General features: G+C 34.9%; 6 protein-coding genes and 2 pseudogenes across 7 annotated transcripts in view; 3 read left to right on the forward strand and 5 right to left on the reverse strand.

The window, feature by feature from the left end:
• The window catches only part of LOC141508623 (pyrin domain-containing protein 1-like), a 7310-nt gene extending 5375 nt beyond the window's left edge, over positions 1–1935 (reverse strand). The window contains exon 1 of the mRNA XM_074217401.1: positions 1445–1935. Within this exon, the coding sequence (XP_074073502.1) occupies positions 1445–1688 (244 nt within the window). The 5' untranslated portion in view covers positions 1689–1935. The remainder of the gene's footprint in view (positions 1–1444) is intronic.
• A 27945-nt stretch (positions 1936–29880) lies between these two features.
• Positions 29881–73941, forward strand: LOC141508624 (NACHT, LRR and PYD domains-containing protein 14-like). Its single transcript, XM_074217402.1, has 12 exons — positions 29881–29937; positions 35434–35727; positions 39757–39825; positions 43709–45344; positions 48303–48473; positions 55324–55494; positions 58429–58599; positions 61036–61206; positions 63707–63877; positions 65861–66031; positions 66556–66726; positions 73443–73941. The coding sequence occupies exons 2-12, from the start codon at positions 35472–35474 to the stop codon at positions 73534–73536; spliced, it is 3252 nt and encodes a 1083-aa protein (XP_074073503.1). The 5' UTR covers positions 29881–29937; positions 35434–35471; the 3' UTR covers positions 73537–73941.
• A 7179-nt stretch (positions 73942–81120) lies between these two features.
• On the reverse strand, positions 81121–81957 carry LOC141489038 (complement component 1 Q subcomponent-binding protein, mitochondrial pseudogene; annotated as a pseudogene).
• Positions 81958–87708: 5751 nt separating this feature from the next.
• LOC141507557 (secreted frizzled-related protein 5 pseudogene) lies at positions 87709–88647 on the reverse strand (annotated as a pseudogene).
• Positions 88648–91809: 3162 nt separating this feature from the next.
• Positions 91810–93679, forward strand: LOC141489043 (olfactory receptor 51D1-like). The gene has a single exon (XM_074189655.1). The coding sequence runs from the start codon at positions 92569–92571 to the stop codon at positions 93511–93513; it is 945 nt and encodes a 314-aa protein (XP_074045756.1). The 5' UTR covers positions 91810–92568; the 3' UTR covers positions 93514–93679.
• A 12789-nt stretch (positions 93680–106468) lies between these two features.
• LOC141489050 (olfactory receptor 51E1-like) lies at positions 106469–107459 on the forward strand. Its single transcript, XM_074189667.1, has one exon. The coding sequence runs from the start codon at positions 106506–106508 to the stop codon at positions 107457–107459; it is 954 nt and encodes a 317-aa protein (XP_074045768.1). The 5' UTR covers positions 106469–106505.
• Positions 107460–117273: 9814 nt separating this feature from the next.
• LOC141489060 (olfactory receptor 51I2-like) lies at positions 117274–122241 on the reverse strand. Of its 2 annotated transcripts, XM_074189687.1 has the most exons (2): positions 122215–122241; positions 117274–118195 (listed from the first exon to the last, which is right to left on the reverse strand). In XM_074189687.1, exons 1-2 carry the CDS (start codon positions 122239–122241, stop codon positions 117275–117277), a joined length of 948 nt encoding a protein of 315 aa, XP_074045788.1. In that variant the 3' UTR covers position 117274. The 2 variants fall into 2 exon arrangements, with proteins under 2 accessions (XP_074045788.1, XP_074045780.1); XM_074189679.1 differs by lacking the exon at positions 122215–122241 and having other exon boundaries at positions 117274–118237.
• Positions 122242–139813: 17572 nt separating this feature from the next.
• LOC141507563 (olfactory receptor 51M1-like) lies at positions 139814–140752 on the reverse strand. Its single transcript, XM_074215341.1, has one exon. The coding sequence runs from the start codon at positions 140750–140752 to the stop codon at positions 139814–139816; it is 939 nt and encodes a 312-aa protein (XP_074071442.1).
• Positions 140753–144179: the final 3427 nt, after the last annotated feature.

Genomic DNA, 144179 nt, shown 5'->3' on the forward strand with positions numbered 1-144179 from the left:
TTAGTCTCCTAATTAGTTAGAATTTCACCTCAAATCTCTCCCACTTTCCATCTATCAGATGGTGGACAGTACTAAAGTGACAAAAGTAAAGAGGTCTGATCATATCATTTTTCTCATCAATAAAATCCAGCACTCTTCTTTTACCTTTAGGCCTGACTATTTCTCCATATTACTAAACAAGGGCACTGCCAGTTTTGGTCCATCTTTCCATCCAGGAGATATACAATCTGCCATTATCCACAAGTCTTTAATTTACTCAATGGTTGGGGAAGTAGTCTGGTTCCTGTAGTACATCTCTTTAAATTTTGCTGATGAAACATCATTAGTAGATCATCTGAAGTCCAGGAAGGCAGATGGAGCAAAGTAACAGTTTAGACTTCTCACTGACAGTTATTGCTGACCTGAGGAGGCTGGAAGAAGTGGATCAGGAATTGATCCAAGATTCTCTGTAGGAAAGAAAAGATAATGCGAGTCCTATGTGCTGCATAAATAGACAACAGGAAGCTGAAAGCAGAAATGGATTTGGTGAAAAGGGTTAAGGAGAAGATTTCAGTTGGGGCTCTGAGAAGTTGGTATGAAATGGGTGGTATCAGCACCACAAAACTCCACAAATAAAGACTCGTAGACTGACACAAAACACAATAATATAATTTGTAAGCTTGGAAAGATGACCATGAGATAGCGAATATCAACAAGCATTGATGAAGTCCTGAGCATATACCATGCACCCCTTCTAACCAAGGCAGGCAGATAATCTGGATTCAAGAGGAGAGAGATCTCTGCAGGTTGATGAGCTACAGAAAACTTCCTGAAGGAGGTAGAGCTTGATCTGGGTCTCAAGGGAGTGAAAGAATCTCTGCATTCATTATTCCAGATGGAGGAAATGAAAGAATTTAGGACCTTATGTCTCCAGCTGAATAGAACCCCGACTTATTGTTATGATCATGTTGGTTCTTGTCCAAGTAAATAAATGAGAAGTGATCACTTTTTTAATGGTTGACTTCAGATATTCAAACTGGAGACTGATAATAAGGAAACAAAACCATTCAACACACACCCAGGGCTTTTATGGAAGTTTAAAGTGCATTGAGAGCTTGGGGTTTAGAACTCAGTATTTCCTGGTAAGGCTAAACCAGTCTGCAAAATCCAGTGAGAGAGGAGGTCACAAGTATCACACCACTGTTTCAAAGGTCGATTGCCTTCAGACACATTGGGTTAGGAGTTACAGATACAGACTTAAAAATGAAAAGATCCCTGCTCTGAAGAACCATACATTCTTTAGAGCAAAATACTTAAACACAATCTAATATAGATTGAATAAAAAATAATTTTGGTCTGGGAGATGACTTAGAAGAGGATTTCAAGGAATAAAAGAAAGAAAGAAACCTCCTCCTGGAGCCTCTCATGTGGGAAGGGGAAATCCAGCCCTCAGGCGCCCCCTTACCTTTCCGGGCTCGCTCGCACAGCTCTTTCAGTCCCATCTTCTCCCAGATGCTCAGAGCCAGCTCCCAGGCCTCTTGCTCCCCCAGAGAACTGACCAGGACATCGGCCACTTGTAGGTGACCGGCCCCCTCCAGGCGGCCCCGGGGGATGTGGTCCACCAGGTAGACCAGCTTGAATTTTTCGAGCTCTTCTTTCGTCAAGTACTCCAGGTGCCGAAGCAGCAGGTTACGTGCAGTCCCGGACATCGCAGCCCCCTCAGCCTCCCCGCCTCAGACAAAAAGGGTCTGGGGGCAAGACAAGGTCCAGGTGAAGTGGTCCCCGACAGGCATCATCAGTAGGTCTAGGGCACACCTTGGAACACCGATCCGAAGAGCAAGAACCGGGGGGGACCTTTGGTTTTCCTTTTGAGATCACTGACCAAACAGGAGGAAGGAGGAGCCTGACTGGGCTCAGGAGCGAGACGTCTTCCTTTACACTTATTGCCTAGACTTCTCTCAGCACCAGGTAAGATCAGCGAGAGCCCCTGAGGATGAGAGAGGGAGTGGGGCCTGCAGATCTCCGCACAGACCCCCGCCTCCAGCTTCAGCGACCCTGAGACTTGGAATCAGAAGTTCAGAATCCAAATCCCACCTGAGACAGTGACTGCAAGTCATTCAACCTTCATAGGTTTCAGTTTCTTCACCCGTAAAACACCACAGAGAAATTAGACCAAATGAACTCTCATATGCTTTTCTTATCTTTAGATATTTGTAAAGCATTATTGTAATGCTTTCCGTATCACAGGGGCTTAATAAAAGGTTAATTGAATTGAATTTCAAGGTATTAAATAGATGACTGGTTCCCCCACCCCCACCCCCAACCTGAATTTCTTATTCAATGATCAGTTAATTCTTTCCTGGAATCTAAATCACCCAGTTTCTCTCTGATAAAAGGGTATTTTTCTGATTGTCTTCTCTTTTTTTCCCCCCACTAACATTTCTAGAACTATGTAAGTAACCTTGGAGCCCAGCTCTGAAGGAATCTTTACAGCCCTCCTATTTAGCAGAACAGGGGTTGCTTATGGACCAACACCTCTAGGTAAAGCAGTTGTTCAGTCATTTCTAATTCTTTATGACCTCCAATTGGAATTTTCTTGGCAAAGATACTATACAGTTTGTCACTTTGTTCTCCAGTTCTTTTTATAGATGAAAACTGAAATAAATAGGATCGAGAGACTTGTCCAAGATCACACAGCAAGTGTGTGTGTGTGAGGTCAGAGCTAACTCAGGAAGATAATTCATCCTGACTCCAGATTTGTTACCCTATCCACTGAACTACCTAACTGCCCCAAATAAACAATACTTGACCTCTTTAGAGTGGACCCAGAAAATTAGAAAGGCAGAAACACACTTTTGTTACACCTAAGAACAGCAAAGTTGTGGGGTTTTTTGGTTGTTGTGTTTTTATTTCTTTTTGTTTAGGTAATATTGGAAGAACACAAGTTCAAGGAAGTGTTAGGGACTTTCCTTGAGGGGAATGGGAGATTATAATTGGGAACAGAGAAAAGGCAGAGTTAGTAAATACTTATATTTTCCCCTCAGTTCACACATGCAATCAATTGCCAAACCTTAATGTTTCTGTCTCCCCAGCCTTCCTCACATTTATCTCCTGCTCTGTATTGCTATACCTATCATCCTAATTCAGTTTGTCATACTCTCTTAGTCACCTGGAGAGCAATGACTTGCTAATTCATTTCTACCCTTCAAAACTTTCACTTCTCCAAAGCGTCCTTCCCATTACTGTTGTCAGTGATATTCCTAAAACAATTCTGTCTGTGTCACTATTCAGAAACTCCAGTTGCTCCCTATTGCCTCTAGAATGAAATAAAAGTACCTGTGTTTGGCACTTAAAGTCTCTTACAGCCTGGTCCTACTGAAGAACAATGACCAAAAAAAGTAATATTGTATGTTTTAGCTGTAAATCTGCCAGAAACAATCTTATTTAAATTATCATTATTCAATATCAAAACCCTTTCTACATTGTAGAGAGAAGTATTGAAACTGGAATGATTCCCTACATATCTTTTAACATAAATTCTGTACCACAAAGTGAATTAAAATAATATTTATAGGAATCTTCAACAAAGAATGAATCATATGTTACTGATGAAATTACATTAGTCCAGTTGAATACATCTCCTAAGGAGAAAAACCAATATAAACAATAATTCTAAACCAATTTTGGCATTCTGTGCTAGCCAAATCCAGAACCTCAATTCTTAATCTTTTCTGATTCTAAATTATGTTTCAAATTGTTTTCAAGTAGAGTTTGCTTTTCATTTTTCCCTTCCCCAAGTTCTGCCCCAGCGAATGTCTTTAATGATTTAGTACATCTTTTAAATTTATTGTTTCATTTTTATGCATCACACACTTGCTGTAAACCTTTGCTTTTAGATGGTCAGATCTGATACTTTCAGGTTCAGAGTTTCTCATTTTGCCAAGACAATATTTTCAGTTTTCTTTTTGACAACTTGTAGATGCAGCATCTAGTCCAATTCTTTTCAAATGATTTTGCTTCTAATTTGTATTTTTCCACAAATGATTCGAAAATTTCATACCAGTATTCATGTGAACGAAACCCTTAAAATGAAATTTTACCTTTTTTTCTTCAAAAGTATTTTGCTTACTTGTTTCTTAGGCAAACCCATTGCCAAAGTCATTTAAACAAGCCTTCAAGTAGTTCTTCAGCATTAGGTTTGTCTTAATTTCAAAGCACAGACAACACAAATATTTCCATTACTCACAATATATATTCATATTAACCAAAAATATCATCCCAGTCAAGGAAGAAAAAGTAGTTTGGCTTGGCTAAAATTGTTTTCAGAACTTATAATTAAGGAAGGACTTCTACCTGCAGGGTCTAAGACTCACTGTAAATATCAAAAATGAACAAATAGGATCAGTAATACACCAAAACCTCTGACAATCTTGGTCTTCAACATTTAGTTGGCTAAGGTCAAGCCATCAAGCATAAGTCAATTTTGTTCCCAAAGCAGAAGAATTAGTCCCTGAGCTTCCTTTAGGTGATTCCTGGAAATCTTTTGAAGAGAAGTCCTCCTGGCGAATTCAAATATAAATTAACATCTATGAATGTTCGGGCAAAACATGTTTGGGCATGATTCTGTTGACACCATTTTGCTTATTTTATCATTTTCATCATTTAAGTCATTTCAATCTTGAAGAATTGGATTAATCATCTTGTTCCTCCCTGCCCCCCTGACCTCAGAAATGCCATCATCTACCATAAGATGACTTGAAATAACATTTGTATAAATGTTGATAAAAGAACTGATCATAATATATGAAAAATAGTGTTTGGGGCTAATATTATTGAAAAGTCACCACTCCTTTCTTCCCTTGGTTCAAAAATATTGACATGGTTCCCTTCCTGTGATAAATATCTTAAACTTGAATTGTGTTGTTGATGTTTGTCCTTCAGTCTTGAATGAAAACCATGACATTGGGGAAAGTGAAGCCATGACAAGCATATGAATTGGATTTGAGTGAGGAAGTGCTGTGCTTAGTCACCAGCCTCACTTTCTCCTCCAGAGCCATCCCTGGTCCAGAACCGGATATGAATCAAGACAACTGGAGATGACCCTAGATGTGAGGCAATCATAGTTAAGTAACTTGTCAAAAGTCATATAATTTTAAGTGACTAGGGTCTCAGGATAGAGTCATGGGAGCTTTAAGAGTGAAAATTAGTCCCACAGAAATAGAAAAGATTTTGGTATATTTTTGTCTTTTTTTTCCCCAATTACATGTAAAGGTAGTTTTCAATATTCTTGCATTTTCAAGTTCCATAAAATTTTACCACCCTTCATTCCCTCCCCTCTTGTCATAGTAGGGAGCAATCTGGTATAAATTGTACTTGTAAAATCATATTTAACATTTTCCGCATTATTCATGATATGAAAGAAGAATTAGAACTTAGGGGGAGGGGGAATGAAAAAGAAAGAAAAGCCATTAAAGCAATTTAAAAAAGTGAACAAAGTATGCTTTGCTCTGCATTCAAACTCCATGGTAGGATTTTTTGTTTCTTTTGTTTTTTAATATTTCTGGTTGTGGATGTCATTTTCCATAACTGATCTCTCAGGATTGTCCTTAATCACTGAACTTCTGAGAGGAACTAAGTCATTATAACTGATCTATCTCCCATTGTTACCAATAATACGCATAATGTTCTTCTGATTCTGCACACTTCACTCAGCATCAGTCCATGCAAGTCTTTCCAGATCTTTCTAAAATCTAGCTGCTCAAGATTTCTGACAGAATACTAGCACTTCCTAATTTTCATATATTATGGTTTGTTGAACCATTCCCCAGTTGATGGGTATTCACTCAATTTCCAATTTTTTGCCTCCACAAAAAGTACTGATGTAAATATTTTTGTACATGTGGGTCTTTTCCCTTTTTTATGATCTCTTTGGGATATAGCCCAGTAGAAATACTACTGGTATGCACAAAGTATGCATAGTTGAATAGCCCTTTGGACATAGTTCAAATTGCTTTTCAGAATGGTTGTATCAGTTTGAGTACACTAAGAGTGTATTACTGTATTAATTTTCCCACATCCTTTCCAACATTGATGCTTTTCCTTTTTTTTTTGTCATTTTAATCAATCTGATAGGTCTGAGGTGATATCACAGTTGTTTTAATGTACATTTCTGTAATCAATATTGATTTGGAGAATTTTTTCATATGACTGGAGATAACTTTGATTTATTTTTCTGAAAACTGCCTGTTTGTATCCTTTGATCATTTATCAATTGTAGAATGACTTAAGCTGTTATAAATTTGACTTAGTTTTCTCTATATTTTAGAAATGAGTCCTTTATCAGAAACACTACTTGTTCCCCAACTTACTGCATTCCCTTTAAACTTCACTGCATTAATTTTATTTGGGCAAAAGTTTTTTTTTAATTTAATGTGGTCAAAATAAGTCATTTTGCAAATTATATTGTTTTCTGTTTCATGTTTGATCATAAACTTCTCTGCTCTTTAAAGATCTGACAGGCTAGTCCTCATTCTTCTACCTGACTTATGGTATCATATTTTATGTCTAAATTCTGGATTCATTGTGACCTTATCTAGATATAGTTTGTGAGATGTTAATCTATGTCTAATCTTTGCCATACATTTTTTCTGTTTTCCCAGCAATTTTTGTACAATAGGCATTTTTTTTATCTCAGAAGCTAGAATCTTCGAGTTAATCAGATAGTAGATTCCTATAATCATTTGCTACTATTTCTTTTCTGTCTAATCTAGTCCACCAATCCACTTCTCTATTTCTTATCCTGTATAAGACAGTTTTAATGATTACTTCTTTATAATGTAGTTTTTAGATCTGGTATGTGTCTACCTTCTTTAGAATCTTTTTATTGATTTCCTTGATATTTTTTACCTTTTTTTCCTCTAGATGAATTTTATTATGATTTTTTTCTAACTGTAAAATAATGTTTTGGTAGTTTGGTAATGACACTGAATAAGTAATTCAATAGGTAGAACTATCATTTTTATTATATGAGCTTGGCCTATGACTGAGCAATTGACATTTTTCAAATTGTTTAAGTTTGATACTATTTGTATGAAAAGTTTTATAATAGTGTTTATTATATAGTTTCAAGGTTTCTCTTGGTTAGTAGATTCTTAAGTATTTTGTGTAGTCTACAATTACTTTAAATGGAATTTCTCTTTCTATCTCTTACTGTTGGACTTTGTTTGCCATAATTAGAAATATTGATGATTTATGTGAGTTTATGTCCTACAGTTTTGCTAAAGTTGTGAATTGTTTCAAGTAGTTAATTAGTTGATTTTCTAGGGTTTTCTAAGTAAATCATAGTATCATCTGCTAAGACTGAGTTTTTTCCCTCCTTGCCTATTTTAATTCCTTTAATTTCTTTTTCTATTTTTTGCTAAAGTTAACATTTCTAATACAATATTGAATAGTGGTGATAATAGGCATTCTTGTTTCATCCCAATCTTATTGGGAATGCTTCTAGTCTATCTCCATTATATATATAATATCTGCTGATGTTTTAAATAAATACTACTTATCATTTTAAGGAAAACTCCATCTATTCATATGCTCATTATTGTTTTTAATAGAAAAGGGTGCTGTATTTTCAAAGATTTTCTGCATCTAATGAAAAAATCATTATTTGTTAATTTTGTTATTGCTATAGTAAATTATTGCATTCCTGGTATAAATATTACTTGATCATAATTTATTATCCTAGCAATCACTTGCTTTAATCTCTATGCTAACATTTTATTTAAAACTTTTGCATCAAGATTCATTAAGGAGATTATTCAATAATTTTCTTTGTCTTGACTCTTCCTGGTTTAGGTTTCAGCAATATGTTGGTGCTTAAAAAAATTGGCATAACTCCTCCCTCATAGTTTTTTTCAATTAGTTAATATAGAATTGCAATTAATTGTTCTTTAAATATTTGATAAAATTCTCTTGTGAATCCAAATGACCTGGAAAGTTTTCCCTTAGGGATTTTATAGATGACTTTTTCAATTTCATTTTTCTGAAATGGGGTTATTTAAGTATTTAATTTCTTCTTCTGTTAATCTTGGCAGTATATATTTTTATAAATATTCATTTCATTTATATTATCAAATTTTTGGTATATTCAATTGTCAAATTTTTGGTAACTCAATTGCTATTTTTATTTCCTCCTTATTTGTGATGGGTTAATCCTATTCATTTTTAAAGCAGGTAATTTGGTTGATTTTGTTCATTGTTTTAGTGAGATTAACCAAAAGTTTATATATTTTATTGATTTTTTTATAAAATAACTTAATTTTACTTATTAGTTCAGTAGTTTCCTTACTTCTTTTCTTTTCAGAATTTTTTTATTTTGCATGTAACTTGGTCTTTTTAATTTGTTTTTATAGTCTTTTTAACATGGCCTATTCCTTGATTTCCTCATTTTCTATTTTATGCATAAGAGCATTTAGAGATATATAATTTCCCTAATAACTACTTTTGCTTATCCAAGAAATTTCAGTATGGTGTCATTGCCTGGGATAAAATTGTTGATTATTTTCTAAAATTTGTTGTTTGATCCATTCATTTGTTAATCTTAGTTTATTTAGTTACCAATTAATATTTAGTTAATCTTTCCAACACCCTTTATTAGATATAATTTTTATTGCATCACAATCTGAAAAAGATGTATTTAAAATTTCTGCTTCTCTGTATTTGATTGAGGGTTTTTTATGCCCTAATATATGATCAGTTTTTATGTAGGTGCCATATACTACAGGAAAAGAGGTATATTGGTTACTTTCCCCATTCAATTTTCTTATCTCTCATGTCTTACTTTTTAAATATTATATTTACATCCTTAACTTCCTTCTTGCTCATTTTGTTGACTTTATCTAATTCTGAGATTACAATCCCCACAATAATATAGCTTCTCCTCTAAGAATTTGGATGTTATGTCCCTTGGTGCAGACATGTTTAATATCGATATTGCTTCATTGCCTATTTTACCTTTTTAAAAAAGTTATAGTTTCTCTCCTTTTTCCTTTTAATTAGAACTTGCTTTTGCTTTGCCTGAGATTATGATTTCTACCTATGATTGTTTTTTACTTCAACTGGAGCATAACATATTCTGCTCCAGCCTTTTACCTTTATCCTATGTGCATTTCTCTGCTTCAGATATATTTCTTATAAACAACATATTGTAGGATTCTGAATTTTATCCAATCCATTTTTGTTTTATGAGAGAGTTAATTTCAATCACATTCACAGTTATTATTACTATTTACCTCTATCTGATCTTCTCCCCTTTGTGCTTTTCTCTCTTCTTTACTCTTATTCTTCTCCAATATTTCCCTCTGACTGCTGTCTCTCTCTCAATTTGGCCTCCCGTCTATCAATTCTCTTCCCATTTCTCCTTTTTTTTGCTTTTACTTTAACTTTTATTTTACCTTTACTTTTACTTTCCACACTGTTCTTCAGAATGACTGGATCGATACAAAAACTAAAATAGTGTATTATTTTGTCCCAGTGTTCCCACATCCTCTCCAACATCTATCATTTTCTTTTTCTGTCCTATTAGTCAATCTTTTAAGCATGAGGTGGTATCTCAGAGCTGTTTTAATTTGCATTTTTCAAATCATTAGCAATTTTGAGCATTTTCATTGACCATAGCTAGCTTTATTTTCAATCTGAAGCTACCTATTCATATCCTTTGATCTTTTATCACTGAAGTCTTTTTAGAGAAGTTGTTTCCTACCTTGAGAACAGAGGAGAGAATATGACAACAGGCAGAAGAGAGTTGACAGTTTCTCAAGCTCTAAGGAGCATGCATGAATAATAAGGACATCAAGGGTTGGGGAATGAAATGGTTCCTTCATTAGTTATGGATTATTATTTTCCTATTTGTCCTTAAGAACTGAGATATATTGATGGCCCTTTTGCTCCATGTACAACCATTCTTTTATATTATCCATGCCCACTCCTGGTCCAATGGTCCCTTCTCTCATGTCACCTAGTCTAGCCTCTCTAGGACAGATTCCTTTGTCAGGCTAGTGAAATCTCAAACTAATGGCACTTAGATATGGCAGGGAAGACAGCATTGGGCCTGGATTCCTCAACAGTTGAATTTAAATCCAGCCTCAGATATTTACTAGCTGTGTCATCCTAGGAACTTAACTTCTATTTGCCTCAGTTTCCTCAATTATAAAATAGAGATAATAAAAAGCAATTACATCATAAGATGCTGTAAAGATCAAATGAGATATTTGTAAAAAAAGCTTAACACAATACCTGTCAAATAAGAAGAGCTTGATGCATATTTATTTCCTTCACAAAATGTTTATTCCTACATTCCTAATTGTGGGAGCTGCTAAAATTTGTGAAAATAAAGGGGATTTTCTCTTTTTTTCCCCCTAAGTTCACAAACATCCTGAAGTCTATCCACAGACCAAAGGCTAAAAGAGTCATGGAAGGGTTGAAAACCTCTAAAATCAGGTCCAAAGTCTTTTACTGATTTTCATGAACCCTTTTGACAATCTCATGAAGCTTACATATTCCTTTGCAGGATAATGTTTTCAATGCATAAAATACATATTTTTTTACAAAATCAATAAAATTATATTGGAATTATAGTGAAATAAATATATTGAAATCCAAGATCATTGAAGCATTGAAATCTATAATTTGGCAAAGAGAGGGTAAAACTTTTTTTTTCTCTTTGTTTTGTGCAAGGCTATGGAGTTAAGTGACCTGCCCAAGGTCATACAGCTAAGTGAGTATTATGTAACTGAGGTCATATTTGAATTCAGTTCTTCCTCCCTCTAGGGTTGGTGATCTATCTACTACACTACTAGTTGCCCCAAGGGTAAAACTTTCAATATATCAGTTTTCATCAATCATCCATCAATCATTCATTCAACAATGCTTTTTCCCTTTCTTGCTAGGATATTTAATTACAAAGGATCAAAGAAATCTCATTGGTTTGTCATATGTTATAGATTCTCCTGCATTACTCACTATTCTTAGATAGTGATACTAAGAGAAAGAAGAAAATGCAAGAACTTGCTTCATAGTTGTTTGAGACTGACCTTTGCTTCCTCAGAGATTCAGTTCCCAGCCCCATTACAATTCATGGTGTTATTTCATCTCCCAATCTTTAACTTTTATTTTACCTTTGTTTTTACTTTCTACACTGTTCTCCAGAATTGCCGGATCAATAGAAAACTACAATAGTGCATTATTTTGTCCCCGTTTTCCCAACTCCTCTCCAACATCCATCATTCTCCTTTTCTGTCCTATTAGTCAATCTTTTAAGTGTGAGGTGGTATCTCAGAGTTGCTTTAATTTGCATTTCTCTAATCAATAGTAATTTTCAGCATTTTCATTGACCATAGCTAGCTTTAATTTCAATCTGAAACTACACTGTAAGTTATAGTCTTGATTTTCTAAGGCCTCACACAACTTCACTCCATGATTGTTTAAATTGTTACATCCTGGGTCCAAATGAATAAGCCTTCAGTAGTTATTGAAAGCAGAGGAAACATCCTGACATCAGGAATCTGTGAGATGGTACAGGGACAACCTACAAGAGAATTGATCATTTCTCTATCTTCATCTTGGAAAAACTTGGTATCCCTCATATCTTTAGCCTCAAAGTGATATGCCCTGGTCCTATCTTTCCATCCTCCTAAGATGTAATGATGTGAGTTTGTGGACAGAAAAGAGTGATTCCACCTATCCCATAGGAAGAGAAGTAAGTTTCTTTCATATCTGTCACTACCTCTGAGTGTTATGGAGACTGAGCATTGGAGAGAAGTCTCCTTCTTCCACCCCCCCCATCTAAAGCAGGACTGCCAGAGTCTGTGCTGTGCTCAGGTTCAGCATTTCAGAGAAGCCTGAACAACTCCTCCTCCTCCCTATTCTTGCATGTAGGAATCTGTCAATGACATCCACATAGACTAGGATTTTTGAATAGTTATTTTTCAACATTAAAAGCAATGAGTAGAGGCAGCTAGAAAAAATCACCAACACTGGAGACAGGAGGACCTGAATTCAAATCCAGCCTCAAACACTTACCTAGCTGTGTGACCTTAGGCAAGCCACTGAACCCCATTTCCTTGCAAAAATAAAACAAAAAAAAGCAGTTGATGTTAAATATTAAGATCTTTGAATGGTAAGGTGGACTGTGAAGTGGAATTCTTGCTATAAATTAATGCCTGCTCCTTTCCATAGTATTGATAAAGGGATTTGAAAATGTTTTATTACAGGGATTGTGAAGTTTTAAAAGATTAAAAGACATATTTTTGGTTGATGTTTCATCTTTTAAGGGGAATACTTTAATTGTGACAAATTAAGAGAAAGAATTGTGCTGTGATAAGTAACCCATGTTTTGACAATATGGCTTATTTAGTAAGATTTTAAATAAGTATTGGATCTGGTCAAGAATAATCTGTACTAAAATCAGAAAAGGGAAATATTGAATGCAGTGAATATAGTTTGGAATATACTACATTAGTGGTATAAATTATATATTGAAAATAATAGAAAGAGGAGATTGAGGAATGGATTTATGGACTAGGAATAGTGTAGAAAGGGTTAGAAGAAGGAATGGAAAGTGAAAATTTTGAACCCTAAGAGATGCATATTTAACATAAAAAGTCTTAAGCATGTGAAGAATTTATGAATAAGTTTGAAAAATTATATAACAACTCTAAATCAAAAGTTAAATTCCTGGGATTATGGAATCCAGATTTCAACTGAATGGAGTTGTGCTCAGATGTGAAAATTGTGGTAAAATTAAAATTCTAACAGTATACTTCTACTTATTGAAAATCACTAGCAGTGAATTATCTGGGAAATAATGAACCCCAGCAATATTGAAAGCTTGGAAAAAGCATAACTCAGAATGCTGAAATTATGGCTCTATATATAAATCCAGGTACAATTTTAGTTTATCTTGGTCTTAGTCTAAATAACCCAAGTGGCTTAAAATGTGAATACCCCTTTTATTCTTTTGGGATTTTAAAAGAATAATGTGAAATTGATAATTAGTTGCAGATTATCATCTGATTTTAGGATTTCAAGGTCTATTCCATATCAGAGTATTAAAAGAATGCAATAACTTCAGTAGAAAAAAAAAGTTGTGTTTTTTTTGTTGTTTTGTTTTGGGGTTTTTGGTTTGTTTGGTTTTTTGGTCACTCTGATCAATTAATAAGAATAATACTAATGAAAGTTTGCAAATAGTTTGGTAATTAGTAGTGATTTTTCAAATCTTTCTTGTAAAAAAAGAGAGGAATGTATGTATCAGGAGTCAAATATTCATAAATTCACATTTTGTTTGATTTAATTTGTAATTTAGTCCTAAAGGGAACAAAAATCAGATTGTTGGGATCAACCCTGGAAAAGTGAGGCTGGAATCCTGGTTTTGTGTCCAGTTGTAAGAGAAAACAAGCAAAGGTTCCTATGAAGGAGTTTTAAGTAATTATATTTAGATCAGGAGTGAGAGTGATGTGAGAGAGTTAGCACAGGTTCAGTTTAAAGTCTGAGGGAGAACAGGAAGAGTTTAAGTAGATGAATCTGGTCCTCCTTAATTAACAGATGACTAGATGTTAGGATCTTTAATCTGCTGCTTTCCCAGGGGAAAGATTTGGGAAGTGAGCTAAGAGGCTAAGAGTTGCAAGTGAGACCAAAGGGAAGAAGGCAATTCTCATTTAGGGATTAGTCTGGAAATGAGGCAGGAACTTACATAATGAAGCTCTTGCTATGGTGAGACAAATGGGAAGGAAGGAATTTTTCAAGTTTTTGTTTTAGGAATTTTTCCCTCCAGTTTTATATGTCTTTATCTCACGGTCTCTCTCAGGAATAAACTCCAGTACCAAATAATAGTTTGCCCCATCAGAGTGACCTAATATTTGGTATTTGGCATTAAGAAATTTATATATTACACAAAGAAAGGTGGTTTATATTATTGTTTTGTAAGGAGAAAATAAAGACCTATGGCTTTTTTTGGTCAGATGGCTATAAGGTGTTTGATATGAAAGCAATTGAATGTTAACTGTTTAATATCTCTTCAATTAGATAACTACCAAAAAAAAGTGAAACAACTTTTTTTGCAAGATATCTTGGAGGCACTACAGGAAAAAGACTGTCTTCTGAGAAAAGGGGAAAGTACTTCAGTGTAAGCCAGAAAACTTGAAAACCAATAAGAGACTTTTAGCCTTGGCACATTTCAGGTGCCAGTGCAGTTCAGGTTCCAACTCAGCAGGCCAGGGAGAGGTTTGCTTGGAGAGCAAAATTTCAAGCCCTGAAACACTGATGTGGTGTTGAGCTAATCTAGGGCAGGGACCAAACCTCAAACATGGCAAACACCAGTGGAAAGCCAGGGACCAGAATTTTTACTGAATGTGTATTTTTATAACTCAAGGTCTCTCTCAGGCAAAAGCTTCACTACCAAATTGTAGTTTATCCAGCAAAAACAGAAACAAAAACAAAAGCACCCTATACCAAAGGATCAGAACTCAAATATTAAAGTGAGAAAAAAAAACACAAAATAAGCCCTAAGCAATCACATCTACTATTCTCATAGGGATGATAAAATGCCATTTCAGAAGAGGAAAGCAGTGACAACATGCCTTCATGTAAATCCTCAAAGGGGTTGATGAATTAGTCTCAAATTCAAAAGGACCTCTTGGAAGATATCAAAAACAATTTTAAAAGCCAAAGTTGAGAAGGAGAAAAAATGGAAAAAAGAAATTCTCCATTCAGGAGATTTTGAAAAATTAACTGAAGAAAACAATAATTTTAAAAGTAAAATTGGCCAATTGGGAAATGAAACTAAAAAAGCTAACTGAAGAAATAAAACTCTAAAAATTAAAGTTGGACAAGTGAAAACAAATGACACCATAAGAAACCAAGACTCCATCAAACAAAACCAAAAGACTGAAAAATAGAAGAAAATGTAAAGTATATCTCTCAGAAAAAATTAACTGACATGGAAAATAGATCCAAGACAGATAATTTACAAATTATTGGTCAGTATGAAAGCCACCATCAGAAGAAGAGCTTAGACAATATCATTTGGGGAATTATCATGGAAAACTGCCCTAATGTTCTAGAACAAGAAGACATAATAGTCCTTGAAAGAATCCATCAATCACCTGCAGAAAGAGATTCCAAAAATAAAAACTCCAGAGAATATTGTTGTCATATTTCAGAATTCTCAGCTAACAGAAAATACAGTAAGTAGCAAAAAAGAAGCAATTTAAATACCAGGGAATCTGAGTCAGAATTATGTAGGACTTATCAGCATCAATATTAAAGTATCAGAGGATCTAGACTATGATATTTCAGAAGGCAAAGGAGCTTGGATTCCAATCATAATCAAAGAACTGCAAAATTCAGCATATTATTTCAGGGAAAAAATGTATTTACATTAAAAGAGAGGACTTTCAAGCTAAACTGATAAAAAGACCAGAACTTAATAGAAAATTTGTTCTTCAAAAACAAGATACAAGTTACAAAGATAGCAGAATGAAGCCAGGCACTGTCTTAAGCTCTCCTGGCTTTCCTTTAGAAGTAAAATGGACTGGTTATCTTAACAGAATTTGGATCCACAGGACCCAGAGAAGGACCTAGAAGAAGAACATCTACCAACAAGGTCTGTCCCAGAGAAATGTGGGCAAGGTGGGGGTTGAGAGCAGAGAGCCACCACAGGGGAGGTGGAGGTGAGGCCCAGGGACTAACCTGAGAACAACAACAGAAGAGTTTGCAGTGTGCAAAGCAGCAGGGAGAGCTGCAGCATGGAAGACTTTATTGTATAGGGCAGGAGAGCTCCAGCCCAGTAGCTAGACATTGATCTGGTCAGTTTGGCTGATCTGGAAGACCAGGGCTTCAAGTCCCTATGTTTTCAAGTTGGGTCCTCTCCTCTCCCATTCCTGTGGGAGAAAGTCACTCTTTCCAGAATAAATACAACATCAGGTCCCTGAGGATTAAGTAGATTAACTATATAGCCCAAGGATCCAGATCACATTACTTGTAGATAATTCAAATCCTGCTACCCCCTACCATGGCACCCTCCCCACCTCCACCCCCCAAGGTCTAGAGAGTGGGCCACGTATCAAGGTCACAGACAATCCCAAGAAAGCTTCTAACTTTCCCTACTGTTCAGCCCACTTGGAGTTACTAAGCCCAGTGAGCAAAGCCTCTAGGGATCTCAACACCAAAGTCTGTGAATCAGCCCTTTCCCCAATATTAGATCCTAGGAAAATGAAGAAAGGCCAAGGAAAGTGGGGTCCTTTAATTGTTACCTTGAAGCCAAGGATCCTAACTCAGAGAGAACTAGAGTTTCAGAGGAGAATTTGAATTGATATACAAGCCAGAAAGACTTCTTAGAAGAGATCAGGAAGGAGTTTAAAAATCAAATGGAAAAATTGGGAAAAGAAACATAGGAAAAAATTAACACTTTGCAGGAGAAAATTATCATCTTGCAACAAGAAAATGAAAATACAGTTGGACAAGCACAAAAAGAAAATAATTCTCCCAAAATCACAATTGCGCAAATGGAAAACTTCAAAAATATAATTGACCAATTGGAAAAGGAGATGCAAAAGATAAATGAAGAAAATTCATTTAAAAATGATTGGAATCTGTGAACAATGAATCAAAGAGACAACAAGAATCTGTTAAATAAACCCCCCAAAAAATGAAAAATTAGCAAAACAACTGACCTGGAGAATAAATACAGGAGAGATGATTTAAGAATCATTGGGCTTCCTGAAAACATAAAGGAGAAAAAAAGCCTGGACTCCATACTTCAGGATATATAGTAAAGGAGAATTGCCCTGATATCATGTAACCAGAGGGAAAAATAGTTATTGAAAGTATACAACGATCCCCTCCTGAAAGGGATTCCAAAATAAAAACACCAAGGAATATTGTAGCCAAACTCCAGAACTGTCAGATAAAAGAGCAAATCCTGCAAGCAGCCAAAAAGAAACAATACCAAGGAGTGACAGCAAAGATTACACAGGACTTGGCTGTATCAACAGTAAGAGATTGAAGGGCCTGAAATATGATATTCCAAAGATCAAGGGAGCTTGAAATTCAGCCAAGAATTCACTATCTGAAAAATTTGGGCCTTCTTTTTCAGGGGAAAAGATGAACATTTAATGAAATTTCCAACTTTTCCTGATGAAAAGACCAGAACTAAATAGAAGATCTGAATTTTAAGCAGGAGACTCAAGAAATGCATGAAAAAGGAAAAGAAGGGAAAAGAAAAAAAAATTCTTATCCAATAAGATGAAACTGGTTAAATCTCTACCTGAGAGTAAAATTGTCATAACTCTTGAAAATTGTAGCTCTATTAGAGAGAAATTAGTCTATTAGTCAGAAATAATGGACACTCATGACTTATCCATGACTCTAATAGAATGATTTAAAAATAATATCTCCTTATAAAGGGAGGAACAGTAAAGAGACAGGAGGTTGGAGGAGATTGAATGGGATAAACTATATCACATGAAGAAGTATAAAGGACCTATCAGATTTGGGTCAAAGAAAGATTAACACACACACTCAGTTGACTTTAGAAACTTATCTGACCTTTCAAGTACTAAGAAGGGAAAGGGGGAGGGGAGGAGGAAAAAAGGAACTGACAGAAGGAAGGGAAGGAAGAAGGGACAAAGGGAAAGGGCAGAGAAAGGGTATGGGTTGGATATAATGGGACAAACACACTGAAGGAATTGGGATTCAGAAAAAGAATACTGGGAAATAAGGATAAGGGGGAACAGGTGAAAAATAAAAATAGAGGAAAGATAGCATGGAGGGCAATAGAGAGTTATTAATTATAACTTTGAATGTAAATGAAATAAACTCTCCCATAAAATTTAAGTGAATAGCAGAGTGGATAAAAACCATAATCCACAATATGCTGCTTACAAGAGATACATACAGAGTAAAGTTAAAAGGTTGGAGCAGAATATACTAGGCTTCAGCTGATGAGGAAAAAGGCAGGGGTAGCAATCCTTATCTCAGACAAAGCAGCTTCAAAATCAGATCTCATTGAAAGAGATAAGGAAGGAAACTTTACCTTCCTAAAAGGCACCATAGACAATGAAGCAATTGACAAACTAAATATGTATGCACTAAGTGGTATAGCATCTAAATTCTTAGAGGAGAAGCTGAATGGGTTACAGGAAGACTTAGATAGCAAAACTCTACTGGTAGGAGGCCTTAACCCCCCTCAGAATTAACCATAAAATAAACAAGAAGGAAGTTAGGGAGGTTAATAGAATGTTAGAAAACCTAGACATGATAGATCTTTGGAGAAAACTGAAGGGGATAGAAAGGAATATACTTTTTTTTATTGTAGTACATGGCACCTACACAAAAATTGATCATATAGTACAGCATAAAAACCTCATAATCAAATGCAGAAAGACAAAAATAATGAATACATCCTTTTCAGACCATAATGCAATAATGGGCCATGGAGTGATAGACCTAAAACTAATTGGAAACTAAATAACCTCATTTTAAAGAATTAGTTGATCAACCAACAAATTATAGATAGAACTGATGATTTCATCTAAATAATGACAATAATGAGACAATATACCAAAACTTATGAGATACAGCCAAAGGAGTTATTAGAGGATATAATATATCTCTAAAGGCTTACATGGCTAAAATAGAGAAAGAGGGGATCAATGAACTAAGCATTCAACTAAAAATAGAGAAAGTACAAATTAAATACCAAATTAGAAATTCTAAAAGTTAAAGAGGAAATTAAAATCAAAAGCAAGAAAACTATTGAATTATTAAATAAAACTAAAAGTTGGTTTTATGAAAAAAACAAGAACAGATAAATATTTGGTTAATTTATTTAAAAAAGAAAGAAGAAAACCAAATTTCTAGTATCAAAAATAAAAAGTTGAATTCACCACCAATGAGGAGAAAATTAAAGTAATAATTTGGAACTATTTGGCCCAACTGTATGCCAATAAATTTGATAATCTAAGTGGAATGGATGAATGTTTACAAAATATAAGTTGTCCAGGTTAAATGAAGAGGAAATTAAATACCTAAATCACCCCATCTCAGAAAAAGAAATTGAACAAGTCATCAATGTACTTACTAAGAAAAAAATCTTCAAGGCCAGATGAATTCACAAGTGAATTCTATCAAACATTTAAGGAATAATTGGTTCCAATTCTACATAAACTCTTTGGAAAAATAGGTGAAAATGAACTCTGCTTAATTCCTTCTCTGACACCTATATATGCTGATTCCTAAACTAGGAAGAGTCAAAAACAGAGAAAGAAAATTGTAGAGCAATTTTTCTCTGTATGGATGCAAAAATTTTACATAAAATCTTAGCAAAGCAATTACAGCAAGTGATCATTAGGATAATACACTAGGACCAAGCAAAATTTATTCCAGGAAAGCAGGGTTTGTTCAATATTAGGAAAACAGCAATATAATTGACTATATCAATAACAAACCTAACAGAAATCATGTGACTATCTCAATAGAGGCTGAAAAAGTCTGACAAAATACAGCACTCATTCCTACTAAAAACATTAGAGAGCATAGGAATAAATGGATTGCTCCTTAAAATGATAAGTAATCTCTATCTAAAACCATCAACAAGCATTATATGCAATGGGGATGAATTAGAGGCATTCCCAATAAGACCAAGGGAGAAACAAGCATGCCTATTATCACCACTATTATTCAATATTGTGTTAAAAATGTTAGCTTCAGCAATAAGAGAAGAAAAAGAAATAGAAGGAATTAGAATTGGGAAGGAAGAGACAAAAATCTCATTTTTCACAGATGATATGATAGTATACCTATAGAACCCTAAAAAAAATCCTCTAAAAACTACTAGAAAGAATTAGTAACTTTAGAAAAGTTGCAGGATATGAAATAAACCCTACATAAATCCTCAACATTTCTATATATTACTAGATCCAACAGCAAGAACTTGAAAGAGAAATATCATTTAAAATAACTTCAGGCAACATAAAATACTTGGGATTCTACCTGCCAAGGCAGACTCAGAAACTCTATGAAAACAACCATAAAACACTGTTCACATAAATAAAATAAGATTTAAATAACTGAGCAAATATCAAATACTCATGGATAGGCTGAGCTAATATAATAAAAATGACAATTCTATCTAAATTAAACTAATGCCAAATCAATCAAACTTTCAACAAATTACTTAAATGAACTAGAAAAAAATTGTAACTAAATTCATATGGAGAAACAAAACATCAAGAATATCAAGGTATTTAATGGGGAAAAAAGTCAAAAGAAAGAAACTTAGCCTTACTAGATCTAAAATTGTATTATAAAACATCAGTCATCAAAATTGTCTGGTACTGGCTAAGAGACAGGGTGGTGAATCAATGTAATTGACTGGGTAAAAAAGAGATAGCAGGAGATTATTATAGTAATCTGCTGCTTGATAAACCCAGAGTTAAGTTTCTGGGATAAGAACCCATTCTTCAATAAAAACTGTTGGGAAAATCGGAAGTTAGTATGGCAGAAACTCAGATTAGACCAACATCACACCATATAACAAGATAAGAACAAAATGGATGCAGGATTTAGACATAAAAGACAATATTATAAACAAACAAGGAATAGTTTACCTGTCAGACCTATGGAAAGCACAGCAGATTATGACCAAGGATGAGATAGAGAACATTATTAAAACATCATTAAAAAAGAACATTAAACATCATTAAAGAACATAAAAAAACAAACTGGCTACTTTTGATTACATTAAATTAAAAGGCTTTCACACAAACAAAACCACTGTAACCAAGATAAAAAGAAATATACTAAATTGGGAAGCAAATTTTACAACTAGTGTTTCTGACAGAGTACTCATTTCCAAAATATATAGATAACTGAGTCAAATTTATATAAAAACAAGCCATTTTCCCAATTGACAATTCAAAGGCAATTTGCAGATGTGGAAATTAAAACTCTCTATAGTTATATGAAAAAGTGCTCTAAATCATTACTAATTAGAGAAATGTAAACTAAGGCACCTCACACCTCTCAGAATGGCCTGTATGACCAGAAAGGACAATGATCAATGTTGGAAGAAATGTGGGAAATCTGGGTCAGTAATGCATCGTTGTTGGAGCTGTGAACTGAACCAGCAATTTGGAATTATGGCCAAAGGGCAATAACAATACGCATACCCTTTGATCCATCAATACCACTGGTCATGAAAAAGGGTAATAACATCACTTCTACAAAACTATTCATAGCAGCTGTTTGTGGTGGCAAAGAATTAGAAATCGAGGGAATGTCCATCAGTTGGGAATGGTTAAACAAATTGTGGTATATGTATTCTATTATAAATCAGGAGGGTTAGGATTTCAGAGAAGCTTGGAAATAGTTGCATCAAGTGATGCTGAGAGAGATGAGCAGAACCAGAAGAGCATTTTACATTCTAATAGCAACATGGGAATGACGATCAACCTTAATGGACTTGTTCATTCCATTAGTGCAATAATCAGGGACAATTTTAGGGGATCTGTGATGGGAAATATCATCTGCATCCAGAGAAAGAACTGTGGAGTTTAAACAAAGACCTAAGATTATTATCTTTAACTTCTAAAGAAAGTTGTCTTTTCTTCTCTGAGGTACCACCTCACACCTCTCAGACTGGCCAATATGACCAGAAAGGACAATGATCATTGTTGGAAGGGTTGTGGGAAATCTGGGACACTATTACATTGTTGGTGGAGCTGTGAACTCATCCAATCTGGAGAGAAATTTGAAACTACACCCAAAGGGCAACAAAAATGTGCATACCCTTTGATCCAGCAATACCATTCCTCGATCTATACCCTGAAGAGATGATGAAAAAGGGTAAAAACATCACTTGTACAAAAATATTCATAGCAGCCCTGTTTGTGGTGGCAAAGAATTGGAAATTAAGTAAATGTCCTTCAATTGGGGAATGGCTTAGCAAACTGTGGTATATGTATGTCATGGAACACTATTGTTCTATTAGAAACCAGGAGGGATGGGAATTCAGGGAAGCCTGGAGGGATTTGCATGAACTGATGCTGAGTGAGATGAGCAGAGCCAGAAAAACACTGTACTAACAGTGTACCATCTGTATCCAGAGAAAGAACCATGGAGTTTGAATAAAAAACCAAAAAACCCTGATATCTTATTGTCTGATTTTTCTATCTCTTATACTTTATGTTTCTTCCCTTAATAATATGATTTCTTTCTTTTCACACTCAATTTGGATCAATGTGTTACATGGAAACAATGTAAAAACTGACAAATTGCCTTCTGGTGGGGGGTGGGGTGGGAGGAGGGAAGTAAGATTAAAGGAAAAATTATAAAACTCAAAACAAATAAAATCTTTAATAAAAATAAAAAAAGAAAGTTGTATTTTGTATTTCATAATTTTGCTATCTCTAATATTTTATTTCTTCCTCAAGGATACATTTTTTTCTCTCAACACATTCAATTTTGATCAATGTAGAGCACAAAACAATATAAAGATTATCATATTGCTTTCTGTAGGAAAGGAATGAGGAGGGAAGGGAAGATGGGGGAAAAATTGAAATTTCAAAACCTTGCCAAAAATGATAAGTAGAAACTACTATTACATATAATTGAAAAACAAGTAAAATATATAATAAAAAACAAGACTCAAGAGATGCATAAAAAGGTAAAAGGAAGTGGGGAAATGTTAATCAATGAGACTAATACTGAATATATAAACTGAATACATCTTTACTTGATAATACTTGTAAATCTTAAGAATTCTATTTCTCTTAGGAGTGTTGAAAGAAGCATACTTTTATAGAAAATGTGGGCATAAATTGACTGTGATGAGATCAAATGTATTGGTCTTGAGGGTTATGTTTCTACTGGGGACAGAGGGAGGGAAGGTACTTAGGTACTGTGGGTATAAATCAATTAAGATGTAAAGATACTTATTTGGCTCTTGAGGATTGTATCTCTTTCAGGACAATGGAAAGGAACATCCTTTGATTGAAGGAGTGGGTACAAGAAAGATTGGTTGATTCTTGCACTTTATTATTGAAGAAGACCAAAATGACATCACTATGTTTGAATCAAATTAAAGTGTGTCTGACTGTGACTGATCTGACCAATATGAGCTCAGAATGCTCTACCATAAGTTGGGCACAAATAGTCCATGTGAACACCTGGGGTGGATACTTTAAACTTGTCTTATGTCATGTTTCCTTTGAGCTGTTACAATTCTGCCTTCCTCATAGAGTGCAGCACCCTCACTGATGAGGGCATGCCATGCTGGGAGGTCTTGTGCCAGTGTCTTCCAAACTGTACAGTCAATTTTAAAGTTCTTCAATGAGACCTTCAGGGTGTCTCTTTATTGCTTCTTTTGACCCCCTTGTGAGTGCTTGTCTTTTGTGAGTTCTCCTAAAATAATTTTTTTGGTAAGTGTAAGTCTGGCATTCTAACAATGTGTCCAGTCCATCATAATGGTAGTAATGTTGGAATGCTAGGCAGTTTAGCTCAAAAGGGAACCTCAGTGTCTTGTATCTTCTCCTGCCAGGTGTTCTACAGAATATTCCTAAGATAATTTAAATGGAAAAGATTCAGTTTCCTGACATGGTGCTGGTAGACTGTCCAGGTTTCACAGACATAAAGCAATGAGGTCAACACAACAGCTTTATAGGCCTTCAGTTTGGTGATCAGTCTAATATCTCTTATCTACCACACTTTCTTTCGGAGCCTCCCAAATACTGAGCTAGCTCTGGCAATGTGTGTGTCAACCTCATTGTCAATATGTTATGTCCTTGGAAAGGACACTGCCAAGGTAAGTGAACTTGTTCATAGTACTCAAAACTTCTCCATTGCTGTAATCAATGTTTCCACATATAGTTGATGTGGTGCTGGTTGGTAGAGCACCTGGGTTTTCTAGATGTTAATTGTTAGACCAAAATTAGCATAAGCAGCAAAGAATCCATTCACACTTTGTTGTATCTCAACTTCCAAGGTTGCCCTGAGTGCAAAATCATCAGCAAACAGAAGATCATGCACCAACACTCCCTCCACTTTGGTCTTGACTTGTAGCCTTTTCAAGTTAAAGAATTTGTCATCAGTGTAGTAGCTGACCTTGGGGCTATGTTCATCCTTGTTGAAGGCATTTGATAACATGGCTGAAAACATCATGCTAAAAAGTATAGGAACAAAGGCATCCTCTGAACCATAGGGAAGTTATATTTAACATAAAAAGATCATCTTAAGCATGTGAAGAAGGTATGAGTAAGTTTGAAAAAATGAGAATTGTAAATTAAAAGTTATATGTTATTTTGGGGATTATGGAATCCAGATTTGAGTTGAATTAATTTGTGTTCTGTTGTGATAATTGAGGAAAGATTAAAATCCTAACAGGAAATTTAGAGTTATACAAAATCTCTAACAGTGAATAATGAACTCCAGAAATACTGAATGTTTGGAAAAAGTGTAACTCAGAATGTTAAAACTGAGGTTGTGTATATAAATACAGGTACAATTCTAGTTTATCCTGGTCTCAGTTTAATTAAAATAAATGATATAAAATATGAATCCTTTTATTCTTCTGGGCACTTAAAAACTAATGTGAAATTGACAATTAGTTGCAAATTATCATCTGATTTTAAGATTTCAGGGTTTAGTCCATGCTAGACTATTTAAAAAATATTTAGATCAGTAGTGATGTGAGACAGTCAGCACAGGTCCAGCCGAAAATCTGTCTTAGGGATAACAGGATGAGTTTAAGTAAAAGAATCTGACCCCCCCCCCCTTAATTAACATATGACTAGATGTTAGGATCTTTGATCTGCTTCTTTCCCAGAGGAAAGGGTTGGGGGTGGGGGGGGGGGTGAGCTAAGAGTCTAGGAGTTAGATGACTCCTGAGGTCGGTAGACAAATCTCATTTAGGGGCTAGTCTAGAAATGAGACATCAACTTAGATAAAGAAGGGAATCTTCAACTATTCAGACAGATGGGTAAGGAGGAATTTTGTCAGTCTTGTGCTTAAAATTTTTTCCCAGGTTTGTATTTCTATATCTCAACATCTCTCTTAGGAATAAACTTTAATACTAAATTATAATTTATCCTATCAAGGCTACCTCATCTCTGATGTTTTTGGCATTGAGAAACTTATATGCTATGCAAAGAAAGGTGACTGAAATTATGTAAGAAGAAATCAGATCATATGACTTTAAAATCTTTGGCTGTTGCTATGTAAATGTTAATTTTTTATTATCTCTTCAATTAGATAACTCTATATGAGCTGATCCTCTATATAATCTGAAAATATTAACTTGAAGAGGTTTCAAATTTATAAAATTCATAATTTTATTATGATATAGTAATAAGAAATATTAGCTAGAATTATTAATAAAGAACAATTCTCAAATAAACTAAACCTTAGAGAATTTAAAAAGTGTAGTGTTGACCACAAATGTTGTATCTGATCCTAAAGTTATGACCTTTATTGGGTTTTCTCTGACCAGTCTTAATTGGCTTGATCTCAAGGAAATTTAAAACAGTCCAGTTTCCTCAGGGAGCTAATAATAGCATAGACCCCTGCATGCCTCTTAAAGGATTTTGCAGTTATTGAAAATAGGGCAGTAAGAGATTTGAAACTCTATGAAATGAAAAATCACCCTAGGTTTAAATAATGATAATATTGTTGAAATTCAGAATCATTTATACTATCTTTTTATTATCTTTTAAATTATATATAACTACAACACAATTCTTCAATATTTTAAGACAATTTCTGTAATAGTGTGGATGAACATTTAACAAAATTTAAGCCACATTATATTGGTTATTTTAATTAACTTAATTACTAATGAATGGATCAGTTATATGATATCACTGTTTAGAGAAAATATTTGAAAGGAATGTGATTTAAGGTTATTTGTCTATATGAAAAATTATGAATTTGTTCATTTGAGTTATTGGGGAATCTAGTGGAGGAAATTTTAGGCAAGGATCTATGTTTAAATTGTTTCCTCTGCACTGCTCAAAGCAATATATACTTCTATCTTCAACTTATTTTTCAGGTTCATGAGATAAGGTCAGTTCCTTAGTTATCTCATCTCTGAACTGAGTTCTTGCGGGTCCCTTTGAGGGTTTTACAGGTGGAATAGAATAGAATGTCAAACCCTATTGCAAGAGTATCAGTGTTCTACAATTCTGTCGAAATTCTTGCACAGAATGGAAAGCAATTGTGTAATTTAAACTGTCAAACTTGTTTCATCCAAGAATGTACTTATATAATTATGGAGGAAGATAGCAGCAAATTGTCAGTGCTATTCAAATAAACCATCTATGTAGAGGAAGAAAAGTTGTATTTGAATAAATCTTAAGGCCTTAGTAAACTTTGTCATTTGTGAAGAGTAATTTAGTTAGATATGTTCTCCCTGACTTAAAGCAACAGACCCTTTCTTTGGTAAACACCCTTAGGTTTGAGGAATGTGGCATGTAGAAACTTGGTGTTGGGGTTTATTGCATTTGAAGAACTTTGGGGAATTTATCCATAACTTACAATAATTTTATATTAATGAGTTTGATAAATTCCAGTTTTAAAATTTATTTGTGCTTTAAGGTTGAATAACTAAGCAATCTATTACTTTCCAAGTTCCAGTGAATGTATTATTTAAGGTTTTGTGTGATTGTCCTTTTAACATCAGGAATATTTGTTGCTTTTGAGAAAGAAATATTCTCAGGAGAAAAATACTTTGTAAAAATATTTATGTAATAGGGCCTGTAAATTTTTTAATTTATTACAGTAATATGATGGTATTGCTTATAGCAATACTGGGCCAATTGGACATTGGAAGAATATTAAAAGTTTAAATTACTGTAATAATTTCAAATAGAGAGGATCTTCCTGTTTTGATCTAAATTTTTTCCATTCCATGTCATAAGTAATATTTACATTAGTGTTTGAAATTATCATATGTAAAATATTAAAATTCCTGAAGAATTTCATTTTCTTTTTGAGATTGATAGGGGTACATTTAGATAGAGGTAAATAAAGTTATTAAAAATATAAAAGGCTTATTAAGTTACAAGGTCAAACCTAACCTTAGTCAAGAAAACCTTTTTGTTGCTTTTTTTTTAAAAAAGTTTTCAGTATGGAAACATGTTAGTGAAGGGAATAATTCATTTGTCTTCTCATATGAAATCTAATGTATTTTATGCTTGTTTCACCTGAGTTCTGAACATTTGTTGAAATAAATGCAAATTATTTAAAGATATTTTAATTGTTTTAAAGAATTCTAGAAGCAATGGTTTGTTGTTTGTGTGTTTGAATGTGGATAATAACTGAGCATATTAATAAAGAATATTCTTTCTAGAACATCTGTTTCTATATGCAATTTGGGCTTATTGTACTTTTCCAAATCTTTTCATGTTTGCTTTGAAGTAAAAATACTTGTGCAACATGGTTAAAATAATTTGAAATTTTTCTTTCACTAAATCCAATGTGAGATTATAATTGATATGTAATCCATATGAGCTGAATTTATTTGAAGTTCTGAGTATCTGGAGTTTTTTATTTAAAATCTTATGGAAAAGTTTAATTGATATTATTGTTTGTCTGACTCCAGGTATGATCAGATAAGGAAATGCTGTTGAGCAGTGATAGACCATTGATGCCAGAAACCCAGTGAGGGATTGAACACTACACAAGTGACAGACTCTTTGGGAGAAGAAAAAAAAGAGGAACTGTTCAGTACAATCTGGGCTCTTTTGATTCAGTTTCCCAAATGTTACATTTAGAAAATGTCTCACCTGGAAGATTTAAAGCCTGGATCAAGTCATTTGGCTATCTAGATGACCTTTGACTGGAAACTCACATTTAAAAAAAAAGAATTTTTCTTTTCTTAATGTCCCTGATCTTTATGCTAAATTGCTATAATCATGTCAGGTGATCAATATTAAAATCAAGTATAGAAATTTTAAACCACTTGGCCTATGGTTATCTAAATTCTAACATCCAGGTAGGTTAGTATATAATCTTGGTATTAGTTGTCAGCTATATATTCCTTTTTTTCAGGTTTTTGCAAGGCAATGGGGTTAAGTGGCTTGCCCAAGATCACACAGCTAGGTAATTATTAAGTGTCTGAGGTCAGATTTGAACTCAGGTACTCCCGACTCCAGGGCCAGTGCTCTATCTACTGTGCCACCTAGCTGCCCCTATATATTCTTTTTTTTTAAGAAAGATTTTATTTATTTTTGAGTTTTATAATTCCCCCCCCCCCATTCTTGCTTCCCTTTCCCCACAGAAGGCATTCTGTTAGTCTTTACATTGTTTCCATGTTATACATTGATCTCAGTAGAATGTGATGACAGAGAAATCATATCCTTAAGGAAAAAAAATAAAGTATGAGATAGTAAAATTACATAATAATATAATGGGGTTTTTTCTAATTTGACAGCAATAGTCTTTGGTCTTTGTTCAAAGTCCATAATTCTTTCTCTGTATACAGATGGTATTCTCCATTGCAGATCAGCTATATATTCTAATAAGAATTAAGATTTTTTCATCTTATTATGCTGAGACATTTAAATGAAACATTAAGATTTTGTGACATCAAGATATGATTCTTTATTATAATAGTATCATCATTCTGTTTTAAGGAAGGGAATGTTAATCAACAAAATATAACAGAAGAAGGATGACCTGTGATCTGTTTTAAAATTAATTTCAGAGAAATTCATTTCCAGTTAAATATTTTTGAGTCATTATTTTAACATTGGCAAAAGGTTAAAACTGTTGTATTGTAAATCACTTACCAGATACTCTCTGTTCTAAAGGAATTATCAAATGCAAATTTCACATATTATATAAATTATGTAGTATATAAAATTAATTGGCAATCTTTAATGAACTCACTTTTGCAGTGGAATCCTTATGGAAGTTTATTTTGTTAAATAGAATAGCATCCTCCAAATGGATGATTAAAAGGAATAAGATGACAAAAACAAAACTAGGTTAATTTCTATTTGTATCTAAATTTTCTGTGTATACCAACATGACACTGGGCAATATGAATTGAAAGAGTGAGGTAAGAAAGGGTTATTGCAGATATTAGTACATGTATGAGAAAAGAAGAAAGTCAGTTCTAAAACTAGAAATCTAGATAAAATGTAGGCAGAAAATCAGGGAGATTTAAGTTTTCAGTGTGACAGAACTCAGAATTTTAAGAGCCAAGTTAGGACCCAGGAATGTCCAAGCAACTTGGAGCATTAAGTTGCTTTGGGGTTTGGTGATATGAGAAGGTTTAGAAAACAGAAAAAGTCGAAAAGAACTGGTATGCTGGGAAACTGGCTAGCTTCCCTGGTACTTCTTGTTGATCCTTCATTCTCAAATATCTCATTGCGGGAAGGGGTGTGTGATGTCATGACATGCAAGTGAATTGGATTTAAATGAGGAGGTACTGGACAAAGTCACCAGCCTCATTTTCTCCTCCAGAGTCTCAGTTTGACTGAGGTCATGCCCATTCAATTATAAAGACTAGGTAACAAAGAATAAAATGACCACTTTTACCCAGCCCCCCAAAACAAAACAAAACAAAATAAAGCTCACACAAACAAAAAACCCTCAAAACTCACACTGGGAGGACAAGACTCAGGAATTCTCAGTGATTAAAGAAGGTAAGAAAAAAATGAAGCAAAGAATAACACCTTTTGCCTAGACAAAAAGATATCAGTCATTGATCATCAGGGCCCCAAACAGTAACTAAGTGGGTTTGGTCTAGGACCTATTATTAGCCTAACTAGGAGAGCCAGAGCCACTAAGATATTTTTCACTTCATCCCAAGCATTTTTTCACTTCCTTTTTATTCTGATCTCTGTTGCTGGGAGGGATGATCTTTCCTGTCATCCACTGGACTATTAGGAGGAAGCTGAGTGTCCGGTGAGTGCCCTTCTACCATTTCTAATTCCTCAGCTATAGAACCAGTCAGAGCATGGGCTCATAAAACTCATCTTCTTACATTAGGAGAGGGAATCTTGATAGGTTCAACAGAAACTACCCTATTTTAAACTCTTTTAAACTCAAATTATCATTAAACCCTGACCTCTTCCTTTCTCCCTCTCCCCTTGTTTTATTTCTTGAGTTTCTGGATTTCTTTAGAGGGCTTCCAATAGTTCAGATCTGTTAAATATCTTCAGGAATCCTTATGCATTGAGGACAGATGAGGCTGTTTAATGTATGGTGAGTAGCCCAAAAGGAAATGGGGCGGGGGTTAAAATCTGTTTTCATTCTCTTAAGAGTGATCTCAAATCAATTGTATATTTAATTAGAGTGTGCATTCAATGAAATTTTATTACATTATTTAAAAATAATGTGAAATCACAAAGGAAATTATTTTATTCATGAGATGAATAAAAATAAAACACTTTTTAAAATTAACATCTGTTTAAAAAAATTCAAACTTTGTAAATTGTTGAGTTCTTCCAAGCTCATGTTTTTCTAGGACCAGAGAAGGAATTTAAGGATTGGTGCCCAGTAGCTTATCCTTTTTATATTTTAAATTGTACTCTTCCTACTTCCCCCCATCTCTCCCTACCCCCTGCCATCTTTGCTTGTATTAATCATAGCCCTGGAACTGAACCATGGAAAACAAAGACAGAGCAAATCTTGTCTAACTGATTTTTCTCTAATTCAGTTACAGTCAGCTGCAGCTTCCTTGTTAGGGATAGGTATTTCAAGGAGGCAGGAAGGAAGAAATATGACTTGAACAGACTCTGGGTCCTGGAAAGCAGAAATCTCAGCAGAGTGAGTGTAGGAGGTTCCCTGTACTATTATGACTGTGTATGGGGGCACAAGATGAGGTGCCTTCTTCCTGCATCAGAACCTTGTGAAATGATAAAAGGGAAGTGAGTAGAGAATAAAGACTTCTTCTTACTTTCTCCATATAAATTATGAACCAGTGACACTGAACTTTTTGATATTCTTCCCACCCTATATTTTATCTCCTGATTCTATTCTTTTAAACTCACTGTCCCTCAGGTCAAAAATGCTTTCTCTCTTCCATTATACCTCTTAGTGTCCTAGGATTCTTCCAATATTCAACTCAAATCTACCTTTTGTAAGAGATCACCCAAGTTAACTTCCATTTTCACTATATATAAATATATATATGCATATATATCATATAAAAACATAATTGTTTACATTTTATATCCTCCATTGATTAGAATGTAAGTCTTCAAAGATATGGATGGGGACCATATTTTTGCTTTGCTTGAGGTTCTCAGCACTTAGCATACTACCTGGCACATAGTAAGTGTTCAATAAATGCTTTTTAAATGATAAAGATGATGATGTTTAGCAACAGTAGCATTTCTTGCAGAAACCAGACTTTCTCAGTGTCTGGGGTTGCCATCAGGTAGGCTTCAGATTCAGGGTAGTCACTCCACAGTAAGAAGGCTATTGCATATATTGGGTGACTGGGCACATTAAGCTAATCTTTGGATCTAATCTAGTGGTATAAAGTCATATGGTCTTTCTAACTTTAGCCTTCACTAACCATTCTTTTGGGACCAGACTGATGATTTCTTTGGTATAGAGAACTCTTGGAGAGGAAATCTTATTACCTCAGCAGATCAATGCAACTTCTAGTCTTAGAGAGTTGCCTGGAAGCAACAAAAAGTTAAATGACATGCTCAGAATCACACAGGCAATGTGTATCAGAAATTGAACTCAAAACCACATCTTCCTGCTCTAAGGTTGACTTTTCATACACTACATGAAACAATCTGCCCACCATTAATGATTGCTAGTCCTAAACAACTCAGATCCTATTACTTTTGATCCAGCAACCATTAGAGAGAGGTTCCCACAACTGAATAAAATTCAATCACTTGAGTTAGTTTGTTACTCAAGGTCATTCACAGAAAAGCATAAATTCTATTGAACTCTCTTGTATACTTGTCATAGATTAATATTTCTCCAGCTGTACTGCTTGGTTTATAACACTACCATTGCCATCCTTCCCCCCCCAAGGATAACTTCAGGTTCACCTTATCAGTACCCTTATTTGCCTCTCCCCTTCTGATAAGAGGTCTGAAGGATGAAACAAGTCTCCCTTTAAGGAGGACTCAGAAACCCAGACAAGTTTATGTTTTTTATTGGTTGTATTGTTTAGTTTTGACTCCACCATCATTGTACTCCTCCCCTCCCATCTTCTCCTCTTTGTGTGTGTGTTTAATGTTTGTGTACGTATGTGTATGTGTGCATGTTGTCTTCTTCCATTAGAGTATAACCTCAGTGAAGTCAGGGAGTGTCTTCATTTTTCTTATTTGTATCTCCAAATATTATTTGATAGGGGTCCTGAGATAGCAGGCTATAAAAATTTTAATCAATCAAAAAAATCTATTAAGGGCATATTATGTGTCCAGCACTATTTTAGGTACATAGAATGAAAAGATAAGAATGTAACTCTCCTCTCATACAAAGAGTTTACATTGTATGTGAAAAGGAAATGTATACAAATTAACTATGTATAAAATTAATCCAAAAGCAATTAAAGGAAATATAGGATGAGTAGGGATCAGGTTCCACAGATCAGGGAAGGTTTCAAGGTAGGAGGTCATGTTTAAGATAAACTTTGAATGAAACTAGGGATTCTCTTGGATAGATGAGGAGGGAGTGTATAGTTACTTGGTATATAGCCTACATAAAAAAATAAAGACTATGGTTTTTTTGTTTTGTTTTTTTTAGGTTTTTGCAAGGCAAATGGGGTTAAGTGACTTTCCCAAGGCCACACAGTTAGGTAATTATTAAGTTTCTGAGACTGGATTTGAACCCAGGTACTCCTGACTCCGGGCTGGTGCTTTACCCACTGTGCCACCTAGCCGCCCCAAGACTACGTTTTGAGAAAAAACCCACAAAACCAATTTGGGTAGAGAGGAGTGGATAAAGAGAGGGAATATATTAAAAAATGTCAAGTTAATTGGGAATCAATTTTGAAGGAATTTAAATGCCAAAAAGAGGAGTTTGTATTTTATTTTAGAGGTAATAAGAAAGAATGAGAGTTTTAAAGTAAGTTGTATGTTTAGAGAATATCTCTTTGACATCCAATTAGGAAATGATTGCAACAGTCATCTATATAGAGAGGAAAAGGATAGGAGGAGGGAGGAAGAGGAGGAATAAGCATTTATATAATGCCTACAATGTGCCAAACATTGTTCTAAGTACTTTTTTGAAAATAACTCATTTGATCTACATGATAACTCAGAAAAGTAAGTGCTATTATTATTCTTATTTTACAGTTGAGGAAACTGAGACAAACAGATTGAATGACTTCTCAGGGTTACATGACTAGTAGGTATTTGAGATCAGTTTTGAACTCAGATTTTCCTGAGAGATAAATTTGATGGAAATTTGAATATATATATATATATATATATTATTTATATATGGGAAATTGAGGTTGTAATTTTGCATGACTGGTATCCTTGATATCAATAGGAGAGTTTAAAATCAGGAGTCCTTTAGGGAACAGATAATCATTTCTTCAATATGTTGACTTTGAGATGATAGGATATGCAATGTAACATGCAATAAACAGTGGTTGATGGGGTGCTAGATCTCAGGAAAGAGATTAAGGCTAAAGAGATTGATTTAGAAGTTAACTCTAGAAATGGTAATTGAATCCATGATTGTGATTTTTGGAAAAATTATCTTAACTTCTTTGAACCTCAGTTTTCCCTTCTGTAAAATGAACCTGGATTCAGAAAAAAATCCGAAATTTCATCAGCTAAGGGGAAATCCCTACCCCTACCCCTCCATCAATGTGTGTGTGTGTGTGTGTGTGTGTGTGTGTGTGTGATCACTTTTGTTGCCTAGCAATTAAATCCTAGGGAATTTCTTGAGGTATGTGCAATATATAATATTTGCCCAAGATTATTCAGCTACTGTGAGAAGCAGGATTTGAATCTAGTTATCAAATGAGAAAAAATCATAGATACTACTGTGGTATAAAAGATGATCTTAGTTCATATTCCAAAGAAGACAGAGAGATTAAAAAAAGAAAACCAATTCTACCCAAAGGAGCAACATCAAATGGTTGCAAGAGTTCTTCAAAGAATTTTTAAAAGGACTTTAAAAATCAAATGAGTGGATTCTTGAAAGAGTTTTAAAAATTATTTAAAAAATCAAATAAGAGGTCAAGGAAAAATTAGGAAAAAAATAATCCAAGAAATTATGGAAAAAAGTCAACAAATTGGAAAAAATTACAAATTTTAAGAAAACTCTTTAAAAACTAAAATTAGGCAAGATGGCAATTAATCTTTCTCCAGTTGAGATTAGGTCATTCAAATTTTGTGAAGTTATGGAGATTTTCTCCTGCTATGTTCAGGAACTTGCAAGCAGGAGCAGAGAAAATCGATGATGGGAATGATTTGGCATTCAGGGTTGCCAATAGAAGACCAGTAATAAAACAAAAAGACAATGGATTATGGACATCCTTTTAGTTAAGGAGCTACTGTCTGGATAATAATAATAAAATTAGGCCAGTTTAGAACTTTTAAAAGCATTATATACAAAAGCAATACATCAGTAAAAACCTAGAAGGTGATATTCTAAATGTCGTTTTTACTTTTTTTTGACATTGAAATTACATTTTTTTTTGCCTGACCTTAATTTCCAAATCCATCCTTCTATGTTTTACCCCAAATCATTGCATCATTCTTGTAATGAATATGATAAAAATGAGTGATTTAGAACAGGAGTTCTTAATCTGAGGTTCCTGTACTTTTTTTGAAAACTGTGTTTCAGTAGAGTTCTTTTTCTTTGTTAAACTTTTAAAATTTTATTTTATTTTTTAGGTTTTTGATAGGCAATGGGGTTAAGTGGCTTGCCCAAGGCCACACAGCTAGGTAATTATTAAATGTCTGAGGCTGGATTTGAACTCAGGTACTCCTGACTCCAGGACCAGTGCTCTATCCACTGCACCACCTAGCTGCCCCTGTATTTTATTTTATGTATTCAAAAACATCATTGTGAGAAAGAATGCACAGGTTTATCCAAATACCAAAGAGAGCCATTGCTAAAAATATAAAAAAATATTTTTTTAAAGGTTGAAGTATTGACTGGAGCCTAGAGTAGAATTATTTTTTTTTGAAGTGAGGGTGGAAATCCAGAACAACTGTGAAAGGGACAATTCTAAGGTATTATGTTGAGAAAGATGTTTGGGGGAATGATGGGAGTGGGGATGGATTTGTTGGGAAAAATAATTATAGAAAGTATTAGAAGAGAAGGGTCAACTACAGAAGTTTGAAGTAGATGTATTGGGATGTCAGAATTTGGGGAACCCTTCCATGCAAAGAAAATTCAACACTCATGGCAAGCAAGAAGCCTTACCCTGAGCAGGTCCAAGGAATGACCCTAGAACTTCTCTTTTAGGAATATCCTAACTGGGCCAATCTGGATTGTTGACAGAAATGTCTTGGAGTGGCAATTGCAGACTGGTCCAATATTTTGAGTACTTGACAGATGAAGAGATGAAAAAATTCAAGCTCTTCCTTTCAGACTCTCTTCCTCGAGGGCGCATGGAAAAGGCTGGTCGAATTGACATGGCCATGTTAATGGTTGATCACCATGGTGAGCAGGAAGCATGGAATGTGGCTGTCAATATCTGGGAGAAGATGGGTCTAATAGAGCTATGGAAGCGAGCTATGGCAGAAGATCCACTGATTTGTAAGTATAGCCTGAAGCTTAAGGACAAATAAAACTGACTTGGTTCTCTTATCTTATCATAATGTATTTTATCTAATCATTGTTTTTTCTAATACTTAACCCTTTCCTCTTTCTCCTCTCAAGTCCCTTTTCTGTCACATATCCTCTTTTTTATTTCTTTCATTCTCCTCTTTCCACTTTTCTTTTCAATTTAATCTTCATTTTCCACTTGCCTTCTTTATCTTCTCAAAATTGTCTTTGTCTCTCTCTTTCTCTTATTGCTAGTATCCCTAACCACTATCTTGTTCTTTTCCCTCTGATCTCTAACAACTCTCTCCTTTCCTTCTTTATTCACTTATTCTCAAAATCAGAGAATCTCAGGGTTGGAAAGCAGCTCAGAGACCATTTTTTCAGAGACCATACTTAAATGCGAATTATCACTACCTGAGAAGAGTTGATCCAACTCTATTTTTCTTCAAAAGAAAAAAAAAACTCACCTAGCAATCTCCTTATGTTGCTAATTCTATGTCTTCCTTTTGGGGATCTCTAAATGGTAAAAGAACTGACTGGCTATGTTAAACTTAGCAATATAACATACTGCCTTATTCCAGATTGGTATGTGGAAAGGGTAGAGGAAATATATAAAGTTGAAAAACAAATGGTATCTCTTTAATCCATTCTACATTAAACTTTGCTGTCTGCTTCCTAGGCTTCTGAATAACTTTGGTTTAATGTATTTATTTTTATTCCTCCCTCAACTTCAAATTCTTGCCAAATTCTTTACTTTATGATGTCAGTGGTCATCCCAGAAAGATGAAAGATCTCTAATGCATGTGTCTGATACCAAATTTATAGCAATGAAATTTTGCAATAAAATTTTGGTATCACAGAAATACCCAGGGTTACTCTTACAAATTGGGCCTGTATTCACTTATTGATAGCTAAGGCACAAGGCAAGTTTATCACATTATAAAGTTCTTAGAGGCAAAAAATCAACATACAGGAAAAAGACAGGCTTCTACATCACTAGCTGTCTTTCACACAGCCTCAGGATGGATGGAACCAGGCATGTTTGTGGGAGGTTTAGATAAGACAACTCATAAATACATAAAGTACTATAAATGCCTTTATGATGGTGATGTTGATGCCAAAATTCACCAGGTCTCCAGGATTGTGAAGATTTCATTTCCCAAGCTTTCTCCTGAATTACTGCTGAATAATAGAGCAATACTATGGTCTTCTGGTAAATATTGATAACCAACTGTGAGATGGTGGTGGATCCATAGGCACATGTTTTTAAGTGTTATCTGCAGTATTAACATTTTTCTTAACTCTGGACTATCAACAAAGAAATGTCATGCTCCGGTGCATAGCCTTTGCTGCTTCCCTTAGGTTGCTTATATGGAGAGTTAGACTGAACTACCTCCAGAATTCCCCTGGCATTAGGGAATGAAAGGAAGAAGGTAAAACCATGACTTTGTTTGGACCTACCTGGAGAGAAAAAGAAAGGAAAAAGAAGAGAATGACTGTCACTTTCTCTTTTTCAGCTCACATTTAATCAATAGGGCCTACTCCAAAGAGTCCACTAATAATATGTATTTAGAACAAATCAATAAAGAAGAATAACCTTTGGATATATTGGATATTTCAGGCAGCTAGGTACACAATGAATAGAATTCGGAACCTGGAATCAGGAAAGTCAAAGTTCAAATCTAACCTCAGATAGTTCCTAACTGTAAAATCTTGGACAAGACACTTAACCTTTATTTACTTCAGTTTCCTAAACTGTAAAATGGCATTAAAATGGCATCTATTTCCTAGTAGTTGTTGTGAGGATAAAATGAGATATTTAAAAAGTTCTTAGTAAATCTTAAGGAGCTATACAAATACTAATTATTTCTGTCATTCATTCTCTACCCATGAAGTAGAAATGAAGTTTAACTGAAGTGCAAAATTCCAAGCACACAAAAAAATTATTATTTAGGAGTTTTGTTGAGTCCTTGCAGTTGTGTCCAACTCTTTGTGACCCCATCTTGATAAAGATACTGATGTGGTTTGCCATTGTCTTCTCCAGCTCATTTTATAGACAAGGAAACTAAGTCAAACAGGGTTAAATGACTTGCCTAAGTTACACAGCTAGTAAGAATCAGAGATTGGATTTGAACTCAAGACTTCCTGACTCTTGATCCAGTATTCTATCCCTGTACCACCTAGCTCTTCTTTTGGTTAGATTAGCTGTAGCCTGCAAATTAATTCAGTGGTACCTCAACTTACCTGAGTAATGTGTCTGAGGTCAAATTTGAATTCAGGAAGACTTATCTTCTTGACTCCAGCCTTATCACTCTATCCACTGTACCACCTGGCTTCTAGGTAACACAGTGGATAGTGGTCTGTCCTTGGAGTCAGGAGGATGGAAGTTCCAATTTGTCCTCAAACAACTGACACTGTGTGACCTTGGGCAAGTCACTTAAACCTGTTTGCCTCATATCCAGGGTCATCTTCAGAGTTGATCTGATCCATATCTGGCTACTGGACCCAGATGACTCAGGACAAGAAAGTGAGATTAGTGACTTAGCACATCCCTCCCCACCTCACTCAAATCCAATTCATGTCTTTTCATGGCATCATCTCCCTGATGTCATGTAATCTTGAGAATGAAGGACAAACATTACCTTGAATGAAGAATCACAAGGTCTTTTTAACAATTAGCAAGATAAAAGAGCAAGATCCTTAGCAACATAGGTGTGTTTTCTTCTGGCTATCAATAACATAGTCAGAATTGAAGTTGCAACACTTGGAACTTCCCTTCTGATGCCACCTTAAGCACAGCAAGATATATGATTCAAGTCATAGGACAAAGGTTTTCAGGTATTGGAAGTTGCTAACAATATTTTAAAATGATGAGACTTGACCTTTGAAGCATAATCAAATTTCTCTGGAAAGTGGGTGTTAGGTGGCTTTAAAATGGTAGAGGTAATTACCAGAAAAAACTTGACAGTTAATCAAGTTTGGTGGTGGATGAAGTTTACAAGAGGATTAGAGGAGAGAAAACGAGACAAGAACTTAAAAATAAATAAATATTAACTATATTTCAATATAATTTAGGAAGCTCTTATTTTGTAATCCTATGTGTTTTTTGCGTTTCAGAACATTATTCTGTGAAGAAGTTCATAGGTTTTATTAGTTTGTAAGAAGATCTATGAAACAAAAACAAACAAAACATAAAGAATCTCTGTTCCAGAATAGTATTCAATTTACTTGTTTTGACATTTAAAGGCTTTTGAATCCTGGCTCCAACCTACTTTTCAGATTAATTTCATGTTATTCCCTCTTGCATAGCCTACATTCCAGTCAAATTGGTTTATTTACTGTTCCTCAAACTCAATATTCTATCTACCTTTCTTGTGCTTTTTCACAGTCACATAATTACAACATTCATTTTTTTAAAGTTTTTGCAAGGCAATGGAGTTAAGTGATTTGACCAAATCACACAACTAGGCAATTATTCAGTATCTGAGATCAGATTTGTACTCAGGTCCTCCTGACTCCAGGACCGGTGCTCTATACACTGTGCCACCTAGCTGCCCCAACATTCATTTTTTAACACCAACTTTTAACATTCCTAGTTTCCTTCAAAACAGTTCTAGGAGGTTGGTACAGATTAACCTTTTTTTGAGACTTAGCCGACTTTGACAGTCTGGTGAAACTGATGAATACTTTCTTAGAACCTGTTTTTAAATGCTACACAGAACTATAAAGGAAAGGAACTATATTGAAATATATATATGTATAATACATTAATATATGTATATGTGTGTGTGTGTGGATATGTATAAATGTGTGTGTGTGTGTGTGTATTCACAGACCCCAGGTTAAGAACCTATGAGTTACAATAAAGGTCACCTTAGAGATTGAAAAATGCCTTATTCTTCTTGAGGATCACAACCTATGCCCATATTTCTTCTCTGTTACCCCCAGGGAGATGTATTTAGAAAATGAATGGTTTATTAAAAGAATATCTAATCTCAACATGTTTTATATGTATTATAGATGCTGCAGAAAATCTCAAAGAAGGTAAACAGGAACTGATGAAGTGTAATGATGCTATGCCAGAATCAGGTTTGTTGTGGAAGGAGTCCTTTGGTGGAGGTGGGGGGTTAGAAATGAAGTGATTGGGAAATTCCTTGGAGCTCTCATCTCCCTAGGCAATTCTCTTCTACTTCCTACTTATCTCACCTGCTAAACTTAAGATAAAACTCAATAATTTAGCAATTCTAAAATTCTTAATAGGGTTAAAGGCACAGTAATATTAATGTGAACAGAGTTATTAGAAATGTTTTCACTAGTGTGTGGGAAAAAATTGGAGAGGTGTGAGCAATCAATAGTCAGTGGCAGCACAGAGAGTATTCTGACTCTTATTGGGATTATCAAAGGAGAGGGGATATTCTGACTCTTAGCCCCATAGAAGTTGGAAAGAGTAATAGGTCCCCTGGAGGTGATAACCCAGGGATAATTATGCTGAAAAATACCAGTGGGAAAGAACTAAAGTACACCATGTGGATGGTAGCATTTCTGGAGAAAGTGTACAGATTCTCAGAAATGAGGATACTTATCCAAAAGTGGTACTCATGAACTAGATCCCATGTACCCCATGCTAGTTATGCTTTTGAATATGACTTAATCCTAGATAGTCAATGGAATAACAAAAAGATTCTTGGGAAATAAGCAGTGCTGACCTTCTAGAAATATATCATTATCCTTCATTTTTATCTTCATATTTTTGTCAGTGTGGATGGGGAAGTGTAGTCTCTACCTGGAAAATATTTTTTAAACTCTGAGAATCACATTGTTAGGGAAAGAGAGGAAATGCCAAAGACAAAGAATATATTATATATGGAAATAAATACTTGAATTAAAAAGGTTAGATAACTAATGTTCCACTATTTTAAAAATTATATGTGTGGGTATAAATTTTATACCACCTATTGAGATCATACAGTTTGATTTATAGCAAAAAGAAAGCCAAGATTGTTTTAGAAGACAGCAAGGAAGGTCCTCTAGTTGCATAGGAGAGTACATTTAGGATATTAGAGGCATCTTCCCATTTCCCACTTCTATTTAATTGCCTCTTTTTTATGTAATTGCTGGGCTTCATATTTCAAAGATATTTGATTTCTCATGGATCTAAGAGGCCCCTAAAGCAAGCATAGATTAAGGATCTTCGATGTGCTAGGCATTATACTAATGTTGGGAACACAAGAACAAAAATCATGCAATTTCTATCCAAAAGAAACTTATGCTTCTTTGAGGGAGGCAATGTGTACATATGTAAATGTAAATATATATATATATATATATATGAATATTCATCCATTACATAAATGCATACACACAAAAAGTACAATACAGTTTGACAGGTTAAGACACAAAATCAATAAGAATTCACAGACCTCTTAGAAACCCTGGTTTTCTTCAAAATTGCAGAGATGAGGAAGGAGTACATTCTACCAGTGTGGCTTAAGCAGCTCTCGCAGATTGGAGATAGTATCATGTGGAAAAAGCAAGATAAATCTGACACAGAAAAAGAATAATGTATAATAAGCCTAGAAAGATTGTAAAAGATTTTAGGAAAAAAACAAAATGGGAATTTATATTTTATCCTAGAGTCAATAGGAAATCACCGTATTTTATTGAGTTTGACAATGACAATTTCAGGTCTTTACTTTAGGGTAGAAAATGCTTTAGGAACTTTGTGGATGATGAATTGGAGTGAGGGGAGATTTAAGACAAGGAGATCTGTTAAGAAACTGTTTTAATAATATATGTAAAAGGTTGTAAAAACCTAAACTGGGATGGTAGCTTTGTGAGTAGAGAGGAGATAGATGTGAGTGATGATATAGAGGCAGAACTTAAAGAAAACTAAACAAAACATGTTTGTTAATGACTGGATGAATGAGGTGAGAAAGAGTGAGAGGTTGGGGGTAATTCTGATGGTACAAATATGAGTGACTGGAAACAAAAATTTAGGAAACAATAATGGTTTTTTGAATTTGTCAGTCCTCTCCCCCCCCCACACACATGATGCAGAAGCTCCTTAAAAGAAAAAAAGGGCAAAGCTTATTTAACTTTCAGTTTAGACAGGAGGTAAATTGGATATGGGGTGGATTGGCTAGAGACTGTTGCAGAAAGTTTGCAGGCTATGAATACGGGGATGCAGTAGCAAGTGGTTTTGATGCGAGAGCTAGAAATAAGAAAATCTCTTCTTCAGGTTAGTTATCTTATAATCCTACCCTCATAGATAAGACTATTTCAGCTACTTGCTGTTTCAATAGAAAAGTAAGTTGAAGACAGGAGTGGGACTGTAATACAAACATACAACTAGAAAAAATGGATTACTTTGGTTTTCTCAACTGCCCACATAGTTAATAGAAATAAGATTTGGATGACAAGCAAATTTTTAGGAAAAGATGAGTCTTGTTTTAGGTATGTTGAATTCAAGTTGTTTATAGAATATTCTATGATAAATATTTAATAGCTTGAGATACAGGAGAAAACCGATACTGAATATATATATATATATATATATATACAAATACATATATACAAATGCATACATGGTGTATGATCGTATCAGTATGGACATAGACAGACCAGGACGTCATCAACAGAACTGATAAAACCATAAAAATTAATTTTGTAATTTAAGTGAGAGAATGGAGAAAGAAAAGAGGACAGAGACAAAGCTATGGAGATCCATTCCTTGTTGGAGGATTGAAATTCAATAAAGAATGAGAACCAAGAGAGAGAACAGTGTCATGAAAATCTGGAGAGGAGACAAAGTGGCATCCAAAGAAAGTGGCAAACAGTGAGGCTTCAGTGAGGCTAAAAAGGTTGAGGATTTAAACTAAAATTCTCAAATTTAATAATAAGATTATGGATAACTTTAGAAAAGATGATTTCACTTAAGTGATGAACTCAGAAGCTAGATTGTAAAGGATTGAGAAATGAATGAGAGGAAAAGGAGACAAATGTTGAAATCTTTTTCTATCAGTTTTCTGAAAAAGGAAGAGACTTATTAATAGCTTGGGGAAATTACATGATTCTCTGAGGTTGTTTTGTTTTTAGAATGGGGAAACTTGGGTATGTAACATCCAGAAAGAATTCATTAGATGTATGATAATTATGGATGTAAACTTCACTCATTTAACATATAACTCTGGGAATCAATGACAACACCATACCATATTCTTCATAACCATGAATTTGTTCAGGTGCACCTGGTGCATTCCATTCCCAAATTGTAACTTGAGGTCTGCCTCAGTTACTTTTGCAAAACTTTCAAGAGTCCATTTAAAGAAACAAACAAACAAAAAAGAATATGTGATAGAAAATGGCCATTTGTAAAATTCAAATAAGTCACTGGAACAGTATAAACAAAAAGGGAAAATTTGATTTAAAATAAGAAATGAAGCAAAGGTTATTGATATGGAAGTCAGAGTTTTTTTTTAATTTAAGTAGACTTTATTGATATTAGATCAGTCATTTCCGGAAACACCATCCCCATCCTCCTTCTGCAGATAGAGTTTTCCCTTGTAACAGATAAAAAAAAATTAAGAAAAAACACCAGATAATCTTTGTATAGCAATATCCCAAATATTCTGATGTGGTAGTTTCCCACTTCTCATAAGAAGGTAGGTAGTCTTCTTTATGTGTTCTCTGGATTTGCAATTAGTTTTTCAAACACTCAGACATCCTTTTAGTAAACCTTTCTTTTTTTGTTATTGCAGTCATTGTGTATATTGGAAAATTAGGAAATTTCAAAATAATTCAATGCAAGTCACAGAATTTTCAAAATGCAATGCAAAATTTTGTTTTATTCTTAAAAATCCATTACTATGATGCCTGTTAACTTTAGCAGCACTCTTTCAAATTTTTAATCACCTCATTTTACCATCTGAATATCACAGTTCTTGATTAATTTTGATTCCCATAATTGATTTAGGCAATAGAAGAAAGTACAGAAAGAGAATGAAAGAGAAGTTTCAGTTGTTAAGGGATAGAAACTCTCGTCCTGGAGAACATGCAAACTTCCACCACCGATTCACTCAGCTGCTTCTTCTCCAGGAGTTTCGTCACAGGGAACAGAAAGAACATGAGCTCCTAGCCAGCGGATGGCAACATGCTGAGATAATGAAGCAGAGAGGGAAGTTTTTACTGTTGACTGCTTTATTTGATCCTGATGACAAGACAGGAATTAACCCAAAGACAGTTGTACTTCAGGGGGCTGCTGGGATTGGAAAAACAACATTAGCCAGGAAGGTGATGCTGGACTGGGCAGAGGGAAACCTCTTCCAGGATAGGTTCCGCTATGTTTTCTATATCAGTTGCAGAGAAATGAATCAGTTGGTGAAAAGAGAAATAAGATTAGCAGATTTGATTACTAACGATTGGCCTGACTCACAGGTTCCAATGACTGAAATCATGTCTCATCCAGAGCAATTGCTATTCATCATTGATGGTTTGGATGAGCTGAATTTCCCCTGTGATGAGCACAGATATGATCTCTGTAAAGACTGGAAGTGTCGGTTGCCCGTACATATCCTTCTGAGCAGTTTACTAAGAAAAGTCATGCTTTCTGAAGCCTCATTATTAATCACTATAAGACTCACTGCTCTGGGCATATTTAGTTCCCTATTTGAGACTCCACGCCATGTAGAGATTCTAGGATTTTCTGAGGAGGAGAGAAAAGAATATTTCTATAGATTTTTCGGTGATAAGGATTTAGCCAAGAAGGCTTCTAATTTGATTGAAGATAATGAAATTCTATTCACCATGTGCTTTGTCCCCCTGGTGAGCTGGATTGTCTGTACTTGTCTGAAACAACAGATGGAGAGAGGACAAGATCTATCACATGTTTCCCAAACTGCCACTGCCCTGTACATTTGCTATCTTTCCAGTTTATTTAGCCCTGATGAAAGGATATGCTCAATGCAGACCTTGAAAGGTCTGTGCCAATTGGCAGCTGAGGGAATCTGGGGAAGGAAAATCCTATTTGATGAAGAAGATCTCAGAAGGCACGGGCTAGAGATAAAGAGTGTCTCTGCCTTCCTGGACATGTATATTTTCCAGAAAGGCAATGACTGTGAAAACTGCTACAGTTTCATTCACTTGAGTTTCCAAGAGTTTTTTGCTGCTGTGTTTTATGCACTGTGGGGAGAGGTGAGAAATGAGAGTCCTATTCTTCCCCATGCAAGGATAAAAGAGATTTTAGAAAAATACCAAGAGACCAGCTCCAACTCTGTGACTCTCACTGTGCATTTCTTGTTTGGCTTCCTAAAAGCAGAGACAGCAGGAAAGCTCAAGGAAATATTCGGTTGTCAAATGTCAGAGGACATAAAATTGGAGTTACTGAAATGGGTATGTTCAGAAATTGAGCAATGCAAAAAGTCTTCCCTTCCTGGGCAACTGTTAGAATTAATGTCTTTTTTGTATGAGACTCAAGATGAAGGATTTTTGACAAAGACTATGCATCACTTCCAGGAAATTGCTTTAAATATCCGTACCAAAATGCAATTATTAATTTCAGCTTTTTGCCTTAAGCATGGCCTCAAGGTGAGCAGACTTCGCCTGGCTATAAAGTAAGTAGCCCAATTTGTTTTTCCTCTAAGGATCTTTCTTTCTCTTTCCCATCTTTTTTCTCTCCTCTCTTCCTTCTCCCCTCTCCCTCTCATCTCTTTTCTTCTCCTCTCTTTCATCTCTTTATTTGTAACTGTTTCTTAAATGATTCAATGATTTGAATGATTTGAATGATTCCTCCAGTGATGCAAATCACACCCTGCATATGTCCTTTTTCCTCTATGACATGTCCTCCTTTACATAAGGCACAGGGTGTCCACCCACCACTCTCCATGTCTTTCTCCATTTGTCATAACTTTGAAGAATGCCAGAGGAATACTCAGCCTGTCATCTCTTATCTCTTGCCCTTCCTATGGGATCAACCCATCTTTTGAAATCATACATTTCCTTAATTATGCATTTTACTCATTTCCTTGAAGTTCCTCATTGCTTATATGTTTCAATCTATTTGTATTCATCATGATCTTTGGTGTGATACTAGTTTTCAGTTTTCTTCAGAAACTGTTGTTTCTTATAGTATATAACAATCCTGATATAATATTAACATTAAAAATATGAGTGTTTATGAATGAAGATTGAGATCATTAAAGAGCTTTAAAGTTCTCTGAAGACAATTCAGCTCATTTTCTTCTCCCAGTTTGATTTTAGGTCCAATAGCTCAAATTGCATCATTTTTTTCATATATATATATATATATATATATATATATATATATATATATATATGTAGAAATAATCTCATGTATGTAGAGACATACATACACACACGCACACATATAAATTCCCTTGCCAACTTTCCCCACCAACAAAGGAAAACACCTATAATAAATTTGCATGGTCAAGAGAAAATAAACATAAGCATTCATTAAAAAATTACAGTATGTCTTGCCCTGTGCTAAGAACTTAGAGTACAAATAGAAGTAAGAAGAAGCCTCTCTCCTCAAGGCACTTACTGAAAAGATAAGTGAGGTAATAGGGGAGGTCATTTTGCTGAAATTTGGTGAAATCCAGAATCAATACCTAAACTGAGAGGAATGAAGAGAGAAATGCAGATGAACACTCCCTATGTAAGAATGTATGTTTCACTCAGCTCTTTGAGTTCATCACTCATCTATCAGGACGTCATTTATCAGCTTCACATCCATTTACCTGTCATTTCTCTTTTTTCCTAAAAGCAGCATATTATTTCAATAGATTTTTGCAAATTAATAAGCTATTTAATTAGATTAATTAAAATATTATAAAATTGAGAAATCATTAGCCACTTGTATCATACTATGAGGAATTCAAAACATGTCCAAATTTATCCTTTAGCTGAATCATTTTTATAGTCTCTAGTCACTCAAGATGAAAGAGAGGTAGCCAGGAAGCTGTCCAGTTTCACATACTACTTGGGGTTGTGTGGGCATAAGTCAAAGACATCACTGAATTCCTGTTCAGCTTTATGGGGATCATAGAACTCGAATGGCATCTAGTCTAAACTCTCATTTTACAAATAGAGTTAAGCAGCTTACCCATGTTCATAGGTAAACCTCCAGGTAGTATCTGAAGTCAGTTTCTCTGTTCCATACTCCAGATTGTCAGCTCCTTTCTCTTTTACTACTCAGAGAGTGTATGCTCATGGCTATACTCCATTCACTTCAAAATGTTTTTATTTTTGTTGACTCACACCTTCCAGGATTTATACTCCCTTCAGCTTTGCTATCTACTTCAGACTCTAGACTTGAACATTTCTATTTTCTTCTGTGAGCTAAGATAAAAGGGAGTTCCCCAATTACATGGGAATTGGGTAGCTCAATAAGAGAGTGAGACACTCCCTGTTGCTTCTATTTCTCTATACCTTTGCTTGCCTATCTTTAAAACTTCAAGGAAAGCGACATACATATATCTGTTACATTTGTCTTCCTAGGAAATTTGTTTCTGAATTTGGATATTCTACTCCTGAAATATTCTGGGAAATTAAGTTCTGTAAGAAAATATTTGCCTATTCTGGCAGACCCCAGTTCTAACTCCCAAAACAAATTCTTGGGAGATGTGGTTCCTTATAGCAATATTTATCTATCTGTTTATTTTTCACAATTCCCAATAAAATCTAACCTTTTTAAAGTCAGGGGCTGTTTCATCAAATTGAGCCTCATTGCTATCAAAGGATCTCTCACATTGTAAAGGCTTAACATATGTTTGTGGAATTGAATTAAATTTTTAAAGTGGACCCAGAAATGAATAGGAAACTATTTTTTTCTTTTCTCTCCTTGCTCATAATTCTCTCCCCTGCCACCACCTTCCACCCTTATACACTTCTTTCCTTTTCTTTAAACTCTTCTTCCTATACCCATTTCCTTCCCAACACCATCAGGCAGACACACGCACACACACACACACACACACACACACACACACACACACACACACAGACACACAGAGGAACTGCCCGTTTTCCCTTATCAGTAGTTGAGTAGAGGAATAATCTATTTGTGTCTGATAATTCAAGAGGAAAGCAGGTGTTATGTTGGGGGCAGGGGAAAGAAAATAGTAAAAAGTTAAGGTATTCTAATGGAAAGGGGAGGCAAAAAAAAATTGGTGGTTCTGGGAGGAGGGCAGTCTTGGGTGACAGTCTGTTAATTCTGTCATCAGTGTTTCTTGTGTTTCCAGATTGACTTCCCCAACTTTTCCAAAGAAATCTTGCATTAAAATTCCAGAAAAAAGTCTTTACATGAGTTTTGAGTAAGGAATAAATCACACTATCCTCTAACATGTTTATCTATACATCATTTACTGAAAATAAAACTTTAAACATAAAAAGTCCTTGAAAGTTAGTCCTTAGAGATGTGTGTGTGTCTGTGTGTGTGTGTGCATCACTTTATACTGGTGATATTGGGAAGCTGTATGAGCTGAATATGCATATATGAACTGTGAGATTTCCCTTACACCAGTAAAATATCTCTTTTATCTCTCTTACAGACTGAGGCGTTCCCATCTTTCTGCTTCCAACTGGAGAGATCTCTTCTCTGTGGTCAGTAGGAATCAGAATCTGAGAGAACTGGATCTCAGTACAAGTCACCTTGGAGATTCGTCCATGATGATACTTTGTTCAGAACTAAGACATCCAGACTGCACAGTCCAGAAACTCAGGTCAGTTTTAATTTGTTTCCTGCAAGAGAAATTTATTTTAAGGATTAGAGAAGATGAAGTGACTGAATAAGGTTTAGGTGCTGAAAAATTAAAAAGAAGAGGAAACTAAAATAGAGCTAAATAAAAAAAGAATAGAGTTAAACAAATGAGGGAGGGGAAAGGCATTTAGAGAAATGAGAGAAAAGGAATAATATAATATTAAATGTTGATTATTAATATTAAAGGAGCCTAAAATTTTTCCATTCCTATTCTAGCATTTTAAAAATTTGGAAACTGATTTTGGGTACATGAAACTGTAGAAAGATTATTAGGTAATTTCTGGAATCAAGATGGTAGAATACAGGAAGCACTTAACCAAGTTCTCCCAACATCTCTCAACAGTTCTCTCCAAACAACTTTGCTATAATGCCTTAAATAGAATCCTGAAGTTGTAGAGCCAACAAAAGGTGAGAATGAGACATTCTTCCCACCTAACATAGCTTAGGAGGTTGGAAGGAAAGGTGGGGATTGGTCCAAAGTTCATGTGATTTCAACATGAATGATGGGACTAAGTAGAATGACAGAAATAGAAGCAACTTCAGGAACTTTCAAGTCATAGATGGTCCTGGAGACCAGTTAGAAAGAGATTATGAGACTATTGTCTTAGAATTGGACACATCCTGAATGTTGTTTGCCCTGATATGTCCTGGTAAGAATAAAATAGAAACCAAAGGAATTAAATGACAACCACCTAAAAGCGACCTCTAAATGAAAACTCCTAGGACTATCATGACCATATTCTAGAATGCTCAAGTCAAAGAGAAAATATATGAAGCAACCAAAACGAAATAGCATGCATCCACAGTCAGGGTCATACATGATTTAGCAACCTCCATGTTAAAAGAGTGGAAAACTTTGAATATGATATTCTGGAAAACAGAAGAGTTGCAATTAATACCTTTACCAGAAAAGCTGAGTATAATCAGTCACTGAAAAAAAGGATAATTAATGAAATAAAGAACTTTTACGCAGCCCTGATGAAAAATCAGAGCTGAATAGAAAAGAAATGTGATTTTCAAATACAAAACTCAAGAGAATCATAAAAATGTAAATCTAAAAGAAAAATCATAAGGGACTCAGTAAGATTAAATTGCTTACATTCCTACATGGAAATGTGACACATATAATTTCTAAGAATATATCATTGAGAGTTAGAAGAGTTATACATAGAGAGTACAGAAGTAAGTTGATTTCATTGAGATGACATTAAAAATGGATGAGTGAGAAAGAGAGATGTCTGGGAGAAGGAGGAAGGAAGGAGGGGATAATTATGTCATAAAAAAGGCAAGCAAGGAATCATTTAACAATGAAGTAGAAATGGTAGGGACTATACTAGAAAAGTTCTCTCATTAGAATTGGTTCAGAGAGGTACACACACACACACACACACACACACACACACACACACACACACACACACTCAAATTGATATAGAAATCTTTTACCCAAAAGCAAGATAGAAAAATAATAAAAGAAAGGGGAAAGGTGAGAAAAGAGGAGGATAATGATCAGAAACAAAACAAACTTTAGAAAAGCAGCAGGATAAAAAAGAGAGAGATAAGGATAAACAGAACAAAATAGAATGGCAGAAAAAGCACAGTAAATAAAAATAAATATGAATGTGAATAATTTTCTCCCACAAAATTTAGGCAATTAATAGCATGAATTAGAAATCAGAATCCAACAATATGCTACAAGAAATGGCTTTGCATCCAAAATCTTAATGGAAAAGTTAAATGAATTATAGGAAGAAAAAGAGAGTAAAACTATAGTGGTGAGGGTCTTCAACTTTCTCCTCTCATAACTACAAAAAATTATGAAATAATTAAGAAGTTAAGAACATGAAGAGTCTAAGATACAGGAAATATGATAGACCTCTGAAGAAAAGTAAATGAGAATAGAAAGGAGTATGCCTTTGTCTCAATTGTACATGACCCAAAATTGACCATGTATCAGGTTATAAATTCTTCACAATCAAATGTAGAAAAGTAGAAACATTAAATGCACTGGTTCCTGACTATATTAAAAAAGGTAATATTCAAAAAAGGAGTATGGAAATATATATTAAAATTGTGGGAAACTAAATAATCTAATCTTAAAAAAAGTGGTTGTCAAGGAACATATTAAACAAACAATCAAAAGTTCATAAAAGAAAATGACATTGAGGTAATATACCTAAATTTGGGAAATGTAGAAAAATAGCACCTGGGAAGGTCTTATAACTCAAAAACACACAGTAATAAAAGAGAGAGAAAAAATAGGTCAATGAATTGGGCATGTAATTTAAAAAACTAGAAAAAGAACAAATCAAATTCCCCCAATCAAAAATCAAATTTGAAATCCTGAAAACTAAAGGAGAGATTAATAATATTGAAAGTAAGAATATTAAGCTGATAAATAAAACTTGGAACTAGTTTATGAAATTAAAAACATTAAGGTAGATAAATCATTGGTCAATTTGATGAAAAAATATAGCAAATTACTAGTATCAAAAATTAAATGGGCAAATGTACTATCAATGAAAATGAAATCACAACAATTATTAGGAGTTGTTTTGCCCAAGTAAATGTTAGTAAAACTGAAAATTTATGATTACTTACAAATGAAAAGTGTAAACAACCCAGATTAATAAAAGAGGAAATAGAATACATAACCCTAATGCCAGGAATAAATTCCCTAAGAAAAAAATTCCAAGGTCAGATGGATTTATGACTGAATTCCACCAAATATTTAAGAAACACTTAATTTCAATATTATCTAAACTATCTAGAGAAAACTAGGTAAAGAAAGAGTTTTACCCAATTTCTCTTATGCCACAATATGATTTTGATAACTAGATCAGGACAAAACAGAGAAAGAAAGCTACAGACTAATTTCCCTAATGAATTTTGATGCAAAAGATTTTAAATAAAGTACTAGCAAGGAGATTATAGCAATATATTACAAAGGTCATTCCCTGAGAATTATAACAGCGAATATACCAAGAAAGTAGAACTGTTTCAATATTATAAAAAGATCACTATTATTGATGTAGAAATAAGAAAACATGGACAGCTAGGTGGCACAGTGGATAGAGCACCAGGACCGCAGTTCAAATTCAGCCTTAGACACTTAATAATTACCTAGCTGTGTGACCCTGGGCAAGTCACTTAACCCCATTGCCTTAAAAAAATTCAAAACAAAAAAAAACACAACAAAAAAAGTATGATTATATCAATAGATGCAGAAAATACTTTTGACAATTACAATACCCATAACTATTAAAGATACTAGAAAGCATAGGAATAAATGGATCTTTTAAAAAATTATTAGAATTATCTCTCTAAAACTAAGAACACTCATTATTTATAATGGGATAAACTTGAAACTGTCCCAATAAGCTCAGAGTTCTAGCTCAGATGCTTATTATCACACTACTATTCGATTTCTTATTAGAAATGCTATCTTATAGCAACTAAAACAAGAAAAATAATTGGAAGAATAAAAAGGCAATGAGAAAAGAAAAGAATCACTTTTTCAAATGAAATGATGATCATATACTTTAGAGAACCTATCTAAAACCTAGTTGAAACAAGTAATTGCTTAGAAAAGTTGCAGGATATAAAATTAATAACATCAATCTTTAGCATACTGTCAACAAAACCCAATTGTAATATAGAGAAAAAGCAATCATTTAAAAATAACTGCAGACAATACATAATAATTGAGTGCCATAACAAAATCAGAAAATATATGAATACAATTATGAAATAATTCATACAAATAAAACTTGCCTAAATAGAGAAATGCAGATAGCTGGGCCAATATAATAAAAATGATAATTCTATGTTCATTGAATTGTTCAGTGTCATAATCATCAAACTACCAAAGAAGTATTTATAAGAACAAGAAAAATTAATAATGAAATTTATCTGAAAGGAAAATGGTCAAGAATATCAAGAGGATCAATGAAAAAATGTTAAGGAAAATAACAAAGAACAAATGTCAAATTATTTTACAAAGTGGTAATTATAAAAATAATCTGATACTGGTATAGAAACAGAGTGGTGGATCATGGGAATAGATTAAGAATCCAGTACACAGTATATAGTAGTAAATAACTATTCTTATCTATTGTTTCACAAGCCCAAAGTTTCAAGCTTTGAGGATAAAACCCCAACATTTGACAAAAATTTCTGGGAAAACTGTAAAGCACTTTAGCATAAACTTGACATACACCAGCATCTCACATAATATACCAAGCAAAATAACATGAAAATGTTACTATTATGTTGTTAACCTCTCTGATTCTCTTTTTCCTCATTTATAAAGTGAACAATGTAAACCAGACCTCCAGGTTTCTTTATGATTCTAAATTCTACTGTTAATAATAATAGCATTTATAAAGTCCTTAAAGACTTGAAACATTACTTGTAAATAAGATTCACTAAATCTCATAGGTCAAAGAGAAAAAAAAAATTAAGGTCCTAATAATCAGCTAAAATTTCTAAAGAAATTCTTGGATTGGGCAGCTAGGTGGCACAGTATATAGAGCCCGGCCCTGGAGTCAGGAGGACCTGAGTTCAAATCCGGCCTCAGACACTTAATAATTACCTAGCTGTGTGGCCTTGGGCAAGCCACTTAACCCCATTTGCCTTGCAAAAATATAAAAAAAAATTCTTGGGTCCAATATAAGCAGAGAACTTACTTACATATATAACCTGGTTGAATATCCAGCTTCTGCTTGAACATTTTCAGTGATTCAGAAGTCCCTCATTCAATAATAGCCAATGGCAACCAGATCTCATTGTTAGAAAGTTTTAAACGCCAAACTGAAAATGTTTCTCTGCAATTTCTATTTGTCCAAGTCCTGTCTTTTGACCCATGCAAAATAAATGTCTTCCCTTCCCCAGAGATGGTCTTTCAAATATGTAAAGTCAACTGTCATATCAGGAAAACAAGGCAGAGTACAGAGGATGGCCTAGAGTTAAAGCCTCTCCATCAAGTACTAGATGTGTGATCATGGGCAAGTCCAATTTCTCACTCCTTCTGAGATATTCTCTAAAACTGTAAATTTTAGAGAATTTGCTGATTTGTTTTTGAGGAAAGAATTTCCAATGGACATTTTGCTATATGAATGAAATCATGGGTCCTGATTTGATTCTTCCTCCTTTTTCCCCAAAACAAAATGCTGCACAACACACTACATCCTATCCTCTCTGAGTTTTTGATTACATGATTACAGGAAACTAAAAAGGGTTTATACTACACAGTACACAATAACAGTAAAAGAAAGAAAGTCATCAATTATAAGAAAAAGATATTTGGATCATAAATTTTGAAAATTGAAAGAGACCTCTGCTTTCATTTTCTTTCTTGCCCATCCCTGGAGATTAGATTGTCCTATGAAGACTCTGGACCTGCATTCCAAACATAAATGAATTTCCATCTTTGCTTGTAACTCTTTGAGAGAAAATTATCACGTCTCAAAGCAATCTATTCTATTTTGTACTCTAATTGTCAAACATTGCTAAATATCTTTGATAAAGGGCTAACTCAAATGCATAGGATCAAGAAAAATTCTATATTTCATACCCAGTTTTCAAAAGACTTATTATAGATTATTAACAACATATCAAATATTAGATACAAGTAAAATTAAATGAGGTTTCATCTCACATTCATAAAACTCTTCAAAACTCTTGAAAAATCACAAAAGATGGAAATAATAGAAGGGGATTGTGAAAAGATAAGCATATTAGTGCATTATTGGTGAAACTGTCAATAAATTGAATCATTCTTAAAGTAATTTGGAATTATGCTAAGAAAGGGTCCTTAAAAACTTCAAGATTTTTAACCTAGAAATTCTGTTGGTAAACGTTCTATAGGATTAGAAGCTCACATATCCTAAGGAGATAATATTTGTAGCCACATTTTTTGGAGCAGCAAAGAAATGAAAAAAATCATTGATTGGAAAAGGGCTATGTTTATAATAACAATATTTTGCTGTATTGAAATAAATGCCAAATATGTTGAATCCAGAGAAATGTAAAAATACATCTGATTGATGCACAATTGAATAAGCAGAATCAGTAAAGAAAAATATGCAATGACTTCAATAATGTTCAACTATGACTAAAATGACTGAACAACAATAAAAGAAAGAACAATAAAATGCTTAAAGTTGAAATCTGTGAAATTAGAGTGACCAAGATTGGTAAAAAAAAAAACCCAATATGAGAATGAATCTTTTTTCTCTTCTTTGTAGGGGTGGGGGTGGGAGCTTTTCTCTGGATGTGAAGCTCTCTATATTTTTTAAACTCTTTGATATGTCGATTAGTTTTTGCTCAACTTTGCCTTCTTCCTTGTTATAAGGGATGGCTCCTTGGGAATGTGAGGATGGAGGAATATATTGGGGAAAGCAGGTTGTATAAAAGCTAAAAGTAACAAGAAATTTAAAACAGCAATTCCCATTTCTTTTTTTAAGGCAGTGGGTTAAGTGACTTGCTCAAGTTCACATAACTAGGCAATTATTATCTGAGATCATATTTGAACTCAAGTCCTGACTCCAGGACCGGTGGCTCTATCCATCACACCACCTAGATGCCCCTAGCAATTTCTATTTATATAACCTTCAAATCTTCCATTTGGGGGTATATTTTATCTCTAAAGAAATATTCAGTGATTTATTCTATCATAGAAACAAAAGAGAAGATGAGTCTATATCTGAATTGAAGAGTTTAGTGGAACAATCTCCTCCCTTGGCATATGTAGGAAAGAAATAGACCCAAGGTTGCAACAGGGTAATTTATCTTTGTTGTTTCTCTTACAGGTTGGATGATTGTCATCTCACTACTGCTTGTTGTCAGGATCTCTCTTATGCTCTTGGTAGCAACCGCCGCCTGAAAAATCTAAATTTAAGTGTTAATTCCCTTGGTGATGATGGGATGAAGATACTATGTAAGGCCTTAGGAAGCCAGGATTGTAGCTTACAAGAGCTGAGGTGAGTCTCTGAAAGATTTTCTTTTTGAAGAGTACTCAGTACCTTGGGAGGATTTTCATCTGTCTGGGGCAATTCTTGTTTCTCACCCTAATATCATCAGAGAATCTGAACATTTGACAAAGGTTGTTATGAGCCTCACACCATAGCACCATGTCCACTGAATGAGAATTCATACCATCATAAATTATAGGATTTAGAGCAAGGAAACAAAAGAGACTGAGACCCAGGAAAATTAAGCAAGTTTCCCAAGGTCATACTATACAGTAATAACAGAGGCTCATGTGCTCTGGCTTTTCACTTAGTTTTCTTTATTTTTTCTTCACTGCATTTCCTACTCTTACCTATGTTATATCCTATAACTGAGGAGACACACATTTCTTCTGAGGTGATGAGCAATATAGGGTAGTAGAGGGAGAGATAATATTCTGTGAGATCAGGGAATTAATGGAATAAAGATGAATTCTCTGCATTAAACCTTAAAGAGCCTGTCATGGGATCTCCCTGTGCACAAACTATTTAAATCTCTAGCCTGTGTTCTCCAATTCACTAATGTCAACATACACACATATTGATATAATTATAATGATCTGATGATGATGATGTTTCAACTTTGTTTTGAAGAAGACCACGACAACAGGGAGGAGATGCCATGAGTTTGGATGAAGGGGTACTGGGTTTAGTCACCATCCTCACTTTCTCTTCCTGAGCCATCTGGGTCCAGTGGCCAATTATGAATCAGTACAACTGGAGATGGCCCTGGATGCAAGACAAACAGGGTTAAATGACTTGCCCAAGGTCACACAACTAGTAACTGTGAAGTGTCTGAGACAAGATTCAAACTGCCATCCACCTGACTCCAAGTCTCTATTACCTAACAGCCCCTATTGTTACTGGGTTGAGGATAAGAGGGTAGAATAAAAGCAGAGACTTTCCAGAGCTTTTCCAAATTCAGCTCCAAACAAATTTAAATAACTCCTCAAAATTCTCTGCCAATTCTTAAGTATAACCTACAGAAAGAGCAGATGAAACAATTTTCTAACCCAAGTAAATGAGCAGCAAAGTTTGACTCACTGGGTGGTAGAGTACAGACAAAATGCCAGGCACACTCTAGCAAGTCATGGCAGTCTTTGGGAGTGACTGAATTGGCGGCAGCACCTTCTACAACCCACAGAGAGTAAACAGGTCAGACAACTGGTCAGATTACTTGGGGGCCTTCTGACACTAGGTGCAGGACTCTGTTGTATTGCCCGTGTGCAATTTTGAGTCCCAGAACCAGGAAGAGTACTAGTATATTGGAACTGCAATCACCATGAAAAAGGGATCATGGTCACAGTTCCAAGGTGGAAAAGAGACCAGGCCTAAAGAGCAGTGAACACAGGTGTCCTTAGATCATACCACCTTGGAAGAACTGAAAATACATAGAGCCTCAAAACTAGCTCTAAAAACAGCAGCACAAAAGCAAACAAAACAGTTGCTATCAATATCCCCATGCTATCTATAGCCACATTTTTTATTAAAGATATTATTTGAGTTTTACAATTTTTCCCCAATCTTACTTCCCTCCCCCCCTCCACAGAAAGCAATCTGTCAGTCTTTACTTTGTTTCCATGTTGTACATTGATCCAAATTGAGTGTGATGATAGAGAAATCACATCCTTAAGGAAGAGACAAAAAGTCTAAGAGATAACAAGATCAGACAATAAGATGTCAGGTTTTTTTTTCTAAATTAAAGGGAATAGTCCTTGAACATTGTTCAAATTCCACAGTTCTTTATCTGGACACATTTGTTTTTTTAAAAAAATGTTCTGAAGATGATATTTGTCCTTAGTTCTCAAAGAAGAACATGACATCAGGGAGGTGATACCATGGCAAGAACATGAATTGGGAAGTCACCAGTCTCACTTTTTCCTCCAGAGCCATTTGGATCCAGTAACCAGATATGAACCAGGATGACTGGAGAGAATATAGGATGTGAGGCAATCAGGGTTCACACACAGCTAGTAAGAGTCAAGTGTCTGAGGTTGGATTTGAACTCCCATTCTCCTGACTCCGAGGCCAATGTACTATCCATTGCACCACCTAGCTGTTTTAACACACTATTGATTGGATAATATGATATATATGATATAATATATATACATATATGTATATATGTATATATATATACATATGTATATATACATATATACATATATATACATATATATATATATATATATATATATATATATATAATGAAAAAGAATGATACACCAGCAGAGTGGGAAAGGGAGATGCAGAATGGAGCAAATCATCTCATATAAAAGGGAAACTTTTACAGTTCATGGGAAGATGGGAGAGTAGCAGAGAATGCTTAAACTTTAATCTTATTGGAATTAGCTCAAAGAGGGAATAACATAAATACTCAGTGGGGTATTGAAATTTATCTTACCCTACAAGGAAGGAGGAGGGAAAGGAGATAAGAGTCTCCTTAGTAGTAAAATGGGGATAGTGATAGCAACTATCTCACAGTGATGTTTCAAGGATCAAACGAGAAAATATACATATATATATATATATATATATAATATATATATATATTATATATATAAATCTCTTTACATAGTGCTTAGCCCATAGTAGGCACTTCCTTCTTTTTCCCTTCTTTCTTTCCTTCCTTTTTTTCTTCCTTCCTCATTTCTTCCATCCATTCCTCTCTCCCTTTCTTCCTCTTTTTCATCCCTTTCTTCTTTCCTTCCCTCTTTCTTTTATTCTTTGATTCTTCTTTCCTAGAAAACTGTGACTGCTGAGCCAGAGCAGAAGTATAAAGTTGATTGGGTGGTTTAATGCACACATACTTTGTGTATGTACCTCTTCATTTGGACAGATGGAAAAAGAATAGGCTATATAGACTAATGAAGCCCTTTTCTCTTTGGGTATGCATATTCCTTGAAGAATGTTCTGGTGCCATCTCACAGACATTTGTTGTCAGGATCTGTCATCAACTCTAATTCAGAACCAGAACCTTCTACATCTGGACCTGGCAGCCAATGTCCTGAAGGATAATGGAGTGAAGTTGCTGTGTGAGGCCTTGAAGCACCCACACTGTCAGCTTCAGATGTTGGTGTAAGTCAATCACTCAAATGTTTATTACTGTCATAGTGTGCACTAGACTCTGGGGATACAAGTATTACAAATCCTCCTAGCATTGACCTTATAGTATAAGTCCTCTCATTTTCTCTGAAAGAGGCTGTATTTGGGGAATAGGGGAGGAATGAGGTTAGAGAACTTGAAATAAACTATTTCATTAATAGAGAAAGGAATTTAGAAGCAGTTTTTGTTGTCTGTTGTTATTTGTTTGTTTTCATTTTGTATCACCAGACAGTATATAATAGCACCCACCTCACAGGGTTATTCAACTATTTTCTATCAAATCAAATACTTTGGCATTATTTTTTAAACACATGTAAAGTGATGCTAATCACCTCAATCTTTTTGATTTGTTTTGGAAAATATATTTTATGGAGAAGTCCTGAAGTTTTAAATGTTATTAGAGGAATATGTCTTGTAAAATTCATGTGGTATGTAACTATTGCTCTATCTCTCTCTCACGCGTGCTCTCTCTCTCTCTATAGATAGATAGATAGATAGATAGATAGATAGATAGATAGATAGAGGGATATAGATGATATAGAGATAGACATAGACATAGACATAGACATAGACATAGATATAGATATAGATATAGATATAGATATAGATATAGATATAGATATAGATATAGATATAGATATAGATATAGATATAGATATAGATATAGATATAGATATAGATAGATGCATACATACATACAATGCAAATTATGGAGTTAAAACCTAGGTTTTATTATTAAGTTCAAGCATAAAAATTCAGGGATTAAAGAAAACCTGAACCATTGTGAGAATTCTGACAAAGCTCTTTATAAGTAAAATTACATCAGAGTGACAGTGAAATAATTAATTTGCAAATTACTATCTTGTACATTCCTCTTGGGCTTTAAAAGTTAGAAAGATGATAGATACATAATCAATGTAATAAACATTGAACAACCTCGTTAAAAAGAGTCATAATCTCTTACATCCTCAAAGTAAAAAAATTTCACCAAATTCCACAAGTAAACTAAGTCTAATTAGAAGTCATAGTATATTTAAAGAATTTTCAAAAGACTGGTTGAAAATGATAATTTACATGTGAGCAAGAAGTCAGTAACAATTGAGATTCTTTCTCTGACTTATTATCTAAGAATGTTTTAGACTCTTAAGTAAATTTTCATATCCCATGGGACACAACTTGGTTACATGAGGTTAATACAGAAGAAATAAAAGAAAATCAAAAATTCTCATAAAATTAGCATGATGATTCTTAGGAATATATGCTGAATTATCTAAGAAGTGACTAGATTTGAAAAATATTTTCAATTTTCAATAGAATGTCTTTCCTTTTTTATCCTTTTCAGCAGATATTGGTGATTACACTTATTTTATCAAGAATACTATAAGGATAACCAGGTTTCCGTGAAATGAATTTCTATTGTCTTTGTGTCTATGATGAAAAATACAGTCAATAAATTATTTATTAACCACTCTTGTGAGCCATCTTTCCCCTTAATATAACTTCTTTATATTCTCTGGCTTCATGAAAATATCAATGGAGTCAGACCTGATAGCCCATATTTGGAGTCCCTGATACTAGGGAGGCTAATGCTGGTATATCACTTGGGTTCAGAAGTTGTAAGTTGTACTAGGGCTAAAGTCCAGTTGATAGTCACACTAAGTCTGAAAACTTTACAATAAGCCTCTAGGAGTGGAGAGCCACTAAGACTGCTTCAGGTGGGATAAATCTATTTCAGTTTGAAAAACAGAGCAGGTTAAATTTTCCTTTCCAATCAATATTGGAATTGAATATATGAATGTTAGTTATGCTTTTAGCATAGACAAGTTATGCTTTTAGCATAGATGTTTGTCTCAAAACAAACATCAAATTTAAAAAAATAAGAAAGTTATTATCATCCTTGTAGTACAGGGTCATAGAACTGAGGAACCTAGAAAATAATTTAGTAAAACATCCCCCTTTTACAGTAAAACATCCTTTATGCAACAACTATATAGTTAATGGAAAATAATCCCACATTAATTTACAAAAGTTAAATTAACATTTGCAAAAAATACTGTGTGATTCATGCTACTATCTCTTCTCTCTTCTACCACTCTTGATACCATTCCTTTGGAAGAAGGAACCTCTATAGGACTGATAACCATTTTATGTTTTTATAAGTTTTATGTATCACCATGATCAGGGCATTCATCCTATAGTGGTCAACCTTCTGCTTTTGCTGTATCTTGAACTCAACATGGGAGAGGTTATGATAAACATTAAGGGGAGTGACTGTCAGTTTTGTAATGAAAAGAAATAGACCATTAGTTTGATGCTAAGTAAAATGACTCTAAGATGAAATTCCTTTCCAATACATACAGGAAAAAAATGAATCATAGATGTAGAAAAAATCATGGTTGTCTTTTGCAGGTTGTGGAAATGTCATCTCACCTCTCTTTCTTGTGATTATCTCTCTTTTGCTCTCAAGAGCAACCAAAGTTTGACCCATTTGGATTTGAGTGGTAATAGCCTTGGTGACAATGGAATAAAACTTCTATGTGAGACCTTGGGAAATGATTATTGTAAAATAAATTCACTGATGTAAGTGTTTATAATTTTCATTCATTCACTTGCCTTCTTCATTCAATAATGATTCATTAATGATTCAATAATTCATTCAATTATTCATTCAATAACTCACAGAAAAACTATTAAATGCTTTGTGAAAACAAAAACAATATATAATCCCTTCCCTCAAAGAATTTACAATGGATGAGAACTAAGCAGAACAGGACATATATATACAATTGAAAATAATACAAATTAGTATATATTGCATTCAAATGCAACTCTAATGCATATGCATGAGAATAAATTCTAGGAAAACAGATTAGGGAGAGATTACAAAAAACGGTCAAATAACTTGACTGATATTTTCACTTTGGAAAATAAGCTGGGCCAGATGTCAATAGGATACAAATGGAAACATTGCCAACAAAATGGAGCAGAGAAGGCTGAAAAATATTAGGATTATTTAGAGAAAGGGTATGTAGAGGAACAACTTCAGAAATGTTTATATCAGCTGGATCACAGCCTACCAGGAAGAACCTATCCCATACACAAGCATGTGATTGATAAACTTAGAAAGATAGGTTGGTGCTACATTATTGGAAGATAGAATAAACAGGCTAAACTTAGAAGATAACAGGGAATCACAGAATCTTTTTTTGTGGAAGAGGGGTATATCTTCTGAGCTAGTGTTTGTTGGATAGAATTTCTTTTGTCTTTGTTGCAAGGGAGTGGAGGGAGACAGATTAGCATAAACAGGAGAAGGATAACTGACTGGAAGATCCCTGTAAAGGTTTGAGCATCAAGCCCCTGCATCCATTTGGGAGACAATAATAGGTATATTTGACCTTTTGTATTATCAGCAATACTTGGGTGTATATGAGTGTATTTTGTGGAAGAAAGCATGAGAGGCAACAGATGATTTATTCTAGGAGATGAAGACTTTATAGTGCCAATGTTGCAGGAAGCAACAAAATGCAATGGGAGGGAAATTTAGAGATCAGATCTGTGGGTTATTTTTGTTATTCAGTCTTTTCTCTAGTTCACTTTACAGATGAGGAAACTGAGGCAAAGAGGATTAAATGACTTGCCCAGGGTCATACCTCTAGTAAGTGTCTGAGGCTGGATTTGAACTCAAGTTCTCCTGATTCCAGGCCACTTTGTTCCATGTGCTATACCATCTAGGTGACCCTATAACTATTTGACTTTAGTTATGAATTATAGTCATTTTGTTAGAGATACAGAGTGTGTATGAGTGTGTAATGTATATGTGAGTGTGTATGTGTGGTTGTGAGGATATGTGCCTTCTGATAACATAATGTCAAAAGCCAGTAATAGGGAATCAAATATACTCAGAAATTAGCTATAAATGTTAACATTAAGTTTAGAACAATTTAGAATAGACTTTGGAGGTGGAGGTAACCCAATGAAAACCAGGGAAAAAAATCCTGGACCAGTATCTAGGATACTAATCTAGAAGACTGGAAAAAGTCAAACCTAGAAATCAACAGGGGCCAACCAAGAAAAGAAAAAAGGCAAAAGACAGTCTGCTAGGAACCAGAAATAAGAGCATTTTCAACCATAAAACACTATAGGTCTCATCCAGGTAGTATCTTACACTACCACTGTTGAAAGACTGTACCAACCTGGCTAAGGATAGGAATCAATTCCAGAGCCCCACTAACCCCAAATTTGGAGGTAAGTGGGCACACAACTTTGTGAAGACTAGTAGGATTCAGAGATCTGTCATATCCTGACAAAAAATGGCACAAATCAATGAAAAACTATTTAGTAAACTAGTCTAGAACCTCAGGTTGTATGGAAAAAACAAGAGTAGCTAGATGGTAAAGCGGGCACAGCCATGGACTTATAGCTTGGAAGACCTGCATTTATAATGTGCCTTAGACACTGATCAATTATGTGACCCCGGGGAAGTCATTTGACTTCACCTTGCCTCAGTTTTCTTATCTGTTAAGTTGGGACAAAAATAGTAACTACTTCACAAAATGAGGATCAAATATGTAAAAATATTTTGTAAACATTAAAGAACTTTATTAGGGTAGATGATGCAGTGGATGGAGCACCAGTACTAGAATCAGGAAGACTTGAGTTCAAATCTGACCTCAAACACTTGACACTAGCTGCATGACCTTGGGGAAGTCACTTAACCCTGACTGCCTCCAAACCAGGGCCATCTCCAGTCATTTTGATTCATATCTGACTACTGGACCCAGATAGCTCCAGAGGAGAAAGTGAGACTGATGACTTAGCATAGCATCCCTTCATATCCAATTCACTTGCTTGTCATGGCATCACTGCTCTGATGTCCTTTGAGAACAAAGGGCAAATAACATTTTGGAAGAAGATTCTTAGCTGCTAAGGGAAGGAATGTAGAAGTAAGGAAAAAAAAAGAAAAAAGACATGGGTCTTATGTTGTCTATGGACCTAGACAACATTGGATATGATGCTTTTTAGGGAGATAAGAAAAAAATGAAGGTGAAATAATTTCTTTGTGTTTCCCTCTCCTCTGCAGGTTGAGGAGTTGTGGTCTAACTGCTTCTTGTTGTCAGGATCTTTCCTTTGCTCTCAAGAGAAACAGAAGTGTGACCCATTTGAATTTGGCAGATAATGCCCTGGGGAATCATGGAGTGACACTGCTCTGTGAAGCCCTGCAATACCCAGACTGTCACCTCCAGGAACTGAAGTAAGTACTCTTGTAAATCCATTGAGTCAAGTTCCTTAGATATTTGGAAGAGACTAAAAACACAACATGAATTGAAGAAAGGTGTCTGTGAAAGAATCAGGACTTAGGGTCCCACAGATTTTTTTTCAATAACTCCATTTTTATCTCTGAAACTTTCTATCACTAAACTGAGTTATCATGTGTGCTATATTCTTTCTTCTGGGAGTCTTCAACTTTTAAAGGGCTGTCTTAAGGAAGTGAGATTACACTTATTCTGACTCTACAAAAGACAAAGCTAAGAAAAATAGGCAAAATTTGGTTAAAAAAAATCAGATGTCGCTTTGATGTATAGGAAAAAATCCCTAATTGTGCACCAACCAGTATCTGAAATGGAATTCCCTTTATGACAATCCTGATAGATTATTACCCAGTCTTTGTTGCCAAACCTCTTTGGGTAGGAAATAGAAACTACTGGTTACCTATATTGTGGTTGGGTGGGTATTATTTTTTGTTTTTCTTCTTTTTGTTGTTGTTTGGTTGGTTTGGGGGGGGATTTTTTTAAAAGTTTAACTTCAAATTTATTAGTTGGGAGATATATCTAAATAATTACTATAAGGGTGTTTCAGGAAACTGAGTTTCCTTTAAGGACTGATTTGTATTCTTATAAATTTTAAATCAAGTTTTTTTCCTAACAAAGGTCTAAACTCTCAATATATGGAGAATTGAATTAAGAATACAAATCATTACCCAATTGATAAGTGGGCAAAAACATGAAAAGGCAGTTTTCAGATGAAGAAATTAAGGCTATCTATAGTCATAAAAATGCTCTACATCATTATTGATTAGAGAAATGCAAAGTCAAATAACTCTGAGTACTGTCTCAAATGTATCTGATTGGCTAAGAATAAAGAAAAGAAAAAAATAAATGTTGGAGGGCATGTGGGAATATTTGGACATTAATACACTGCTGGTGGAGTTGGGAACTGATCCAACCAATCTGGAGAGCAATTTGGAACTATGTCCAAAGGCTATAAAACCTTTGCATACCATTTTATTCACTACTAGGTCTATATCCCAAAGAAAAAATTTGTTTTAAAAAGGGAAAATAATCTATTTGTACAAAAATATTTAGAACAGTGCTTTTTATGGTGGCAAGGAACTAGAAATTGAAAGGTTGCCCATCAGTTGGGAATTATTGAACAAGATGTGACATATGCATATAATGAAATACTATTTTGATAATGATGAACAGAATAATTTCAGAAAAGCATAGGGAGATTTACATGAATGGATACAAAGTGAAGTGAGAACTAGGGGAATACTGATCATCATAACAGCAATATTTTATGATGATAAACTATGAATGATAGTTAATCTCATGATAATACAAGACAATTCCAAAGAACTCATGATGAAAAATGCAATTCACATCCAGAAAAATAATTGATGGATTAAAGCATGCTGGTTTTCACTTTATTATTTTTTTGTTTTTTCAGGGAGGGGATTTTTTTTCTTTCCACACATGACCTATTATGGAATATTTTTATAAGATTACAAATTTATAACCTATATCAAATTGCTTACCACCTCAGGTAATAAATAGGGAAGGAGAGAATTTGAAATTCAAAATAAAAAAAGTCCGCTAAAATTATGTTTGCATATAACTGGGAAAAATAAAATATTGTTCAAAATAAAATTAATTTTTAAAATGGTGAACTAGAAGCTCACCAAGAGAGTTCAGGTTACTGGACACACAGTTTGAGTTCCAGTAGAAGAAGAAAAAAGATGATTAGGGTTCAGGTTTATAATTTAATAATGGCAAAAAAAGTGGAAGAGACTGGACCAAGGCACTTTAGTGATGTCTTGTTTTCTTAGCTAGGTGCTTTTATAGGAAGGAATAGGGCTATTAGTTTCATGCTAGCTTTTGATGGGCTTCTTTCCAAGGTGAAAGAAAAAAGAAGTGTACTTTATACCCTTACCAAATATGTTGTATTTTTCTCACAGGTTGCAAGGTTGCTGTTTTTCTGAAGCTTGTTGTTGGGATCTCTCCTTGGCTCTGAAAAGCAATCAGAATTTAACTTCTCTGAACCTGGGGGGTAACACCTTGGGTAATGATGGAGTAAAACTTCTGTGTGAGGCCTTCAGGGATCCAAACTGCAGATTACAGGAAATAAAGTAAATCACTACCAATTTCTTTTGTTCAAAATGCCTCCTACTTGAAATTAGAGAAGAGGGGAATCCCAAAGAGCAGCATGATAGGGGTGTCCTAAAGAGCAGCCACGATATGGGATGTTTGTGGAAAAGTCAGGGCATGGGTCAAAAAGTCTTGACCCATTCACATTCTTTAGGATAGGATCTAAATTGTGATGGATATGGTTAGCAGCCACTTCCCTTGCTCCAGGCCTTGTCAGTTGCTCTAGTTCAGCCTTTTTTCTTCTTAATTAATGATCACTTCCCCTACCCATATCATAGATACTATGATAACCTACCAGATCGTCACTTTTCCTTTTCTGATTACTTAACTTTAAGTATTTATTTGACATAATTCAAGACAATAAGGGTCCTATGAGAAGAAATTTAGTACTGTGGTCTGGGCTATAGTGGAGGGAAAAGGGTGGGTTCATAAGACTTGCTCTACATTAAGGGATTGTGGATATGAATCCCTTTTGAAGTTATTATTTCTTTCTCCTCTTTGGTAGACTATGGAATACATGTTTCACTGCAGCAGGCTTTCCCCATCTCTCTGCTGTACTCAAGAGCAACCATAATTTGATCCATTTGAATATTGCTGGAACCACACTGGGGGATGATGAAGTGAACCTATTGTGTGAAACCTTGAACAACCCAAATTGCAACCTGCAGAAGTTGATGTAAGTCTTTATACGGTCAGAGAGAAAGGAGATGGTTTAGGGGAAAGGGGTGTGTTGTTGCTAAGAATGTCAAATATGAGTCAGGAAGTTATCTGTGGTAGATTCATATTCTTGTCTTTTAGGAATAAAATTCTGGAAAACAGATTTTCCATTTTTATGGAAAATGAGTGTTCATTTATATAGTGAATACTGCCAAAATATATCTACTACAACACAGAAATTGTAGAGCTAAAAACTTAGATTAGATTATGTTTAAGGACAGGTTCAGATCTCAGCTAAAAAAACTGAATGAAAATCAGGATTGGGACGGCTAGGTGGAGTAGTGGGTAAAGAACCGGCCTTAGAGTCAAGAGTACCTGGGTTCAAATCCGGTCTCAGACACTTAATGATTACCGAGCTGTGTGGCCTTGGGCAAGCCACTTAACCTTGTTTGCCTTGCAAAAACCTAACAAAAGAAAGAAAGAAAATCAGGATTGATTTTTAAAAGTTTCTTTATTTATTTTTCCAACTGCATATAATGATAGTTTTCAACAATCTTTTTTTTTTATATTTCTTCCTTCCTTCCCCCTTCCCTGATAGGAAACAATGTAATATAGACTCTATATCTATAACCAGGCTAAATCTATATTAACCATATTGTGAAAGAAGAGTCACATCCAAATAGGAGAAAAAAATTAGAGAAAAAAAAATCCAGCATAATTCATAAAATAACTTTGTTTAAAAATTGAAAATTCTAAACTCTGGTTTGCATTTAAACTCCACATTTTCTTCTCTGGATATGAATAGAAAAAAGATTGCAAGACTTTTAGTATTGTCTTTAATTATTGTACTGCAGAAATGATCAAGTCCATCAAGGTTGATCATCACCCCAGGTTGCTGTTAGTGTTATAATGCTCTTCTGGTTCTGCTCACTCACTCAACATCAGTTCATGCAAGTTTTTCCATCTTATTTTGAAGTTTGAAACCTCATGGTTTCTTAAAGAACAAGAATATTCCACAACATTCATATGCCACAATTTGTTCAGCCATTGATGGGTATACCTTCAATTTCCAATTCTTTGCTACTATGAAAAATGATGCTAATAAATATTTTTACATGTGGATTTTTTATCCTTTTTTGTGATCTATTTGTGGTATAGTTCTAGTATGGATATTATGGGATTAAAGGGTGTACATGGTTTTATTGTCCTTTTGGCATAATTCTAAATTTTTTACCTTATTCATGGAAAGTCTTCACTTTTTCCTTTGGCTCTACCAATATATTTATTCCTTCTCAGGTCTAAAGCTCAATTTCTTAAATCTTGTTTCTTCCTGTTTTTCTTGCTTAGAATACATATGATCAGCCCTTTCTTCTTTTCTATTTCAGACAGAATCTAAGTCTTTGGGGGTCAAGAACAGTTCTACTTTATTTAATTTTTTATTTTTTTTATTTATCCAAGCACCTGCCAAAAAAACTGATGACTGATTAATTTAGACCTGAGAATTTTAAACTTTTAACTTCTTTTCAAATCACAAGAATATTGTAAACATAAACAATTTTAAGCAGTCATTTTAGCAACAATCATTTGAGTGACAAAAAATGGAACTTTGACTATTCTGATTAATGCTTTAAGACATTTATCCTCAATCTTTCTGTTTCTTTCTAATACTGTATGAATTCTTGCTCTCAGAAGAAAAAAAGTTTTGATATTTTTGACAAAAAAAATTATGAGGGTATGAGAAAATTGTAGGGATTAAAAAATAAAAAATAAAATACTCTGTGATAAAGAACCTTTGTAATCCTTGCATTTTTTTTTAGGATTTTGCAAGGCAAACGGGGTTAAGTGGCTTGCCCAAGGCCACACAGCTCGGTAATTATTAAGTGTCTGAGACCGGATTTGAACCCAGGTACTCCTGACTCCGGGGCTGGTGCTCTATCCACTGCACCACTTAGCTGTCCCAATCCTTTCATTTTCACAGACTCAGTAGATTAAACAAAGATGCCCATTTTCACACTCAATAGATTAAGTGAAGATGCCCAAAGAATGCTGGATGACATAAAAATGAGCCATTCCCATCTGACAATTGAATCTTCCAACTGATTCAATTAAATGTGTTCAAAAAGTAACTGATGTGGACTAAGACTCAAGCTAGCTGCTATTGCAATATCTGGAGAGAAATCACTGTGTAGGTGTTTGAATTTCACATATATCTTATCTATTCAAACATGGATGTAAAAGATTTCAGATTTTTGGAAATACAGGTTAAAGAAAATGCAAGTTAAAGTTAAAAGTAGACTTAGATGAACCAGGAAAACAATATATACTGTGACTACCACAATGTAAATTGAATAAATAACAACAAATAAAAACTGAATGTTGTGTCATTAGGATAACAAAATTTGCTCCCAAAGAAGATATATCATAATATCCCCTCTTTGTTTGCAAAGGTGGGCAACATAGAATGTGAAAAGCTTCAGATACTGATATGTTTGTTAATATTTCTGGTCTACTTTTTTTCTTTCTCTTTCTTTTTATTCTTAGTAACTAACATCAAATGGTTCTTTGGGTAGAGGAGAATATGTTGGGGAAATTAGAGGAATAAGCAGAGAAGGACAAGAACAGGTAGTTTTGAAAAGATAGTTAAACTACCTTTAGTCATTTGAAAAAAAAAATACCGTAAATCACTGTTAATTAGAGAAATGCAAATTAAAACAACTCTCAGATACCACCTCATACTTATTAGATTGTATAAAATAATGGAAAAGAAAAATGATAAATGCCAGAGTAAATTTGAAAATAAATAAATATATTAATGAAATGTTGTTGCACAATTTGGAATTAAAGTTTGAACAGGTTTTGGTCTAAGATTTTGATGGAATAATATCATGTTCTAAGAAATGATGAGAGGTATAATTTCACAAAAGTCTGGTGAGATTTATATAATCCAATGCAAAATGAAATTAGAAGAATCAAGAGATCATTGTACACAGTAACAACTACATTGTAATAATGATCATCTAAAAAAGATTTAATTATTTTTCCAAGATAATTCTGAAGGACTCATGATGAAATAAGAGAGAGAACTGATGAACTCTGAATGAAATTTATATTATAATTTTCTCATTTTATTTATTTTTGTAATGACATGACTAATGTGAACAGAAGTTTTACATAATTTGGCACACACACACATATATTTAAAGTTGATATATTGTTTGTCTTCTCAATAGACAGAGCATGGGCTGAAAGGAGGTAGATAATCTGATGCTCAAAGTTTTAAAAAATGCTAAAAGAGAGATAACTTTTTTAAAAAAAACTGAGTGAACAATGTAAAAAACAAACAAACAAACCTCAAAACTTTCAAATGACTGCCAAGGGTAATTTCAGCTCCTCAGCTAACCACATCAATAATCCATTTGTCATCCTTGACTCCTCACTGTTTTTCACTCCTCATATATATTTCTACGTTTGATGATTTTTGCCTTTTAAAAATCTCTAGTGTGTGCCCCTTTTTCCCGTTCTGATGTTATGAAAACCCTGGTGCACACCACCTCAGAATGTACTGTTGCAATATCCTGTAAGATGCTTTCCTGTGTCAAGTCACTATAATTCCAGTCCATCCTCAGCTCAGCTGTTAAAATGATCTTCTTAAAATTAAGGCAGGTCTGATCATCATCATCATCATCATCGTCGTCATTATTCTCAATAAACATTCAGTATCTCAGTCACTTCCAGTATCAAAATATAATATTATCTCTATGGTGTTCAAAATGTCTGATAATCTGACTTCCCTTCGTGTTGTATAATATGTTATTCAACCCTATATATTATGAAATCCAGTGACTCAAGTCTTCTTTTCCTCAAATAAGATACATTGTCTCTTGACTCTGTGACTTTTTCTGGTTATTTTTCATATTCTTTTCCATCACATTTAGCCCCTGTCTTCTGTTATATTCTTCAAATTTCCAATAAAACTTCACATTTTTACAAAAAACATTTTCTTATCCTTAATTCTAATTTTCCCTCTCCTGATTATTTCTGTTTCCTGAATATAATCTATTTGAAAATAATTGTTTGCATGTTGTCTCCTCCATTAGAATATGAGACCCTGGAGGCCAGGGAATTTATTTTAATCTTTTATTAGTATCCTCAATGTTTAGTATAGTGCTTGTCATATAATTGGCATTTAATAAAGATATAGTGGTCATGGGGTGAAGACAATTGGATAATCAGGATTTATGAAATTAAGTTATTTTTTAAATTGTCTAATAAAGGAGTGAAGATTCAGCTACAGAGATTTAGGAAATTTAATTATGCCAATCTAGAAAGAAGCTGTGGGGAGTAAAATCCTCTCTCTAGGTTTATTAGCTTTGGCATACATACAGCTTAGGTAACTGTTTAGTTAACACATTTTAAAAATGATATAGTATACTTAAAAATCTTAGAATATCAGCTAAAATCATATGATATAATTAATATCTTCTTCAAAGTTATAGAAAAAAGTAAATTACATAAATCATGAGCATTCCTAGGTACAATCACCAAAATTTAGCAAAAAGAACTAGAGAAATTCAATTAAAAATAACTACAGTATAAAAAAAATACTTGGGAGGGTGGCTACCAAGACTTACCCAGGGTCTTAATGAATTTAACCATGCAGAAATACGTGTCTAAACGAATGGAAAAAAATATTATTTGTTCATGGATAAGTTGGACCAATATAATAAAATGGCAGTTGTAACTAAATTTATTTATTTACTCAGTTATGTATCAATCAAATTCCCAAAAGAATAATTTAGTGTTCTAGAAAACTATATTAAAATTCATATGGATCAATGAAAGTTTAAAAATATTAAAGATTTTTTTAACTAAGAACTGAGGTGGTTTAGCATTATCAGTTCAAAGTGTATTACAAAACTAACAATTGTAGCAATTTTACTGTACTTATGAGAAAAAATTAGAAAAAGGTGTGAGAAAGAGATTACAACAAATAGAAGAAAACAGAATAGAATAATATTTGATAAAGTCAAAGATACCCTACAGAAGAAAGACTAATTATATGTAACAAATATCAATGTGGCATAAATTAAGTTTGAATAAATGAGTCACATTATACAGGAATTTAAGATCCAAATGAATACATGATCTAGATATAAAAGGATACATCAAGAACAAATTACAAGAACATGGAAGAAATTAACTTTCAGGTGTACCAATAAAGGGAAGTGTTTATAATGAAACAATTGATAGAAAGGATTAAAGAAAATAAAATGGACAACTCTGGAATTTTGGAGGCTCAGTCATGCCCTCTGTAATAAAGACCTGAGAATTAATGAAGGTCAGAATGGTGACCAGAAAAAAAGGAAGGAAAAGAAAGCCCTAAGAGGGATGTCATCAAGTATTCTAAGGGCTATAATGTGGGGAAAGGGATTAGACTTGTTTTTCTTGAAACCAAAAGATAGTACTAGTAGCAAAGATACGTTATTTCAAAGTTAAAGCAAAACAGCATTACCTAACAGTATAAGATGTTCCAAAGTGTTATGGTTGAGTATGAATATAAGAGGTTGCCCAACATAGAGCAAATGATGTAAAATGAATGCTTCCAAGTTACCAAGTATAAGGTTTAGAATTGAAGAAATCTGGGACAACTAGGTGATCACTGGCCCTGGAGTCAGCAGGACTTGAGTTCAAATCCTACTGCAGACATTTAATAGATGCCTAGCTGTGTGATCTTGGGCAAGTCACTTAATCCCATTGATTTAAATAAATAAAATTTTTTAAAAACAGAACTGAAGAAATCTTTAAGGAAGAGGAGGTTTCTGGGGCTTGCTAATGAGCCTTTTTAAGGTTATAGGTGAAGTTTAGACTCCTATATGGCACATCAAGTTTGGCTTGCTCTTTGGTGAAATGTGTATCTTGAATATTTTCTGAGATTCTCATTGGCAGAAAGCTGCCCAGCAGGATATTTATTTGTTTGGCCACGACAATTCTTATAGCAATTCATTAAAGTGTACAGGATATGAAACTTTCCTTATTTAAGAGAATACACACTCATGAAATTGTAGTTTTGAAATATTAAATGAGAATTCTATCTATTATTATTTCCTGAATGATTTAGCATCTAGACAGTAACTTCCTGTACTTGATGACTATTTGATTAAACAGTAAAAATCTCAGCATAAATTTCATACAAATGACAATTCTCCAGTGAAAAGTTTTACCTTATTCGTGGAAAGTCTTCACTCTTTCCTTTGGCTCTACCAATATATTTATTCCTTCTCAGGTCTAAAGCTCAATTTCTTAAATCTTGTTTCTTCCTGTTTTTCATTCTTGGAATGCATGTGATCAGCTTTTTCTTCTTAGAATCTAAGTCCTTGGAGCCAAAGGGGCAAGAATAGTTTTATTTTTGTCTTTGCATTCCAAGCACCTGCCACAAAAAACTTTAAAGTTTTAACTTTTCAAGTAGCAAAATCAATTTTCAGCAGTCATTTTAGCAACAATCATTTGAGTAACAAAAAGTGAACTTTGACTATCCTGATTGTTGAACTTTGACTATCCTGATTAATACTTCAAGACTCTTACCCTCAATCTTTCTGTTTCTTTCTAATCCTGTATGGAAAACATTTTGGCATTTTTTGACAAAAAAAATAGGAGGGTATGAGAAAACTGTAAGGATTAACAAAAAAGGAAAATAATCTTTGTTAAAGAACTTTTGTAACCTTTGCATTTTCACAGACTCAGCAGATGGCAATTAAGTGAAGATGCCCAAAGAATGCTGGATGACATAAAAATGAGCCATCCTCATCTGACAATTGAATCTTCTAACTGATTCAATTCAATGTGTTCGAAGAGTAACTGATGTGGACTAAGACCCATGCTAACTGCTATCACAACATCTGGAGAGAAATCACTGTGAAGGTCTCTGAATTTTGCATACATCTTATCTATTTAAACATGGTTTAAAAAGATTTCAGATTTTTTGAAAATACAAGTTAAAGAAGCATAGGGAGACTTAGGTGAACCAGGAAAACAATATCTATCTCTCTCTCTCTCTCTCTCTCTCTCTCTCTCTCTCTCTCTCTCTCTATCTATCTATACTGTAACTACAACAATGTAAATTGATTAAACAAAAACAAAGAATTCAAAACGAATATTGTATAATTAGAATAACAAAATTTGCTCTCAAAGAAGATATATCATAATATCCCTTCTTTGTTTGCAGAGGTGAGCAACTTAGGATGTGAAAAGCTTCATATATTGATATGTTTGTTAATATTGCTGATCTATTTTTTTCTTTCTCTTTCTTTTTATTCTTAGTAATATCAGATGGTTCTTTGGATAGAGGAAGATATATTGGGAAATTAGAAATCTCTCTTTCTAAATATATCCACACATATTTACATGTATGCATGTATATATGTATATGTATATATATACATACATGCATTAAAAAAAAAATCCTGAAATGATAAGCATACAGAAATATAGCAAAGAAACAAATAGAATATTATATGAAAGAATTCTAGTGAATTGGCATTAATAGACAATGGGGCAGAAAGCAGAGAGGAGATAAATGTCAAAAGAATTGCAGTATTTCTTAAATAAATGCTCATTCTGATATAGATAACATAGTTGTCCCTGCCTTCACATGGATTCTTGTGATCTGAAATGGTAAGTGATAGCTGGAGCTAGGAGTTCTCAGTTTTAGTCTACAAAGAGGAACTTCTATAGTTTCACAAACAAAATAAGCCTAGTTATTAGGAATCCAAATATATTTTCATTCAATTCAATAAATAAATCCTCATTAAATGACTCCTTTTAAGGGTGTGCCAATTTTACATATTAGTAATATGCAAAGTGAAAATCAGCAGTTTTGTCTTAGCTCTATATCCTCAATCACAAAGTCTAACAAAGCATGACAGACTGATTTATTACTGGGTAAGTTAAGAAAAATATGTAGTGAATCATTTTTTTCTAGTTTAGAGCAACTTAAGACCAATACAAATGATGTAGACACTAGGGGGAGAACTGGTTAATAACTCATCACAGCAGTAATTTAGAACACAAGGATGTGAATTAATCACAAGTGGCTGAGAGTAGCCTAGTATCCAGGATTAGTAAGGGAACAGAACATCTGGGCAGAAGTATAGCAAAGAAACAGTGTTATATGAAAGAGTTTTAGTGAATTAGTATTTTTATTTTATTTTTTAGGTTTTTGCAAGGCAAATGGGGTTAAGTGGCTTGACCAAGGCCACACAGTTAAGTAATTATTAAATGTCTGAAGTCGGATTTGAGCTCAGGTACTCCTGACTCCAGGGCCAGTACTCTTATCCACTATGCCACCTAGCCAGCCGTGAATTAGTATTAATAGAGGACATTTTGTTCCAGCAATTGGAGGAGAAACAGGTCCCACATGGAAACTCATCTAACTAATATCAATGTATGATTCATATTTCCAGGGTCAAGAAGAGGAGTAACTGAGAAAGAGAGAATTAAATGTAAGCAGTTAAAATAAATTTGTAAAGGGAAAGGAAAAATCCAGAAACATAGCTATCTGACTCTGAGTCCATGGACAGAGTGAAGACTCGTTTCTATAATGCTGCAATAGAATAAACCAGAGTAGGAGAACAAAATCAAGGGAGTAGACAGCAGTTCAATCACTTTGAAACTGCAGAATCTCCTAGTGCTCTCACTGTACCTCAGTCTAGTAGCAGTCTATAGAAACAATCACAAACATGTCTTCAGATAACACCACTCTGAAGGCACTAAAAACTTATAGACACCCAGAATAAACTGTGAAATCAGCAGAAGGGCATAAAAGACACTCAAGCTAAATATCTATTATTTGCCCTTGCCATGTAGTGAACAGAGCCAAATATTGACATAAAATCCTAAGTCAAAAAATAGGCTGATCAAAGGAGAAAAAAAAACACCAAAACACTTGGCCACAAAAAATGACAGTGATGACAGAAAACTCAAGATAAAAAGAGAAAAGAAAACAATGCCCAGTAAACATCTGCAAACTAAACTCCACAGAAAAATTCAGATTCGAAAAAAACTATAAGAATTCTTAGAAGAGTTAAAGAAAGATTAAACAGTATATATTTTTTTAAAAGTAATTGAGTGTAGTAGAGGAAAATTGTAGAAAGAAATGAAAGTAGTGGCAGAAAACTATGAAAATAGAATTAACCTAATTAGATACAAATGAGTTACCAAAATATTGAAGAAAATAACTTCATAAAAATCAGAATTCATGAAGTACAAAGCCTAATTTAGAAAATAATGCCTTAAAAATTAGATGTAGTCAACTTAATGGTTCTATGAACCATTAAAAACAATAAAATAGGTAAAAAATAGGAAAGGAAAAGAATAGAAAAATGTGAAATAGTTTATAAATAAACAATTGACAAAATAATTTTAAGAAAGATAATTTAGGAATTATTGGACTACCATTAAATCATAAGGAGGAGGGGGAAGAATTCATCTTATATCAGGAAATTTTAAAGGAAAACTGCCCATTTATTCTTGAACCAAAGGCAAATTAAAAATTAAAAGAATTTATTGATCACCTCCTTAAAGAATTCCCCAAATGAAACTCCCAGTAATAATATAGTTCAAATCCAGAACTTTTAGGGGAAAAAGAAAATGCTACAAGCAGGCAGAAAGAAATAATTCAAATACTATAGTCAGTCAGAATCATACAAGATTTAGAAGCCTCTGTATTAGATTAGAAGACTTGGAATTTGATAACTTAAATGGTATGGTATAAGAGTCAAGATTATAACCAATATTAATCTACAAAGAAAAATTGAATATACTCTTTCAGAGGAAAAATAGAAAATGAAATGAAATTTTCTAGCCTTCTTGATGAAAAGACCAGATTTGAATAGAAAATCTGACATTTAAACACAAGACTCAAAAGAAACATAAGGCAAACGTGGATGAAAAATCATAGGGAACCTAATAAAGACAAACTATTTGCATTCCTGTATACTGAAACTCTTAAGTACTTTCTTATTATTAGATAAACATTTAAAAGGAGTCTACATAGATATGAGTGTGAGTTTATCTTGTGGGATGATCAAAAAAACTGAAAAATGATAAATGGGAATGTACTGGGAGAAAGAATATAGAAGGTTATCTTACACAAAAGAGGCACAATGAAGAGAAAAATGGAAGGGGCCAGACAAAACTTTAATGTTGCTATTGGCTGAACTAGTTCAAAAATAAAATCAAAGGTACAGATATACACTGAGCTAGGTATAAAACTTCATCTTACCAAATAGGGAAGTAGGAGGAAAGGGGGATTTTTAAGAAAGACAGTAGATTAAGGGAGACAGAGATTTTAAAAAAGATATAGCTTTTTGAAGTGGACAGGGTTAAAAAAGGTTATGTAGAAGTGGGATATAGGAAAATAGAGATTTAGGATCATAATTTATAATTCAAATCATAACTCATCTATAAAATGGAACAGCAAAATTGATTAGAAACCAGAATCCAACAATGTGCTGTCTATAGGAAACATTTTTTTTGGGGGGGGGGGAAGCTATATGCATAGCATTAAAATAAGGGGTTGGAAAATAATCTAATATGCTTCAGTTGAATTAAAAAAGTGCAGTAGCAATCATTATCTCAGACAAAGCAAAAGCAAATCTTGGGGAGGCTAGGTGGCGCAGTGGATAGAGCACCGGCCCTGGAGTCAGGAGTACCTGAGTTCAAATCTGGTCTCAGACACTTAATAATTACCTAGCTGTGTGGCCTTGGGCAAGCCACTTTACCCCATTTGCCTTGAAAAAATCTAAAAAAAAGCAAATCTAATTAGAAGAGATATTCAGGGAAGCCATATTTTGCTATAAGAGCCTATAGATAGTGAAGTCATATCAGTATTGAATATATATGAACCAAATGGCAAAATGTCCAGTTTCTTAAAGGAAAAGTTAAATGAGATACAATAAAAACTAAATAGTGAAAGTATACTAGTTGGGAACTTCAATATTTCCCTCCCAGACCCAAATAAATCTTAAGGAAAATATAAACATGCAAAAAAGGAGATGAATAATAAAGAGATGAATAGTATTTTGGAAAATTCAATTTAATTTAAAATTTTAGAAAAGTTAGAGATGATGGCTCTGTAGAAGACACTGAAGTAACATACTATTTTATCAGCTGTACATAACTCCGCAAAAGTGATGATGTATTATGTATTTAAAAAAAGCTCAAAAATGCAGAAAATCAGAAATGTTAAACAAATATTTTATCAAAATGCAATAAAATTACATTCAATAAAGACCTTTTGAAGCATAGATTAAAAAGTAATCAGAAATTAAGTAACCTCTTAAAGAATATCTGGGTTGAGGGGCGGCTAGGTGGCTCAGTGGATAGAGCACCAGCCATGGCTTCAGGAGTACCTGAGTTCAAATTTGGCCTCAGACACTTAATAATTATTTAGCTGTGTGGCCTTGCAAAAGTCTAAAAAAGAAAAGAAGAATATGTGGGTTGAAAAATAAATCATAGAAATAATGACAACAAAGAGACAATATATCAAAATTTGTGCGATGCAGCCAAAACATGACTTAGATTTAAAATTATGTATCAGAATGCTTAAATTAAATTAAAAAAAAAGAGCAGATTAATGATTTAGGCATAATAAAAAGAAAGAGCAAATGAAAAAATGTCCAATTAAATACCCAAATCAAAATCTAGGATCAGATATATTAACAAGTAATTAACAACATAATAATAAATAATCTCAGTACTTATTAGGTTATTGGTTAAAAAAAGGTAAAAATGAATTCTAATAGATACCTTTTATGACATAAATATGATCTTGATACTAAAAAGAAGGGAAATCAAAAAAAGAATGAAAATCAGTCATAACTCTAAGGAAAATTGATGCAAAAATTAAATAAAATCTTTTCAAAGAGATTACAGCACTATATCACAAAATTACATGCTATAACAAAGCTGAATTTTTTCAGAAATTCATGAAATAATAATATTGGAAAACATAAATATAATTAAAAGATGATATAGCAATTATCCATGTCAATGATAAAAACAAATTTTCAATGAATGCAGAAAAGGCTTTTGACAAAATATAATACTCATTCTGGCTAAAATAAAAATATTTGAAAACAGGAATAAATAAAACGTGTTAAGTAGTACCTCTCTAATATCAGGAACAAGCATTATATGTAAGGGAATATATTATAAGCCTTTCTAGTAAACTAAATGACATAGGAAGACTATTCATCATCACTTATTAGTTTGAATTTTACTAAAAATGCTAACTATAATAATAAGACAAGAGGAAGGTTAAAGTAATATAGACAATGTTGGTTTTTATAACATGACTATGTAAATTAATTCATTTCATTCAGTTACCTTTGAAATAGCCAAAAAATTACTACATAAAACAGGAAAAAATAATTTTAAAAAATTCTTTTTGAAGAAGAATATCAAGGGAATCAATTTAAAAATGGAAGGAAAATAGATCTGACAGTATCTTATTGTTGTTGTTATTGCTATTGTTGTTGAGTCATTTTTAGTCATGTCTAACTCCTTAAAGACCTATCTGGGTTCAGTTTTGTTTTTAAATTTTATTTCATTTAAAAAAAAATTTCTCCCAATTATATGCAAAGGGAAGTTTTAGAATTTACTTCCAAAGCCTTGAGTTCCAAATTCTCTGCCTTCCTCTCACCCCACTCCCCTTCAACCAACATAATTCCCTCACACAAAGAAAGAGAAACCTCAAGAAAAATAAAGTGAAAAAAGAGTATACTTCAGTCTTTATTCAGATACCATCAACTCTGTCTTTAGGATGAATAGCATTCTTTATCATAAGTCCATCAGAAAAATTCAATATTTTTTCCTACACTTGCTATTGCTAGCTGTATTTCCCTCTATCCTATTACCCCTACTCCCATTTATTCAATTCTCTCTCTCTTTTTCCTTTCACCCTCTCCCTCCTCAAAAGTGTATTGCATCTGACTATGTTCACCCACAATCTTCCCTCTCTTTTATCACCTACATCCCCATTTCTTCCCCCTGTCCCTTTTCTCTCATCCCTTTCCCCTCCTCTTTTCCTCTAGGGTAAGATAGATTTCTATACCCAATTGAGTATGTATATTATTCCCTCTCTGAGACACTTCTGATGAGAGTAAGACTCACCCACATCCCTCACCTCCCTCCCCCCTCCACTCCATGGCAAAAGTTTTCTCTTGTCTCTTTTATGTTAAATAACTCATCCCACTCTACTCTCCTTTTCCATTTATTCCATCTTTTTAATATATTATAGTTTCAAATTCAGCTCCTTCCTGTGTCTTGTCTATATATATATATATATATATATATGAATTATATATATATTTTTCCTTCTATATATATTCCTTCTATCTGCTCTAATAATTGAGAAGGTTTACATGAGTTATCAGTATCATTTTTCCATGCAGGAATACAAACAGTTCAGGTCTGTCATGATTTGCCTTTCCAATCTTCATTCTCTATGCTTCACCTGAGTCCTGTACTTGAAGATCAAACTTTCTGTTCAGGTCTGATTTTTTCATCCCAAAAGTTTGAAAGTTCCCCATTTCATTGAATGCTCATCTTTTCCTCTGAGAGAGTATGTTCAGTTTTGCTGGGTAGGTGATTTTTGGTTGCAACCAAGCTCTACTGCATTCTGGAATATCAGAATCATCAGTCCTATGAGTCCTTAATATAGAAGCTGCTATATCTTGTTGTATCCTGACTGTAACTCCATGGTATTTAACTTGTTTCTTTTTGGTTGCTTGTAATATTTTCTCCTTGACTTGTAAGTTCTGAAATTTGGTTATGATATTCCTGGCAGTTTTCATTTTGGAATCTCTTTCAGTAGGTGATGTGTGGATTTTTTCCATTTCTATTTTGCCCTCTGCTTCTAGGATATCAGGACAGTCTTCCTGGATTATTTCTTGAAAAATTAAGTCTATATTCTTGTTTGGTCATGATTTTCAGGTAGTTCAGTAATTTTTAAATCATCTCTTCTAGATTTGTTTTCCCTGTCAGTTGCTTTTTCCAATGAGATATTTCCACATTTTCTTCTAGTTTTTATTCTTTTGGTTTTGCTTTATTGTTCCTTGATTTCTCACATGGTCATCAGTTTCCCTTAGCTTCATTCTACATTGAAGGAGGCATTTTTTTCAGAGAGCTTTTATATCACCTTTTCCATTTGGTCAATTCTGTTTTTTTTTTTAAGGGTCCAAGCAGTTTTTTATTTTCATCATTCTGTGGTGGTGTACAAAAATACTAGGAAAGCAAGTAAATAAAAGTGGGTTAGGAACATAATTGATATTTATGTCTGCCAGTATTTTAGCTGACTTTCCCATGATAGCTTCTAGAAGTTCTAGCTCCACATGGTCTTTCTGCCTCAGCCTCCCTACTGACACTTGATAAAGCCTTTCAGATCTTCCAGGAAGTTGATGTATTCCTGGTGTTCGAGGGCTGCGCTGAGCTCAATGAGTTCATCTGCAAATGTGTTGTCCACCCCTCGGTCAGCCAGGAAGTCCATCAGGTGCTCGTACAGGGCCCAGTCCAAGGAATCTGTGTTCAATGTGTAGTTGGTATCCTTCCAGTCAGATTCACTGGTGGGTTGAAAATTCACTTCCCGGATGGAGAAAATGTCACTCTCAAACTCTTCCTCCTATCCAACCTCATCCTCTGGATAGTGGCAGTCCAAGACAAGGGCCTTCTTGGTTTTGTCCTTCACAACTTCCACCACAAAGTTTGGGGTTGACGTAAGTTCAGGCTCTTGCTGTTCTTGGGCTTTCTGTCCCTCTGGTGGCTCATCATCAAAGGTTGGCAGGATACTGTTGTTAATATTGAATGTGACTGTGATCCTCTCCCCAGCTAATCTCTGGATTAGCTTGGCTTCTGTTCCTTGTACATCCAGTTCCCAATCTCCGGACATCTTGGGGAGAGATTTGTGTTTCTGGATTTTCCTCTCCTCTTTAGTTTCATCTGTCAGAAATTCAGCAAAGGCCTTGTCTCCCTTGGTGTGGAGGCCCCCGCACGTGCACGAACAGAGCCTGGGCTCGCTCCAGGGCGGCTGCAGCAGGCATGGACATGCGGGGCCCAGCCCGCCAGCCACTGCTCCCAGGAGGCCTCTGAAGGTGCACGTGGAGGCGGCCAGGGCTGGCTGCAGCATCAGGAGGGCAGCAGGGCGCAGGGCCCAGGCTGGGGGGCGCAGCAACAGTGGCAGCAGCAGCGGGGCCATGGCCAACATACACACCCAATTCTGTTATTTGAGACATTCTTCTCCTCATTGCCCTTTTGGACTGTTTTTTCCATTTTACCCAAATTAATTTTTAACATCTTATTTTCTTCAGTATTTTTTGTATATCCTTCACCAAGCTGCTGACTTGGTCTTCATGATTTTATTGCATCACCCTCATTTTTCTTCGCAATTCTTCCTCTACTTCCCTTGCTTGATTTTCAAAATCATTTTTGAAATCTTCCATAGCATGAAATTAATTCATATTTTTTGGAGGTTTAGAATTCAGAAGTTTTGATTTTGTTATGTTCTGAGTGTCTATTTTGATCGTCCATAGGGTCAAAGAAATTGTCTATGGTTGTATTTATTTTCTTCTGTTGTTTGCTCATTTCCCCAGTCTGGGATTTGATCTAATCTCTTCTTAAGGTGGGCTCTGCTTTCAGGGTAGAGGATATCCCAAACTTTTGAGGGCTTTTAAAACTATTTTCAGGAATACCCTCCCCACCTCCCCAGACACCTGCAAGATCTCAATTCCTCCAAGGTCTTATGAATGGCTATAACTGCTCTCCTGGCCTGTACTCTGATCTGTGGATGATCACAGACACTCCTTTCTGTCCTGCAACTGTGAGGAGGGTCCCTGCTCCACTAAAGCAGTTGTGCTTTTGCTTCTTTATCCTAAGGCTATGGCCCCAACTTGGGATCCATATCTGAATATGGATCAAGCCACATAATCTTGCCTCAGTGAATGTAAAGAGACCTCTGCAACCTCTCCAGATCCCCTCACTATCTATGAAAGCAGCTCCTGGGTGGCTCCATTCTTGGGTGACTCTCCCAGACCTGCTCCTGGTCCCTGGGGGCTGGGTCTGTGCTGAGCCCTACACTGCACTGGGCTCTGCTCTCACTCTGGTACAGGAGTTTTCCAATTGTCATTGGCAATCCCTGAGCTGAGAGATCTGAAACCACCACTGCTGCCATGGACCCAGTGCCTCCAGGGACCCAGGCATCCTATGGAATGTCTCTGGACCCTTCTCAAATCTTCCAAGTTGTCTTGGGCTAGAAAATAGTTTCACTCAGTCTTTTTGTGAGTTCTACCACTGTAGAATTTAATTAGTCATTATTTAAAGGTATTTGGAATGGTCTGGGGGAGAACATGTGGGAGTCCCTGCCTTTACTCCTCCATCTTGGCTCCAACCTTTTTTTTTAATTTTCCTGTTATTTAAATATAACTTTTGGCATGTATTAACAGCTTACCCTTGGTCAAGTAGATTAATATAGTTTACCTCAGTCTCTTCATTTGTAAAATGAGTTGAAGAAGTAAATAGTAAACCATTCCAAATGGGATCATAAAAGGTCAGATACAACTGAAACAACTGGATAATATATTAATTTCCAAGTCATGGATAGCATTCATCCAATTAAGAAGGCCCCCAGTATTATCTGAGTTCAATGCCAGAGATATATAAAACAAGGTCCTATTTATTTCCCAATTCTATTATAGGTTTACTGGGGAAAATCAATACACTAAAAGACAAAATTAACTACATTAAATTACTTGTTTCAGAAGTGATTGATCAGGAGTTGATGGTTCTTCATCTAAGGCTTTATATTCCTAATGCTTATTCATTTAACTTTATTTTGTATTTTGGGGGGGGTGAGGGAGGAACATACATATAATTTCATCAGAGTGGAGAACTCTTTATTTATAAACTTCCACAATGTAGATTAGTAATTTATTTAGTTATAGAGTTGTTCAAGAGCATTTGGAAGTTGTGATGCAACTAATGATCACACAGTTAATATGCATCAAGGGAAGGACTTGAGTTTAGTTATATTCCTTACTCCATGCCTATATGTGTATGAATTATACCAAATTGCAAGTGAATAATAAATTTATTTATGATAATGAGAAGAGAAGAGATTTTTTCCCTTGTTTTGCTCTAGACCTATCTCTAGGATCAAGTATAAAATTTTCTATTTACCTTTCAAAGTCCCTTACAACTTGACCCTCCTTCCCATCTCCCCACCAGGCTTCTCAAGTTTAATTCCAGAACAAATATGCTCTGTTATCCAATGACTCTTGCTTTTCTTCAAAACATTTGATCTTCAAACTTTCAGCATTTTCACTGACTGTTTTCTTTTTATTAACTCATTTTTCTTTATTATTGTTAAATTTGAGTTCAAACTGCTTCCTTCTTCTCAAAACCACATGGGAGATGGCAAACATTTGATACATGCATATATAATATATGATACATAGTTCCATAAATCAGTCCTTTCTCTGTAGGTAGCATCTTCCTTCATAGATCCTTTGTAGTTGATTCAAATAATCATATAACTCAAAATGACTTAGTCATTTCTATTTACTTTTCCAACAATACTGCTGTTACTGCTATTACAATGTTTTCATAGTTCTGTTAATTTCATTCTTCATTATTTCATGCAAGTCTTTCCATGTTTTTCTAAAATCAACATGCACATCATTTCTTACAACTCAATATAATTGTCACAATTTTATATCCTACCTCTAGTTCTTTGTCACCACAAAGAGAGCTGCTATAGATATTTTAGAACATATAGACTCTTTTTTCCCTGTGATCACTTTGAGAAACAGAAGTAATTGCTGGATCAAAAGAAATAAAATTTTCTAATCTTTTAGTCATAATTTCAGATTGCTCACCAAAATGGTTAGATCAGTTCCCAGTTATACTAACAGTGCCCCAATTTTTCCACATATTTTTCAACATTGTACATTTTTCCCTTTGATCATTTTAGTCTATCTGATAGGTACAATATGATATCTCAGCATTATTTTAATTTGAATTTTTCTAATCAATAAGGATTTAAAACATTATTTTGGGGTTTTTTTGCAAGGCAAAAGGGCTTAAGTGGCTTGCCCAAGGTCACACAGCTAGGCAATTATTAAGTGTCTGAGGCCGGATTTTAACTGAGGTACTCCTGACTCTAGGGCCAGTGCTCTATCCACTGTACCACCTAGCTGCCCCTAAAACATTATTTTTGATATAACTATGTGTACTATAATTTTGATTTTTTTCCTCCAAAAACTGCCTGTTTATATCCTTTGACATTTATCTTTGACATTATATCTTCCATGTTTTTCTAAATTACTTATGAAATATCTCTTTATATCTAGCTTATGCATTCTTTTGCCTTTATCTTGGTATTTGGTCCTAGATATTGTTTTTCACCTAGTTTCTCTCAGATGCTTTCCAATTTTCCCAAGAATTTTTACCAGTGATTACAGTAATCCTGTATAGTGTATTATATATCTGCTCTGCTCTACTAATTCACCATTCTATTCCTTAGTCAGTAGCAAATAGCTTTGATTTGTTGCCTTCTAATACAGTGTTTTTATCTGACATTACTAGACATCCTTTCTTTACTTTGTTCATCATTTATTTTGATATTTTTATCTCTTTTTCTTCTAAGTGTATTTTCTTTTGTTTTCTTTTTTATTTATTTTTTTTTGTAGTTCAAATTTTTTGGCAATTTAATTGTAATGGCAATGAATAAATAGTTAAGTTTAGGTAGAATTGTCATTTTGATTATATTGGCTGATCACACTCATGAATAATTAATGTTTATTCAATAATTTAATTGCATAAAAACATTTTATTATTGTGTTCACATAATTACTGAGTCTGTCTTGGCAAGAATAGTTCCAGGTATTTTATATTTCTTACAATTATTTTAAATTAAATATATTTTACTATCTCTTTTTTTGCAAGTTTTGTTTGTGATATATATAGAAATGCTAAGTAGGTTTACTTTATATCCTAATATTGAGTTCCTTGGGCAGGAAGGAAATCAAATCAGTCAATAATTAGATAAATTAATTCTACTTAAAATGAGTTGGAAAAGGAAATGACAAAACCAGTTTAATATTTATTCAAGAAAACTTCAAATGAAGTCACAAAGAGTTGAATGTGACTGAAACAGTTCAACAAGAACTGGAAGGTCAAATACTGAAGGTGAACCTTAAATACTTTCGCTACATATTAAGAAGACAGAGCAATATTATTATTAATATTATTGTTTCAACTAGTTTTTTTAGTTGAGTCTCTAGAGTTTTTCAAATATACCACTGTATCGTCTGCAAAAAGAGAAAGTTTGCCACATCATTGCCCATTCTGATTCCTTCGATTTTTTTCTTCTCATGTCAATATTGCTAGAATTTCTGGTGTAATATGGTGATATTGGTATAGTTTGGTATAATCTGAGAAACTGGGATAATATTGGTGATATAATTTCACTCCTGATATTATTGGAAAAGCTTCTATCTTATCCTCCTTACAGATGTTTGCTAATGATTTTAGACTTTAAACTGATTTTTAATTATTTCTGCTACTCTAAAATATATTTTGAGGTATTAAAGTTATTTGTGCGAGAATTTAGGAGAGCCAGATAGTTTCCTTTTTTTTCCATCATCTTCCCACAATTCTCTTCCACAATGGCTATTTTATATACCTAGAATACATTCCCTTGAAATATCTACTTCCTGGATTTCTTTTGTTTTAATTTTTTTTAATTTTTTAAAATAATTGGTTTATTACAGATGGCCAAATCTCTCTCTCTCCTTTCTTTGTGCAGTTTAAACAATTAAAGTTTGACAAATATCATGAGAAGAATGTGTTCATAATAAATTCTGGAGATCTAACAGTAACAGACTTAGATTTTAAATGTGAATATTAGTTTAAGTTTTAAGCAACTGGCTTCAGAAAGATCTACCAAGTAAATCTCTGGGGCCCTTTCTGAAGTGTTAGTAATATGTTTCAGTAGAGCACTGAGAAAGACAGGAAGATGTCTTTATAATGCTCTGAGATTTCAAGAAATTGCACATTCAGCAGACAGCAAGTCATCAGGGTCAGAGCTCAGGAGGACTTCTCTTTTCTTCTCCCTACTTTCAGAGCCATCCTGCTTTGCCAATGAAGAAATGTAAGGATAGACTTGCATGTAAGGACCCACAAAGGATTCTGGGAGCAGATACCAGGGAAGCAGTAGCAGAGTTGGAGGTATTGATCAGGGAAGGTGTTTTATTTCATTGTTAACAAGCTGGCCCCGGGGACCGCTAGGTGGCATAGTGGAAAAAGATAGACTATAATACAAAATATTTGATTGAAATCCATGCTTGAGGGGCAGCTAGGTGGCACAGTGTATAAAGCACCGGCCCTGGAGTCAGGAGTACCTGGGATCAAATCCGGTCTCAGACACATAATAATTACCTAGCTGTGTGGCCTTGGGCAAGCCACTTAACCCTGTTTGCATTGCAAAAACCTAAAAAAAAATGAACCAAATAAATAAATAAGAATCTGGCCCCTTCCTGGGGTCCCCTGTAGAATCAGACCTAGTGTCAAGGCATCACACCCATAAGACTTTTATTACAATTTCCTTCTACTTTATCTGAAATGTCCATTTGTCTTGTGTCAGTTGGGAGACTAGCCAGCATCATCTTATTTAACCAGTCACTTAATGAAACTCTCTGTGTTTCTGTCTGGGAATAATCTGTCTTCCATCACAAACCTATTTGTGTATGAAATATAAAGTTTGAGTGCAGCAAGATAGGATGAGGATTGCATCACATATCCCAGCATACCTTATAGATAAGAGCAAGATCAGCAAGTCATTTTTTTTGGCGGGGCGGGGGGGGGGGATAATCAATTACTAGGGATCTAAGGAAGATAACTTCCTTCCCAGGGTCCTGACTTTCAGTCAGAATCCTTACGTAGAAAAGCTATATCACACCAGAATGAAGGGAAAGCATCTGACTTCATATGTTTCTCCTGCTAGTGAGACTACAGTACTGTCTACATGATGGTGCTTCCACTTTCTGACTGCATGATGCAGGTTCCGGTTCCTCTTGTTCCAGGCATAAGCTTTGTTAACCACCAATCGGTTGCCCTGGACCTCACCAATGATTATGTAGGTCCCTGTGTGAGTGCCCCTTCATGAGGTTGTGTACACAGGTAGCATCCCAATCCAGCCACTGCTTCAGTCTGGGGTGGACGTCTGTTAGCTACAGGGGCCCACGCTTCAGCACCTCCAGTTGAGAATCTATATTATAATCAGAGATGCTGGATGAAGTCCGGTTCCTCCGAGAGATTTGGATTTTCACAGCAAAATCATTGGAACAGAAGGTGTCCAGAACCTTCTTTGGGGAACTCGCCTCTTGCAAGTCACACTCCTGGCAGCTGGCACAGGGAATTCTCCTGCTCACATTCATCTCGTCAGTGATTGTAGAGATACATAAATTGTGATCTACAGGAAAATTATCGCACTGGAGATCTGGGGCCAGGGGTATCCATAACAAGCCATGATGGGGACACAGCCGTCCCTAACACTTTCACAGAGACTTCTGCAGGGGTAGATGATCCTGTCCAGGCAAATAGGCACAAAGAGTGAGCAGAGAAAGATGCGAGCACCTGGATGACATTCCCTGGCCAGCAGTGGCAGCCAGCTGGAGGACTGCTGGATCACTTCAGCCATGGTTTCATGTTCCAGCAGGTTGGGGATTTGCATTTCAGAATAGCCAATATCGTAGCATAGGGCCATGCTTCTTGGAATCAATGTGCAGCAAGAGGAGCTCTTGGGGAAATCTGCCCCAGCTCTTCCAAAACAGTAGCCACACAGACTTACCAAGGCAAGCAGCAACCTTTCTATGGACCCTCTGGCTACCATCCTGCACCTTGAACTTAGCCTTTTACATAGACAGATGTTCCAGAGGAGTAGAGAGTGGCTTCTTCCTGGAGATTACTTCCTGGATTTCTGAACATCCTTCAAGTCCCAGTTAAGATCCTTCTATAAAATTCCAAGCTTTGCTAGATTCCCTTTAATTTTAATTTTAGTTCCTTTCTTTTGTTGATTTCCTTTAGATTATCTTATTTATGAATTTTTGTGCATAGTTATTTTCCTGTTGCCCCCTTTATTAGATTGTGAGTTCCTTGAGAGCAGGAACTGTCATTTATCTTTTTTTGTATTGACAGTGCTTAACACACAGTGCTGAAACATAAATAAATTTTTATCAATTGATGTGAATTAATAAGTTTTACTACTGCTGAAAAAGAGCACTTAAAAACAAATTATAGGATTTAGGCTAAATAATTGAATATAGTCACCAGGATGCAGATACCAGTACGACTTGACAACAGAGTGTAGAATAAATTCTATGATCCATCATGCTGGTACTGTTCAGTCATTCAGACATCTGACTCTTCATTACCCCATGGACCATAGAATTTTGTTCAAGTTCATGGTCAGTGTTTCCATGACACTATCTTTAGATCTCATCTTCTGTTGTCACCTTTTCATTTTCCCTTTAGTCTTTCCCAAAATTGAGTTGTTTTTCAATGAGTTCTGTCTTCTCAATATGTGGCCAAAGTATTTAAGGTTCACCTTCAGCATTTGACCTTCCAGTTCTTGTTGAACTGTTTCAGTCACATTCAACTCTTTGTGACTTCATTTGAAGTTTTCTTGTCCAAAGATACTAAACTGGTTTTGTCATTTCCTTCTCCAACTCATTTTAAGTAGAATTAATTTATCTAATTATTGACTGATTTGATTTCCTTGCTGTTCAAGGAACTCAAAAGTCTTCTTCAGCACCACAATTTTAAAGTGTCAATTTGCAGATCTAGCTTTCATTATAGTCCAAATCTCTTGACTATACATTGCTACCAAAAGAACTGTGGCCTTAATTATATGCACCTTTATTGGTAAAGATGATATTTCTCCTTTTTAGTATGCTGTCCAGATTTGCCATAACTTTCCTTCCAAGGAGCAAGTATCTTTTAATTTCATGGTTGTCATCACTATATGCAGTGATATTCATATTATAAAATATGAAATTGTTTTCATTTATTTTCTCATTATTTGGCAAGAAGTCATAGGAGCAGTTGCCAAGATCTTAGTTTTTTTAATGTTAAATTTCAAGTCAATTTTTATACTGTTCTTTCACCTTCATCAAGAGACTTCTAAATTCTTTACTTCCTATCATCAGATTGGTATTGTCTTCATATTTGAGATGTTTGATATTTCTCCCAGCAACCTTATTCTAGCATGATCAATCATACAAAAGAAGTATTTACTGAACATTTTTCATACATTCATGCCTCTTTTCATCTTATATACACCTAGTGGCTCTCCTGAAATAATATTCATGCATTCAATTATACTTATAGATGATCATGATAAAGATTTCTTTATCACAGAAACAAAAAGAACACAGATTTAGGGTCAGAAACCCTATATCATAACCTTTGGAAGACAAAGAGAGAAAGGAAACCTGAAGCAATATATCAATCAAGTCTGACAAAATATATAATCTTCTACACCCAAAGGCCCATCTCTGAAGAAAAATGCTTGAAAGATATTTTTTCAACTCCTGTCTGTGGTCAAGATTAATCAACATAATTATACTGTTTTCTTTTTGATTTTCTTCCTTCTATTCAAAATTAAAATCAGCATACTGTGGTCTTCTTTTGTTATTTTCTTAATTCTGTTTAAAATTAAAATTAACATACAATTTTTATGAAGAGCAAACAAAAGGCATTTTTTTTCCACAGAGACTTATAAGGTTGTCCAGACAGCAGATTCTTAATGATGCACTGCCCTTTCAATTAGGTCATCTCTTGAAATAACAACATCGTCCACAAGAGGGCAGCAGCATCTAAAGATGGGCAGCTCTTCTCCCCCCAGCTTCTTCCTCATTCTTATTTTCCTAGACATATATGAAATCTTACTCTTTTTTTTAAAGAAAAGGGTGATATTCATCTCATATACACAATGTAAACCTCCTAATCACTATCATTTCTCTTTTCTCTTTAACCTGCCTCATGCCTTCTCCAGACTCTCTTTAATTTCAGGGCAACTATAGAATAGAATGCTTCCTGTGAAATATGTCCCCAGAGTAAAAGATGAGAGCTTCAGCTTTCCTGGGAGCTGGGCATTACCTTCTTCTAGTGCTTTCAGAGTTTATCCCCTTGGTACTGTATAGGAATTATAGGCAAGGCTCCATCATTTCCATTCCTGCCCCTCCCTGGTGACAGAGTGAAGTTTCTCTATTTTTCCCTTGGTCCCTATCAGGCTCTTAGTTCCAGACTACCCCTGGTTTTCTCCCTCCCCCAGGAACATCAGCACAGCTTTAAAAACCTGTTCAGGTATTCATTTCGCTCAGAGGTAGCTCCTATTCTCTGTGGTCAATGGTGAGTTTGCCAGTCACTGAGGAAAGGGTGTCTTTATAAAGAGAAGGTTGGGATAAAAGGATGATATCTTGTAAAAGGGACTTTGAGCAAAACAAGCTAACTTTGGGGAAGAAAGACTAGAAACTAGAAACTACTCTCAGATGGGTTTAAGAGCTAGTTCTTGAGAGAAACCAAAAGAAGGAGGTTGGATTGTGTCACATACTGAATATGCTCCTTTGTAACTGAGAGATCTGCCTTTGATAGCTCCTCTGGGACATTACAGGAGGGAGGCAGGGTACTTCACTAGTTTTTCATAAAAATTGCATTTTAATTTTAATTTTAAACATAAGGAAGAAAATAACAAAAAATTGCCATACTATTATCAAGGACAAAAGGACAAAAAGAAAATTCTAAGAGCCCTGTGGTAAGCTATCAGAGAGTCATTTCTCATTCCATCACAGGACAACTTTGCTAGACTGTTTTCTTAAACATATAAAAATTTTCCCTTCTCATTTTTAAATGATAAAAAAAGATTTCGTGGCATTATATATTGGAAAATACTTTGGAGGTCATCAAGTCCAGTCCTGTCATTTTACTGATTAGGCAGTTGTGACTAAAAGAGGCTATTTGCCCACAGTTAATAAATTACCAAGGAAGGGTTATAGCTCAGTTCTTTTTACTCCAAATTCAGAATTTTATTGACTTCACAACCTATCTGCTTCTCTCAAACTCCCTCCAAACTTGGAGACGTTGGAGAAATAAGTCAGTGGGCAGTTCTTCAACAGCTAAGTTATCTTTGGGGTTTCAATAGGGTAAGACTTTGTAAGTTTTAGTATAATCCAATTATAAACATTTCACAGCAAGCAACCTAAAATATGTTCCATCTCTTTCATTTTACCTCCCTAGGTGGTCTTTTATCAATCCTTGTCTTCTTTCTAGAGCTAGACTAAACTATTTTACTCATTAAGTGAAAAAAACTGGAAGCCCTGGAATTATTTACCATTCTGTGGAACTTGAGATGGACATAAGGTCCACAGCCTACAACAGATTGATCATATATCCAAACTGAAATAGTGAAGAAGTACTTTAGAGGAAGGGTATGAGACAGAGTAGAAAGAGAAAGGATCCAAATTGTCTCCTTCAGAGATTCTCACCCTACTGAAATCTCTATCCTCGTTAAATACTTAGGGACAAGCTATTACAACTATTTAATCAAATGAATTGGAATAGGCAGTGACAATACAATAGAGTTCTGAAAGGATTAGTGTTCCTTCCAAACCAAATGTCTTTTACTTACAGGTTTCATCTTCTGGTCTATTTTTTTCCTGTCCTCTGATTGCTTTCCGAGTTTTCACCTGACTATCACCCCCACCTTGCCCTCAGATATCTATTCTGAATTAACCTTTTCTCTTCTTATTTCATTATGGTGATAGTAAATGATACACTGATCCACCCAGCAGCCTTCCTTCTAGTTGGTATCCCAGGAGTAGGATCAAAAATTCACTTCTGGATGGCCTTCCCACTCTGTTTTATGTATGTCTTGGCCACATTGGGCAACCTCACCATTGTCCTTATCATCCGTGCTGATCAGACCCTTCATGAGCCCATGTATCTATTTCTGGCAATGCTTTCCACCACTGATATGGTCCTTTCTTCTGTTACTATGCCCAAGATGGCCAACCTCTTCTTCACAGGAAGACAAGAGATAGAGTTCAACCTCTGTCTGACTCAAATGTTCCTTATCCATGCATTGTCAGCCATGGAATCAGCTGTACTCTTGGCCATGGCCTTTGATCGCTTTGTGGCTATCTGCCATCCTCTGCGCCATGCTTCAGTACTTACAGCACCTGTTGTTGGGAAAATTGGACTGGCAGCTCTCACCCGTGGTTTTGTGTTCTTTTTCCCCTTACCCTTCATCCTGAAGAGACTGTCTTACTGCCGCAGCAATACAGTCACTCATTCCTTCTGTCTTCACCAGGACATCATGAAGTTATCATGCACAGATACCACAGTCAATGTTGTCTATGGGCTCTTCATCATTCTTTCTGTCATGGGAGTTGACTCACTTTTCATTGGTTTCTCCTATATTCTAATCCTACAGGCTGTCCTGGGGCTATCTTCCCGGGGAGCTGCCTTCAAGGCCTTCAACACCTGCATCTCCCATCTCTGTGCAGTCCTAGTATTCTATGTGCCCCTCATTGGCCTATCTGTGGTGCATCGGTTAGGTGGCCCCACCTCACTGGTTCATGTGGTCATGGCCAATGTTTACCTCCTACTACCCCCTGTTGTCAACCCCATTGTCTATGGAGCCAAAACAAAACAGATCAGGGTTAGAATTCTCCATGTGTTCCAACGTGATGCTGGATAAGTAGATGGATTAAATGTTATCATCTTGGGGAAGAGAACATTTCTCCACTACATAGCACAAGAACATGAGGGATTTGATGGACATAGGAGATTATCTTTGAATTGGTACCATGCAGGCTGTTAACTACTTCTGTTCATTTGTTTTTTTCCTTTTGGAAAATCTAGTTTGCATTGATAGAGTATAACTGATGATTTTATTCACTTAGATGATGAATCCTCTATCTTATTCTTGGTTTGAATATGGAATTCTCAGGGTTTAACTCTGACCTTTCCTATATTATGCCTTTCCTTTTGCGTACAAAGTACAAAATGCTATTGATCTATTTAAGATGTAAGTTTTTCACTCATATTTTATTTTTATTATAAAATTAAATTTATGTATCATACTTTATAAATTCATATAAATATAGAAGTTACATAAATGTTAACTATTATTATAATTGCCATATGATGATACTGTATTGTTCAGATTATAAGTTTGCTATTTGTGTGTATATGCCATTAAGTCTCTTTTCTTTTCTAGAGACAATATTTGTATGCTCCTCTTTGTAGAGCTCCATAAACAATAAAATGCTTAATCAACACTCTACATAGCTTCAATGGAAATAGTTACCAGAGGTGGAGAAGAAGAGTAATGGAAAGTCAGTGTGGCTTTTGACTGTGGTTTTGAGATTATAAAGAAATAATGAGAGTGAAATGGGAATGTCCTTCTATAATTCTGAAATTATTGATGAGTAGGAAGCTTACTAGGGAAGTGACAGCTGAAGAATTTAAGAATATTAAGGAGAGAATGTACTGCCTCCCATTACCCTTCTCGATAAACTCCAGTAACTTCTATCACCTCCAGGATCAAATATAAAATTCTCTGTTTATTTATAGTATTTGTTCTTTTATAAACACTGTTTACTTATAATCATCCCCTTGAATTTTCCTAGTCTTCTTACACCTCCTCCCCCATTCTCTTTGATCCAGTGATGATGGTCTCCCTACTGTTCCTCAAAGTCATCTATTGATTCTGGACATTTTTCTGTCTCCCATGCCTGGATTGATTTCCTTCCTCATCTCTCCCTCCCGGTTTCCTTCAAGTCCCAGTTAAAATAGTACCTTCTATAGGAAACCTTTCCCAGTCCTCCTTAACTTTAGTGCTCTCTTCTGAGATTATCTCTAATTTTTCAGTAAATAGTTTGCTTGTTTGTAATAATTCCCATGTTATCTTCTTCATTAGATTGTGAGCTCCTTGAGAGCAGGGACAATTTTTGACCTCTGTCTATTATATTCCTAGAGTTTAACAGAGAACCTAGCATTTACTTGATAAATGCTTACTGACTTGACCTTACTGACTGTTCCAGTAGTCTAACAAATAGAAGAGGGATAAGATTGGTTCAATATTCCTTAAGAAGGTTCAAAGGTATAGAGAAGCATATTTTAATTGATATTGAAAAATACCTTTGTATTTATTCAGAAATAAACCAGCCTGTTTTGTGAGGTGTTAAACTGACCATAACTATGTGGTCATAGATTTAGAGCCAAAAAAGGACCTTAAAGACGTCTAATCTAAACTCTCCCCCACCCTTTTTGCAGGTGAGGAAACTAAGGTTAGATAGATGGAAGTCAAGATTCAAACACTAGTCATTTGATTCTAGATTCAATGCTTTTATTGTCATTCTATGTTCATTTTAAGAGAAGAACTTGAAAAGATGTTGGATGGTCATTTGTCTTAGAAAGTATCCTAGGAGGAAGTGGATGTCTTCACTCATTGACCTCTAAAGTCCCTTTCAAATTTATGATATTTTGACTCTTATAGTTTTGGGTTATCTGTTCCAGTCATCATTCACAGGCAGGACTGCATAGATCTCAGGCCAGAAAGATGGTAGTGATTACATACAATAGGGGTTGGAAGGTGTTAGGGGTTGGATGAGGTGCTTGGCTTGCCTGAACAAGGGTTGGTAACATAAGGCCCAAAGCTTATGGGGAAGGAGATTTTTTTTTTACCATTAACAGATACTTGTTCTAGAATTTCACAACCTTCCCAGATAGTTCTTCCTGACTGCACCTCAAGGCAGAGGAGAGTGTTGGGTCTGCATTGAGGAAAATCTGACTTCAAATTTAGTTTCAAATATTCATCCATCTGTGTGATTCTGGTCATCTTTCCATCCCAGTTTCCTCATTTGTAAAATGAAGAAAATAGAACCTACTTCCCATGATGTTGTGAGAATAAAATGAGATGTCTATAAATACCTTGAAATGTTAAGGTACTACAAAATGCTAGCTGTTATAATGATGAGAATATTCAATATAAAATCATGTTTCGTATTGTATTTATTTCTTCTCTAATCACCTTCAGGAAAAGAATAAAAAGGGGAGGGGTCAGTTTTCCTTATAATCCTTTAATTCTTTCATTCCTTTAGTCTCTCTATGGCTATTGAAATTCACAAGATTTGTAAGAGTGTGTAGGGAAAAAATATGCTTTTGTTTTAGCCAGATTTGTCAAAAACACATTTTTACTACCACTATTTCTAGTACTACACTACAAAAATACTTGTTTACAAAAACACATTAGGCCTGAAGAAAGAAAAAGAGGATCTTTCCTACTAAATCTGAAAATACCTCCTTCTCCAAACCTTTAAAACTCACATTTTATAGTAGCAATAAAATAAAAGATAAAGAAATTCCACAACAGTAATAATCAGTCAACAATCATGTATCCAGACTTATACAACAGAAAGAAACTGGTCAGGTTCTTAAGATGCTTATATTCTTTTTTTTAGGTTTTTTTTTTTGCAAGGCAAATGGGGTTAAGTGGCTTGCCCAAGGCCACACAGCTAAGTAATTATTAAGTGTCTGAGACCAGATTTGAACCCTGGTACTCCTGACTCCAAGGCCGGTGCTTTATCCACTACACCACCTGGCCACCCAAGATGCTTATGTTCTAATGAAGTTAGACAACACATAAGAGAAAGTTAAAAAGGGATTGGGGGGTTGAAGCTACTCAACACAGGGGCATTATGGATGAGGAATGCATTATGCACTCAGACTGAGACTGGGCAGACTACAAAAAATGGAAGTTCAAGGAGAAACTATTGAGAAGACTTAGAATACTTTCAATCTTCTGTAATTTCCTTCAAGAAAATGATCTTCAGGATAAAAAATTTTCCATGTCATAATAGAGTAGTCTAGATTCTAGTTCAGTTAGAAATGGAATAAGCAAAAAGTTTCAGTTAAATATTTTAGATTTATTTTAAATAGATCAATATTAAAAGTTGGTACCTAAGCTCAGGAATTTGCCTTCCCTCTTTGTCTAATGACTGTTTCTAACCAATGATGAACAAAAAGAACTCCATCAATTTGATTAGCAAGAAAACATTCCTTGTCTTCCTTTGGTCAACTAAAATAAGACACCCCCTCTAATTTGGGTCTTATAAATCTTCTCTATTGCCTGATTTTATCTATTTTTCTATGAAAAATGTTCAAAGTGGATTACCTATTTGGATTCTGTAATTCAAAGGAATTTTATTAGTGACTGATTCAAGAGAAACCACAAACTTTAGGACTGCTACACTGACACAACATTAATTCCTAATTTTTTATGACATAACTGAAGTCTTAGTGCTATTTGTTTCTATAATGCTATCTCTACTACTATTATTTCAGTCTAGATGCTTCAATTTCTACTAAATCAAGTCAGATTAATATGTATTTAAGTACCCATTGTATTTTAGATATTGTGCTAAGTTATTACTACTATTATTCCTTACATATCAAAAGTAATGGGATAATCATTTTAAGGAACCATTAGTGAGGGGCAGAGTCCTATAGAGTTGAAGGGGAACTTAGGGATAGTCTGCCTCAATCAAGTTAATTCTATAGGTCAATGATTTATTTACACTGGATCAAAATGATAAATATTGTCTGAATCCCTTCTCATATTCTACCTTGGAGAACTGTTGGCTGATTGAACATAACCCTGTTCTAGAATTCAAGTTTCCAGACACTGCCTCTAACTACATGATTGTGGCATAGTAACTGCTAAATAAATACTAGTTGAGGTAAATTAGACTATCATTTCTTTAAACTATGCCAATCATATCACTTATTGGATTCCTCAGAAAGGTCTGAAAGTTGCAAAAGAATACTGACTTTAGATAGACTATAAAACTACCTGTAGTTTCTAAGTACTCAATCTTATTTTTCCCCATGTACTTAGTCTTAAATGAAAGCAAGTCTAATAGGAAATCACTTTTTTTCCCTCCAATAAACAAATGATATCTAATTTTTATTAGGTGATTTGAAATAGGGTCAAAGTAAGAAAGGAGGATGATTTTTTTTGTTAGATATTTGGTAGTTTAATACTGGGGGCTTAGTGGAGAATCTACTAAAAAGACATGGCTTCAGGGGATCTCCTGGGACAGTTCAGCCAGACACCACTTTCCTGAGCCCAAGGGAAACTGAAAAGCTGAGGCCTGGATCCCAGGGAGGTGGAGAAAATATTCTTCCTGCTTCTATTAAAGAAGTTACCAGAGCCAAGTTAACTGTCAGAAGGAAGAAAACAAGTTTCAGCATTGAGGAACAGCTAATGGACCATTCAAAGGTTATCTTATTTCCCCCTTTATCTCCTAGTGGGTTTCTCTTCTGGCTAAGATCTTTAGAGATGGGAAAAGAGTGCTTCTTGATCCAAAAGGAATCTGGAGAAGAAGAACCACTTTTATACCCTTGTTCACACACAAACATCCTACTTTTTTGACTCTTGAATTCTTATGCCCGGCCCTACCTAATTTTTTGTCCAGTATATATTCCACAAATGAACCAGGAACAAAAGAACAATTTATTCATTTGAACTAGAGATTATCTACTAGACTAAGTATAACTCCAAAGAGTCCTCCTAATTTTTTCTTCCCTCTTTGACCTCCCAAGAGGGAAAACAGAACTGCAGATATATATACATTACAGATTCATTGATATGATGGGAGATCACAGATAAATAGTCCCCAAACTGAGAGGCCAGAGAATAGCCAACCCACAATTGTCTATTGAGAGGGTGAGGAGAAGAATATTTTTCTTGAATTATCTGCATCTTGGGTGAGTCTGGGGAGGGAGATCTTTCTTGCAAGACTTTTGAGTCAAAAGGGGAATGAGGTGGGGTGTGGAGAGTAGAAACAATGCTCATAAAGGGAAGAATGAAAAAGTGGAAAAAGTCGGGCAGCATTTGATGCTTTGAATCTTAGCAGAGAAGGCAAAGATAGGAAAGAAAGGAATTAAATACAGTCTCAAACGTATGTAAATGTAGATATTCAAAAGGAATTTCCAAAATTATTTTCTAGATCCATGTTGGTTAATTTTCCCAAGAAGAGTCTTGAAGAAAATGTGGCTAATTTTTTTAAAGTCTATGGTCATGTTCAAAGTTCAAGTTACAGCCTGAATTAAGATATAATCTATCCTAGCTAACATTTGATCTCAAGTTATAGCTAAGTTAATAGAATTTTAGATTTAGTGTTAAAAGGTACCTTAGAGATCAGACATTTTAATTGTATTGATGAGAAACTAAGACCCAGAAAGATTAAAGGAGTTGTTCAATGTCCTCTGACTTGAAATTCAACTTCCTTTCCTCTATCTTTCCATTCTTCTTATCTTGTTTTATCTCCCTATGTCTTTTTGTGTTCACCTACTTTCCAAGAAACATTCACTTTTCCTTCAAGGATTGATGCTGAAAATCAAGGAAGTGTTTCGTCCTTCAGCAAGAAGATTCTGGGAGAGAAATGATCTTGAATTGAGAAATGAGACTTTGTGATTTCTGCCTTCACTGGTTTGCTACAAATGCTGCATCTTTCCTTAAGGCTGGATTGAGGACTTCTGAAATTTTCTTCTTGTCCGAAGAATTTTCCTGATATCTGACTTTCTCACCTAAGCCCAGAAAGATTCTGAGGTTTTCAGGTATTTCTAATAAATCCTCCAAGAACTTTCTTTTCCATATATTCCTAGGAGAAATGATCTAAGTACTTATAGCCCCTTGCCCTTTGGTCACCATAGGTAATCTAAGAAGCCATTTTATGAAACGAAATCAAGAGAAGCTCTTAGCTTCACTGAGTTCAGATTATAGGTATAAATGAAAAGATGATTTGGTCTCCTCTCTATCTAGGAACACAGGCCAATGGGAGATTCACTCTCCTTGAGCTTAGGATCTCCCACGTTCCATCTGGATTTATAATTCATAGGCCCATAGGCTCAAAGAATCTTAAAGTTATAAGGCACCTTAAAAATCATTTAGCTCTTAACTATAATTTTGTGTCATGAATCACCTTTGGAAGTCAAATGAACTCTATGAACCCCTTATCTGAATAATATTTTAAATGCATAAAGTAAAACACATAAGATTTAAGAGGAAATCAATTACATAGAAGTACGCTTGTTAAAACATTTTAAAAGTATACAGATCTCAGATACTTTTTTAATTCAATCCTATTTTATCTAACAGATGATGAAACAAAAATCCAGAGACATAGGTGATTCACTCAAGGTCATCCATAAAATTAGTAGCAATGCTAAGATTAAACCCTAGTCTTCTCAGTAATTCATCTGAAGTGTTGTTTACAATTCAAAAGCATAGCCACACTTCCAACTTGTGGTTTGACATGGGACAAATCATTTGGCCTCTATGATACCCCACCTCTTTAGTGGTAAAATGAGGGGTTATTATGCACAAGTTTTGTGACAATGAATTAAGATAATGGATATGAAAATAGTCCAAACAAGCTATGGATACTTCCTAAGGCCCTGAAGCAGTCGTAATTCCAAATGAATCACATGATAGTTTAGATCTTTCAGTGAAAATTTAAGCTAATGTGCACTTTCCAGGGGCTGGCAGGGATTTATAGGATTTTTAAATAACATTTTTTTCTTTTTTTCCCCTTAATTTTATTTCCAATAGCATACTCTTTATTTCCTTTTCCCTTTAAACCAATTAAACATCAGAGGAAATACCTTCAGGTTATCAACTTTCTATAGTTGAGTTAAGTAGGGGTTCCAGCGGACAACTTTTTCCTCTGTGGAGAATTGTTCTGAGGCAGGATGGTACAACCCTGGAAATCAATTCCAACCTCAACCCAGTTTGTGTTCTCATAGGATTATGGAACATAAAGCAAAAAGGAACTAGCGTGGTTATCTATTTTAATACATTTTTGAATAGGAAAACTGAGGCCTAAAGAAATGAATTGTCTTAGTCAGTATCACAAAGATAGCTAAAATTAGAGGTCAAAATTGGAACTCAAGTCTTACAACTCCAAGTCTAGACTCTTTATAATATAACTCAGCTTTATAATACTTTTCTCTTTCAACCTATGCTATATCTTGTATGTAAGTTTTTTATTCATTGACTTTCCCATTAAAATGAACATTCCTTGAGGAGAGGAATCATTTTTTTCCTTTTTTGCATTCCTAGTGCTTAGTTGGGACAATGACACATAAGTAATGCTTCAGAAATGTTTTTCAGTTGTTGGCTGTTTCCTAATATAGTCTCCATTCCAGTATTGCCAGAGGATAATAATTCCTTTTCTCTAATTCCAGATCTTATTCCATATTTCTTTTCATATCAGTGTGTATGAATAAGTGATCTAAAGAGGGAAGATTCTAGGGTGTGACTATAAGAATTTATTTCCTGCCTGGGTCCTCTACATTGGGTGTGTAACTAATTCAAACAGAACATTTTGTTTCCTTGTTTTGTGTGTTTGCTTGTTTTCCACATCTATGATAAAAGTCTACCAACTGACCAAAAGCAACTCTTCTGTGAAATTACCTAGGGGTATACATTCAAGGGTTTTGGGCTTTGTCCAGGTTCATATATTTTGTGTGTCAAAGAAAGGTTTTTGAACAGAGGGCTTCCTGATTTTAAGGCCAGCTTTCTACATACTTATATGCTGCTTCATAGATCTGTTGAACATAAATCTCAAAAAGACATTAGTCCTTTCACTTTACAAGTGAAAACATTGAGATGCAGAGAATTTAAGCAATTTGTTCAGGGTAATGCCAGGAATAAACATGACAGGCAGAATTTTGATCCCAAACCCAATGCTCTTTTACCTATTTTGGTATTTAATTAGTATTGTTTTTGGTAATATTTTGTGAATTGAAAAATCTATAGCTAGGATAGTTGATTCAATTAAGATTAGTTATTTATGTATGCCTGATAATGTTTGTCCATCATTCTCAAAAAAAGGAGAGGTGATTCCATAGCAAGCACATGAATTGGATTTGAAGTGGGGGGGGGGGGTGCTGTGCCAAGTCACTAGAATCACCTTCTCCATCAGAGTAACCTAGGTTCATTGTCCAGATATGAATCAGGAAGACTGGAGATAGCTCTGGATGAGAGGAAATCAGGAATAAATGAATTGCCCAAGGGCACACAGCTAGTAGGTGTCAAGTGTGTGAGGTTGGATTTAAACTTCTGTTCTCCTGACTCCAAGGCTGGTGCTCTATCCACTGCACCATCTAAATTCCAATATATTCCAATATATATATATATATATAATATTACTATATTATACATATTATACATAATATACATGTATATTTATGTGTATATATATGTATGCTATAATTGAGAATGATTCTCAAATATTTGCAGGAGGGAGATAGATGTGGATGGAATTTAGAAAACAGGGAAGAGGAATTGGTATGGGGAGTTATACTGAATCTGAGGCTCTGACAAGACCTCCAAGTGAAGATATCCATCCAGTTGTTGGAAATGAAGCATCAGAGCTCAGGTTTGATCAGCATTGGAGATACAGATTTGGAAATCTTCAGCATAGATAACTGAAACCATGGTAATGGTTGAGGTTGTTCAGTGAGACAATAGAAGTAAAAAAGAACTTGATTTACACTAAAACATGGTGGCAGATGTCATTTAGGAACCAATAGTAAAAAAAAGCCAGGAAAATGACCAGAAGCAGCCACAGAGAATCTTAAAATCCCAGAGCTGGCTGAGACCAGGGAATCTGACTTGTTTTTCAGTTTAACCACACCTACACAGAAATTCCTTCTGTGACATTCCTAAAAAGTGGTTTTGAAGCTCTATTTGCAAACCTCTAGAGAAAAAGAACCTTCTATATTCTGAAGCAACAAATTCTACCATAACAAGAAATGTGTTCTTTGAGAGGCATGACTGGAACCATGACAGCTGTTAGAAGTAGGGAAAATTCAACAGTGTCAAATGTTTCTAAAATCTCAAAAAGGGAATCTAGTCAGGAACAGCTGTATAGAATGGTAATATAGGATAGGTTCAAAGGACTTAAGGAGCAAATATACTGTGAGGAAATGGGAGTTTAAGGGGTGTGATGATATGAAAAAGTAAAGAGAAAAGGTTACACTCATAGGAAGGTGGCTATTATGCTGTCATTTTAGTGCTTATTGTTTGGGAATGTATATAGGCGGGGTGGGGTGGGGAAGAATAAATTGAAGAAAGAGGTTGAAGATGAAAGAAAGGGAATGTTTAAGGTCCTAGAGACTAAAGGTGAATATAGGCCTAAACTATAGGTTTGGGTTGGATAGGTTTTTAGTTTGGATTAGATTTAGAGTTAGATTTGTTTTCTGATAATTGTGATTAGGACTTAGAACATAGCTAGTGTTTGGTTTCTAGTTGAGAATGTATTTGAGATAAAGATTAGGTCTGGCAGCAGCTTTTAGGTTAAGGTTTAGGATTGGATTTATAATTAAATGTAGCATTAGTTTTAGGTTAAGGACTGTTATGGAGGTGAAATGATTATTGGAGACTAGAATTAGAATGTCAAATAGTAAATTGAGTTTGAGGTTAAAAGTAAGATCATTAAATTATAGATTTAGAGTAGAAAAGGATGTTAGAGGTCATAAAAATTATTAATTATTATTTCACAAATGAAGAAACTGAGGCACAAAAAAGTTAAATACTTGCCCAAGTTCACAAATCTAGAAAGGATTTGAGAAAGGATTTGAATTTATATCTTCTCTTCAAAACTCTGTCCACCATGCAGCTTAACTGTTTTAAATCTAAGCTAATGGGTTTCCCTGGCCACCCAGTTTTGGAGAGTACCATATTCCGATGGGTCTTTCCCCTGTGCTTTTTCTGATTTGTCTCTGTGTTAGTTGCCTCATCCATTTTTATCACTTAAGTATTTGAATTATTTTTAAGTTTATAATTGGGATTATAATTAAATAGAAGGATAATATTTGGTCAGGAACTGGAATTGTGTTTAGTGTCAAACTAAGTGTTCAAGGAAGAGTTAGAAAAATAGTATAACTACTACCTCCACAGTTCCCAAAGCAATCCCCCTCAAAAAATTCATATTCATGGAAGCATGTTAAGGTTTACAATCCACTTGTTTTACAGTCTCTTGGCAGATCAATATAGCAAGTATCAGTATCTCAGTTTACAGATGAGGAAAGTGAGGTTTAAAGCAGTTAATTGACTTGTCAAGCATCACCTATATAGCAGTAGCACAGATGGGGTTTCTATTAAGTATCAGTGCTTTTAACCCACTGTATCACATTGTTATCCTAAGAAAACAGAAGTGATAATACCTCTGATCTATAAATTTGTGATGGCAGGTTTCCTGTCTTTTCCCTGTAATATTCATATAATACTCTACACCCACTGATTCAGGAAGTTATTTAGAATTAAAAGTTAAATTTAGAGCTAGTATTAGAAAAGAATGAAGATAATAGTATTCCTGTTACCATAGGATTAATGTTGGATTTGAAGTGGCAATAATAATTATACTAATGTAGTATTATAAGGTTTGTAATCAACCCCTTACTTATTTATTCTGTTCAGTTGTGTAGAACTCTTTGTGATTCTGCTTGAGAGTTTCTAGGGAAAGACACTTGAGTGGTTTGCTATTTCTTTTCGCAGTTCATTTTACAGATAAGGAACTGAGGCAAACAGGGTTAAGTAACTTTTTCACTATCACAAAGTTATCAAGTGTCTGAGGTCAAATTTGTACTCAGGTCTTCCTGACTGCAGGCACCAAATTCTGTCCATTGAACCACATGGTCCTTTTTATAGCTCAGTGGTATTGATAATTCAAGAATTACTCTCTCCCCTTTTACAATTGAGAAAACTGAGACTCATAAGGTATAGAAATTGAATTATTACTTTCACAGTTACTAAATTTCAGAGCCAGGACTTGAACTCTGCTCTCTGCTCTCCAAATCTAATACTCTCTCCTTTACATCTTAATGTCTCTCTAAATCTAAATAACTCACACTTACATAGGACCTTAAAATTTTAAACATTTTTATATAGTTTATTTTCATTATTATTGCCTTTCAATTTCCTTAGCTTACCTAGTTTCTCTCTTCTTTATCACTCCCAGAAATAATTCCTAAGTGAAAAATGATTTATTTTTAAAAAAGAGGAAAATATTTTTAAATAGGAAAAATTGCTAACACATGTTAAAAATGAAAATAGTTGCAATATTTCATGCTCCTTTTGTGGGGATTGGGAGAAACCTATTAAGGTTATGTGACAATATTGTCTGAGGTCAAATTTGAACTCAGATCCTCCTATCTTCAGGAATGGTATGCTATCCATTGCACTATCTAACTGCTACCTCTTCCTTCTTCCCTTTCATATGTACTCTTTAAAGTGCTGCTATATTATAAATACATGGAATCTATATGTTTATCAATGGCCTCCTTTAGGCATAGGTCTGATAGTGGAATCTCTAGATCAAAGAGTTTGAACTTTTGCATATTTTCAAATCAGTATCCACAATGATAAAATCTCATTTTCCTGAAAACAATACTGTCAAGTAACAAAACAGGTATCCGTTCCATTGATGCAGAGAAACATAATTTTGTAGAAGTTAAGTGGTTTGTTCAGGTCAATGTGCTAAGATATAAGTCTTCATTAATATCTAGCTAATGTATGCCTATAACATGCAGTTTTTTATTTGCATTGAATTTGAATTGTTAAGAAAATTATTATATCAGAATGAAGTTTGTTATAGCTCAAAATTGTAGCTAAGCTCCCAGTGATATTACAACTCTTTTAGATAAGAATTTTACTTTTACTGCAACTAATTAGATAGAGTGCCAGGTCTAAAATTAGGAAGACTCAACTTCATGAATTCAAATCTTGCTTATTAGTTATGTGACCTTGGGTAAGTGACTTAACCCTGTTTGCTTCAATTCCTTATCTATAAAATGAATTAGAAGGAAATGGCAAAACATTCCAGTATCTTTGCCAAGAAATCCCCAAATGGAGTTACAAAGAATCAGACATAACCGAAATAACAACAGCAACATAACTCTTCATTTAAAAATTTAATTTTTTTTTATTTTTTCCAACCACATACAACAGTAGTTTTTACCAATCATTTTGTAAAGTTTTTGAGTTTTACATTTTTCTCCCCCTCCCCTTCCTCTCCCCTTCCTCTAGGAGAAAGTAATCTAATATAGACTCTACATTATAACCATATTGATCAAACAATTTAATTGCTTCTATGATTGAAGTTTTGATTTTTTGTTGTTAATTCTAATATAGAACTCAACTAGCTTGAGATTAAAATTAGAGCTAAAAATTCTACCTAGCAGTGAATTCAGAGATAGGATAAAGTTTAGGAATGAACTCAGAATTAGGGTAAAATTCCAATTATGGATAGACTAATTTGCCATTAAGCTTTTATTCTTTTTTTTGGGGGGGGGGTTGCAAAGCAATGGGGTTAAGTGACTTGCTCAAAGTCACATAGCTAGGCAATCATTACATGTCTGAGGCCAGATATGAACTCAGGTTGTCCTGATTCTAGGGCTGGTGCTCTATCCACTTCACCACCTAGCTGTCCCTGTTTAAGCTTTTAATACTGATTTTTTTTGAGTTCAGAGTTTGGGTCAGGAAATGAGAGCTAGCCAATTAGGTCATGATTACAATGAGTTTGTGATTTCAGAGTCTCTGATGATAGGCTTAATTCATTAACTTTATGTTCTAGATTTTCCTGGATCGGGTCCTGCTCCTGACCTGCCATCTTCATCATGTTATTTCCCAATGGTACTGACAGAACCACCACCTACTTTATCCTAATTGGTCTCCCAGGTATAGAAGCAGTTCAGTTTTGGTTGGCCTTTCCCCTGTGCTTTCTGTACCTTATTTCTGTATTGGGCAACCTCACCGTCATTTATATCATAAAAACAGAGCGGAGTCTCCATGAGCCCATGTACCTCTTCCTATGCATGCTCTCTTCAATTGATATCCTTATCTCTACATCTTCTATGCCCAAGATGTTGGCTATCTTCTGGTTCAATGACATTACCATCCCATTTGATGCTTGCCTGGTACAGATGTTTGCCATCCATTCCCTTTCTGGCATGGAGTCCACTGTTCTCCTGGCCATGGCCTTTGACCGCTATGTGGCCATTTGTCACCCTTTGCGCCATGCTACTGTGTTCACCTCACCCCGGATTTCCAAGATTGGCTTGGCTGCTGTGATTCGAGGGGCAGTTCTCATGGCTCCATTGCCCATCTTCATCAAGCGTCTACCCTTTTGCCGTTCTAATGTTCTTTCCCATTCCTACTGCCTCCATCAGGATGTCATGAAACTAGCATGTGCTGACATCCGTATTAATGTGATCTATGGCCTCATTGTTATAATCTCTGCCATTGGTCTAGATTCAGTCCTCATATCCCTCTCATACTTACTCATCCTCAAGACTGTATTGGGCCTAACACGAGAGGCCCAGTCAAAGGCCTTTAGTACTTGTGTTTCTCATGTTTGTGCAGTCTTTATCTTTTTTGTTCCCTTTATTGGCCTGTCTATGGTGCACCGCTTTAGCAAGAAGAGTGGCTCTAACTTACACATTATCATGGCCAACGTGTACCTGATAGTACCTCCTGTGCTAAACCCTATTGTCTATGGTGTGAAGACTAAGCAGATCCGCCGGAGAATTATACAGCATTTTCGCTCAGTCTCAGGCACGTCAGATTTATAGGCCCAGGTTCTCTTACCACTTTTCCATTCTATTCTTCAGAATTGATTAGAAATATAACAACATTTGCTTGTCTTTTCTAAGCTCTATTAAGAGTAAAGTTCTTACAAAATTTACATTTAATGTAGATAAGAAAGAAAAACATGAAGTAAAGGTTTTGTCATTTCTAGAAATTTTTTATATCTTTAATCCTGTTTTCCCTAACCCTGTGAGTTTAGCAGGTTAGGTATTAATATTCTTATTTTGCTGGCACATAACCCTAAATAAGAGAATGTAAATTACTTGTTCAAGGCAAAACAATACCTCAATGCCAAACCAGAGTCTAGAACACATACCTCTTGGTTTCTAATCAAATGCTCTTTCTACCATTCCTTATACAAAAAATGACATATTCTTGTACTTTTTTGGATACTGCTTTTAAGATGTTAAAAAAAGTTGTCTATGGTTGCTTACAATTCCTTCAAAATCATGTTACCTTGTCTTTCCTATGGAGGGGGAAGGAATTGATATTTAATGCTTCTAATTTAATAGTCTGATTCATGTCTGCTTTTCTAAGATTATTTCACATCACTTACTCTCAGTCTCTACATTCAAGCCAAATTGACCTACTTCCCATTCCCTAAATACATCAACTAAACTCCCACCTCCATACATTTCCATAGAGGATTCCTTATGTCTGTTATTAAATTCCCTCTTCTTTGCTCCCATGAATCCTTAACATTCTGTAAGGTTCAACTCCAGTGTACCTCCACTTTCATGATGTACTTAGTTAAGGGTAATCTTCCTTTCTTTGAATGATCTTATGATTTCTTATTGCTATTGCTCTATTCTCCCCCATGTAAAATTTGATGGTAGGGATTATTTTACATATTTTCTTCATATCCCCAGTGCCTTGCAAATAATCAGCAGCAATTAAATAATTATTGAGTTAAATTAAATTACTAAGCAAGATAATGACTTAAAGCATATGATTTTGCTCTTGATGAATTGTAGTCTTCAATGGCTATGTATTGTCCTGCCCAAATAAGCCTTTGAACCAATGGAAAGGAAAGGGAAAAGCACTTATTATCCACCTACTATGTACCAACCACTGTCCTAAACACTTTACAAATATTATCTCATTTGATCCTCATGAAAACGCATTGAGGTAGCTGTTATTATCTCCATTCTACAGTAAAGAAAACTGAGGAAAATTGAGGTTAAGATTTGTCCAGAGTCACATAGCTAGAAAGTTTTTAAGAATAGATTCAACTGAGATCTTCCTGGTTCTATACTTGGCTTTCTATGCATTTTGTCACATAGCTTCTCCTAGCACCAAGAAACTCCATGGAAATGAGGGGTGGGAAAATTATTGTTAGTGACCCCAAATATAACTGTTAGCTAGTTTTATAATTGATGCTTGACTATATATATATATATATTAAGTTGACCTAGAATTTAGTTACAATTCTTGATTGGAAAATCTTAGTTAAAAGATGGATTATACAATAAATGCAGAATATTTTTATTTTTATGTATTTACAATTATGTACTTAGTTACCTGCAACTCTAATTTTTTTTTAATATTTCTAAACACTGTTCTTTTCCCTGGTGAATAAAACCTCTATACAGAAAGACATCCTGGACTTTTATGATCTATTGGCTTAAGGACAGAAAGGTAAGAAGGAGATAATGGTAGAACTATGACATCCAGAGATAGTGACTTAAGTCTTCTTTAGTCATGAAAGATAGAATTGAATCAAATTGACAAATTTTTATTAAGTATTTAAAGACCAAATATTCTGCTAAGGTATGCAAATACAAGAAGAAAGGAAGGAGGGAAGGAATGAAGGAAAGGAAAGAACAATTTTTGTCCTCAAGGAACTTACATTCTAATAAGGGAAGAAAACATAAAAAAGGAAGTTGAAAAAACAGGGATTGAGGATGTTACCAAACTGGGGTAGGTGTCAGTAGTGAAACCTAGAAAGGAAGACAATGTTGACCCAAATGTTTTCCTTAAAATGTAGTTTCTAGGAGGAACTAGCCAATCATATTAAGGAATCATATATTTGGAGAGTTTTTTCCAGTGTTGGAAATCCAGGAGTGTTGTAAATCTTCAGGAGGAGAGAGACAGATAGGGAGAGACAGAGAAATAGAGACAGAGAGAAAGATAGAAAAAGAGGAAAGAAATTCAGACAGAGAAGGAAGAGAGAGATACAGAGAGGAGTGAGAGAACTAAAGATAAAGAAAAAAGAGTTTCAAAGAAAGTGACAGAGGCAGAGAGACAGAGACAGAAATAGAGTTAGAAAAAGAGAGAGACTGAGAAAGTTGGAGATAAAGGCAGACACAGAAAAAGAGAGTAAAACAGAGTCAGAGAGTAGAGAGAAGGATAGAGACAGGGAGAGAGAGAAAGATAGCTAAAGAAAGAGGAAAAAAGATTCAAAGAAATAACCAGAGAGGATAGAGACAGAGGGACATACAGAGAGGAGAGAGACAAATACAGAGAGAGCAGACAGAAAGAGAGAGAAAGGGAGAGAAGAGAAAGAGGCAGAGAGAAAGAATTCAAGAGGAGAAGAAAGGAAAGAAGAAAAGAGAAATGAAATATTAGGTGCTTACAATTTTCTAGGCATTATACTAAGTACTGTATCCCTATTCCTGGGAATACAAATATAAACAAGAAGGAGAAATGGCTCTTGCTCTCAAGGAGTTTATTTTCTAATGAGGGAGGACAGCACATAAAGGGGAATTAAAAAGGGAACAAAGATATAAGGTAGAGGTCTAGTTCTTGGCAATATCAGAAAAAGCTCTTTTTTCCTTATTCATTCTCTACCCAGCTTCACTGCTCTGAACTTCACCATGTTCCAGGATTCTCTTCATCATGAAAGATTTCTTCAGTCCTGAAACACACACCTCATCAGTCCCCACTTGCCCCTGATGTTCCTTTTAGAGACTGGAGGGTAGAGAGCTCCTCCCATAATCTCCATTTCATGAGAGACCTAGATTAGCCATGTCTTAATTTTCAACCTAACTGCTCAACTCTGTTGAGTTATCCACTGGACATCTCCGTAATGATTGCCCTCCACCTCTACTCTCTTCCTTTGCTTTTTAATTTCTTTTTGTGTTTTAACTTCCTTGCTCCCCATTAGATTTTAAACCTAAGATTAAAAGAGCCTTTCTTTTCATAGTTATATTTCCATTATTTAGCACACATAATAGATATTTAGTAAACTTTATTAATTAAAAATAAGAATCTAAGGGGGCTCCAATGGCTGTGGCAGTTTCCAAAGTTCTGATAGGAACAAAGTGAGGATGATGTACAGAGTGTGAGTGGAATAATTAGGAGTTAATTGCCAGAAAATTCATATTAAAAAAAAACTTCCAGGGGATTTAGTAAATCATAAGCACAGTATGAGTCAATACTCCAGTAAATTGATAAAATAAGCTGTCATCTTTGAACACATTAGTAGAGACATAATGTCCAGAGTCAAAAAGGAAATAGTTACACTGCATACCATCCTCATTAGACCCATCTAGAATCTTACATTCATTTCTAGTTGCCACATTTTAGGAAGGACATTGAAAAATGGAAAACAAGTCCTATAAGTAAGTGTTCTGAAGACGTTTAATAGAGAACAAAGAGGACTTTATGAGGACTATATGGAAGATAAAGAGCCACTTCTTTAAGTTTTAGAGTATTGTGAATCAGAGGCAGTATGGTACAATTATAGAGTTCTGGCCTTGAAGAAAGGAAATCTCACTATGTATACTATTTCAGATATTAGCTATATGAACTCGATCAAATCATCTAACCTTGTTTCCTCATTGGAATGCAATAGTTTCACTACCAGTTACAGACAGGGTTGTCATGAAGAAAGTGTTTTTCAAGCCTTAAAGTACTATAGAAATGTGAATTAGTATTTTTATAGAGGAACGATTGAACTTTTTATGTATAGTCCCAAAGAACAGAAATTAAAGGAGTAAATAGAAGGTCTATAGAGGCAGATAATGGCTTCATATAACCTTAACATTTAGAACTAATCAATAATAAAAGTGACTTTCTTGAAAGATTTCCATTCAATGGAATTTTTTTAGGTTTTTTTGCAAGGCAAATGGGGTCAAGTGGCTTGCCCAAGGCCACACAGCTAGGTAATTATTAAGTGTCTGAGGCCAAATTTGAACTCAGGTACTCCTGACTCCAGGGCTGGTGCTCTATCCACTGCGCCACCTAGGCGTGCCTTCAATGGATATTTTAAACATAAATTAGATGACTCCTTGTTAGAAATGTTGTAGAGATTTTTGTTCAGATATGGGTTTGTTTAGATGAACTTTTTGAAGTTCCAGCCAGCTCTGATATTCTGTGAAAGTAATGTTTAAGCCTAGGGAAGAAAATACTCAGTGGTATACCAAGAGAAACTGAGGAACAAAAAGGGCAGAGTCAGATATGCTGGCCACCAAGAGTAACAGAACTGAGGACCCCAGATGAAATTACTTGTTCTATAGTTTCTCCTCTTCAGAGTTGTGCTTTTGGATATACTAGAGATATAGTAGAAGATATGATGAGTTGAGCATGTTGTTAGAAATGCCAGAAGTATGCTTGGTAAAAAGATTATTTAATGGAGAACTCACATAGGGCAAGCCCTCACAAAGGAGTCAGAAAGAAGCATTACCCAGACCTTGAACAGTCTCTCTAGGCACTGGAACAGGACCACCCAGCATTGCATACCCTCATCAGAGAGAGTACAGCACTTTATGAGGAAGGCAAAATTGGAGATGCTCAAAGGAAATGTGATATATGCAAGCTTAGAGTTAAGACCCCAGGAGTTCACATGGACTATTTGTGCCCAACCTGTGGTACAGCATTCTGAGCTCACATTGGTCTAATCAGTCACAACTGGATGCACTGTAATTTTTTTAAAATATAATGTCATTTTGATCTTCTTTGTTAACAAAGGACAAGAACCAACCAACCAGAAGACTTGTAAGACAAGTATTGAGAGATAACTTTTCCTTCAAAGCTTTCATTTATAAATAATTTTCCCTATACATAGTCCATGAAGAAGAAAAGATAAGTTTAAAGTCTAGAGCAATTGAAGGAAGTTTTCTGGTCTATTCCAGGCCCCCTCAGAAAGTGGTAAGGATCTTGAAGAAATGGGGAATATTAGGAGTGGACCTTTGGTTCTTTTAGTTCCATTTCCTGCATTACCCCATCTAAAGAAATAAGTTGTTCAGGAAAATCTTGAAAAATTCCCTTGCTAGCCTAATTCATTTTTACAACCTAGTTCTTTTGAAGAAGACAAATCAATCTCCATGTGTTCCCCACATTGCTTTTTTTATCTTACCTCCTACATTTCATTTATACAGTCCCTCTTGCCTTCAACACCCTCTTCATTCTTCTTCACCAAATCCATAAGTGCACTCATCTTCTAAGATCCCCTTATTCCTTTTTATTATGTTTTCCATGACCAGCATTGTCACCAGTTGTCACCTTCCTAATTTTGCCCACTTTTATGATCACTATCATGATCATTCTCATGACTATTATCACCATTCTTTCAATCTTAAACTCAAAGATTAATTAGTGATTGTATTACATGTTAAGTCTTATGCTAGGTACTAAAGAGATCAGAATGTAAGAAGCTCCTGATAGCTAGTTTCATGGAGATTAAATTCTAGTTGGAGACAAACTATTGTAAGAAAAATATTTTATCAAAGTTTGTTTCAACATTTATGAATCAATTATTTAGTGCATTTTCAATAAATTAGACTGTTCCTTAAAACAAAACCCCACCTTTCTATGTCAATAATTTTCAGTGATGTAAAATAACTGTGAATCATGGTATATCACAAACTCTGAAAAATTCAAAAGTGCACTTATTCTAAAAGATTCATGGTAGAAAAAGGTGAGCTGCTACCACAAATTACCAATGATGAGTTTTATATAATAATTGACATAAAATACACTAACCCAGGAATATATATGATGAGAAAAGGAGATTGGTCAGTCATATACTACAAATTGAGACAGAATTGATGAATAATTTAAATACTGCACTGATACATACAAAAAATAGTAAAAAATCTAAATCAAGATTTTTCAGGATATGGGGGGATCTTCTTTGAAAATTTTCAGGAAATACATGTACAAGAAACACAAAGAATAAAAAGGGGCAAAAGAGTTTTGATCTTACCAGTTAGAGGGACTAATCATATTAGATGCTCATGAATTCATTGAAATATTGAAGTGATATAGTGATCAATTCTATTGAAAATTTAAAAGGAAACAGTTTAAAAATGATGTTGTTGACTCCCAGTATATTTAATAGTAGAAACATCTTGAAGCTATATTTACACAGTTTATACAAATAAGTATTGTTCATTTTAAGTTTTTAAATTATTGAAGGGGGCTGGCTAGGTGGCACAGTGGATAAAGAACTGGCCCTGGAGTCAGGAGTACCTGGGTTCAAATCCAGTCTCAGACACTTACCTAGCTGTGTGGCCTTGGGCAAGCCACTTAACCCCATTTGCCTTGCAAAAAAAAAAAACCTAAAAAAATAAATTATTGAAGGATTTTCAAAGCTATGAAATTTATGAATAAAATAATCAGTTGCATAAAATGGAACTGATTATATTGCTACAAAAATAAGTTATAATATTTGATTTCTTATGACTGAATATCTTCTTATAAGTATCTCAGTCACAGCAATAATTAAGTCTGGTGTTAATCCATGTGACAAAAGGACCACTTAAAACATCATAACTCTCACAGTATAATTTTGTTGCACATTATTATCCTTCATACTGTCTTCATAATTTTATAGGATATTGCAATTTAAATCCCTTTCACATATCTGACTACTTATATACAGATTGATGTGATCATGAATCCACTGAAGTACTCATAAAGTAATCACAATAATTGTTCATCATGGGAAATTCCAGCTGACTATCAAAGAAATTCAGTGAAATAAAGAAACTCACCCCAGATCATATAATAAATGATTGTGTTGGACTTTAGTCTTCTGATAAGTCCTGCTTTTTTCCCTGCAGTAGCACATTGTCTCCACAGCCATCACTGATATCTTTATATTGTCATCACCACTAACATGATCACAAAGTATTAAACACCTCATTGAATTGGATTTAGACTGAGTTTTATATCTGGTTCCTGCTCTGATGGCATTTTGACTGAGATGTGCATGAACAAAACATGCAAAGCATTGAAAGAGCAACATTAGACCTAGACATGTGTAAACAGAGATATTTAACTCTTGAATTAGTGGGGAGTGCATTTTCTTGGAGCTCAGCTAGATAGAGGGAGATGAGAAAGTGAGTGGGAATCCTACTGCTGGACTTGCAAATACAAACATTTTCTTAACTTACAAGAACCTATGTTGATTACTTAGTACATGTTCAAGAACAAGCATATATTAAATGCTTATTTAAATCAGGCTAAGGACTGGCTAATTACTTGACAAATATCTTATTTAATCCTTTGAAGAAGGTGTCATTATCTCATATATGGTTGAAGAAACTGAGGCAACAAAGGATAAGTGATATGACCAGTAAGTGTCTAATGCTGGATCGGAACTCAGATCTTTCTGATTCCAGACCAGTAGTCTATTCACTGTACCAACAGAACTTTGATTTTTATTGGCATAGAGAATTCTCAAATGGAAATTTCTTCCACTAATGCAAATCAGTATCTGCCTGTAACTTAGAATCTTGGAAAGTTACTTAGAGCTCTGAGAAATTAAATGAACTTTTCTAGGGTCATATAGTTTGTTTGTATAAGAAGTAGAATTGTAACTCAGGTCTTTATGATTTCAAGCTCTCTGCAACTCTGCCTTTACTTAACTAGTGCAAATAAAAACTCATAAATTTTTTATATGTCAAACAAATCAATATGGTATTTCATTTGACTCTCACAATAGACCAGTAAGTTACATGGGGTTGTAGGTATATGTCAAAATGAACATCTATGAACTTTAGCTGTGAAAGGCTGGGTCAGGATATCATAACTCTTTACTGCCAGAAAACTTCCAGGCTCTCCAAAGTAACTGGGAAGAGACTCAAAAGACTATGTCACAATGATTGAATATGTGATACAAAAATCAGAACTGACCAAAGCCTTTAGTGTTTTCTTTTGACCAAGTCCTCAGGTAGCTTCCTGAAAGGCAGAATATAAGAGACTCAAGGATAAACAAAGTACAAGGGAGCCCAGACACATTCTAGGAAAGTCCCTTGGGGAAACCAGACCTACCATCATTGCAGCCACAGTGAAAGAGATGATTTAGGAAGAAAAGCTTTTATCTGTTGTCTATAGGAAACACTGGTTAAGTAGAGACAATATTATAAGGAGCTGACCTTAAGCCAAGTAGATCTTTTTGGAAAGCATATTATAACTTTAGGCAATAACTGTTACATTTCTAATCTCACTCTCATTTCATCTTCCATGTCTTCTTAATTTCAATGGAAAGCTAAATGAATCTTTTATGGTATGACTTTTAACTTTAGTATTAAATTGCTAACTCACTGAGAATATTGGATATGTTTTTCCTCCTTTTTTTATACCCAGTGCTTAACACAAGTAACTCTTAATAAACCATCATCTGATTGATAGCACATAAATTGTTACAATATCATGTGATTATCAGAATCCACTTGTCAAACTTGAAGTTAAGAAGTTCCTAAGACTTGAGAGTAGGGACATGAGAAAGAAATATCAGCCCTGACTGAGAACCTTGGGTAAGCTTTAGTCTCCTAAATTGATCACGCTGAACAAGGTGAGAATAATGGAGTTCTACAACAAGACCTAGAGAAATTTTCACTGGGTGGACAAATAGAATTTTAATTCCATGCCTTTTTTTGTTTTTGATTTTTTTAAAGGAAATAGGGTTAAGTGACTTATCCAAGGTCATACAGCTAGATAATTATTAATTGTCTGAGTTCAGATTTGAACTCGTCTTTCTGACTTCAGAATCTGTGCTCTATCCACTGCACCACCTAGCTGCTCCCCATACATTTTTTAAAGAGATTGTAAACTTGCTTTTTTCTTTATAAATAATTAAACCTGTGTTCAAATCCTTCAGCTGATTTGAATATGGAATGGGAAAGAGAGACAGATGTTTCATGTCTGAAACAAACAATAGAGGCAGCATATACTAAGGAACTGGTAGGAGCATAGAATACAAGTGGGATTTCTAGCCCAAAAGTAACCAGATATTGTTCTTGATAAGAGTGTTACACTGTTTGTATACTATTTGCCCTGTGATTATACAGATTATAGTGACCAGTAAGCCCCTGTTTGCTTGTTTTCTTCAGAAAACTCCTATGAGTGTCTTGACTAGGGACATATTACTAACCATATTTTATTAATGAGGGAATTTTGACAAAGGGAGATAACATGCCCTATGGAAATTTGCTTAGCTAATATATGTCAGATCAGACACTTAACCCTATATCTTTAGCCTTCAAGGAAAAAAAAAATCTCTTTTCATTATGCCCCCTCTCTCTTTCATCCTTTTGGGTTTCAAATTATGTTAAGTTGGAGGAAAATGACTCCATTGAATCATTAACTGGATTTGTGTCCTGTCTCATCTATTAAACTGGATTTAAAGATTAATAAATTTACCATTAGAAGGGAACTCAAAAATCTCTTAGACTTGGGTTCTCTTCCTCTGTGTTTTCCCATCTAGTACAAGGCTGAAAAGGACTTTTTTCTATCCATGGTGCTAACTTAACTGCATGGCCATTATAACCAACATATCACCACCACCACCACCACCACCACCACTGCCACCAAATGATATATAAGATCCCATAACTATTATCTGGCCACGTCACCCTTGGTCCTTTTTTCTTAGCATTTTGAGCAGTGCCTCCCGAATATGCTTGGACTTGACACTGTAGATGATAGGATTGAGAACAGGGGGCACAATCAAATAGACATAGGCAACAAGGGCATGGACAATTGGAGGTGCATGCCTACCAAAACGGTGGATCATGGAGACTCCAATAACTGGGATATAGAAGACCAAAACAGCCAAAATGTGAGAAACACAGGTGTTGAGAGCCCGCATCCTTTCTCGAGGAGAGGCCAAACCCATAACTGTATATAAGATGAGACCATAGGAGAGAACAATTAGCAAGGAATCAATACCGACTGTAGATAGCACTACATAGAGCCCATACAGGATATTAACAGTGATGTCAGCACAGGCCCGTTTCATAACATCTGCATGAAAGCAGAATGAATGGGAAAGAATGATTTTTCTTGGGCAGAAATTCAGCCTTTTGAGCAAGAAGGGGACAGGAAAGAGTGAGACAGTGGCACGAGCCACAATAGCCATTCCAATTTTTCCAATGACACTGTTGGTAAGGACAGAGGCATAGCGCAGTGGATTAGAAATTGCCACAAAGCGATCAAAGGACATGGCCAGCAGCACTGAAGACTCCACAACAGAGAAGGAATGGAGAAAAAACATCTGGACCAAGCAGGCATCAAAGGCAATTCGTTGATAATCAAACCAGAGCACAGCCAAGGTTGTGGGAAGTGTACACATAGTAAGTCCCAGATCAGTGAGAGCCAACATGGAAAGGAAGTAATACATAGGTTGGTGCAGACTGGGAGTCCTCCTCACAGCTAGCAGGATAAGGCAGTTGCCTGTGAGCGCTACAGTGTAAATGGAGGAAAAAGGTATGGAGATCCATCTATGCATAGCTTCCAGACCTGGGATGCCAATCAGTAGGAAAAATGATGGCTGGAAGAAGGAGCTGTTGTCAAGAGAGTAGGGATAGGACATCTTTGGAGGACAAGAGCAGACTCTTAAAAGATCACCATTCCTCAGTCTGTCCAGACAGACCTGGAGAGGAGATAAAATAAAAGTCTACTTTTTTTTACTTCCATAGGGTTGCAGAAGGGACCCTGGATGTGTTCCTCAGATCCCAGATGAACTTGAACCCTCTTGGACTTATAAGGCAGTTTCTAGGGACCTCTCAATAACTGTCCCCATTGTGCATCTTGGAGTAATTATTTGGAACTCATTCCCATTATAGGTGTCCTAAGAGGGAATTACAAGTTCACAAAAAGTTTCAAGATGAATTTGAATAAATTTGAGAATGAAAGAAACCTGATACTTTCCCAAGGGAAGCTTGCAGAGTTTAGGCAATTTCAATTTTTAGAAAGGCACATCAGAGAAGGAAACTATGGTTTAGAATAAGCTAGCTTAGATCCTTTGCCAAACTTAGTCTTTGGTTACACTAAGGAGATCGAACTTAGATATTGACTGGAGTTGGAGAGTGGCAAGGGAGTGGTTGCTTCTAGTGGGCTTCAATATATGGTTTGAGTCCTACAGTAAAAGTACTTCTGAGACTTTGAAGCTTCATGGTTATTTCTGAGCTTAAGGAATGAGGAAAGAAACACTTCCTAGGTAATAACTCATGTTTGCATAACATTTTAATGTTTGCAAAGTGTTTTATATAAATTATCTTATTTGATTCTGAGAACATCCCCAATAAGAAGGCACCATTATTATGACCATTTTAAAGATGGGGAAACTGATATATTAGTTTAATTACTCAGGGACACATAAATAATAAATCTTTGAGGTGTGATTCAAATGCAAGCCTTCCGAATTCCAGTGCTAGTACTCTACTCTATGCGTCACACTTCTTTTAGGAGATCTTACTTTTCCCCATGTTCTTTTTTGTCTTTTCCCTCTCTAATGATAGGATATCTCATATACTGAAAGTGATTGAAAACTAAAGGAGTCATTTTAATAATGGACTTAACATAATAACTATAACAATGCAATTGGAATGAATGATAAGCATAAAGCAGTGGAATGAAATGTTATAAGAATGATATGGAGTAAGTTTGGCTCCAAAAAGAGATATTTTCCCTGTTTCTTTTGCAGAAATAGGTGTCCATTACATATGTTAGATTTTAAAGTTTTGTTTCCTCATATCCTAATTGATTTTGATGGAAAATATTCTTTCTTATTCCTTCCTTTAAGAAAAAAAATCTTTTTAAAGAATTGCTCAAGGGGTGGCTAGGTGGCGTAGTGGATAAAGCACTGGCCTTGGAGTCAGGAGTACCTGGGTTCAAATCCGGCCTCAGACACTTAATAATTACCTAGCTGTGTGGCCTTGGGCAAGCCACTTAACGCATTTGTCTTGCAAAAAAACTAAAAAAAAAAGAATTGCTCAAAAAGAATGGGGAAGTAACAGGAGCTATACAGAGGGAAATGCAGCTTTGATGTAAAGAAAAAAAGATGTCAGTATAATTTATTTCTTAGAAGAGAATATGTGCCTTTATCTATTTTTGGATTCCTTCTCTGCAAAGTTTCTCACATTTGCTTTTGTTCAGAATCATTGCCTTTTATATGAATTATATGACAAGTTTAGTCTTCCAGTCCATCATGCATATGCTGCCAATGTCATCTTCTGGGTCACTTCTTTCAGACTGACAATAAAGTAAAATAAATGACAAAGTTTTATCTTGACATTTTAGACTCTCAATAATCTAGTTCTATTCTGCTTCCCCATTTTATTTCCAGCCACATTTAATATCCATTAAGTACCTACTAAACACAAAGAATTCTACTAGCTCTGAGGGGTTATAAAAATAGAAAATGACACAATCTTGACTCTGTGAACTTAGTTTCTGCAGCTTTGGCCATAAAATTCCATAAATTCCCTCTTCTCTCCTCCCCATCAATCTTTGACCACTCCTCAAAAACAAATGAACAAAAATGAATAAAAAATAAAGAATTTTATTCACAATTTATTTTCACTAAGAAGTCTTTTCTAATGAACCTTGGCAATTTCCAGTTTCCCTATAACTTGTCTTCATTTATCTGAATATTTAGTATTGTTTATGTTCATATTTATTCACAAGTCTTAATTATTGTGATCTTTTTACCTTTATGGCACTGATTTCTCAAATGTGCAGTTATAGTTTTCTTATGAGTATCAACCCAGGACTCTACTTATAGAAGAGGAGAATCGGTTCCAAGATTGGGAATGTTCTATTGTCTTACTTCTCTCTATTCCTGTACCACCTCAATCACCAAGGCTAGGTTGAAAAAATCATGCTCAACCAAAGTTAAATTCTCCTGACTTAAAATGGGCCCTAGAATCCGAATCTTTATATGATTGAAAATTTTTCCTTAGCCCACAATTTCAATTCATTCTCCACTCAAGAATTTCCTATAACTTTTAGAGGGCAGAAAATTTAAATGGGCAGTTCCCCCACCTCCCTACTTTCTCCTTTTATCTTCTCTTCACTATCTTGGATAGAGGGAAATAAGGGGGTAAATTTGGGTGATTTGTATTAAGGACTTTAAGGTAATACTAATTTAAAAATGTGTATAGTTATACAGAATTTACACCTAGTTCAGTCCTGTATTTGAGCAGAATTATCTTCCTCACCTGAATGTAGTCTTGGACAAATCACATAGCCTCTTTTGATTCTCAACTTTCTCTTCTATAAAATAACTTACCAATAATTATTATCTATCTAGGTTTTTGTAAGATTCAATGGGAAAGCAGATATGAGGGTACCATACAAAATTTATCTCTTTTTATAGTATTATAAACTGTCATTTATATTGGTGTAACTCTCCTCTTCATTTCCTCATCTTCCTGCTTATACATACCCTCCAGCTTCATAGTCACAGTGAATGAGAGATAGATATGAGATAGAATGAAGAGATGAGAAGGTAGAGCAGATCTAAGAGAAAGAGAAAAAAATGAAAGATAAATAATTGATAAGACATCAAAACCCTTCATCCAAGGTAGACAAGAAATAAATATTTTAAAAAGACTATCTCTTTCTTTCTTCTTCTGCTTCAACAAAAGAGATATTCCATCCTATTCATTTCTACCATTCAAATTCAGCAAGACTACTGAAGAGATGGAGTCACATCTGGCAGGTCAGGAAAGGAAGGGACCATAAGAAGGGAAGATGAGTCTCATGCTTAGAGTGGGAAGAAATACTTGGGAATAGAATAAGAAAGAGTATTAAAAGAACTTTCACTTTTAGAATAAAAAAGATGCCAATTTAGCAAAAGACAGTTTTTGAAGAAAAGGGCATGAGGATCCTAGATAAAGAAAAGTCAATATTCAAAGAGATGGTCTTCCAGAATGACAAGGGACAGTCAAAACTGTCTCTAAGGCTAAATTCTGAAAGTATCCTATTTATGTACATACTCCTTACCATATATAAAATGAGGAATATATCTTTTTAAGTATATGGTCTCATATTCTGAACCAATCCTTCTGAAAGATAGTCCCTGTATTGTTTCCTTTGTTTGCTCCCATTTATCTGCCTATTCCGTTTCACTTACATTTTTCCCCTTAAGCAGATGCAAAGTGACAAAGAAAATTTTAAATTTGAAGAGTAATCATTCCTGCAGTCATTCATTGGGATTATTTCCCCTAAGCAGGAGCAAAGTGAAAAAGAAAATTTTAAAGTTGAAGAGTTATTGTTCATGCTGTCATTCATTTGGAGCCTTAGCTCCAAAGACTTGAGTACTATGAGATTCAGGGCAAGTTATTTACTATGATCCCTGACCTTCCATATCCTATTTCATTAAATGATTGTACTGAATTAGATGAACCCTAAAATACTTTCTAGATAAAATTCCTAGAATATATCTTATTCTCCCTTGGAAAAGACTTGATATTTAAAATCAGAAGGATTGATTCATTAACTTCTTTTTTTCCTCACATTATATACAAATATCCTATTCCTGTCAAGAACTCTCTTAAAGAGGACATGACTGGAAACATGAACAAAATTCATTGATTAGTGGTGCTATTTGTTGTCTTAAGAAGATATGATTATGCAACTGAGAGTTCACTAAATTATGAGTTAGGGAGTCTTAGTTAAAGTCCTGATTTAAGTTTTGCTTTATCATAATTGAGCAGATACAAATAGGGTCTCATTTTCCTCACTTGCCAAATGCAAGTACTGAGTCAGACAATGTTTTTTTCAAATTCTGAAATCCTCTAACTCCATGGTTTTGAAGTAAGGACTGAGATGTATGAGCAGGCCCCAAGGTTTTATATTCATAAAATGTTTCTCATGGAAGGGAAACTGAAGAATAATTTTAGCTGTCCCTGTGCCACTGGACACGCTCAACAAATGTTTTTGACATGTGTGTGTGTCTGTGTGTGTTTGTGTGTCTGTGTGTCTGTGTGTATGTATGTGTCTGTGTATTCTCTTACTATAGTCATAGTTTCATAATGTTCTGGGTCATCCTTAACATATGTAGTCCTTGAATTTTAAGGAGCCAGATATGTCTAGTTCATTTTTCATTATATTTTGCTATTTTATCTACTTTCACATCATTTGTTCTTTCTTCTGCCCATTTTATTTTCTATCAACTCCTCCAAAATTTGGGAAAAGAGAACAAAGAAAACCTCAAATTTGATTAAAAATTCCAATTATAAGCAACTATAGGTAAGGATGAAGGTATCATCTCCCTTAACATCAGACCTTTTTCCATGGGGGAATATTGTCTAATCTCAATCTATATTCTATTTATCTTGTTTATTTCTAAATATCTAATTTATATCTCTTTAAATGATCAGATCCCAGCTCATAGCTACTGACCTTAGCTTTCACATAATGGTTAGAGGTTGCTGTTCATCCTGTCTTATCCAGTTACTTGCACAGCCAAAAATCACTTTTGCTGATCCCTTATACCTCTGCAGAGGAAAACTCACCTGGAAACTACATTTCCCTAGAGAACCCAGAATTCTGGACTATGAGTCTCTGAGAAAGTTAGGGCCTCAGAGGAAATGCACTTTATTTGACTGAGTTCATATATGATGGATTTTGTAGTTGGGGTCTAGGGAGGGATAATACCTACCAGGGGAATTTAGGGGACTGCTCAGGTGCTTAGGTGGTAAAGAAGAGAGAGAGAGAGAGAGAGAGAGAGAGAGAGAGAGAGAGAGAATGACAGAAGAGAAAGACTGAGAGAGAAGAAAAAAGAAAGGATAAAAGGAGAAGTGAGGAGGATTAGAAAATATGCTGCTTAAAAGGGGATGGGGTTAAAGAAGAATAGAGATCAATAGAAAACTAATACAAATGCATAAGATCAAAAGTCATTTCCCCACATGGATAGTGAAACAAAGAACATGAGAAAATATTCCCAAAATAATTGCAAAATACCAACAACCACATGAAATATTGTTCCAAAATATGAAAAATACAAATTAAAAAAATTTCAATGATTTCCCTCACAATCAGCTATTTGATAAGGTGAAAATGATTTTGGTGTTTAATGGGTTGAGGAAGAAAAGGAAAGCTAATACTCTGCTAGTGAAACTGGGAGTTTGTCTAACCATTCAGAAAAGTAATTTGAAATTATGATAAAGTAATTTCATGCCCTTTAACTCAGAGATTATGTAGATAATTAAAATTATAATAATCATGATTCAGCCTAAAGAGAGTAATGAAAACATACCTTCTGCCTTCCTTTGCAAAAATGGAGAACTATGAATGTGAAATATTAAATAAAATGTTGTACTCAGGTGATTTAATGGTTAGTTTTACTGTACTTTTTATTTTCCTCTTTAATATTCTACATGAGAAGGGATGACTATAGGAGGGGAAGACAGATAAATTTATTGGGAAATATAAGTGATGTAAAAACTAAAGATAGCAACATTTTAAAAAGAAGAATGAAGAAATGAGTGTTTAGATGATCCTGATCTCTTTTATGATCACTAATATTCAGCTCATGAGATATATTGCAATATATTGCAATGGATTTTTGATTGTCTAACCCATGTTCTTAAGTGGTTTCTTCTTCATCTCAATTTGGTAGGATAGGACAGAAGTAAAACAATGATCACAAGACAATGATAGGAGTAAAATTATTAAAGTGGTGGTTTTGTTCTGGAGTCTTGACACTTTTGAAAAAAATCACAGGGTATCTTATCTATTCCCATTACTCAAATAATAAGTTCATTCACATTGGAGTTGAGGCCTGAGTGTGTGATCATTCTCAAATATTATTCACATTATAACATGGGAACCTAAATTGGGCCAAGACTAATTGATGAAAAGAAATGTCTAATGGAATTGGGAAGGAAGGTTTAATTTTCAGTGATTTGGAGATAGGAAAATATGAAGAGTTGGATGAGAAGAATGATATTTTCTGCAATCTTAACTCTGAATTTGAGCCACTTACTACATCATTTTAAATGAATGATGTCTGTGGAAGTTCTACAAGTTTTAAGGTGAGCAAGTTTACTTTATTTCTCCTATATTTATCAGCAAAGGCCTCTCCAAATAAGGGTCTAATACTGAAAAGTCCACTACTGGTTTTTCAAGTGTTAGGGTACTGAGTTTGAGTAGGGTTTATTCCTAGGGAGCCTATTTTCTCATCAAATCTGCATCATTACACCCTTCAAACAAATTATTTAAAGCTCTATTTAGGGGTGGCTAGGTGGTGCAGTGGATAGAACACCAGCCCTGGAGTCAGGAGTAGCTGAGTTCAAATCCAGCCTCAGACACTTAATAATTACCTAGCTGTGTGGCCTTGGGCAAGCCACTTAACCTTACTTGCCTTGCAAAAAAAAAAAGCTCTATTTAAGGTTATTCTCTAGAATGTTACCAAAGACAGAAGTAGAAAAATGCTCAGAAAACTATATGCATGAATGAGAAAGTATTTATTACTCTCCACTAAAGAAATGCTAACATAAAGGATCTTTACAAAGCATTATCAGAACTATTTTAAAAAACTTGATTTAAATACTTAGCTTATATCTACTATTAATGCTATTTTGCTATTGTACAATTGTACTTTTAAGTACAATTTACTAATAAATATACGTAAATCTTGTCTAAACATAAACCAATTTGCTGGATTGCTAATTAGACATTTAACTAATTAATGGAGCTCTAAACTTCAGTATGTGAAATTAAATGATACCTAGTACCTAGGCTTAATTAATCATTTTATATATATATCCTCTTCAATGCACTGAAAAATTACCAGATATTCTTTCCTTATGAATATTTAGCTCTAACCTCATCCAGATCCATTAGATATTGTGGAGCCTTCAAAGTTGCTTCCAAACATGATTACTTCAAGAAGTAAGATCAGAAAAGAGAAAACACACACACACACACACACACACACACACACACACACACACACACACACACACATACAAGTCCAGATCAGGTTCAGGCTAGACTAAGTGAGGCACATAGTACAGATGCTAGATGCATATTGGCAAAATAAAGGCCAGGATAGGGATGAGGGCAAGTAATTCTTTCCTTGATCCCTACTCAAGAAGCAGCATGAGGAAGTCTTAAAATGATCTGCAGTTGGAAGGAAAGAGTTTAGAACTAGTCATTCCCTTTTGTATATTCATTGAGTTATTGGGTTTTCTAATTCCACAGCTAATAAGGCTAAATGCTAAAATGTTGATTTTTTTAAACTAGAGACTCAAATGACCAGAAGCTCTCATGTGGTCACTAGAATGAAGAATAGCAACTTTGTACATACTCCATAGGACAGTCTCTATTTGCCAATTCAGTTTCAATTGTTTGGGCAACTCAGTACTGGATTTGGGAAGAGACAAGGAGAAAATTCATACATAAGACTAATAGGTCCAAAGAACATTTAATAAAAGATAGATAGATAGATAGATAGATAGATAGATAGATACTGTCAACAGAACCCTAGAGAGAACTAGGAAAAAGATAATTGTGCTATTGTTTTTCAAATATGTTTGGAAACTGAGGTGATTCTGTGAATAACTTCCAAGATGATAACTGAAATTATCCTTTTGTGCTGAAAAAGTTCTTCCTCGGATCCATGTTATGGATACTTTTCCATTTTCTGAGGCTCTATAAAGTGATTATTTGTTACCTCTGCTTCCACATCCAAACTTTGAATAGTCCAAAGGTGACAAAATCCATTTAACAGGATGGAAGTTCAACTAGTGTCTATGGAGTTGAGGGAAAGTGGAAGTGTTCTACATAATAGTGAGAAATTCAGGAAAAAAGGCCTTTCCTGTACCTCTTATCTGCATTAATGTCATTCACTGAAACAAGTTGAATAAGGACTTACTGTGTGATTTATAGAGTTTTAAAAGATCATTTTATGTCTTTTTTTTTAACATTGTCAACATTCCCTCCTCTATCTCTCTTATTCTCTCTCTCTCTCTCAAGAAGCCAACTCTTAAACAGATTTTTAAAAAAAAGAGAGAAAAAAGAACCATCAAAATCAATGAACGCATTTCAAAAATCAAGTTTCATTTGCAATATTACAGAGATCTCTGTAAATTCTTTGGAGCTTTTCAGTGAGAAAAATGATCAATTTCTTCTTTTTTTAGAAGAACATTTAAATTCCTTCATTTGGTTTATTTTGGAGGGATGAATAGGATCATAATATTCCACTATCCCCCTCCCACACCTATACACACCCACACTTTCTTGACATAGACTAATAAGGGTAATAAGGATAATCATACCTATGATTCCAGATGTCATGGGAACATTTAGACTAGGACAATAATCATTAACATTTATATATTGCCTACTATGTACCAGTTAATGAACTAAGCATTTTGTAAATATTATTTCATGAAATCCTACACAGGTGAGGAGACTGAGGCAAATGGAGGTTAAAGGATTTGCCTAGCTAGTAAAAATCTGAGACTAGATTTGAATTCAGGTTTTCTTGAAATTAGGTTCAAAATATTTGCCACCTTACTGCTCAGACATTCATCAATGCTAGATACTCTAAGGAGTATGAAATTATATTTTAATGAGTAAATGAAAGTTATAATGTGAGAGGCTGGAAGAGATCTTTTGTTTCTTTTAGAGGAAAAGAAAACAAAAAGCAAAACAATTAAAATGTGTTAAATACAGGGATAGTAGACAATTAATAATGGCTTAAACTTTTCCAGGATGTTCTGATTCTAAGCTGTTTTCTCTAGTGAAGCTCAAAGGACTTCTGATAGAGTTGCTTTTATAGTAAGGGGGGGGAGGAAGAGGGAGAAAGGAAAAGAACAAACTTTTATTAAATGCTTCTCATGAGCTACACAATGTGCTAAGTAATTTACAAATACTATCTCATTTTATCTTCACAATTCAGTGAAGTGAGGAGATGTTATTTCCCCCATTTTGTAGATGAGGAAACTGAGGCAGAGATTTTTTTAAAGTAGCTTATCTGCTACCACATGCCTAGTAAGTGACTATGACTAGATATGAACTCAAGATTTTAGGCTCTAAGTCTAGCTTTCTGTCTACTGCTTCACCAAGGTAAGATTTTGTATATGCTCAGAATCTATAGATTACAGGTGTGGCTTTGTCAAGGGAAAAAAGCTTCTAATACACAAAAAAGATCCAAATAAAGGAGAGAAAAACTTCAATTATTAATATAACTATGTATACATATGTCTTTATATGTTCTATAAAAAGTAATATCAACCTACTTGTATTTTTTAGAGGAAAAATGGTACTTGTAGTTACAGGTTATTCTAATTTATTCTAATAATCAAATTTATCCTTAGAGTTATTTAGAGAATTCATTTATATTTATTTCTAGGGATATAGTTATATTTTGATAGATTTTTATTAAAACATTTTATATATTTATCAAGATAGATATTTAGATGGGGGAAACTGAGGCCCAAGGAGTTGGATATTACCAAATAACAACAATAAAAGTTGCTCTAAGGTTCACTTTTTTTTTTTTAGGGTTTTTATTTGCAAGGCAATGGGGTTGAGTGGCTTGCCCAAGGCCACACAGCTAGGTAATTATTAAGTGTCTGAGGTTGGATTTGAACTCAGGTAATCCTGACTCCAGGGCCAGTGCTGTATCCACTGCACCACCTAGCTGTCCCTAAGGTTCACTTTCAAATGGTGATCCCTTCTAAACTCCCTTTCTGAAAGTTTCTTTATAGTTGGTAAATGATACCTTCCTTAAGTATTTCATAGGAAATTTGTGGAAGAAAGAAAAAAAAATCAACATTGAAAGATTTCTTCAAATACAGGAGTCACAAAGGAATGAGAAGGCTAAAAACTATCTTGGGTGAAATTTTATCAATGAAGGAAAGTTTCTAGAATGCTTTCCATGCAATGAGTCTGTATTACTATTTCCATTTTAGAGATAAAGTAATTGAGGCTTAGAGATATTTTGCGACCTTTCTTAGGCTGTAAAGCTATTAAATGATATAAATGGGATTTAAATCTACATCTTTCCTGACTTCCTGATTCTCAGCTCAACCTTTTCACTACATCAAGCAATTTCCTCTCTAATATTGTCCTGCTGAGTACATCATATATATATATATATATATATATATATATATATATATATATATCATATGAAAATATTTTCTCATGTAATCATGTAATTAAGAAATCCCAGCATTGACTCTCCATATATGGAGATTTCCCTACTGTACTCCATCCCCCTTCTTCTTGCCCCAAGCCTAGGTTGGCTGCAATCCTTTCTGGAAGACAAGAATTGACTTGAGGAACCTGTGATTCCTCCTACCACAGTAACTTCTCTGAATCCCAGTGGGAACTGAGGCCTAGTCTGGTGCTCTGGGCTAACCAGGCCAAAGTAAACATAGTCAGGAATCAAGCTTGGATTTTTACGACCCTTGTTCCCCAGAGACATTGTTTCACTGGGGAAAAAAAATTCTCTCACAGAAACAAGTGTCTGTGTGGCTCTCATGACCTCATGGGTCTGGCACAGCTCAGGCAAAAGTCCTCTGGGCAAGTTGCTTCAGCTGCAGCATCTCCCAAGAGGAACCTCTCCTCCAAGAAGTCTTCCTAACATCCCTAAAATTCCCTCTTCCCTCTTTCTATGGCATCTCAGTGCTCAGGAAAATTCTTCTTTCTTCAGTGGTTGATGAAAAGGAATCCTTCTGGAAAGAGGAATAGGAGATATGTCCTGATTGTCCAGTGAATTTAGTGTCCTAGTTCAGGATCTTTTTGAGCCAGATAGTAAGAAGTCTTCTTGTACTCCAGTCTCAGAACCATAGAATATTAGTACTGGAGGAAAAGCAAAGACCACTGGAATATTACATTCAAAATAATCCCTACTACATTATATCTGGCCAGTGATTAGCCAACCTTTGCATGTACTTCCTTTCCCTTTCTGCCAATGTAAAGGTATTTATTACCAACAGAGGTAGACCATCACACTTTTGGAAGGGGGAAAGAACACTATGTCAGACACTTACAAATATCTCATTTGATCCTAAGTCTTTGGCATATTTTCAGTAGCTTTTCCTTATATCAAAACTAAGTCTTTCTCTTACAAATTGTATTTGTTTTTCCTTTTTTTTTCTTTGCCCTCAGGAGCTAAGCAGTGGCTTTCAGTGAAGACACATATCATGTCTTTTGTTTTCCAGACCAAACACCTACATTTCCTTTAATCAATCTTCATTTGACATGAATTTGATGCCCTTCATTATTCTTATTAATTTCTTGTAAATATTCCTCCAGTTTTATCAATATCCTTTGTAAAATGTGGCAGACATACCTTAAAATAATACTTTAGAATTGATCAGACCAATCTTATGCTTAGAGACTGGGCATGCCTGGTTTGAAAGAAATCTGTGGTCTCCATCCTTCAAGAATTCTCTGAATGAGATAGGAGAAACAGCTTTTTATCAGGGAAACCCCTGGTCTTAGATGAGAGATATGATATCTACCTTTGGACTGGGGGTGAGGATCCCTTTAGTAGTGAAAGGGGATCCCTTTAGTGGAGGGGGGCGGGGAGATATGGCCTCTTTTCTTGGGGAGGTAATAATGAGGGTATAGATATGGTTTCTTCTTTTGGGTGACTCAGTGAAAGAAGAAATGATTTCAGCCCAGGGATCTCCTGTTCTAGTGGGCATATATGATCTCATTCTAACATTGTCTCCAGACTGAACAGGAAGATATGATTCATTTCCTTTAGGAGTTTCTAGTCTGAGAAAGATGATAAGAAACAGAACAAATATGAGACGTCCTATACAATCAGGACACTCATTATTTAACAACCAGACCAAAGTGATGGTGGGGGAGAAACTCATGACTAACCCTAGATGCAAGAAAGCTCAGGATTTTTTTATTTCACAAGCCTAAGAACTTCACAGATTAATCATTTTTACTGGAGAGATAATAAGTTATTTGAGCACAGGGAATATGTATTAATCGTGCCCACTTCCTGTGCAGGGAAGAATCAGGGAAAAAGTTGGTTAAAGGAGGACCCCATTCTCTTTATATGACTAGGATCAGTTACTCACTTTGGAAGACTGAGAAGTAGGAAACTGGAGGAGGGGTAGAGGGACAAGCTGAGATTGTTTTTATCTTGCAGAATTTACATTGAGAGAATTTACATTGGAGAATTAACATTTACAAGGATTACATTGAACAATTGGAGGAAATTTGCATCTTATTGGGGCTTATGCTGCAGAAGGAGAAATTATCAAACAAGTTTAAATAATATTTTCTTAGTATTTAAAAAAAAACCCAGATATTTCTCCTTCAAGATAACTTTACCAATGCCTATCAACATCTCATCTCCCTATCTCCCCACTAGTAAGAGACCACACTGAGTTCTCTGAGTCTGTGGTTAACTTGTCCACTCCCTTTCCTCAGTTTTCTGTTCTACATAATAAGGAAGTTTGACTTGATTATCTGTTCCTTTCAACTTGAAACCCTTTTGAGAATGATTTGTAACTCATCTTTGGGAATCTACACAATGGAGGGTCAACTTTAATTCCCCTGGGGGTAAATTCTCTCTTTCTCACTGTCAAACTATTATGCTTTCACAGAACAGGGAAGTGGATTTAATCCTGTCACTTATATAGGTGCATGTTTGGAGGGGGAGGATGGGGGCAGGATTTGGGGAGGTTTCTGTCCTCAGTCACTTCTGCTGTACTGTTTTCTCTGGCAAACCTTATTTGACTTTACTACTTCCATGAAGATTAAGTACTAGGGATCTCTGGTCCTCATCTCTTCTGAGACCCTGACCTGTATTTCACATAGCCTAAAGTTATCTTATAAACTCCCTCTTGATCTGCTCCTTCATTGGACTTTGCTATTTATTAATATCAACATTATTCATTCTGATTTCCAGGTTTCTAAACTTGGAATTATGGTTTTGCCTTCCCTTAGAGAAGTAGTTAAGCATAAGGACAAAGTATTGAACTTGAGTTGAGAAAGAACAGGACCTAAATTCTGACTGCAATATTTATTAGCTTTGTGACCATTAAAAAATTATGTAACCCTTCTGATCCTTATTAATTTGATTTAAAATAGTTTATTGGTTTATTTTTGTCATAAAGCTATTTAGCTGTGTGACTCTGAACAAGTCGCTTAACTGTTTGCATCAATTCCTCATCTGTAAAATGACCTGGAGAAAGAAATAGAAAGTCATTCCAGTATCTTTTCTAAGAAAACCCCAAATGGGATCAGAGTCAGATACAACTAAAATGACTAAACAATAATATTAATAAAAGATATGTAGTATTTTTTTGACATGTTGGCAAGAATGAAAGAAAAAAAAGAAAATGACACTTGAATCACAAGGCCACTTGGAATTGATGCCTCTTGCAGGAGAAGTGGGGAAATTAATATGATTGAATGGATTACATGCCAGAAATCAGAGAACAAAAAGAGCTCTGGACCTTGCTCCATGTACTAAAAAAGGATGTGATTTAGATTATAATTCAGGCAAAAGTCGGGCCAAAGTCATATTCCATATGGTTACTTCTGAGGAGTTAATATGTGATGAGACTATATGGTTAGTGATACCCTAGGGTAGCTCTGTCACACACACTTTTCTTCCTCTTGGAGCACAAAGGCAGCCAGCTGATGGGAGAACTGAGTAGATCCCATGCCTAGGGGCTCAATGTATTACACAGTGAAGGTATTCATATAGGTTGCTGGTTCTTGTCCTTTGTATTGAGGTAGGTAGCTAGGTGGCACAGTGGACAGAGCACTGGCCTTAAAGACAGGAGATCGGGCATTCAAATTCAATCTCGAACATTTGACAGTTACTAACTGTGTGATCTTGGACAAGTTACTTATATCTGTTTGCCTTGCATCCAGGGCCATCTCCAGGTGTCCTGACCCATATCTTGCCACTAGACCCAGATTCTAGAGGAGAAAGTGAGGCTGGTATCTTAGCACAGCACCCCCTCACTCAAATTCAGTTCATCTGGTTGTCATGGCATCACCTCTCTGTCATGGTCTTCTTTGAGAATGAAAGACAAGCATCAACTTATGTTATGGAAGAGGACTAAAATGATCTCACTGTTAGAGACAAGTTACAGTGTGCCCAGTTGTATCTGATCAGATCAACATAAGCTTGGAATGTTCTACCACAGGTCAGGCACAAATAACCTTTGTGAACCACTGAGGTGGAATCTTTAAATTTGTGCATCTCACATTTCCTTTGTGTTGCTTGAATTCTGCCTTGCTCATAGAGGATAGCATGGTCTCTGCTGATGGCACACTATGCTCTTGTGCCAGTGTTTCCCATACTGCACATTCAATTCCAAAATTCTTGAGTGATCTTGATAGTGTCCTTATATTGCTTTTTCTGACCCACTGTGAGTGCTTGCTCTGTGTGAGTTGTCCATAAAATTGTTCTTTTGGCAGGTATACATTTGACCTTTGAACAACACAGCCAGCCCATTAAGATTTTGTTCTCTAAAGAATTGTTTGATACTTGACAGTTCACCTCAAGGAAGGGCTTCAGTGTCTGGTATCTTATCCTGCCAGGTAATCTTCAGAATTTTCCTGACATAACTTAAATGGAAGCGATTCAAATTCCTGGCATGATGCTGGTAGATTGTGTAGATTTCCCAGGTATACAACAATTTAGTCAGCACAAGGCTCTGAAGACCTACAGTTTAATATCTATTCTCTCCCACACCTCCTTTTGAAGCCTCCCAAAGACTGAGCTAGTTCTGGCATCAAGTGTAACCTCCTTGGAGATTGGCAACAAGTACATCTATCTCCCTGGGAAGTACACTGCCAAGGTAAGTATTCATCATTTCTTCATTTGTTGTAAAGAATGGTTCCATATATGGATGATATGGGGCTGGCTGATGAAGCACTTGTACTTTTTGGTGTTGATTATTAGCCAAAATTAGCACAAGCAGAGAATCGATCCATACTTTGTTGCATCTCAGCTTTAAAGGCTGCATTGAGTTCAGGTTGTGACACCTCCATATCAATACTTCCTTGTGAGTTCTATTTTTCTGGGTTTATATTCTGCTTATAGGTGAAGTATGTTTTGGTCATTGTTTCTCTGGACAATGTGATTAAGAGGGGAAGTATCATGAAACCTATACAATCATAAGGGGAATATGATGGGTGAAGGCAGTAATTCTAACTCATTATAATGAGCTAGAGAGAGGAAGAGAGTTGAGGTTAACAAAACCTTTATTTACATAAAGTTAGAACAACTAGAATGAGGAGATATTTAGTAAGTTTGTGTTCAGTTCTTAAGAGAGCATCTTAGCTCACTGGAGAAAATTAGAAGAATGATAAGGCTGAAGATTATACCACATAGGCCTGGTTGACCTGAAGCCTAGAGATGGGAACATTTTACTAGGGATATGCATACTAAATTCAAGAAATTAAATTTATTGCATGTCTTTGGAGTCTTTTCCAACTCTAAAATTCTGTGACATTGTGCTTTTATTTATTTTTTTTCAATATCTCCTCTCACTGTTTCTATTGCTTCTTGGTCAAGCTAACTAATGGCTGTTTTTAGGCTATTCTGTGTGCAAGTAACTAGATTTGAAAGGGTCTTCCACTCCCTAGTGGTTTCCTAGATTCTTTTGGCAGTCTGAGAACTATGGATTCCTTCTCAGAATGTTTTAAATTTATAAAATGAGATATATATTTCAAAGGAAATCAATTATACTCAAACAATTATCATTTTTTCAAAAGCAGTATCATAGGCCCATGTTACCTTGCACATAGTAAGCATGTAATAAATGTTTATTGAATTGAATTAGGTACTTATACAACCAAGGGTATCCCAATCTGATGCAAAAGCAGAGATCCTGACCTGCAGTCATAACATAGACCTAGTCTTTAACTTATGTGACTTCACTAAACTGTTAAAAAAAAAGTTTGAGTGATTCCCTAGCCACAGAATAAATTCACTTTCCTAATATTCAAAGTATTCCACAATTTAGTACTATCTTGAATTTCTAGTCTAATTATTTATTACTCTGACCCATGAACTCTACTTCATATCCAAATTGGATTATTTTGTGTACCTCAGCAGACTTGGCACTTTACTTCCCATGTCTTTACTCTTACCATTTCTCATGCTTAGAATGCTTTCTTTTTTCCTTTTTTTCTTTGTATCTCTAGAACCCAGCCCTGGAATACTGTAGATAGTATAATAAACACTTCTTACATTGGATCCCCTCTTCACTCCTTCTATACTTTTGTTTCTATATACTTCCTTGTGGCCAAAACACACTTCACCAAAACAAACAAACAAACAAAAAAACCTTCTCTGAAATCTCCTCTTAGGAACAACTTTCCCTTTTCACATAACACTTCATTTTGGAATCCTCCAGTATAATTGTGTGTTATTACATATAATAGCTATTCATAACTTCTCCTTCTAGATTAGAAACAGAATGGAGGTTGGGATTATGTTAACCATTTTTTCACTAAACATAGAAATAAATACATTTATTCATTTGAATTAACTTGTATTGAATTGGTCTTCATGTAGACCCTGACCTCATGGACCCCAGCTTAACAAGAGATTCAACTCAGGAATCTCTTCTCTAGTCTGATATTGATATAGAGATCCTGTTTTCAAGGTGCTTAGTTTAACACCTTGAGAACTCAATTTCATGCTTCCCAGATATTGACACAGAGACAAGAATATTAGTAGACATTAAAAAACGACAACAACAAACAGACAGTGGGTTCATGGAGGCCCTGAGTTTTAATTTGGCAGAAAAAATAATGCAATGGATAATGGAAGGATTGTGTGCAACATGATTTTTTTTCTTATATTTTTAAATGGTAGGGGATTGGGAGAGAAAAATAAGAATTTATTAATTAAAAATTTTCAAAAGAAATACACACACACACACACACACACACACACACATATAGAGAGAGAGAGTTTAATTGGACATTCAGAGAACTTGAATTTGGACTGCTTTAACCTCTTTCTCAGCAGCATTTTAACTTCTTAAAATTATTTTAAACTACTTTTGAAATTGAAAGGAGTGTTTGAGTATATACATGTACACATATATGCGGGTCTAAATTTTTTTTCTATTTTTTTGAGGAGGAGATACAAGGAAATCAAGGTTAAGTGACTTACCCAGGGTCACAGCTAATAAGTGTCAAGTGGCTGAGGCTAGATTTGAATGCAGATCCTTCTGAGTCCAGGACTGGTGTGCTATCCACTGTGCCACCTAGATATCCTCTGATCGTGTGTATGTGTGTGTGTGTGTGTGTGTATACCTTATTTTATTAATTACTTCCTAATTATAATTTTATAATTTATTTTAAGCTTAAATATAAAATAAGAAAAGAAAGAAAATAATATTGCCATCAATCACATAGCAATACATAGAAGATCCAATATAAAATAATTAATTTCTATTTCAAGAAAACCTGTATAGTTACTACTAATCATTGTACTCAAAGCTGTCCAGATTTTCTTTTCCTCTTTTCAGATTTTTGTTTGATCTTTTCTGTGCATGTTTTATCTCTACCCACCGCCAAAGACCACAATTAAACTTGGATACACACGTGTATGTACATAGATGTAGACAAACATCTATGTACATATGCTTATCAAAATCATCCACATATACATACACATATATAGTCATATACATATATGTAAGTCTGGACAATGCTTAGCTCCACCTGTCATCTGTTTCTCTGAAGGTGGACAGCATCCTCCTTCATAAGTCCACACCTTTACATGCTTTTCAAAATCAATCAAATCATCATTTCCTATACTACAGGAATATTCCCATCAATCACATTCTGAGAAGATATCTATGAAAGCCTCTTCCTAATTTCCTGCTTTCCTTGTATTCTTTTTTGCAAATTTATTTATATAAGAAAACTTTAAAATAATCAAAATTATACATTTTTTAATTCAACAATGCCCTCACCTTATAATATAGTTTGAGGTCTGATATTACTGAATCTGTTTCCTTTATATCTTTCTTCCTGAGGTCCCTTTGAAGTTTCTGGCCCTTTGTTTTTCCAAAATGAACTTTGCTATTACTTTTTCTAACTCAATAAGATAATTTGTTTTTGGAATTTAATTGAGATGGCATTGCTTAAATAATATAGTCAGGCAAAATTATTTGTTTATTATATTGGCTTCACTTGCTCATGAATAGTTAGTACTACTTTGATTATTTAAATTTTGTTTTATTTATATAAAAATCATCTTATGCTTATATTTTTAATAGTTCCTATATCTATTTGGGCAGTTTTACTCTCAGGTGTTTTATATTGTCTCTCTCTTTTAAATGATTTAAAACAATATTTAATAGTATGGATGACATTTAGAACAGTTCCCCTATTTTTTCTTTTGATTAAATATAGATTTGCTTTTACTTTGTTTGAGATCATGATTACTATCCCTACTTTTTTATGTGATACATTTTACTTATGATCTTTATTTTATGTTTGTGTATCTCATTTTATAGCATTTTCTGAAAGCAACATATAATTGAGCTCAAATTTTTAATCTGCTCTCAGTGTCTACCCTATAAGTAAATTCATCCCATCTAGATACTAAATTATAGTTACCTGAAATGTAATTTCCTCCTTCCTATTTTTCTTTACTGTCTTTTTCATCCTATTCTTATTTCTCTTCTCTCCTCACTTTACTTCCACCCTCTACCTTGCCCTTCTATTCCTTTACTTACTTATCCCTCCAAGGATCCCTCCTCCTTTATCCTTTCCCCACATTTAATCTCCTTACCCTATTGTTTCTGAATTTAGAGGAGTTTTATGCCCTCTATTTAGATATAATGTTCATCCCTCTTTATCCCATTCCCAATGGGATATACATATTGTTTATACATAGTTGGCTGCACATATCATCTTCCTAACTAAAGTGTGAGACTGTCAAGCTCAGAGACTAATTTTGTCTTTATATTTCCAGGACTTAGAAAGTCACTGGCATATGGTAGGAACTTAAAAATGCTTGCTGTTATTGTTGATGATGATGAGGATAACAACCGGGTCCCAGATAATCTACCTGAGAGCAAATGGCCCCAATGTACACTACACTACACTCCCCTTGCTTGCAACAATACCAGCTGTTGTGGCAGTGTAGGGAGATAACCAACTCCTCTCTAGTTCCAACAAGACACTGACCAACAGCAGTGAACACACATAGATAGATTAGGAAAAACTGATCATCATATCACAGGGAGAGAAGAAGAGTCAGTATGAATCTAGAACATGGAGATTCATTGAAGCCACGGGGTTAAAATAAACAAGAGGGAAAACATCCTGCTCTGGGAACAGGAAAAAATTTTTTGAAGTAGATGAATCCTAAAGAGCTGTTTCAATGATTACAAGAATGTGGATTGATTGTGTTGTTTCAAGGTCTGAGTGTACTAGGTATAGATTGACCTGGGTTTGTTCTATTTCCTGTGATACCCTGGGCTGAAAAGCACAGTTTCTCTTTCCTCACAAAACAATCATACTAAACACAGTAGGACTTCACCATTGGACTCCTAATGCTCACATCTGATTATTTCACTCCCCCATCCCCAACTCCTATTCTTTTAATTCTTCCAAGATCTGATAAGTATAAAGCTATGTTTATTTTGGAAATCCTCCATAGCCTGGCTTCTTCTGCTTCTCACAGTATTCATGCATCTTTTTTTCATCCCTACACCCTCTGAACCAGTGAGACTGACTTCTTTGCGTTATTGCCTCATTCATGATACTTCATCTCCTGACTGAGCATCACTATCAAGTCTTCCATGCTTGGAATTCTCTCCCTCCATAATTTCACCTTTTAGCTTCCTTGACTTCCTTCAAATCTCATCTAAAACCTAAGTTCAAATTTATATTTCTTTTGCCCTTTACTTTTGAAGAAGATCGTGATGTCAGGGAGGTAATGCCATGACAAGCACGCAAATTGGATATGAGTGAGGAGGGTTGTGCTAAGTCTCCAGTTTCATTTTTTCCTCTGGAGTCATCTGGGTCAAGGGGTCATATATAAATCAGGACAACTGGAGATAACCCTGGATATGAGTCAATCAGGGCTAAGTGACTTGCTCAAGATCACACAGCTAGCAATTGTCAGGTCAAATTTGAACTCAGATCCTCCTGACTTCAGACCTGGCACTTTACCCCACTGTACCATCTAGTTACCCTTTAGCTCATATTAAAGACTTTTCCATGAAGCTTTTCTGAGTCCCCCTTCATCTTAGTGTGTCACATCTATGACATTATCTCAAATTGATTCTTGTTTGTACATAGATGTTTTGTATTATCTCTAATTGACTCTTGTTTGTTCATAGAGGATTGTAGTTTCCTCTATTAGAATGACGGCTTTTTGAATGCATGTGGCTTCTTTTTTGTCTTTTTATTTTGTTTTGTTTTTTTCCACCACTTAGCACAATTCCTGGACTATATTAGATGCTTAATACATTTTTATTCACTGACATTTAATCAGCTAGGCCAAACATCAACTAATCCAAAAATCTTTAAAATTATTTCTTCATTCTGCCTAGCTCCTCTTCCTCTTCCTCTGCCTAGTTCCTTTTCATTATTTTTTCCCAAGTCAAGATGACTGATTTTCTTCAGAATAACTGATCTTTGTAAGATGTCCATTATCTTAGGACTTGAAGTCTAATAAATGGAATGCTTCAGCAAGTTCAGAATTAAACTTTAGAATATCTGCCAAAATTATTCTAGACCTTTTTTGAGCTCCTCATTGGTCTAGAAGTCCTATTAACAACAATGCCTTTCCTGTCATGCTGATTCTGCAGAGGAAAGGCGAATACAATAAACATTCAATCTGATTCTTTCTGGGCAAGACCACTACAATTATTCCATTCCAACATGGGGAATCTGAGAGAAGGATAATCCAGGAATTTTACTTTATTCAGGTCCCTTGGAAAACAGATTTCCATCACCTCTTCATTTACTTACACAGAAAAGTGAATAATAGCCCTCTTTCTGAAGAAATTCATTTTGATATCTCACCATAGTCCATCCTTCTGGATGGCTGTGCATACCTGCTCCCAATTATCTAGTTGGATGGGAGAAGCAAGAAACATGAATTTGGAGAGGATAGGGGACCTCAACCTCCAATGAGAATCTGAGTCCTGTTTCATTTTGGAATGTGTGAATCCTAGGGATATGGCCTCTTTGGTATAGGGGCAACCCTTGAAGTTGAGGAGCAACCAAGGACACTAAGCAACCCACGTCGGAGACGATGAGACTGTATACCATACACAAGGGGGTGGAGGGCAGGGGATGCAAGAAGTCCAAGAGAGGCAAAACTTCCTGGAAGTGAGCCAGGGAATAGGGCTGAGCCAAAAAGTGGTCCATAAAAGGCAAGGAGGGCACAGAGGTGGGCAGTGAACGTTCTAAGGGCTTTGTGTTGCCCAGTAGGAGATACCCTTTTTGCTACTTCCCAGAGGATCAAACAATAGGAGATGGTAATGAGGACTATATCCATACTGGCTGTAGTGAGTATAGAAACAGCTGGGAAGGTCCAGCCAAACCCTCCACAGGAAAGTGGCAGCATTTCTGTTGGGAAGCAGAACGGAAGGGAGAGATTAAGAGCACTGCAAGATGGTATCAACAAGGGAGTGGGCAGGAGTGGGATGGTGGCCCGGAGGATGAAAGCCAGACTGGTCCAGGCAAGGCGACTGGGGGTGAAGAAGGCCAAATAGTAGAGAGGATGACACACAGCTAACCACCGGTCCAAAGCCATGGCCAGAAGCACAGAGGACTGCCCACTGGAAATGACATAAAGGCAGCACATTTGTAGAAGACATACATCCCTAGAGATAGTTGGAGCTGGGAGCCACAGAGCATCCAAGATGGTGGGCAGGATAGACAGAGCTAGACCCAGGTCTGTAGTGGCTAAGAGAGCTAGGAGCAAGAACTGAGGTTGGTGCAAGTAGGTATTGGCACAGATGGTGAGAAGGATCAGACCATTTCCCAGAAGAGTGGTGCTGTAGGTCAACCCAAGGATGGTGAGGAGTCCTGGGCCCCCTGGCCCTGGGAGGCTGGGCAGGAGGAAAGTCAGCACATCAGAGTGAGTATGGTTGTGGATAGACATGGCATAAAAGCAGGACCTGGTCTTTGTCCCTTTGAATAGAGTAAATCAGGAGTACCTAAAAATAACAATTACAGATATTTCATAGATCATGGGATCTAAAACTGGCAAATTTCTTAGAGAATAGTATAATCTCCTTATATTATATACAAGAAAAGAGAGGCAAAGCAATCTTAGAATATAGATTTACAGATGGAAAGGACCTGAGAGACTATAAGGCCCAAGTCCCTTCTCTTATAAAAGAGAAACTGAAGCCTGGAAAGTTTAAGTGACTATTTCAAGGTCTAGAATGGAACTCAGGCCCTCCAACTTCACTCCCACAGATCTTTCCATTATGTCTCACATTTCTATAGGCATATAACCAATCTAAAGTGCTATTCTATTTATTTAGTCTATCAGTATTATAGATCAAAACGCATTTTTTTTCAGATCCCAACATGGTCCCTGAGGAGTAAATCAAACAGAAATGAGCCCCAGTATGGTTAAATAGCTTTGAAAAACAAAGACATGAGTTCAACTCTAGCCTCAGGTATTTGCTAGTTGTGTGACACTGGTTAAGTCATTTGACTACTATTTGCCTCAATTCCTCATCTATAAAATGAGCTGGAGAAGGAAATGGTAAATTAGTATTTTTGCCAAGAAAATCCCAAATGGGGGTCACAAAGAGTCAGACATGACTGAAAAATTACTTAACAACAACTCCCAATTACTTCTATTTCTTATATCGTGAAAAAAGAATTAGTCTAGCCTCTTTGTCACATACAATACAACAAATAATTGAGGGAAGTTATTATGTCAACATTTTATTTTCTTTCCTAGTAGAAATTCTCCAACTAATCTTAAATGTCATAGTCTCTATTCCATTTCTATGCTGATCAACATCCTCTAGAATGCAGGTGTGTCATAGACCCTTTTGAGGACTCCTCAAATTGATGGGTTTTTATTGCATAGAATAAAATATACATTGCAACAAGAAATGAACTTTCATTATATAGAGACATATGTATAGATCAACCAAAAATCTTAAAGTTCTAAGTTCAATGATCCCCTGAAATCTGTCTACAAATATCTTCAAGGTCCATGTACTCCAGGTTTAAAAAACCTCACTCTAGATGCCAATGGTTTTCCTAAAATGACACACTCACAGTTGAACTTGATACTCTAGAAATGATCTGATCATGCAGAACATACATTAATTAAATAAATATAAATATTAACTTAAAATACCTAAAATACTATTAAATTCTTTGGCTGCCATTTCAAACTAATCCTGCTGTTTAGTCAAATGTCAATCATTTTTCAATCATTTCCAACTCTTTTTGACCCTATTTCTGGTTTTCTTGATGAAGATATTGGATTTTTGTCATTTTTTCTCTAGTTAATTTTACAAATGAGGTAACTGAGGTAAACAGGATTTAGTTTGTCCAGTTTCTCAGAAGTAGTACATGTTTGAGATCAGATTTGAACTTCAGAATTGAGTTGTTCTGATTCTATCAATTGTGCCACCTAAGTACCCAGTCTTAAAGTTGCCATTCATAAAAATCCTTATATATTTTTCTTCCAAATAGCTATGTAACAACACATCTTGTAATCATGAAGCTGATTTTTTGAAACCATGTAAAGGATGTTATATGTATTTCTGTAAAGTTCCATTTTGTTAGATCTAGCCCCTCAGATCTAATTCATTTTAGCTCACTGAGGTCTTTCTTGGAACACGATACTCTCAACTAACATATTAAATATCCATTTCATCCTTTTTTTTGCAAATTTTATTAGTGATATATTTGCTAAACAGATGAGTATACATAAACATATAAATGTTATGTACTCATATATGAACATTTATTTATTTACTATTATTTAAATTCACTAATAAAAACTTTGAATGGCTTAGGGCCAAGAAAAAATATATTACATATTCCAGTAAAAATCTCCTTCAAGGTTGATATCAAGTCATTCACATGGCTGTTCTTGTTATCAGATCATCCTTTTCATTCTCATATACTTTCAACAAGATAACTATTTAATCTACATATTTCTATTTTGTCCTCAAGGACAGGTGGAAAACTTATCAAATGCTTTTCTAAAAGCCAAGTGGGAAGTGAGTTATTTTTTCAATCTATTCATCCTGACCAAAAAAATTAATCTTTTATGAATAATTCTTAATAAAATTATGATAGTTTTTATTTATCTCAAGTTTGATTTCCAAATGTTCAAAAAGAACTTCTCTAAATAATATATTTTAGAATTGAGCTTGGAGCCCATTCAAATTTGATTATCTATAGTTTGTAGAGTCCCTCTTCCCTTATTTGAAATACAGATGTATTCTGCAGTCTTAGATCCTTTGCTGCCTTTTCTTTTTTCTCTGTGACTAAAAATAATCCCTTACAGTGGCCCAGCAAGCACATTGGTCATTCATTCCAGTGCACTGGCATGTAGTTGATATGGATCTGATGACTTGAATTCTTTGAAGTCATTTGTGACGTCTTTTACCTTCATTTATCTTGAATTTTTTTCAATCAGTAATAAAACATTTTTGATTTAACATTCCCAGTCCAAAAATAATTCTTGTCTGATAAAACAGAAACTCATTAATTGTGAGTTCTGCCTTTGACAATTATTTTCATCTCCTCTATGCCAAGCAGTAAGTTTTTACCTATTTTGATACCCCTTGCTTTATTATCCTGTTTCATTGCTATCTTCAGTTTATTGTGGGGGCAAACTGTCCTTAATGCTATTTGCCACAGGACAGATCACTTCTTTCGCTTCACTCTCCTTTTCTTGATCTTTTTTTTCATTCCCTACACATAGCCTTTTAAAAGCTAAATTTATTGATGATACTTATGAACCCAAACTTTTTAAGCAGTTCTCCTTTTCATTTTCTTTAGAATAATTATATTTGTAACATTAAAATTTCATTCTCGAACATTATTTATTATTGTTAGTTCATTTTTTCCCCATAGGATTTTAGGCTATGTGGTCCTTCCTATGTCCTAAGGTGACTTACAATACTTATTTCTTATGGGATTAATGATGATTATAATCAGAGTATCTTACATTGCTATGATACATTAAGGTTTACAAACCACTTGATCATAACTCCAGTAGGAAGACTGATAGAAATGAAATGCTCTTTTGAATCCTTTTCTTTATTGTGAACATATTACCCTTCAACCTTGAACTTTAATTAAAGGCAACCTTAATTATTAATTAACCTTATTAAGAATTCATTCTTCCTTAAATGAAACAAAACTGGTCCCTCTGCTAGATACTACTTCTCTTGGAATAGTTTACATTTATATAATGTTGTATGATTTTTGGAATACTTGACATGCTATTTCATTTGATTCTAAAATTGTGCAAGAGTTACAAGTGAGGAAACTAGGATTCAGAGAGTTTAAGTGATTTGTCAAGGAACACAGAGCTAAAA

This window comes from Macrotis lagotis, chromosome 1 (genome assembly GCF_037893015.1).
Source record: "Macrotis lagotis isolate mMagLag1 chromosome 1, bilby.v1.9.chrom.fasta, whole genome shotgun sequence".
In the NCBI taxonomy this organism is placed as follows: Eukaryota; Metazoa; Chordata; class Mammalia; order Peramelemorphia; family Peramelidae; genus Macrotis; species Macrotis lagotis.

What these genes read in the sequence shown, in the direction of transcription:
- LOC141508624 (XM_074217402.1), top strand. Translation starts at nt 35,472, where the DNA reads ATGTCTTGGAGTGGCAATTGCAGACTGGTCCAATATTTTGAGTACTTG. An exon ending in TGTAGCTTACAAGAGCTGAG is followed by an intron (nt 55,495 to 58,428) that starts GTGAGTCTCTGA and finishes TATTCCTTGAAG; the next exon opens with AATGTTCTGGTGCCATCTCA. An exon ending in TGTCACCTCCAGGAACTGAA is followed by an intron (nt 63,878 to 65,860) that starts GTAAGTACTCTT and finishes TTTTTCTCACAG; the next exon opens with GTTGCAAGGTTGCTGTTTTT.
- LOC141489043 (XM_074189655.1), top strand. Translation starts at nt 92,569, where the DNA reads ATGGTGATAGTAAATGATACACTGATCCACCCAGCAGCCTTCCTTCTA.
- LOC141489050 (XM_074189667.1), top strand. Translation starts at nt 106,506, where the DNA reads ATGTTATTTCCCAATGGTACTGACAGAACCACCACCTACTTTATCCTA.
- LOC141489060 (XM_074189679.1), bottom strand. Translation starts at nt 118,237, where the DNA reads ATGTCCTATCCCTACTCTCTTGACAACAGCTCCTTCTTCCAGCCATCA.
- LOC141507563 (XM_074215341.1), bottom strand. Translation starts at nt 140,752, where the DNA reads ATGTCTATCCACAACCATACTCACTCTGATGTGCTGACTTTCCTCCTG.